Here is a 139,603-nt window from a genome sequence, read left to right as displayed (position 1 = left end):
CAGTGCAGGGTGAGGGTTTCAATCTTTAAATGCAGGAAATTGGACTCCGAGTCCCATCTTCTGAGCAAAGACATGCCCACGGAACGTGTGGCCCCGAAACACCCCTCAGATTAGAACTTGTCCCAGGTAGTGACTGGAACAAAAGAAACAAAATTTAACTCAAAATCAATTCCAGAGCAGGGCTTACTGATGAAACAGGCTTCGGCTCTCAGCTCATCAAACACCATCCGGGTGGGGGGTGGGGGGAGGGAGTGCATGCCAGACTGCCAGGTTCCCCCACCCCCACCCGGCCAGGGCTGCCGGGTTCCCCCCCACCCAGCTAGTGGAAAGGTCCAAGCCTCAGAGACTCAGAGGCCCCCCTGCCTTGGCTCTCCTTTTGGAGAGAGAGCTGGTGGAGGGGGACAGGGGTGTCCTCTTGGGAAGCCTACTGTCCTTCCGCCCACGGCCCCCCCTTCAAGCCCAGTCCCACCCCACATGGCTCCCACCCCCCTGGTGGCCCACAGCACGGGGGGCCCAGCACAGCCCTGCGTCAGACAGACTGGAGGTCTTGCCCCAGATGCGCTGGTCAGTGTGCTGGGTGGAGGACCACACCCCAGAGGAGCCATTCCTGCTGCTTCTTGGGGCTGTAGACGCCTGGTCCCTGGAACAGCCTAGACCCCAGCTCCTGGCACCAGCACCCCCTGTCCCCCAGCTCAGGGCAGGACTGGACTGGAGGGGGCAGAGTGCCAGTGAGCCCTGGGAAAGGCCTCGTCTGCACCCCTAGAATCAGCAGGCAGGGGAACCCAAGAGCCTGCATGTCTGCATTTCTAACCAGCCCTGTGCTGCTGGTCCCAGGACCCTGCTCTGAGCCACAAGGCCGAAGCCCAGAAGGAAAACCGCAGCGCTGGGCCAGCCCTCAGGCCTGCCCGCCGTGTCGTCCCCACCCCCTTCGATGGGAAAGCAGGTGTCCTGCACCCCAGCTCCCTGACGGCCTTGTCTGCTGCCATCCCCATTCACGGGGACATGAAATGCCATTCCTGGGATGTCCCACATCACAGGAACCCTGCTTATTTCTGGAAACTTACAGGGCAGCCGCGTGCCCTTCCAGTAGATGCCCGCTCGCCGTGGCACAGCAAGGACCCTCTGCCGTGGAGCTTCCACTGCCGGTGCCAGCTCGCCTCCAGAGAGGCCCTGGGGTGCAGGCAGGGTCCCGCTCGCGGCGCGGAGACCGTCCAGGAGCATCTGAGCCTCGCTCGCGGTGCCTCGGGGACAACCATCCACCCTTCGTTAAACCCCTTCTGCCCACACTGTCTGCCACCAAAGTCCCTCCCTGACCGATGGCCTGTTTTCACGTCTCCAAGACTTTGACGTTTCTGTGTGATTAGCCACGTTAAAATGTGGTGGTACCCGAGAGGGTGGGCCCTAATCTGTGCGACTGTGACCTTGTAAGCAGGGGAGAGACGGGAGGGGGACTGCGTGGTGGCGGATGGGAAGGGCTGCAGAGGGAGCCCAGCCCCCTGACACCTGCTTTCTGGCCGGCCTCCAGACTGGGGCACAGGACGTTTCTGCTCGGCCATCAAGCATCGGTCTGGGGGTCTGGGGGTGCACGGCTAGTTAACCGCGAGGGGCCAGGCTCCTCGGGCCTCGTCTGCTGCCCTGGCCACCAAGTTCCAGCCCTGGCAGAGGCCTGCTGCCCCCAAGCAGAGGGACCCCCAGGCTGGATGTGGGGCCGAGTGGATCCAGCAGGCTCTTCGTGGGACTTATCAGCATCCAGTAGTGCCCACCAGTGAAGGGAAGGGCCCGGGATGGAAGCTCATGGATCAGTCGCCAGGGTTCCCCGGGCCCTTGTGGGGAGAGGAGCAGGGACTCTGTGGCTTCGGGGCCCCTCCCGCCTCGACCCAGGCTCCAGGCTCACACTCGGAGCCTGGTCCCTCTCTGCCTCTGCCGTGGGCCCCACATCCATCACCCCAGCCACAGAGCACCTCTAACTTTCTTGTGGCCCCGGAACCAGCACCAGAAACGGGCTTCAAACCGCGCTCGATCTGTGAGCAGAGCAGGCCTGGACCCTCGCCCCCACCTGCGGGGCCGGCAGCCCGGGGATGAGTGAGCGAGAGGGGGTGTGGGCAGGGCCCCGGATGCCGCCCCCGCCCGCAGAGGCAGAACTGGATTTGCCAGGTCGGGGCCAGCCCACTGGACCGTGGAGCCGCCAGAAGCAGCACCGGGAGCCTCGCGGTCTGGAGAAGGCTGGGAACGCAGGCTGGCTACAGGGTGAGTGACCCGCCCAGTTGAAAGCTGCCACCTCAGAAAGATTTTCAGTGGGTGGTCTCGCTCTAGCCTAGGGGCTCTGCTCGTGCTTGCGGGTCAGCCCAGGTCCCCCCACCTGAAGTGTCCTGCACCCCAAGGCCGAGTGGGCGGGCCCCAGGAACCATGCAGCGGCAGGGAGGGCCCGAGGCACAGGAACAGGCCCTTGGAGGGTCGTGGCCACATGCTTGACTCAACTCCACGCCTACACAGAGGCACATGGGCCCGCAGCCAGCAGAGCTGAAGAAACTGGGACTGCCTGGCCGGGATGGGGAGGCAAGGGATGGTCGGCGTGTCCACCCACTGGACACATCTGGGAGCCTGCAGTGCTGGTTAAACCCTGACCCCCTCGATCAGCTGGAATGAATGGAGACTGATCGTCCCTGATTGCAAATGGAGCCTCAGCAAGATTTTCTGGCCAGGGGCTCTCTCCTGCCGGAGGGCTCTCCAGGACGGGCCCCACGGGATGGGCTGACTCTGTGAGGACAGCACGTGAGCTGACAGCCCAGGGAGGGGACACAGTGACCAGGGCAGCCGTGGGGACAGGCTGGGCCACAGTAGCCAGCGACCTGGTGCAAGGGCATCCGCCTGACTCCAGGCAGAAACCTCACACATGCCTTTCTCTGTCCTGAAGGCTGACCTGCAGGAATCTGGAGCCCTTGGCAGGCGGGGCCCCTGGGGATCGGTCTGGGTACACACCAGAGACACCTGGGCAGCCCTGAGTGCCGGGGAAGCTGGGCACCTCCTGGGGGCAGCCAGGGCCAGTGGGACTGGCAGTCCCTCCTATCAGATGGGGGCTCATGGAGACATTAAGGCACCGTCCCCCCTGAAGGCCTTGCCTGTGGCTGAGGAAAGGCCCTGTCTCCACGGACTGCAGTGCCCCCTGCAGCCCGAGACCGGCTCCCAGGGTGTGGACCGCACACGTGCGCTCAGGGGAGCCGGGGACCTGGGGCAGGGCAGGGTCCGGCCGACGAGGCTGGGCGACAGGAGGGGTTTCAGGGGTACGTGGCGTCCACCTTAACCCGCACATCGGGTCCATTCTGCCCAGGGCAGCAGGACACGGATCGCCCTTCCAGGTCAGGGCCCACACTGGTGTGGGGAGCAGCGAGCATGGACACCCGGCAGCCCTGGGGCCGCCTGCGGGAATGCTGAGTGACCGTGGGCAGGTGAAGCTGCCTCCTCAGAAAGACTGTGGGCAGGGGCTCCGTCCACCCTGAGCTCTGTGTAGGCCCGTGTGGACCAGCCGGAGACAGACAGGCCGGGAGGGAGCTGGCCTGCAGGGCAGCCAGGCATGGGGGGAGGCGGGGACCCAAACAGGGAAGGTGCAGGGAGAGCCCGGGACCTGGAGCAGGGGACCCAGCGGCCTGTCGGGGCTCACACAGACCCCACGAGCCCTCAGGTCCCCAGATCAGAGACGGGCTGCCCATGAGCGGTTCACGAGGCCACCTTTGAGAGAATTTCGGGAGGAAGCGTCTGCACCCTGGGGGTGCACATGTGGGAGCCCGAGCCACACGGGCCAGGAGAGAAGGTCCAAGAGAGTCGGAGTGACTGTCGGGGCCGCGGAGCACCCACAGGCAGCCCAGAACCCCGGGGGGCGTGCAGGGGAACCAGGGAGTCGGAGGGAGAGCCTGCGCCCGGAGCGGGGCCCCGTCCGACCCCACGCAGACCTCATAGAGCCCTGGTTACTCCAGACCCCGGGGCCCACCGGGCATCCAGATGGAAAAGGCACTGTCGGGCCCCAGGGTCAAGTGGCTGCCTCCGAAGCTGGGGACGTGAGTACTCGACAGCCTGGGCCTGTTCATTTTGGGGAGCACCCTGAGCCCCACAGGCCACGAGGGAGCCGGCGGACACAGGTGGCGTGAGAAAGGGGACCCGCTGCGCTTGTTCAGGCTGCAGGGAGGGGAGGGGAGACCCGAGCCTGAAACGGGGGGCCCGTGTGTGGAGTCCAGGGGCCCCTCGGCAGGCAGCCAGTCGCAACACGGACTCACTGTCGCCCCGGAAACATTTTGTGGGGGGAGGGCTCCCTGGAGGGTGTCCGGCTGCTTCTGGTGCGGGCCGAGACCCACCCGCAGAGAGACACCCGGCCTCCACCGCACAGGTGAGGGGCGCCTAGCGCGCATGCGTGAGCCGCGCAGGTGCGGGCAGCCAGGGACCCAGAAGAGCGCGAGCGTGCAGAGCGGCTGGGGAGGGGGCGGGCCCCGGGGGTCCCATCCTCTGCCCAGTTCCCAGCCCCAGGCTACACACTTGTGCCTACTTCGCCCCCAGAGGCGAAGCTGGAGGAGCGGCGTCTGCCTGGGCCGCGGGGGCCGGGGAGGCTGGCGGGGTGTTTTCCAGCAACAGACACCTGGGAGCCTCGATGCCCGGTCAGCCCGGGACCCCGTCGGGCAGGCAGCCGGTTGCAGGGGACTGACTACCGTGGCAAGCTGTCCCCTGACGAAGGGTGTGGGGTGCCCGTTTTATTCCGGAGGCTGTTGGGGTGATCCCGGCTCTCCCGAGTCTCCACCGGACTCCAGGGCCTCGGCTGGCCCACAGGTGCGTATGGCGCTTTTAGGAGCTGCCCGAGGCAGGGGAGCCCGGGGCGCGGCTGGTGTGGGGTGTGGCAGCGACCCCAGGCCCGGCTGGCGCGGCCCACACGCTCACCTACTCGCGGGCCTGCACCTGCGCACGTGGGCGTGTTTCCCTTTCAGCGGGAGCTGGGGGCGCCGGGCCTGTGTTGCCAGGGGGCCCTGAGTCCCCTGACTGCGCTGTCCTTCTGTAAGAGGCACCTGAGGGCCCTGAGTTCGGGAGAAGGCGCGGCCTTCATCAGGCAGCCAGTCCAGATGGGGACGGAGCTGGGCCCCTGGAAAGGTGCCTCTAGGAAAGATTTTTGGGGGTGGGCTCCCTCCAGCCTGGAGGCTGTGCATGTGGTTCCAGACCCACCGGAGCTGGGCAGGCTCAGATGACCCCAGCCACCCTGTGCGGGCTGACGCGGTGCTTACTGAGCATGCTCCAGCCGCACAGGTGCGTGGAGCCAAGGTCCCCGGCGAGGGTCTGGAGGGGCTGCTTGCTTCAGGCAGTAGCCTGGTGGGATCCATGGCCTCTGCCTGTTTCCAAGGGCGAATCCACACAAATGCGTATGTTCCCCCTGAAGGCAGCGCCGAGGGATCTGGGAGCCTCGCAAGGCCTGACTGCAGCGCGCTGACCATGGGATCCTCAATGAGCGGCACCTGGGAGCCTTGTTTGCTGCAGAAACCCGGGCCTTCCAAACAGTGAGTGCACCTGGGGACTGACCCGCCCCCATTTCCGGGGCTGCCTCCGGAGGAGTTTCAGGGCTGGGCTCCCTCCATGGTGGACACAAGGCAGAGGTGGCCGGAGATGGGTCCTGGCTCCCAGGGCAGTGACAGGGTGAGTACGGTGCAGCTGTGAGCCTCCCAGGTCAGGGGAGCCCGGGCCGGGAACAGGGGAGGTCGGGCGAGGTCGGGACGCAGGAGCAGACCTGTGTGCACATGCACCTGCCCAAGTCCAAGCCCAAACCTGCACAGACACACTTGTGCCGCTGAGGCCTGTGGGGTTTCGGGGGCCAGCAATGCTCAGACTGATTGTCTTTGTCGTCCGTGTCTTTTTGTTGTTGCTCTTGTTTGCTTGATACATTTTTTAAAGATTTTAATTCCAGTGTCATTAACATGCAACATTGTATTAGTTTCGGGCGTGCAGTGTAGGGATTCAACACTCCCACACATCACTCCGTGCTCCTCACGGTAAGTGTACGCCTAGTCCCCTGGACCTGGTTCACTCCTCCCCACCTCCTCCCCTCTGCTAAACACCAGTGCTCTGTAGTTAAGTCTGTTTCTTGGACTGTTTCTTGTTTTGTTCCGACATTTCCACATATGAGTGAGATCCTATGGTATTTGTCTTTCTCTGACTTACTTCACTTAGCATTATACTCTCTAGGTCCATCCATGTTGTTGCAAATGGCAAGATTCCTTCTTCTATATGGCTGAATAATATTCCATTGTGAAAAAAATAATAATATTCCATTGTGTGTACACAGCACATCTTTATCCATGCGTAAGTCAGTGGGCATTCTGGCTGCTTCCGGATCTTGGCTGTTGTAGATAATGCTCCTGTAACAGGGGTGTATGTATCCTTTGAAGTATTGATTTTGTATCTTTGGGTAAATACCTAGTAGCCCAATTGCTGGGTTGTAGGGCGGCTCTATTTTTAACTTTTTGAGGAACCTCCATACTGTTCTCCAGAGTGGCTGCACCAGCTTGCATTCCCACCAACAGTGTAGGAGGGTTCCCCTTTCTCTGCGCCCTCGCCAACACCTCTTGTTTCCTATGTTGTTCATTTTAGCCATTCTAACTGGTGTGAGGTGGTATCTCATTGTTTTGATTAGCATTTCCCTGCTGAAGAGTGATGTTGAGCATCTTCCCATGTGTCTGTTGGCCATCTGGATGTCTTCTCAGGAAAGGTGTCTGTTCATGTCTTTGCCCATTTTTAAAATGGATTTGTTTTTTTGGAGTGTTGAATTGTATTGGTTTTTAATACTTTGGATAGTAAGCCTTTATCAGATATGTCATTTGCAAATTTCTTACCAATTCTGTAGGTTGTCTTTTAGTTTTGTTGACTGTTTGCTGTGCAAAAGCTTTTTATTTCATGAAGTCCTAATAGTGCATTTTTGCTTTTGTTTCACCTTGTCTTTGGAGATGTGTCTTGAAAGAAGTTGCTGTGGCCAATATCGAAGAGGTTGCTGCCTGTGTTCTCCTCTAGGATTTTGAAGGATTCCTATCTCCCATTTAGGTCTTTCATCCATTTTGAGTCTATTTTTGTGTGTGGTGTAAGGAAATGGTCCAGTGTCATTCTTCTGCATGTGGCTGTCCAATTTTCCCAACACCATTTGTTGAAGAGACTGTCTTTTTTCCATTGGACATTCTTTCCTGCTTTGTCGAAGATTAGCTGACTATAGAGTTGAGGGTCCATTTCTGGACTTTCCTGTTCCATTGATCTATGTGTCTGTTTTTGTGCCAATACCATGCTGTCTTGATGATTACAGTTTTGTAATAGAGCTTGAAGTCCAGAATTGTGATGCCTCCAGTTTTGGTTTTCTTTTACAACGTCCCTTTGGCTATTCAAGGTCTTCTGTGGTTCCATACAAATTTTAGGATTGGTTGTTTTAGCCCTGTGAAAACTGTTGTTGGTAGTTTGATAGGGTTTGCATTACATGTGTAGATGGCCTCGAGTAGGAGAGACATTTTTTTATTTTTATTATTAATATATAATGTATTATTTGTTTCAGGGGCACAGGTGTGTGATTCATCAGTCTTACACAATTCACAGCACTCACCATAGCACATACCCTCCCCAATGTCCATCACCCAGCCACCCCATCCCCCCCAGCCCCTCCACTCCAGCAACCCTCAGTTTGTTTCCTGAGATTAAGAGTCTCTTATTGTTTGTCTCCCTCTCTGGTTTTGTCTTGTTTCATTTTTTCCTCTCTTCCCCTGTGATCCTCTGCCTTGTTTCTCAAATTCCACATATTAGTGAGATCATATGATAATTGTCTTTCTCTGATGGACTTATTTCACTTAGCATAATACCCTCTAGTTCCATCCACATCATTGCAAATGGCAAAATTTCATTTTTTGATGGCTGCATAATATTTCATTGTATATACATACCACATCTTCTTTATCCATTCATCTGTCGATGGACATCTGGGCTCTTTCCATAGTATGGTTATGGTGAACATTGCTGCTATAAACATTGGGGTGCATGTGCCCCTTTGGATCACTACATTTGTACTTTTGGGGTAAATATCCAGTAGTGCAATTGCTGGGTCATAGAGTAGCTCTATTTTCAAATTTTGAGGAACCTCCATACTATTTTCCAGAGTGGCTGCACCAACTTGCATTCCCACCAATAGTGTAGGAGGGTTCCCCTTTCTCCACATCCTTGCCAACGTCTTTCGTTTCCTGACTTGTTCATTTTAGCCATTCTGACTGGTGTGAGGTGGTATCTCATTGAGGTTTTGATTTGGATTTCCCTGATGCCCAGTGATGTTGAGATCTTTTCATGTGTCTTTTGGCCATTTGTATGTCTTTTTTGGACAAGTGTCTGTTCATGTCTTCTGCCCATTTTTTGACTTGATTATTTGTTTTTTTGGGTGTTAAGTTGTATCAGTTCTTGATTTTGGATACTAGCCCTTTATCTGATATGTCATTTGCAAATATCTTCTCCCATTCTGTCAGCTGTCTTTTGGTTTTGTCAACTGTTTCCTTTGCTGTGCAAAAGCTTTTTATCTTGATGAAGTCCCAGTAGTTCATTTTTGCCCTTGCTTCCCTTGCCTTTGGAGACGTGTCTAGCAAGAAGTGGCTGCGGCCAAGGCCAAAGAGGTTACTGCCTGTGTTCTGTAGGATTCATGGATTCCTGTCTCACATTTAGGTCTTTTCATCCATTTTGAGTCTATTTTTGTGTGTGGTGTAAGGAAATGGTCCAGTTTCATTCTCCTGCATGTGGCTGTCCAATTTTCCCAACACCATTTGTTGAAGAGACTGTCTTTTTTCCATTGGACATTCTTTCCTGCTTTGTCGAAGATTAGTTGACCATAGAGTTGAGGGTCCATTTCTGGGCTCTCTGTTCTGTTCCATTGATCTATGTGTCTGTTTTTGTGCCAGTACCATACTGTCTTGATGATGACAGCTTTGTAATAGAGTTTGAAGTCCAGAATTGTGATGTCACCAGTTTTGGTTTTCTTTTTCAACACTCCTCTGGCTATTCGGGGTCTTTTCTGGTTCCATACAAATTTTAGCATTATTTGTTCCATTTCTTTGAAAAAAGTTGATGACATTTTGATAGGGATTGCTTTGAATGTGTAGATTGCTCTGGGTAGCATAGACATCTTCACAATATTTGTTCTTCCAATCCATGAGCATGGAACGTTTTTCCATTTCTTTTTGTCTTCCTCAATTTCTTTCATGGGTATTCTATAGTTTTCTGAGTACAGATCCTTTTCCTCTTTGGTTTATTCCTAGGTATCTTATGGTTTTTGGTGCAATTGTAAATGGGATTGACTCCTTAATTTCTCTTTCTTCTGTCTTGTTGTTAGTGTATAGGAATGCAACTGATTTCTGTGCATTGATTTTATATCCTGCCACTTTACTGAATTCCTATATGAGTTCTAGCAGTTTTGGAGTAGAGTCTTCTGGGTTTTCCACATAAAGTATCATATCATTTGCAAAGAGTGAGAGTTTGACTTCTTCTTTGCTGATTTAGATGAATTTTATTTCTTTTTGTTTTCTGATTGCTGAGCCTAGGACTTCTAGCACTATGTTGAATAGCAGTGGTGATAGTGGACATCCCTGTCATGTTCCTGACCTTAGAGGAAAAGCTTTCAGTTTTTCCCCATTGAGAATGATATTCGCTGTGGGTTTTTCATAGATGGCTTTTATCGTGTTGAAGTATGTTCCCTCTATCTCTACACTGTGAAGAGTTTTAAGAAAGGATGCTGTACTTTGTCAAATGCTTTTTCTGCATCTATTGAGAGGATCATATGGTTCTTGTTCTTTCTTTGATTAATGTATTGTATCACATTTATTGATTTGCAGATGTTGAACCAACCTTGCAGCTCAGGAATAAATCCCACTTGGTTGTGGTGAATAATCCTTTTAATGTACTGTTGGATCCTACTGGCTAGTATTTTGGTGAGAATTTTTGCATCCATGTTCATCAGGGATATTGGTCTGTAATTCTCCTTTTTGATGGGGTCTTTGTCTGGTTTTGGGATCAAGGTAATGCTGGCCTCATAAAATGAGTTTGGAAGTTTTCCTTCCATTTCTCTTTTTCAGAACAGTTTCAGAAGATTGGTATTAGGGGCGCCTGGGTGGCTCAGTTGGTTAAGCGACTGCCTTCGGCTCAGGTCATGATCCTGGAGTCCCTGGATCGAGTCCCTCATCGGGCTCCCTGCTTGGCGAGGAGACTGCTTCTCCCTCTAACCCTCCCCCATCTCATGTACTCTCTCTCTCTCTCATTCTCACACTCTCTCAAATAAATAAATAAATCTTTAAAAAAAAAAAAAAAAAAGATTGGTATTAACTCTTCTTTAAATGTTTGGTAGAATTCCCCTGGGAAGCCATCTGGCCCTGGGCTCTCGTTTGTTGGGAGATTTTTGATTACTGCTTTACTTTCCTTGCTGGTTATGGGTCGTTCAGGTTTTCTACTTCTTCCTGGTTCAGTTTTGGTAGCTTATATGTCTCTAGGAATGCATCCATTTCTTCCAGATTGTCTAATTTGTTGGCATATAGTTGCTCATAATACGTTCTTGTAATTGTTTGTATTTCTTCGTTTTGGTTATGATCTCTCCTCTTTCATTCATGATTTTGTTTATTTGGGTTCTTTCTCTTTTCTTTTTGATAAGTCTGGCCAGGGGTTTATCAATCTTATTAATTCTCTCAAAGAACCAGATTCTAGTTTCATTGATCTGTTCTATGTTCTTTTGGTTTCTATTTCATTGATTTCTGCTCTGAACTTTATTATTTCTCTTTTCCTGCTGGGTTTAGGCTTTATTTGCTGTTCTTTCTCCAGCTCTTTTAGGTTTAGGGTTAGGTTGTATATGTGAGACCTTTCTTGTTTCTTAAGAAAGGCTTGTATTGCTATATACTTCCCTCTTAGAACTGCCTTTCCTGCATCCCAAAGATTTTGAACAGTTTTGTTTTCATTTTCATTTGTTTCCATGAATTTTTAAAATTCTTCCTGAATTTCCTGGTTGACCCATTCATTCTTTAGTAGGATGCTCTTTAGCCTCCATGTATCTGAGTTCTTTCCGACTTTCCTCTTGTGATTGAGTTTGTTTGAGTTTCAAACTATTGTGGTCCAAAAATATGCAGGGAATGATCCTAATCTTTTGGTACCAGTTGAGACCTGATTTGTGACCCAGGATGTGATCTATTCTGGAGAATGTTCCATATGCACCAGAGAAGAATGTGTATTCTGTTGCCTTGGAATGTTCTGCATATATCTGTGAAGTCCATCTGGTCCAGTGTGTCATTTAAAGCCTTTATTTCCTTGTTGATCTTTTGCTTAGATGATCTGTCCATTTCAGTGAGGGTGGTGTTAAATCCCCTACTATTATTGTATTATTGTCGATGTGTTTCTTTGATTTTTGTTATTAATTGGCTTATATAATTGGCTGCTCCCATGTTAGGGGCATAAATATTTCCAATTGTTAGATCTTCTTGTTGGAAAGACCCTTTAAGTATGATATAGTGTCCTTCCTCATCTCTTATAGTCTTTGGTTTAAAATCTAATTTGTCTAAGGATTGCCACCCCACCTTTCTTTTGATGTCCATTAGCATGATCAATGGCTTTCTACCCCCTCACTTTAAATCTGGAGGCGTCTTTGGGTCTAAAATGAGTCTCTTGCAGACAGCATATTGATGGGTCTTGCTTTTTTATCCACTCTGATGTCCTGTGACTTTTTATTGGGGCATTTAGCCCATTTACAATTGGGATAATTATTGAAAGATATGAATTTAGTGCCATTGTATTACCTGTAAGGTGACTGTTACTGTATATTGTCTGTGTTCCTTTCTGGTCTGTGTCACTTTTAGGCTCTCTCCTTTCAATATTTCTTGTAGGACTGGTTTGGTGTTCGCAAATTCTTTTAGTTTTTGTTTGTCCTGGAAGCTTTTTCTCTCTCCTTCTATTTTCAGTGACAGCTTAGCTGGATATGGTATCCTTGGCTGCATATTTTTCTCATTTAGTGCTCTGAATATATCATGCTAGTCCTTTCTTGCTGGCCAGGTGACTAAATAGGTCTGCTGCCAATCTAATGTTTCTACCATTGTAGGTTACAGACCTCTAGGAGAGACATTTTAGTAATATCTGTTCTTCCAACTCATGAGCATGGAAAGTCTTTCTACTTAACTGCATTGTCTTGAATTTCTGTCATCAGTGTTTTATGGTTTTCAGAGTATAGGTCTTTCCCCTTTTCAGTTAAATTTATTCCTAGATGTTTTATTGTTTATTGTTTAGTCAACAAAACTAAAAGACAACCTACAGAATTGGTAAGAAATTTGCAAATGACATATCTGATAAAGGCTTACTATCCAAAGTATTAAAAACCAATACAATTCAACACTCCAAAAAAACAAATAATCCATTTTAAAAATGGGCAAAGACATGAATAGATACCTTTCCAGAGAAGACATCCAGATGGCCAACAGACACATGAGAAGATGCTCAACATCACTCATCATCAGAGAATTGCTAATCAAAACAATGAGATACCACCTCACACCAGTTAGAATGGCTAAAATGAACAACATAGGAAACAAGAGGTGTTGGCGAGGGCGCAGAGAAAGGGGAACCCTCCTACACTGTTGGTGGGAATGCAAGCTGGTGCAGCCACTCTGGAGAACAGTATGGAGGTTCCTCAAAAAGTTAAAAATAGAGCCACCCTACAACCCAGCAATTGCACTACTGGGTATTTGCCCAAAGATACAAAATCAATACTTCAAAGGATACATGCACCCCTGTTACAGGAGCATTATCTACAACAGCCAAGATCCGGAAGCAGCCAGAATGCCCACTGACTTACGCATGGATAAAGATGTGGTGTGTACACACAATGGACTATTACTCAGCCATATAGAAGGAATCTTGCCATTTGCAACAACATGGATGGACCTAGAGAGTATAATGCTAAGTGAAGTAAGTCAGAGAAAGACAAATACCATAGGATCTCACTCATGTGTGGAAATGTCGGAACAAAACAAGAAACAGTCCAAGAAACAGACTTAACTACAGAGCACTGATGTTTAGCAGAGGGGAGGAGGTGGGGAGGAGTGAACCAGGTCCAGGGGACTAGGCGTACACTTACCGTGAGGAGCACGGAGTGATGTGTGGGAGTGTTGAATCCCTACACTGCACGCCCGAAACTAATACAACATTGCATGTTAATGACACTGGAATTAAAATCTTTAAAAAATGTATCAAGCAAACAAGAGCAACAACAAAAAGACACGGACGACAATCAGTCTGAGCATTGCTGGCCCCCGAAACCCCACAGGCCTCAGCGGCACAAGTGTGTCTGTGCAGGTTTGGGCTTGGACTTGGGCAGGTGCATGTGCACACAGGTCTGCTCCTGCGTCCCGACCTCGCCCGACCTCCCCTGTTCCCGGCCCGGGCTCCCCTGACCTGGGAGGCTCACAGCTGCACCGTACTCACCCTGTCACTGCCCTGGGAGCCAGGACCCATCTCCGGCCACCTCTGCCTTGTGTCCACCATGGAGGGAGCCCAGCCCTGAAACTCCTCCGGAGGCAGCCCCGGAAATGGGGGCGGGTCAGTCCCCAGGTGCACTCACTGTTTGGAAGGCCCGGGTTTCTGCAGCAAACAAGGCTCCCAGGTGCCGCTCATTGAGGATCCCATGGTCAGCGCGCTGCAGTCAGGCCTTGCGAGGCTCCCAGATCCCTCGGCGCTGCCTTCAGGGGGAACATACGCATTTGTGTGGATTCGCCCTTGGAAACAGGCAGAGGCCATGGATCCCACCAGGCTACTGCCTGAAGCAAGCAGCCCCTCCAGACCCTCGCCGGGGACCTTGGCTCCACGCACCTGTGCGGCTGGAGCATGCTCAGTAAGCACCGCGTCAGCCCGCACAGGGTGGCTGGGGTCATCTGAGCCCGCCCAGCTCCGGTGGGTCTGGAACCACATGCACAGCCTCCAGGCTGGAGGGAGCCCACCCCCAAAAATCTTTCCTAGAGGCACCTTTCCAGGGGCCCAGCTCCGTCCCCATCTGGACTGGCTGCCTGATGAAGGCCGCGCCTTCTCCCGAACTCAGGGCCCTCAGGTGCCTCTTACAGAAGGACAGCGCAGTCAGGGGACTCAGGGCCCCCTGGCAACACAGGCCCGGCGCCCCCAGCTCCCGCTGAAAGGGAAACACGCCCACGTGCGCAGGTGCAGGCCCGCGAGTAGGTGAGCGTGTGGGCCGCGCCAGCCGGGCCTGGGGTCGCTGCCACACCCCACACCAGCCGCGCCCCGGGCTCCCCTGCCTCGGGCAGCTCCTAAAAGCGCCATACGCACCTGTGGGCCAGCCGAGGCCCTGGAGTCCGGTGGAGACTCGGGAGAGCCGGGATCACCCCAACAGCCTCCGGAATAAAACGGGCACCCCACACCCTTCGTCAGGGGACAGCTTGCCACGGTAGTCAGTCCCCTGCAACCGGCTGCCTGCCCGACGGGGTCCCGGGCTGACCGGGCATCGAGGCTCCCAGGTGTCTGTTGCTGGAAAACACCCCGCCAGCCTCCCCGGCCCCCGCGGCCCAGGCAGACGCCGCTCCTCCAGCTTCGCCTCTGGGGGCGAAGTAGGCACAAGTGTGTAGCCTGGGGCTGGGAACTGGGCAGAGGATGGGACCCCCGGGGCCCGCCCCCTCCCCAGCCGCTCTGCACGCTCGCGCTCCTCTGGGTCCCTGGCTGCCCGCACCTGCGCGGCTCACGCATGCGCGCTAGGCGCCCCTCACCTGTGCGGTGGAGGCCGGGTGTCTCTCTGCGGGTGGATCTCGGCCCGCACCAGAGCCACCGGAGAGCCTTCCGGGCGGAGGGATCCCAACCCCGAGACTCCTCCTGAGCTGGCGGCTTGCATGCGGCCGCCGTCGGGCTCCATCCGGCCTGTCGGCCCCATGGGTCCCCGGCTTCCCCAGCCTTCAAGGCTCCCCGGGGTCTTTTGCGGGAGGATTCACCGGCCCTCCAGCCTCCACCCATCGCTGGAAAGGGAGTGCACTTGCCTCTAGATGGGCCTTCAGGGGCATATGTGCCTCTGTGTCATAGGCTTTGAACGAGGCCGAGTCCAGTGACCCCAAATAGCCTCCTCCCTCCTGTGATCCGGCCTCTTCCCACAGCTGTGCTTTTCCTGGTCCCGCCGCTCTCCCCCTCGCAGCCTGCACTGTGCCCTCTGCCCCTTGCCAGCCCACCTTGAGCTCCAGGGGGCACCCCAGTCCCGTGGAGCTCCGGGTCCCCCTCAGAGCACCTGACCGGCCTCAGAGTGGAGGGACCCCACCCGGGACGGTCTCTGAGGTGGTACATTGAACCCCCAGGTGAACTGCCCGCCCGATGGGCTCCCGGGCCTCTCCAGCCAAGGAGGCTCCCAGGTGTCCCTCTGGAGGGCAGCCCGACAGTCCCTCTCGACCCTCGCTGAGCAGCAGTCCAGATTGTCCAGCTCGGGCTTCGGGGCCCATAGGCCCATCGTGCGGGATACGACTTGGATCCACTGATGCCAAGCGGCTCTGAGCACCAGCTCCCAGGCCCGGGTTCGGCACCCGCTGCCCCTTTAGGTCCGGGTACCTCCGCCTTGGTCTGTGGGTTCCCCTTGTGGCCTATTGGGCGGGGCCAGCCCCCCAGACATGCACACCCCCAGGGGGGAGAGTGCTTCCCTTTGGGAAGTCCTTCAAGGAGTCTGCCTAAAACTGGCTGCACAGTTTTTTGTAAACCAGGAGACTGATGGGCCCTGGGCCGCCACGCGCTCATCCCCTAGGGCCAGACTGACTCCTCGTGGCCCAGGCTGCAGTGGTGGGAGCAAGGCCCTCCCCAGCTGGGTCTAGGTGCACAAGGACGGGATTGCGGGGTGCCCTGATGTCTCCGTGGACAGTGCCCAGCTTCAGGGAGTGGATAAAGTGGCCGGGCAGGGATGGAGGCAGGGGCGGGAGGAATGCAGCCACAGGATGGGATTCTAAGCCACGATCGGAGGCTGGAGAGACCAGGGAGGACCCTCCCTTGCAGCCTCCGGAGACAGCTCGGCCCTGAATCACCTGCATTAGGACGTCTGGCCTTCAGACCTGCAGAGACCACACCTCGGTTGCTTGCAGCACCCGGGTCTTGGCTCTGTGTGAGGACGGCCCCAGAGCAGTTCACCTGCATTTCCCCACGCACTCGTCAGAATGCAGTGGCGCCGCTGTCCCTGCCTGAGCTGCCAAGCATCACCCAGCTAGTCCAGCCGCCGGGTGGAGCCCCGTCTGCACCCTGACCGCAGGGCTTGGGGACACAAATGCTGTTGATGCCACTGCGTTTGGGGTCCTTTGTTACACGGTAACGCGAACGGAGGGGCGGGAGCCCTGCCTGAGAAATCGACCCGAGTGCTGCGGGAAATGCACACGTTGTCCCAGACGTCCTCGGGTCTGCCCCTGCCTGGGGGACGGCTCCAGGGCCGGCCAGTCCCCACACCGACGACTGGGCAAACCCGACGTGTCCATCCACATGAAGGAACGTTATTTGGCCACGAAAGGAGTGGACCAGCGGACACACTACAGCGTGGATGGACCGTGACCACATCATGCTCTGTGGGAGAAGCAGTCGCGAAGACCCCACAGTGGGCGGCCCTCTGAGGACGGGGTCGGGGCATCTGCTCTTTGGCCGCTGTGCACCCATCTCCGCTTCTTCCGGTAAGAAGTCCGGATCTCCAGGGGGGGCGCTCACACAGTGGGCCACTGGCGACCATCCCCACCCTCCGGGACGGGCCGGGTGCCGCGGGCCAGGGGAGGAGAGGGGTGGAGAGGGAGGGGTTGGCGGGTGCCTGCAGGGTCCCAGACCCTGCTGCGTTCTGCTGGTAGCAAACGTCTTGCTGCTCATCCAGTATTTGATCCAATTTCTAAGAATCGGTTGTGTCCAATTAACAAAATTAAGTACAGAAATACCAGCAAACGTTCTCCATGGTCAAAGCAAAAGCAATCGACACTGACTGACGGACGATTTAGTATCGCAGCTCCGGGGACACAGCGCACAGGATGCCCTGGTGTCAGCAGAGAAGGGGGTGAGCGCGCGCTGGGTGTCACGCCTCCAAGGCAGGGGCCGGCGGCATTCTGGGACTCGTGGCGAAGCGGAATGGGCGCCAACGTGGTAAGCATGGCCACGCCTGGGACTGAGGTCACGGGGATCTTACGCAGACGTACAGGGAACGTCGTCGCAGTGTCTGTCCAACCGTTGGGTAACGAGGCGAAGGCGACCTGTAAGACAGTCCAGCGTCCCCGAGGGGAACCCCGGGTGCGGGCCTGGCAGGAAGCCCCGAAGGAATTCCCCAAACGCAAACCGACCCCTCCACGGGCAGGGGACGTCACTGGTCCTGCCCGGAGGCCAGGTTCATCTGCGTGTCCGTGGACGGGAGCCGTCTCCAGACGCCCAGTCGGGCACACGGCCTGGCTTCTAAAGGGAGGAGAGGTCACCAGGCCGGGGCGTGGCCGGCCACGACCCACAGGCCGAGCCCCCGCCCGCCCTTGCGGGCAGCCGTTGGGCCCACGCATGCCCTGTGCCCCGCACGCTCCACGGTGCTGCAGGCCCCGAAGCCACAGCAGCCACTCTGGCCCTTTGCAGAGACCTGGCTTCGAGCCGCCAAGCTCTGGAGTAATTTGGAGCAGCCCCGGCACCGGGCACAGCCCCCTTGCGACAGCTGAGGCTGGGCGTGCAGGCCGAAGCCACAACCACCACCCCGCTCCTGAAAGTGCCAGTGAGGCTGGCGGCTTCCGGTAACGGACCCTCTCCTCCCCCGCAGAGGCGAGCGAACGGGGCGCAGGGGCGCAGTGCGGCGGGAAAGCGCTTACGGGGGCCGGGGGCGTCGCCGCGCTCCTCTCGCTGACTGACCTCTCAGGACGCCTGCTGACGTCGGATTGTCTGCAGCTGATCTGCTGAATGCCAGGCGGGGGCCAACGCTCCTTATCACGAGGACGGACACGCCTCATCGCGTCGGCCCGGCTGCGTGACCTGGCTGACCGTGACCTCATTGCCCCCCAGCCCCATTCACCTCCTGGAGGGGACAGGGCACGGGAGACCAAGGGAGGGAGGGAGACGCTCCCCGGAGAGGCTTGGCCAGGCGTGTGCGGTGAGCACCGACCGGAAGGACGCTCCCACGCACAGTAGGCGCTCGGTCTACGCTGGAGCCTCCGCGCCGGGAGGGGGGCGGTGAGCCGGGAGCTGCTCACGGGCACAGGAAGGGGCCCTGTGTCCCTGGCCCCCTGAACAAGAGGGCCAGCTCCCCGCAAACCTCCTCGCGGGGCAGGAAACGCCACACCCCTGAGCTTCTGCAAACCGATACGCATTCTGTCCTCAGCTCCGGCTCTGGATAGGACAGGAGTGGGGTCTCCGCTGGTCAGGGTCCCCCTCTCCCCTGGGTTGGGTGGTGTCAGGGAGGGACATATGGGCCGGGAAGAGAGAAGTAGCATTTGGCACTGGGGGGTGGCTACACGGTAATGGGGGCTGACGAACCGAGTGGACAAGGAGGCCACTGCTGCCCCAAGCAGAGGAGAGAAGGGAAGGGCCGGGCCATCTGTGGGCACCGACCCTGGTCAGGGTCACACACACCGCGGCACTGGGGATCCCCAAGTGCCCCCCCTTTGCTACGTGCCCTCCCCCACACCCTGAAAGGTCCATCATCCCACCTATGCCATCCCAGGACCATACGGGAGGCCGCTGGTCCTCCCTTACCCGGGAGGCTCCTGACTGCCCCTGCTGCCCCCGGGGCCTGGACGTCGGTTCTGGACGCTCCATCCAAGGCGGCCTCCACTGACGTTTTCTACTCCGGAAGCATCCCTCGCCCTGCTCTGCCTGATGACCTATGAGCTCCCGTCATGGGGGTTTTGTCCCGCTTACTGCCTGGTGGGGGAGCAGCTGCAAGGATGCCTTCTCAGGGGTTTCCCAACTTCATACACACCCATGTCCCCGAGACCCCCCCCTTCTGACACCCATGGCCACTCTGGGGTCTCCGAGACCCCCCACATGACCCCCACGGCCAGTCCGGTGTCCGTGAGATCCCCCCACATCTGACCCCCACAGCCAGTCTGGGGTCCGAGACCCCCCGTCTGACCCCCACGGCCAGTCCGAGGTCCCCGAGACCCCCCGATATCTGACCCCCACGGCCAGTCCGGGGTCCCCGAGACCCCCCAACATCTGACCCCCACGGCCGGTCCAGGGTCCCCGAGACCCCCCGTGTGACCCCCACGGCCAGTCCGAGGTCCCCGAGACCCCCCCGTGTGACCCCCACGGCCAGTCCGAGGTCCCCAAGACCCCCCGTCTGACCCCCACGGCCAGTCCGAGGTCCCCAGACCCCCCGACGTCTGACCCCCACGGCCGGTCCAGGGTCCCTGAGACCACCCCCCCGGTCTGACCCCCACGGCCAGTCTGAGGTCCCTGAGACCCCCCCCGACGTCTGACCCCCACGGCCAGTCCGGGGTCCCCGAGACCCCCTGACGTCTGACCCCCACAGCCGGTCCAGGGTCCCTGAGACCCCCCCCCCCAGTCTGACCCTGGGTCTGCCGTGGCAGGCGGGCTGGGAGCCCCGAACAGTATGAAGAGTCCTCCACGCAGACGCTCTCGCCCAGCAGTGTCACGTACTCTCCCCAAGATGTTCAGACCTCCTAGAACAGTGACTGCCTGGCAAGGGAGGGTCTACAAGTGCAGACCCCAGGCCCCACCCCAACACTTTCACTCAGATCCCAAAGGGTTCCAGAGACCCTGACCGTCTAGCTCTAATATCCCCTCGACCAGAAGCCCTGACGCCGGTCAGGTGTCAGGCCCCCAGCCCAGAAGCCTCAGAGGCTGTCCCGGCCACCCCAGCGGGGCTGCCGTCTCCTCCATCCCTGCCCCCACCCCGCGTCCACTCAGCCGACCACCCAAAGGGCAACCAGGACCGGAGGTGGAGAAACACCAACCCGGGGGCCTAGGTGGCTCAGTGGGCTGAGCGTCCGACTCAGTTTCAGCCCACGTCATGATCTCGGGGTACTGGGATCCAGCCCCCCATTGGGCTCTAAGCTCAGCAGGGAGTCTGCTTGTCCTTCTGCCTCTGCCCCCCCTCCACTCTTGCTCTCTAACTCAACAAAATCTTTGGAAAAAATAAAATAAAATAAAATAAAAAAGAAACACCAACCCAATACCAATGTGGCAAAATGCAGCTGCCCAGCCCTGGGGGTCAGGGGGTGTAGTGGACTGAGGTGTCCAGGGCGTGGGAGTCCTCGAATCTGCCAGAATAAGAAAGTCTACACAGAACACACGATGCTGAATTTGGAAAAAAATAAAAACCTGCTCAAGCCTTTTATAATTTAACTTCAAAAATCAATGGCATTTTTTAATCAGTGAGGGCTCAGCCCATCCATCTGCCCCCTGGTGTCCCCGCACCGAGGCTCAGGTGGGACACTGATGACCTCTGGTAGCAGGCCATTCAGGAGCCTCGAGACCGTCCCCCACAAATGTGCATGAGCCCCTCCTCCGAGCCAGGCAAGTCCTGGGCCAGGGGACGAGGCCGGTCAGTAACGAGCCTCCCTCGGTCCCTGGGAAGGCGGGCGGGGACAGTCGGTGGACTGCTGCAGGGCAGCCGGGCCATGAAGGTAAGTGGGTGGGGGCCGGGTGGGACGCACAAAACGCTGTCAAACACAGGATGCTCAGCAGAGGCCTCCGGAAGGCCTCACTCAGCCTGGGGTCTGAAGGTCAGGGGAAAGCTGTGGCAACAGCAGTGCAAAGGCCCTGGGGCAGGAACCAGCTTGGGAGGGAGCCAGGGCAGTTCAGCCGGGGGGTGGGGCGCTAGTGTCCCTGACTCACACAACCCTGTACGGAGAAAAGGCGCCCCTTCACTCCTTGGGCAAAGCCCCCTCCAGGCACACCAGGGTCTTGGGCCACAGGAGCAGCTCCCAGAGACCAAACCGGCCAAACGACTGCCCTCTGTGACCCCAGAGCGCTCCTGTGGGGTGGGGGTGTCCGGGAACTCAGGAGGCTGCAGGGCAACGGGGGTCTCTCCCTCGCGGGCTCTCCACCCCCACCTGTGTCTCTGCCAGCCCCCCCAGCCCACGTGAGCTGCCGTCACACCGACTCCTCCGTCCCCAGACAAGCAGGTTTTTAAAGAGGAAACCCAGGCTCAAGGAGCAGGCTCGCCTGGCAGAAACGGGGCCTCGAAAGAACAAACACCTTTGCACAAAATAAGCCACTGGCCTGTGGCTGCCGGTGCCCACTCTGCTCGGGGACAGGATGGAAGGGTGAAGCGGCCTCCAGCTAACTCCCTCTGACAGGGCACACACACCCCAGCACCCTGGGGGTCAGGGGACAAAGGTGTCCTCCTCTGGACCTGGCCAGCAGTGGGCGTGTGCGCTCCCTGTGCGCCCCAAGACTAACCAGGACAGAGCCCTCACTGTCACTCCTGGGTCACGGAGTCCAACCGCACTGGACAGGTGGGGGGCGTGGCCCAGACCCTCCCTGGATACGAGGGCCCCGGGGAGTGTGGGGTGCCTGGGGAAGCTTGTAGGGCTGGCAGCAGCCACACCTGTGCACCCGGAGCCCCGTGGCAGGAGCCACTTCTGCAGCCCCCTCCCCACCAGGCTTCAGTGGAGGGAGAGACCCCTGGACACCACGTGCCGGGGGGGGTGGAGGTCGCTGCAGGTGCACACAGCGTGGCCAGCACTGGGGACGGCGGCCCGTAGACACAGCCACCACGGGAGCCAGGAGACGGGCTCAGCGCCTCCCCAGACCCCTCCTAGCCACCCCCAGCCCACCCCAGTGGCTCTCCCACAAAACCACTTATGGGGGCCGAGGAGGGAGGGGAGGTCACAGGGTCAGCTAAGCGTGAAGTGCTGGGCGCAGAGGTCGTCCTGCCGGCCCAACAGACCCTGGGCGGGGATGAACTCCAGTGGCACCGACTCCTGGCCCTTCTTCTTCAGGTCCCGCTCGAAGACCTGCAAGGGACGGACAGATGGACGCTCCCACACTGCGCGGTCCCTGCACCCCGGCCACCCAGGCTTCAGCGTCCCCCCCTCACCTCAAACGCCGTGAGATCCAGCAGCGGCGCGATGCTGACCTCAGGCACGGACAGCGCCTGGTTGATGACGCTGGCGGCCTGGGACACCTCGGGGTGGTAATGCTGCTGGAGGGCCTGCAGGGCACGTGTGACGTCACCACCCCCCCCGCCGGGCAGCCAGGAGACCCGCACGCCGCACACACCCAGGTGGGCCAGGAGATGGGGGACGCGCCCGGCGTGCTCACCTGCAGCTCCCACAGCGAACTCTCCAGAGCCCGGCTCTTGGCGGGGTCCTCCTCTTCGGGGTCATAGGGGTCGGCATCCAGCTCTAGGAACGAGACCAGGCCCTGCTCCACGACCGGCCCCGGTGTACTGGCTGCTGGGGGAGGGCAGGCCCCCAGGTCCCCCAGCGCCCCCAGCCGCACTCACCAGGGCCCAGGGGGCGGTGCACGAGGACGCGGCAGGCGGGGTGCCGGCGCAGCAGATTGCAGATGAAGGGCAGGACCATGAGCAGGGCCTCGGGGGGCGCCGTCAGGGCCAGGCGGGACAAGCGCTTGGCGAAGGCAGCCACCAGGTAGGCGGGCAGATGGCTGGGCGGGACGGTAGGTGTGACTGAGACCCCCTCGCCCAGCACCCCAGTCCCCGCTCTGGGTCTCAGCCCCACCCCTGGCACTCACGAGGATGACAGGAAGAGATCTGCCAAGTGGAAAAACCGGGCCCGGTACTTGACGTGAAAAACAGATGGGTCCAGGAGACCGTAGAGCTTGCGGTAGAAATCAGGGTATTCGCTAGGGGAGCGGGAGTGTGACTGAGCAGCAGGCACGGGGGTGGAGCAACGAAGAGACCGGTGGCGGCTTCCAGGGGCTCCGTCCCCGCCCCGGCCCTTCTCCAGCCCAACCCCCACCCCACCACCCTGGGCACAGCCCAGCCGGCTCCCCGGCCCGCGGCGGACACCTCCCGGGGGAGTACTCACAGGTTGTGCTGGTGAATCAGGACAAAAAGTCCGTTCAAGGCCAAGAGGCTGATGGCTCCCCCTGCAGACACGTGTGCGGCTGTGAAGCCCCAGCCCAGCCCATCCCTCCAGCCCGGGGCGAGTCCAACAAAGCTGCAGGCCGCCAGGCCGGGGCGGCGGGGAAGCAGACTCCTGAGGACGGCCCCCCAGCCTCACGGCCGCAGGAGCCCAGCCCGCGGGCACACACCGGCCCGCCCGGGAGCTCAGCACTCACCCATGTCGTAGGCGCGCGTCAGGAAGTCGATCATGAGGCTGGGCTGGGCCAGGTGCGGCAGGATAGAGTCGTGCATGACCACCAGCACCTTCTTGTAGAGGCTCAGAGGCAGCTGTCGGGAAGCCGCAGGTGTGGGTGCACCTGCCCCACTCCAAGAACCCCGTGAGCCATACGGAGCCAGACGGGGCGCCTGCTCCCCGCCCGCCCCACCCCGCCCCTACCTTGTGCCTGAGAAAGCCGAGCCACATCAGCTGGAACGCCTTCCTGTGCTCCTAGGGTGGATGTGGCGTCAGAGCTGCCCCCAGGAGGGGACACCAGACACACGGCCTCCCCGCCCCCCTGTGGGACGAGGAGCTCGAAACCCCAAATCCGAGAACCCCCTACTAGACAAGAGAAAACGCCCCGCGTGGATCCCAGCCGTATGGAAGCAGAGGAACGTCGCGTCTGTGACCGCCCACAGTAACAAGGGCCCACAGAGAGCCTGGGAACTGGGTACGTGTGCGCCTCCCCCACCCCGCTCCCGCTCCCTATGAGGAGTCCCTGTGTGGCACCCCGCGCCTGCCTAAGCCAGGCAAGGGGCAGCTAGTTCTCTTCCCGTCCCACATGCGTGCCTCCTTCTGAAAGGACCCCCCTCCCAGGGAGGCCACCAACCCCTCCGCAGCATCTCACCTTCAGATGAAGCACCTTCCACGTGCGCGTCAGCTCTGCACAGAAGGGAAGGATCAGCGGGCACGCGGGAGAGGACGCAGCCCACCAGGTGCCCCTGCCCGACCGCCTGCCCAGGACGCTCACCCACGTGCTTCACGTAGAAGCTGGAGGAACTACGCTCCCGGCGGGGGAGGCTCACAGCCGACAACAGCGTGAAGGCGTTGTTCCAGAACGTGAGCGGCACCTGCAGAAAGCCTAACCTGAGCACGGGCATGGCCACCGCCCACCCGTCCCCAGCCACGGGACCCAGCCGGCTCACCTCTGGGTACCTGTCAGCGACGCGGCCCACGACGTCCGTGGCTGCCCGCATCGTGTGGTAGCGGATGTCGTCGTGTTCCAAGTACTCCTGGAACTGGGACAGGAGCAGCGAGCAGTCGTCCTCCGGAGAGAGCAGGCCTTCCACCACCGCCTGGGTGCCGAGCAGGGAGGTGGGCCTCAGTGCGTCAGCCCCACGACCAAGGGACCGCCCAAGGAGACCACCGAGCCGGCAGCCTCACCCCTCCTGCAGGGGAGGGTACGGCAAACGCACGGCACTCACTAGCCACCTGTGCCAGGGCCCATCCCAGCTCTGGCCGGAGGCTCTGTCCCCCCACCCCCGTGCACCCCACCTTGAAGAGCTGCCGAGGGAACAGGTAGTAGCCGTCCCACTTAGGTTTCTCCAGGGGGTGAGCTCCTTCCAGCTGCACGAACTTCATGAGCGTGCTGAGAGCCAGCTCCTGGGGACAGCGCGTAGCAGGGTGGCCGAGGCGCCTGACCACAGGCCACGCCCACCGCAGGCACAGCCACACAGCTCCCCCCAGCACGCAAACCCAAGTTCGCTCCACACGGCATTCCCACAAGTACCGGGACGCCAGGACGCCAACCAGACAGGAGGACACGGCCTCAGGAGGGTCCAGGAACGCAGACGCAGGCATCCTCAGCCCCCCTCCGTGCGTGTGGACGGCCCACGGCTGGGGGTGCAGGGAACGCTGGAGGCGGTCAGCGTGACTCACCTTGACCTCAAAGGAGGGGTGAGCCAGAAGCTCCTGCAGGCGGTTACAACAGCTGTGGTAACGGTGTCTCATCCACACCTTGTACTTGCGCGCAGCCCCCTGAGACCCTACGGGGAGCAACAGGCTCAGCCCACACGTGCCCGCTACTCTCCACCCAGCCCCACCAGGGAAATGGGTGCAGTCACCGTGGCCCCAGACCTGGGGCGGGACGAAGAACCTCCTGCCCCGAGGGCACAGTCCCTCGTCCCTCATTTTACCCCAAAACCTAAACGACCGGGGGTGGGGACGCATGACCCCAGCTTCCTGGGACGCTGAGCGCACAGATCGGACAGCGTCAGATGCCACGAGCAGACCCCGTGGTGACCGGGCCGCGGGGCTGTCTCTGCCCCCACCCCCCGCCCGCCCCCGCTGACCCGCGGGCCCGCAGCCGGAGGACGGCCCGGCGCCCCGGGGACGCTCACCTGCCATGGCCGAGCCCTCGGACGGCAGCCGGCCCACAAACAGCTCTCCGCGCTCCAGCAGGGCCCCGAAAAGGCGGCTGCACGCGCGCACCGCCTCCTGGGTCTCCGCGTGGTCCTCGGACTGCGGGAACAGGCTGGTCGCGGGGGCCCCCAGGCCCCACCGCTGCCCCACGCCCGGCCCCGCCATCCGCCCGCCGAGCCCCCGGCCGCCGCGCCCCGCGCGCCCCCACCTGCAGCACGGCCAGGATGTCGAACACGGCGTTGGCCCGGCCGCGGCTCCCCAGCACCGCCTCCAGCAGGCGGCCCAGCGCCCGGCGCGCGCCCTCGGGGCCGGGGTCCCGCTCCATGCCGCCGCCGCCCCACGCGACAGACACCCGGCCCCACGCGCCGCCGCCCGGCCCCGTGACGTCACCTCCCCGCGCCGGGCTCTCCTGCACGCGGCGGCCGCCGCCCTGCCCCGCTGTGACGTCACCTCCCCGCGCCCGGGGCCTCCGGCCCCCGACGTCACCGGCCTGCGCCTCTGGCGTCATCGCGGCGCGTCTGGCCGGGAGGCGTGCGGCCGGCCGGCATGGCGCTCTTCCACGTCGCGCGGTACGCGGGCCCCGAGGCGGCCGGGGCGGAGGCCGAGGCGGACGGCCGGGCGCGCGCGCTGCTGGAGCGGCTGCAGTGCCGTGCCCGAGAGCGGCAGCAGCAGAAGCAGCCGCAACCGCGGGAGGCCGCGCGGACGTCGGAGGCGGCGGGGCGGCGGCGGCGGCGGCCGCGCAGACCGCGGAGGCGCGAGGGCGGCGGGGCCCCGGGGAGCCCGCACGCGCCGCGGGGGAAGCGGCGGAAAGTGGACGGCGAGGACGAGAACGCAGGTGGGGCCGGGCCGGGCGGGGGCGCGGCCGTGGGACCCGGGTCCGCGGGGGGCTGACGCGCCGCCCTGGGCCGCTTCTGCCCCGCAGGGAGCAGCGAAGAGGCGCGCGGGGAGAGCGGCGCGGGGCCGCCGGAGGAGCCGGGCGGACGGCCCCCCGGAGACGCGTCGGGGCCTCCAGCCCAGGCCCTGCTGCTCGGGGGCTGCGGGAGAAGCAGGGCGCCGAAGGTGAGCGAGCGGCCGGCGGTGGAAGGGAAGCCTTCGGCGACTCTGCTTCAGCGGGAGCTGCGTGGGGTGGTTGGGCCAGTCCTGCCGCCGCTCGTGGGGCAGCTCGGAGGGCGCGCCTGCGCCTGGTGGCCGTGCCCAAGTGTCCAGTACGTGAACGTCTTCCGACTGCGGTCGCGTGGCTTGTCCGTTTGTTTTTGGGTGTCCGAGTCTCGTGCAAGCTCGGTATTTTTGCTTTGATCGTAAAAAAAAGATTTTGTGAGTATAGTAAGTGGGTTTGTTGTTGTCACAGTTGGGTCTTAAAACTAGTTTCACTTACTTGGTGGGTGTGTTTAAGGAGTGTCTATTTTCTGCTCATCCACCTGGTTAAAAAAAAAATGGAGTTTCCAGGGGGCTTTTAAGTTAGTCTTCTTTTTATTTTGGTGGAGGTTTTCAGTGAGTACCGAGCTGCCAGGAAGGAGATGGCAGGCTTGCCAGGGTGCGTAGGGGCCCCTTCATGTCTGTGCCCGTGTGGAGGTCCATGTTGAGTTGGGATCAGCCGGGGTGAGATGGGCAGGGGAGGTGAGCGTCTGGCAGAAGGCAGGGTTAGCGCAAAGGCCCTGAGGCAGCAGTGAGCTTCGGTGTGTAGGAACAGAGCATATGTGGCTAAGGTACAGCCAGTGATAGGAAATGAGGTTGGGGGCCGGTGAGTGCCAGGTCACGGATGGCTCTGCAGGCGCACCTTGGGTGTGGATGTTATCCTAGGTGTGGGAGGAAGCCCCCCAGGGTGGTTCTGCTCAGGGGAGTGTCACTTTCTGGTGTGTGTTTCTTAATTCCTTTAAAAGTTGTGTGGACAGTGGGGGACGGGAGAAGCTGGGAAATAGGGTAGTCGGCCTGCCTTGCTGTGGTCTCTTCAGCGTGAGTACCTGAGTCCTTTGTTTCTGCGGGTCTTGCTCCCCTAGCCCCACGGACCCCGGAGTATTCACTTGGCCTCTCTTTACGGTAGGTCCAGCCTTTCCTGCCGTCGTGGTTGGCTGAGCCAAGCCGCGTTGGAAAGAGTGTCACTGAAGATTTGGTGCCTATCGAGGACATCCCTGAAGTCCACCCTGACATGCAGAAGAAACTGCGGGCTCATGGCATATCGTCCTACTTCCCAGGTGCGGGGGCAGGGGCACGCTTTCAAGAGCCTTCTCACCGAGAGCCGTACGAGGCCACAGTGTAGCAGCTGTGAACACAGGCCCCAGGCATGTCCAGCTCAATGCCCTCTGGGTTTTTGGCATCTTTGGCCGCCTGGGCCTGGTGCTGCTAGAGGCTCTGCTGCCATCGCTGAGCGAGAACAGCCTCGTCTGGAAGTCAGAGGTGAAGGGTGAGGTTACTTTGGACTCCAGTGCTTGTGCTGATCCTGGGTGTTCCCGCGCAAATGTGACCTGTGTCTCGTCCTTCTGTCCAGTCCAGGCAGCAGTGATTCCTGCCCTCCTGGAGAGCACAGCCAACGGGTTTCTGGTGGCCAGAGGTGGCTACTGGCCCAGTGATCTCTGTGTCTCTGCCCCAACGGGCAGTGGGAAGACTTTGGCCTTTGTCATTCCGGTGGTACAGGTGAGTATAAGGACCCCCACCCTCCAGGTGGGCTCTGCAGGCAGGGAGCCGGCTCTGCTGACTCAGGTGGTTGTCGTGTCCCCCCCCCGCCCCCCAGGCCCTATTACGTCGAGCTGTTTGCCAGGTCCGTGCTTTGGTTGTGCTGCCCACCAAGGAGCTGGCCCAGCAGGTACGTGCACCCCACGTCCCCAGGTCAGACCTAGGCCCTGTTTCGCTGTGGTGCTCTGTACCAGGTTGGTGACGGCCGCTCCTTCTCCAGGTGAGCAAAGTGTTCAACATCTACACAGATGCCACTCCTCTGCGTGTCGCCCTGATCACTGGGCAGAAGTCGCTGATCAAGGAGCAGGAGAGTCTTGTCCAGAAGACGTAGGTCCTGCGGGGCTGGGGGCTCCTCAGGGAACAGGGAGTGGCTCTCTGAACCCTGTGTGCAGGCTCCCTGTGGTATTGGGGGGGGGTCGGCGTGGGGCCTTTTGCTGAGCCACTCCGCTCCTCAGAGCAGACGGCTTCCGCTGCTTGGCTGACGTGGTGGTGGCCACTCCTGGCCGCCTGGTGGACCACATCGACCAGACCCCAGGATTCAGCCTCCAGCACCTCCGCTTCCTGGTAAGTCCCCCCCCGGGGGATGGCTGGGGTTTGGGGCCAACGCAGACCTCGGCCACCAGACACCAGGCTTCTCGCTTCCCCTAGGTCATCGATGAGGCCGACCGCATGGTAGACAGCATGCACCAGTCCTGGCTGCCCCGGGTGGTGGAGGCGGCCTTCCCGAGGGACGGGGCCAAGGAGCCCTTCGCTCTGCTCCAGAGGCGGCAACCCCGGGCCACGACTGCCGCCAGGTACCTGACACTGAGCCTGCCCTGCACTCGGTGTGGCCGCCTGTGGACAGCCCCGTCGTGCTTTCTCTCTGTCTTTGAGACCCCTCGGCCCCAGTCTGGTCTGGTGTGTTCTGGGGTGGCCGGGGCTCTGCAGGTCAGCTGGCTAGACCAAGGCTGCTGTCCCATCACCCGCTCCCCTTTCAGTATTTCTTGTCCTCAGATGCCACTGCAGAAGCTGCTCTTTTCGGCCACTCTGACGCAGAATCCTGAGAAGCTGCAGCAGCTGGGCCTCTACCAGCCCCGGCTCTTCTCCACGGGGCTGACGTACAAGGGCCCCAGAGACACTGACGAAGACAGGGACTCCGGCGGGAAGTACACCTTCCCTGCAGGGCTCTCGGTGAGCGGGGCGTGCAGGGGCGGGGAGGGGGTGCCTCAGGTGCTTGGGGCCTGGCCGACCCTGTGCTGTCCCCACAGCACCACTACGTGCCCTGCAGCCTCCGCACTAAGCCACTGGCCATCCTGCATCTGATCCTGGAGAAGAATTTCTCCAGGGTCCTCTGCTTCACCAACTCCCGCGAGAACTCGCACAGGTGAGGCCCAAGTGGGCGGAGGGGGAGGAGAGGGGAACAGAGTGGGGGCAGGCTCCAGGCCCTGCCCACCCGGCTCCTTCCGGCTCTTCCCACCCAGGCTCTTCCTGCTCGTCCAGGCTTTCGGAGGTGTGAGCGCGGCTGAATTCTCCTCCCGCTGCGGGCCCGGCCAGAGGAAGGCGGTCTTGAAGCAGTTTGAGCAGGGCAAGGTTCAGCTGTGAGTACCTGGAAAGAGGGAGGGGGATGCTCCCGCCAGCTACCAGCCTGGGCCCTCGGAGGGCGTCTTCCTGCGGGAGACTCGCCGCCTCAGTGTGGTGGCTTCCCCAGCAGGGCCGGGCGGGGGGCGGAGGGGGGCTCCCGGCCTCGGGCAGGGCCCACAGCCCCGGTGTTCCCCAGCCTCATCAGCACAGACGCCACCGCGCGAGGCATCGACGTGCAGGGCGTGCAGCTGGTCATCAACTATGACGCCCCCCAGTACCTGCGCACCTACGTCCATCGGTAAGGCCGTCCCGCGCTCTTGGAGGGAGGGTCCCCGGAGGGAAGCCCTGTCCCCTCGGGCCCCTGGGGGCCACCGTCCTGGAGGTAGCTGTGCTTGGTTTCAGGGTCGGAAGAACCGCCCGCGCTGGAAAAACCGGACAGGCCTTCACGCTGCTCCTCAGAGTGCAGGTGCGTCTGCTGGAGTCCGACCCAGGGCCCGGGACCTCTGCCGGCAGCACTGCTCGCGGGAAACAGGGCCCCTTCCCGCTTGCTTCCCCGCAGGAGAGGAGGTTCCTCCGCATGCTAGCCGAGGCTGGGGTGCTGGAGACGGCACGGCACGACATCCCGGGCGAGCTCCTGCAGCCGCTGGTCCCGCGGTACGAGGCGGCCTTGTCCCAGCTGGAGCGAGCCGTCAAGGTGAGGGGCCGGGGCATCCTGGTGACCCGCGTCTGGCGTCTGGGAAGACCGGACGACGTGTGCGAGAAGGGGAGAGGGTGGCAGGGCGGGAAGGGGCGCACGGCCCTGGGAGGGGGCCAGGGCCAGATCTGCATTTTCTGAGCGAGTGCTGGGTGCTGCCGCTTGGGAGGGGCGGCAGGTGGCGCCCCGCGAGCCTCTGGCCTCCCTTCCGCAGGAAGAGCGAAGGCAGAAGGCGCCCTGACGGGCTCGGGGGACAGGCGGGCTGAGCCCACCGCAGCGCAGACCCTTCTCAGCCCGTGCCTCCTGCTGGGCCTAGCCCCCTCCTTTCCGGAAGAACCCTGAGCAGTGGCTGCTGGGTATGTGAGCAAAAGACCGATTCCTTGGGTTTCGGAAGGAACAGCCAGCGGAAGGGGCCTCCTCCTGCCAGGCCCTGGATACGGTCGCTGCAGCAGGCCTGGCGCCAGGCAAGCTCGGGCCCGGGGGAAACCGCTCAGGTTACTGCAGAGCTGACGGGGCAGCGTCTGGGGCGTAGCCTTGGGCCCGTTAGGGGACCCTGGGTGTCCTCAGGACGGCTGCCGCCCGCCGTCCTGCACATCGTGCGCCGTTCCGGGCGCCGTCACAGTGCGAAGCGTCCCCGCCCACGCGGCGTGGGCACAGCCCCGACCGCGCAGCGGGGCGTCTCCGCACGGGGACGAGGCCAACCTCACTGCACGCCAGGACGTGCGTCAGGAGCGTAACGGAAAACAGGCTTCAGGAGCGCCGAGCCGCTGTTGGGGTCAGAATCCTATGCTGATATTAAAACAAACTTTAAAAACCCAGGATCAGGCTGTGGTTTTTCTGTCTGTCCTGAAAGCGTGCTCTTCGCTGCGGCCGCGTAACACTGGGGAACCCGGCCGCGTGGTTGCTCACGGGGCCGCGGGAGGGTACAGGAAACAGGGACGGAAACCAACCTTCTCCACGTGAAACCAGCTTCTCCACGCACGGGGGCCGCGCACGGCCCACCTGGCTGCAGCCAGGAACACAAAGCTGCAGAAGCCCCAGGACAGGGACAGGGCGGGGTGGCCTGGGAGCCGCATGGGACCCACTTCCCGCCCCCTCGCGGGGCCTTGCTGGCCGCTGGAGCCTGGCGGGCTCGACGTCTGTGGGGGCGGCTCCACCACGGAGACACCGAACTGCCTGTGCCAGGGACGTCCCCCCGACTCCCGGGAAACCGAGGCCAGGCTGACTGGGAGGGCCTGTCTCCTACCGGCACGCTCTCCCTCTCTACACAGCGAGGTGTGTGCTTACTAGTTTCTTGTGTCACTTGTTGCCTTGGCGCACGTGTGATGACTGGAATCGGTGCTGGGCACGGGGAGACACGGATACGACACGCTCCGGCTCAGAAACACGGATACCAGACAGATGCGCGCGCACGGGCAGCTCGCACGGCTGCTCCCACTTCCGGACTCCGCGACGGGTTTCCAGTCGGACGGCTAATCTTCTCTACCGCGTGTTGCTTCGTTGTTTTATTTATTTATTTGGCCTCCTGAGTCCGTTGTGTTTATTGCAATTGTACCTACATCTTCTCTCGGTCTGCAGGGAAATAACGATCCTGGTCAACGCGAGTCCTTCATATACTTGATCATCATTAATATACTCTTTTTTTTCTTCTTCATTCTATATTTTAACATTTCAGGAATTTTTAAAATGTCTATTTAAATTCAATTAATTAACATATAGTGTATTATTAGTTTCAGAGGTAGAGGTCAGCGATTCATCAGTTGCATAGAACACCCAGTGCTCATTCCATCACGCGCCCTCCTTCATGCCCATCCCCCAGTGACCCCAGCCCCCTGCCCACCTCCCCTCCAGCAAGCCTCAGCTTCCTAGAGTTAAGAGTCTCTTATGGTTTGTCTCCCTTCTGATTTTGTCTTATTTTTCCTTCCCATCCTCTATGTTCATCTGTTTTGTTTCTTAAATTCCACATATCAGTGAGATCATATAATTTTTGTCTTTCTCTGACTTACATCACTCAGCATAATACCCCTAGTTCCATCCACATCGTTGCAAAAGGCAAGATTTCACTTTTTGATGGCTGCATAATATTCCATTGTATATATGAACCACATCTTTATCCATCATCTGTCCATGGACATCTGGACTCTTTCCACAGTTTGGCTATTGTGGACATTGCTGCTATAAACATCGGGGTGCACGTACCCCTTCGGATCACTACATTTGTATCTTTGGGTATGTTTCATTGTTTTAAATAACCTACTCGCCAGGTGACAGTCATATTCCTTCCTCCTCAAACGGGCAGTCCTCAAGTGCAGTCTTAGCAGTATCTACGGATAATGGACACAAACACATTCGCGCTTTCCAAGCTGAGGACCAAAGGCACCAGTTCACTGGTCTCGCACGGTGTTCTAGAGCGTCACCTGTCCAGCATCTTCCCCAAAGCCTGACGGCGGAAAGATGCCATTTTGACACATCCACGTTGCTCAGTCACCTGCTTCTCAACGTTAGGTTTGGATCTCTGTAAATCATGATGTTCGTCGTCATTAACCTGGGACCTGTTATGCTTCAGGTGATAGGATAATGAGATCTGTGCTCTCAGAACAAGTGTGGATTCGTAGGTCCGTCGTGGCGTCCCACGGGCTCATGGACACAGCGTTCTCAACCGTCACTGTGGACTTAAACACGGTGCCCATGTAAGTGCCACTTCTCCCTGCGTCCACACTCACTCAGTGGCCCGGATGAACCAGTGTTCTCCCACAGAGGGGCGTCTTCGCGAACCCCTCCCGGACCAGAAAACACCCAACCAGATGTCCCTTGATCTCCGTGAGGCCACGTCTTGCCATCAAATGTTCCTGCAGGAAACGGGGTAAACGCACCTGTGACAACTGAAGTTTGGGTTTCTCAGATGTGTGGACGCTGACCCAGCGGACGCCGGTGCCAGTGAGTGAGGCGGAAACAGGGAGGAAGACCTGTCCTCCTCTACTCTTCCGGCTACAGCCAGGTACTTAGTGATGGGGGAAGGTGGAGCGATACCGGCGGACGTTGGGGAAATCAGTGCACAGTGTGAGCGACCTGCTGACTACAGCAGTGTGAAGTCTCCTCGAGACCTCGGGGACAGCGACGCCCTTGGTGCAGCCCAATCACGAGTTTGCGGCAGGAGTCCTAGTCCTCGTGGCTGCTTCCACCAGGAAGCCCAAGAGGGCCTGGAGCCCCGCGGTGTGAGCCAGTTGTGCCGGCCCCTGGGTCGGGCAGCCACTGCTGGCTGCGTCTCCGCGTCCACGTCTCCGCGTCTGTGTCTCCGCGTCCGTGGCCCTCAGGCGAGCCCACGCTTGCCGTCCCTGGAGCTTCTTGTGAAAGGCCAATGACCCGCACGAGGTCTGCATTTGCGGGGGCTGCTTGTGACCCCGCTGCCCGGCCCTGCGCCCACGCCCCCAGGGAGGCTACGCCGCGGCCGCGGTCGGAGGGGCTCCCCGACCCTTCAGAGCAGGGCTCCATTTCTGCCCCGAGCTCACGCTGTCCGTCTGCGTCGTGAGCAAACAGCCTGCGAGAAACACGTCAAACTGAAGATAAGAGTAAAAACCTCCCCGAGCGCCCATCCGTCCGAAGCCTGCAAACTTGCAGGTGCTAAAAGCACAAGGTCGAGCGTGTCATTTTCTGGAACGTCCTCGGTCACTGTGATTTGTCACTCCCGACGCCACGGAAGCGCACACGGCCCCGTGTTACACATTCCTTCCACGCTCTCTCTCATCTGTGAAGGTCGCTATCCCGGGCAGCGGTCCTCACCTGGGCTCGAATAAACGCTCGTCCTTGTTTTTAAGACACCCTGGAAGGTTTGTTCATTTTGCGTCGACGCGGTGGTCTGGGAAACGTGTGACCGTTCTCCGGAGGCACTCGGGGGCTCCGGACGAGGACCTCCTCTGAGCGCAAACTCGGAATGCTCACGGGACTCGAAAAACGAGTGCGTGCACACATGTCCGGAGCAGGTCTCCCAAAACACCCCTCGTCCTGCAGGCCCCACGGTCCCTACGGCAAACGCTCGCGGAAGTGGAAACACTCGGAGATGCTCCTGCACCTCTTTCAACATTGAGTCTTTCGATAATTTTCTTTGGGTTTAAACAGATCTGTTACTCATTTAAAGGATATTTTTATTTACTTTCATACTCGTACCTTCCTTAACCACAAACATGTAAGTCTCCTCCTGTTAAACATTTCCTCAAATTTGTCTCTTCGATTAAATTTTAAAACCCTTCAACAAAGCAGGTCAAATCTTGGGACGACAAACACTGGTCTGCTAAAGCCCGTAGGACAGAAGCACATGCAGCGTCCAGCCGCGGGCCGCACTTCCACGGAATAACGGTACGACGAATTCCAACGTAACCTCACAGCCCAGACCGGCCCTCGGCCTCAAACCAGGGTGGTGCGCCCGAGTCCACGTTCACGATGCTTCCCCTGGGCCGGTTCTCCCAGGAAGCCGCGAAACCAGCCTCTTCATAATTCCACGCGTTCTTCAGACCCGTTTACCTTCGCTTAACCACCAAAACGTCAGGGAGTAGTTACTGGGTACACCCCTGAAGGGTTAACTAAGAATTAAAGACAAATTACGTGCCCAACTTTCTTTCACAGACTCCTCTGCACTGGAGGAACCTCCTAAGGCATTGTTAATTTCTGCTTAAGGTTACAAATTCTTAGGGCAGATGCCAGCCAATTTTCGGGTAACTGTGATAAAAGGCTCTTGAAAAGCAACAAAACCTAGCAAGACGGGGAGTGCTCACAGGCCGTGCTCCACACCACCGGCCGCAGACCCTATAGGCTGCTGGGGGCGAACCGCGCGCACGTCCGCGGCGGCTGCTGTTGAACCAGACTCAGGCGAGCCTGGCCAGGCGGGAAGACCGACACCGCGCGCGCAGCCCTCGGACAGGGACGGTGCCACCCAGCGTCCGCCTGCCCGCTGTCCTTGGTCCCGCCCCTTGGGCGCCCCGCACGGCCCACACCCCCCAGCCACGCGCCGCGGCGAAGACGGACGACCAGGGGAAGCACGAGGCTCCGCCGCACAACCGGCCCGAGGCTCGCGGTTCTTCTAAGGCGCCCACGGAATCGTCGCTAAGGCTACGTCCCAAGCCACAGAACAAAGAAGAATTTTTAAAATTGAGATCTGTGGGGCGCCTGGGTGGCTCAGTCCTTGGGCGTCTGCCTTCAGCTCAGGTCATGATCCCAGGGTCCTGGGATCGAGCCCCGCATCGCATCGGGCTCCCTGCTCCGTGGGAAGCCTGCTTCTCCCTCTCCCACTCCCCCTGCTTGTGTTCCCTCTCTAGCTGTGTGTCTCTCTCTCAAATAAATAAATAAAATCTTAAAAATAAATAAATAAATAAATAAAATTGAGATCTGTTTTGATCATAACGAATAGATATCTGGAACACCCCCCAAATACTTGAAAGTAAGTGTTAAATAAAATCTTTAAAGCGCGTAAAACCTTTGACAGAAATTCCATGTACACAGTGTCTCCGAACAGACAAGGGGTCACAGTTCGACACCTTCACGCGACGCACAAAGCCTCCGAGACTGTGAAATCCCAGATTACTCTGCCAAACGCATCTTTTCTCGTGTTGAAATCTGGATAAAAGCGACGTCGATCTGCAGCGTCCGCAAGCTGATTCGTTCCGTCACTCGTCCGTAGGAGCGATGTTACATCAGAGCACACACTCCTTCCCGTCATCCTTTATTGTGCAGACACGTCCGTTTTCCTGAATACAGGACAGGGCACATCCGTGTATCCAGAGCCCAGGGAGACGTTAGACGTTGTTCACGCCGAGTCGCGCAGCCGGCTCTCCCGGCTGACAAAGGAAACCAGGCCGTGTAGGAGGCCCTGGAGGGAGGGCGGACATTTAGGGGCAGACCCTGACTGCGCTGACAGTTGGGTTTAAATCCCAGCTTTTCCTCCAACTGTCCACATGACCTGGGATATATCGCTTAGAACCGTAGCAGCTTTCGATTTGTTCAAGTAAGGGAATCAGAAAGACAATCTTAATTGTTTAACATTATTTCAAAATTTCCAAGACTGTAAGCACCCCACTTCTCTTTTCTGACAAAATCTATTTGGTGACTCCGCCCTGTCTCTGGCCTCGAGAACCCGCTGCGGGGCTCTGCATCCCCGACAGGCGCGGCCACCCCGTGTGGGACGCCATGTTGTACCCACTGCGTTGTGTGTTACCTCCCTCACGACTAAGTGGGTCCCCTCCCCCCGCTCCCCCCCTCCCCCGTTGGCCGGCCCGCCCCCCACCTGCCCTGCAGCGCAGAGTCCTCCCCGCGCCCCCTAGCCAAGCAGACTCACCTCTGCAGTTGTATTTACTCGAATTAAGGAAATACACCCCAAAGAGAAAACTAACAATACAGTTCCCGTCCAAGCACCAAAAAGATCATCCTGAGCCCCTGAAGCCTCTGCGCCCCCCCACCCCCCCGCATCTCACCCCTGCTCCCAGGCTTAAAACTGAGCACAACCACCAGCAGGGGCGTCGAGCAAGACACAGAACAGAGCGAAAGCCGCAGGAGGAAGCGAAGGGGGCCGACAGCCAAGCCCGGGAGGGCTGGACAGACAGGAGGACACGGAGAGCTACCTCCCTGCCTTGGACCCTGAGCGGCTGTGACACAGACAGACAGACAGGATGACTTCTCGAGAGATCCCTCCAATCGTGGTCCGCCGCGCTGACAGATACATGCAAACGCTTCCATTTCCGATCCTCTCTAAACGGTGTCATCACAGGTCCTTGGGCCGAGAGGGCATCTTACCAGCTTGCCTGCTCTGCAGGTCCGTCCTGGGAGCCGTGGGGGGGGCGCCCCAAACTGCGCACGGACGCCCGCCTGGCGTGTTGTTGGCTGCAGCATCGCCGGCGTGTTGTTGGCTGGGGGGCAGGTGCAGCCGGTCTGCACGGGACAGTCAGACGGGGCACCGAGGGTGGAGGAGACAAGACAGACAGCAGGCCGGCGGGAAGGACGCAGAGCGGCGTGGCGGCGTCCAGCGGTGGCAGCACCTGCCCAGGAAGAGCCGGTGAGTCTGCGGACCGCCGCTCAGCCCACGGTCCCCCCCGCTCCGCTGGCACGTCGCCCTGCGGCCCTCACCACGGCCGTGCTCAGGGAGCGAGAAACTCACAGACGCCATCTGCTCCTCAGGATGCCCACAGAGGCGCCACGGCGCGAGCAGCGGGCGGCCTGGTGGCGGGGGGACCTGGGGAGGGCTGGCCCGCCGGGGCCGAGGGAGCCCCACCCGACACCCGCGGGGCTGGCTGTCCCCAGCCCAGGAAGCAGACGGCTGGCTGCACGCACTGCTGGGGCCGCCGGGCGGCAGGGGTGCGGCGGGGAGGTTGGCCGGGAGCTGCGGCGGCGGGGTGTGCGGGGTGTGCGGCCGGCGGCGCTCTGCCCGGGCCCCGTGGGCGGGTCCTGCGGCTCCTGCCTTGGCCTCTGTCCCGCGAGCGGAGCGGCCTGGGGGGCGGGAGAATTTCCTCCTGCAACCACGAGAAACCAAACCCAAACCGCACATTTCAGGACATGAGAGGCTGACCTGCAGACCCTGAGGGATCTCACTGCTCCCCGCACTGGGTCCCATCCCCCGTGTCCCCGACGGGGATGGGCGAACACCACGTGGTCCGTCCACACAGCCCAGTGTCCCTCCCTTGAAGGACGGGAGTCCTGACACCTGCCCGCGACGGCCGGCGTGAGGACCCGGTGGCGAAGGCAATCAGCGAGCGCAGGACAGACGCTGGGGATCCGCGGAGCCCTCAGACTCAGAGAGCGGGGCTGGGGGCCGGGCTGGTGGGGTGGGGGGCGGCGCTCCGTGGGGACAGGGCCCGCGCGGGGAGGCGGGCGGTGGGCAGGGTGCGCACCCGCGTGCGTGCCCCGGAGCCGGCGAGCCGCGCATGTAAAACGCGGGAAGGAAACCGCTGGCGTTACTGTTGTCACACGATCGCCGAGCAGGCACAGCCGTGGCGTCTGTTCCAGAAGTTCTCCAAGTAGCGGACTTAAAAGATTTTATTTTATCTTTGCAGCAACAACAGAGGGTAGTTTCTAGAACCCAGGGGTGCCAACCTCTGCCTGTCGCGGGTCGGGGGTCACGGGTCACCACCCCGGGAGGGGGCGTCCCCGGAGCGGCCCGGCGCGGAGGACACGACCGCCCCCTCGCCCGCGCCCCAGGCCCGCAGTGGACACGCGCCCGTCGCTCACCGCCGGGCCGGCCACGGGCGGGGACCAGGCCGGACCTGGGCCGTAGGGCCCAGTGCGCAGGCGCGGCGCGGGCCAATCACAGGCCCCGGGAGGAAGGGCGGGGCCTGCGCGGCTCACAGCCGGCGCCTGCGCACTCCGGCGGCGTCCGCGCCTCCGGCTTCCGGCTTCCCGCCTCCGGGCCGTGCCCGTGCCCCCGCCGGGTTCCCCCACCGGCACCGTCTGCCACACGGAGCACGCACGTCGTGAACGTGGGCGCGGGGCGGGCACGCGCAGGACACAGACGCCCAGTGAGAGGCGGCGGCGGCCGCGGTCAGAAAGTGCCCGGAGGCTCTTAAGCTGGGACCCGAAGCCCCGAAGCGTGGGTGCTGCTCCCTGAGCGGGGAGCTGGTCTCCGCTGCACACGGGTGGCCCCGTCCCGGGATGGGAGCCGCACGGCGCGTCCTCAGGACGTCCCCCCGCCCCCGTACTTCTCCCCCTCGGAGGGGCCCCGTCCGGCCCTCCTGGCTCCGCTCAGCGCTGCGGCTCGGTTCCTAGACGGTTCCTGCGTGTGCTCAGCAGGCTCCAGGCCAGCGAGCCGGCAGTTCTCCCTTCAGGATAAAGGGGAGTCAAGTGTTGACCGCGTTTTAAAACATGCCCACCCCCAGCGACCAGGTCGGCACGCGGTACGTGTTGCAGTAAATGCTCGCTGAACGGAGAGGAAACAGCGCCTGCAGCTGGGGAGAGGGGCACTGCCCTCTCGGAGGCCGGGGTCACGGCGTTAGGACAGTAGCCACGAGCCAGCGCACACTTGCTGCGTAGGCTGGTCCTCCGAGAAGAGCGCTTTGCGACGAGGGCTGAACAAACAGCAGTGAAAGTCGGGGGTGGAGGGATGAAGGCTGTCGGAGAGCAGAGGGTAGGCCAGGCACTAGGGAGTGGTGGCTTCGCGGAGGCTGGAACCTGCTCCCGTAAAGGGTCCCGAGCAGGGCCAGCACATGATGAGAACGCTATTGTTGGAGCCTTAATGCTTCATGTACTTGGCAAACTGCCTAAATAATTAAAAGGGCATGCCACACGGTACAAAGTAGACACCCCTTTATCCGTGAGCACCCCCCCCCCCGGCCGTCTCCCTCCCCAGAGGCAGACACACCCTTCCAGGATATTCTGCGCACAGCCAGGCATACGTGCAGCTCCACTCTGACAGCATCCCACACAGTCCTACACCTTCCTGCTTACTGAACCTTAGCGGGACCTTCCCATTCCAGACTATATAGCTCTGCCTGTTCTTAATAGCTACGCTCTAGGGGCATCTCAGTTGGTGAAGCGTCTGCCTTCAGCTCAAGTCATGGTCACTTGGCTTAAGTCATGGCAACGAGCCCCACATGGGGCTCCCTGTTCAGCGGGAAGCCTGCTTCTCCCTCTGCCCTTCCCCACTGCTCCTTCTCTCTCTGTCTCCCCCAAATGAATAAATAAAAAATCTTTTAAAAAAGTAGCTGCGCTCTATTTCACTGAATGTACGCACCCTAATTATCCATTAAGGTGAGACCTTTGGAAGATTATTTTAGGGTATGGACGATGCGGGCCAAGGACAGAGAAGGGAAGAACCACTGCCCGGACCTACGGCAGAAGTCCCCCTCTTCTCTCCCCAAACCACAGCCCCTAATCTGGAGCGTGGAAAGCACCCTGGCCGAGGCTGACACGAGACCTGAGCAGCAGAGACGAGGTTGCTTAACAGACCTGAGACCTCGAAAGCTGGCTGTAGGCAAGTGGCCTGCGCGAGCCCACTGGGCGTGTCCTACGTTACACGGAATCGTGCTGGAGGTGGCGGCAAATGGACCCCGGGGCTCAGAGGCGCGTCCCACTGCAGCCAGACAGCATCACTGCACTTAGCGACCCGCCCCACCTCGAATGCACACACACACATACAGCCTGGGGCCAGATGAGCTCACCCTCGGCCTCCTGGCCACATACAGTTGGCAAGGACGTGCTCATACAGTCATGGTGACAGAAGGGTTCGGAAAACACACGATCTTCTCCGTTGAGAATAATCACGATGAAATAATCTGCCAAGTGCAGAGGCTAAGAGCTTTGCAAATGTCACAGCCGCCTTGGGAGAAGGATACACAGGAGGAAGCCAGGGCCCCGTCACATGGGAGGCAGGTACCAGAGTGCAGAGCCACACACCCACGGAGCACCCCATCCTCTCCACACCAAGCACCCGGCAGGCACTTGGCGAAGGGTCGTAAGTGAGGTGCCCCATGACCCCCCAGCCAGGTCTGTGCACGCAGGTGATGCACGCTTGGCTCCGAGGTGGGCGGGGGGACATGAAATGGAGCCCGAGGCTACAGGCCCATGTGCTTCCTGGGCCCGCATTTCTGCAGTGGAAGATAAAAACCACGGGTTACTTGGGGTGCTTCTTAGCATTGTATGAAGTTGCGCATTTTTAATTAAAAGGTTGGTATTTTTTGTTATCAGCAACTTTTTTTTTTTTTAAGGTTTTATTTGAGAGTAAGCAAGCGAGGGAGTGAGCAGGGGATGAGCACAGGGAGAGGGAGAGAGAACCTCCACCAGGCTCCATGCTGAGTGCAGAGCCCAACGCGGGGCTGGATCCCAGGACCCTTAGATCATGGTATGAGCCGAAACCAAGAGTCGGATGTTCAACCGACTGAGCCACCTAGGCAACTTTTTTTTTTAACAAAAGGAGAAGTAATATAAAAGCAAAAGAGATGATAAATAAAAGTTACACGTGCAGGCCGCCTGCTTAGAGGGGTGCTGAGTAGAGCGCGTGCGAAGCTGCACCCGGCCGTCCACCAGACGGGGTGCCTGTGGGCGGCAGGTCACATGAGGACAGAGCGGCGGCGGCGTCCACACGTACCAGGTTTTCCTCCACACGTATGTTTGGAGCGCGAAGGCCGTCTCCCCAGCGAGAGAGCAGCTTTCCCTGAGAACCACCCAGCATGCTCCACTCCTTCCATGGCGTGGGGGCCCCTGCCTCCAACCCTGCGTGTTTTCCCTTTGTGTTTTCTTCACACCAAAGAAACACAACTAGTGTCTTACTTTAACTTGAATACCAGTTTTCTATAAGAGCGAAAACGAGAAAGCATAGAAAAAGGTCATTTTATTATACCTTTTGTTTGGCGGGATATCAGTGCCCTTTTTAAAACCCTACTATTCAAGTACAAATGGGTATGTTTACAAAGTATTTACAATCTCAGTCTTCTTCCTTTATATTTCAAACGCAACAGCTGCGTGGTTACACAGGGAATAGAAAGCGGTGAGGACCGCACACAGGCGAGCCTCGGGAGGCACCGCGCGGGAACAGGCGCAGGCCCGGCTTCCTGGGAAACAGCCTGGCCTTAGGGCCAGCGGCTGTCAGTGCAGAAGGACGGCTCGGACAGCATTCCGGCGGCGGGTGTGACTTCTGGGCATCGCGTGCTGTCCCGGCCAGAACGCCAGTCCTCGGGCGATGTGGGAGTCCGCGGACAGACCACCCCCACACTTGTACTGAGCTCAGAAACGTGGACAGTGTACCCCTGACAACAGAAGACCGAGAAAACCACGCACGGGGAGGAGGATGTTTCCTGGAGCAACTAGCGAAGCCGGCGAGGCCGCTGGTGCGTCTAAGTAGGACGAAAGGCAACCGTCTGCTCTGCGTTCTGCGTCAGGAGCCAGTGAAGGACGCGCCCTCGCCCACGAGGGACTCTCACTGGTGCACTAAGGAAGGCAGGAGCCCCCCGCCCCCCGCGCTCGCACCCCAGCTCAGTTCTGAGAGATGCTCTGCACTCTCCCGCCGTTCCGTCCGGGCAGCCCCGAGCAGGGTGCGCCACAGCAGGCCCGGCCGGGGCCTCTTCCTCCCCGAGCCACCTGCCGGCGCCCCAAGAAGGGCAAGGGGCAGACGAACGGGGCGCACAAATCCCAAGAAGCTGAAACACACTGTAGCTCGGCATGTCTGGGGTTAAGAGAGCCGGAGCGCCCTGCACGCTGTGTCCTCTCCCAGTAGCTCCGGCCACGCCAGAACCAGCCAGTGTGGGTGCGAGAACACAAACCACAGGATGGCTTCCCCGTAATTCAAGTGAACTAAAACGTTCAGTCCCTTCCACGTTTTCAACACTTGATTTTTACTTTTCTCCAAATTTCTCACCCAGAGCTCAATAATGGGCTGCCTAGCTGCTTCAGTAAATGCCGCCACGTTCCTGTCCACACAAATCGATGGGAAACCAAAACTACGGTCCACGTTCCTTCGTGTCACTTCAAGTGGTACATGGGGAAGGACGGAGAAAATGAAGAGTGAAAATCTCTCAGAATGCCCACACAGACCCGACACGACCTGATTTTCTGGGCCCAGTAACAGAAGAGAGCCACGGAGCCAGAGCAGAGGGGTCAGCCGGCACGCGCGCTGGCCTGGGCGAAAGCGTCCAGGAAAACAGACATGGTTCGGCCAATCAAGCCCACCGCAAACACTTCTATTAGCTTGCCGTAGTAAAAAAATAAAACAGAAGCAAACACGTGGCCTCCTCTTTGTCCCTCAACTGCACCCCCAAATACTGCACAGAAGGTTCTCTGCTTTACCCGGAACCACAAGGGAGTGCATCTGCTCCCGTGCAAGACCGCGGCATCGCAAGCAACAGAAGTCTGGCGTAAAGTTACCAGCCCATGATGAAGGGCTCACGACGCCCGTTTCTGTAGGTGACACCTGCACTCGGTCCGCGGAGCTTCTCTACCGTCAGCAGATCCTGCCTGGGCCGGGCAGGAGCGCGAGGGGGTGGGGACAGGCATCCCCCCACCCCCTCGCACAGCGGTGACCTCTGCTGCGTAAGGACACCCGCACAGCAGTCTGGGCCTGCTTCGGTGTGCTGCGTTCAAACACGAGCTTCGTCTGCAAGCTGGGGGAGTATCCTGGATGTGCTAGGTGGACACCCGCACACGGCGGGGAGGGCCCGGGGGCAGCCCCACTGGCTGCTCTTTGGAATGAAAACTCAATCGGGGATGGTAACCCTTCACCACGGCCGGGAGCAGGTCATGAATGTGCCTGGAAATCCGCTTAGGAGGGAAAGAAGAAACCACGCTGGCTTCCTCGGACCTGAGCTGCTCTCCCTCAGCCGGCCTCTCTCCTCTCCAAGGACCAGAACGAGTGTTCAGTTAGGGATACGGAACCGAGCAGAGGGGACACCGTCCAAGACCACGTTGTCGCTTCAGGAAGTCTGCTTTATGACTCGCTGCACGCTCCGCGTGGCCACGTGCAGAACACTGCACACAGAGTCCGCACGGCTTTCCAGAGCCCGCACCACCGCTCTGCAGGAGTCGGAAGGCCGACGCCGCCACCAGCACTTCCTCCCCGGTCACCGGATACGGAAACGGGGGCGCGTAATGCGGCTCGCCTCCCCCGCGGTGTTGGAGGCAGGGTGATAAAATGAGGACACGCCACTTTGTTTCCACTGTAACCTCCCGGGGCCTCAACCGACACCGCCACGGTCCCACAGTGAGCTGTGCCCGCTCCTGGCCAGGTGGGGGGGCACGGTGGCCCTGAGGCCGCCCCGCCACTGCTCCTAGGGGCACGGAGGCTTGGTGGGCGTCTTCAGCCGGACGGCAGGGACTCTCATCTGGAGCTTGGGCTGCTGGCTGGGGCTGTCGGAGCTGGCCGGCACCGGGGCGGCGCTGGGCATGCCGGGGCTCTGCAGCTGGCTCGCTGCGCTCGGCACCACCGGCTGCGGCAGGAGCTTCTGCTGCACCACCTGCGCCGTCGCCGTCACCGTGGGGATCATCTGCACCTGCTGCCCGGCCGCCGTCGCCTGGGTCAGGGTCACAGTCTGTGGGGAAGCCTGGGCCAGAACGGTTAGAAAACACACACGGCCTAGAAAACACAGACCTAGTGACACGGCCGATCAGACGTTCCTGGGGATGGGGAGGGGGGTTTTAGGAACCTCGTCAGCACAGACGCTTCTGTGACGTGTGAGAACGACGTGCCGCATCACAGTATGACCTCTGGTTTCCGACCCCACAGAAGAAGGAAAGAGCCCCTGAACGGAATCACTGTTGCTTTTGGGAAAAGGCTGACAGCTGGGGCCTGGTGGCGGCATTCAGCTTTTAGGGCTATTTGGTTCCTTGACATCTGCACGCCACGTGATTCTGAACAAAACAGTGTTTTGTTAAAGCACTGCTTTCCACGGCCACGGTTTGCAGCAGTAAATACAAAGGCAGGAGCCTGCCGGTTCAGTGACAATGGTCACTGCTGTCCCCAGTAGTACTGACACTCCCAGGACCAAGGTCGCTGCGGGCAGACCGTGTTTTCTGTTTCCCTAAAACTAAGGTATGGGGGCTTAGGCTTGGAGGACGCATCTGAAACTGCCAGCTGAAGGAATGATCCCACAGGTGGATGGGCTCCTTTCGTACATGTGACACTGAGTTTGAACTGTGTTCAGTTTGTGTCCTGCTAGCCTAAGGATTAAGTGTTGTCCCCAGAATTAATCTTTTCTGAATTATCAACATCAAAAGTGATTCTCTGATAGTTGATATTCTACTTTCTCAGAGTGAAAACCAAGAACTCCCCTAACAGGAAACGTGAAGGTTACTGCAAAGTCCGTGTGGGACTCCCCGGAGGGCTGTGTGTCTGCAGGTCCTACCTGCTGGGACGCAGAGGCGACCTGCTGGATGCTGGGCACGGGCGTCTGCTGTTGGACAACTTGAGGGAGTTTGGCAACCTTTGACAAAACAAAACAAAACAAAACAAGCCAAATGTAGAATTCAAACGAATGTGTGCACAAGAAGATTCTTCCCCCTCTGTTTCCTTCTCAGTTCTTAATGCAAAAGCAAAAACAGATCGGGGGCCAGATGCCACCCAAGAGCGACTCTCCGTTTGCTGGCCGGGAGCCACTCATCCCTCCTGCAGAGTAACGCCCGCCTTCCTTGTCTGCAGGCAGCTGGGACTAGCAAGTTACCTGCCCTCACCCTTCAGTCATGGTTTTCCTTTTACCAACAACCGTTCCAAGTTTATGTAAGAGAACTAAACTGAAGACAGAGTGCTCACGAGAGTCCCTTCTTCAAGTCTGGGCGCTGCTCCGGGAGGGATGAGATGAGATGCCCAACATTTTAAAGTAGTTTTCATATCATCTTGCTATATTTTCCTCAATTGCGACTGAGATCTTTCTTCCTGATGAAACTCTCCGCCCTGCCTGCCTTCTGCAAACACGTCATCCCGTGTGTATGTGTCTGCCTCTGTGCAGGAAGACAATTCGGGCCACTCGCGTCTACCCTGTCGGGGTGTCGGTTCTGCAGGAGAACAGGCTCCTGAGGAGGCAGCTGCTGGGGGCCGGGACACCCCCGCCTGGGTGTCTAACTGGTAGAACAGGGATGAAAGGAAGTGTGTCCAAGATAATTCTAGAGGAAAGGTGAAAGGACATGACGTCCTTGTCAATGACCGATTCCAAGTCAGTGTGAGTTCTCACTGTAAAACCTGAGATCACCGGAAAGCGCCTACTAGTTCACTGTAACTGAAGTCAAAGTTGTAAACAGGACCTGCTAAGACAAAGAGCCCCTGCCTGAGTGCTCTCAGCCCTGGCGGGAAAGCAGGACTCGCTGAGCCGCCGCGCCCCACCTGCACACCGCGGCCCGCAGCACCGCCGCCTGGGGAGAAATCCCCGTGTCCCAAGGCTAAGCAGAGGGGGGAACCCAGAGCAAGGAGCCGAGGCGTGGTAGCACCTTTCACCCCAAGCGCGCGAGACGCTCAGGGTCACGCAGGGTGCAGCAGACGAGAGACCAAGTTCAAGCCCACTGTCAGCGAGGAGCCAGAGCAGGGCCGCCCGCCGGCCCCGCAGCTGTGTCCATCAGCCGGAGGGTCTGGCCCAAGAGAGGCCTCAGTCAGGGAGGACAGCACCACTGCCCTCGAGCTGGAGAAGTTCGGGTGCACACAGGTGCGGGCCGAGGCGCCCGAGAGGTCACGCAGCTTTGGGGACCTGTCCAGAGGCAGCCAGGACTGAGAGTCTGCAACGGGGCTAGCCATCCAGCTGCAGCTGTGAACCTGGGGTCGTCGGCCCAGAGACAGACAGAGGCCTCGACCCTGGGGGAGACAAAAACCACCATAAAAAAGAACAGAATCTTCCAGCAAACTAGGTGAAGGGAATTTTCTTACTCTACTGAAGGATGACTTCAAAAATCAGACCTTGCAAAACGATCACATTAACAGCGATACAGCTGAGCTTCCGTATGTACCACCCGCCAGGGAGGCTGTGGGCCGCGCCAGCACGGCAGAGCAGGAAGGAACGGGCAGGGGAAGAGGAAGACGGTGGCCGCCACTCGGCGCAGGCCACCTGCCTGGGGACAAAGGAAGCGCCAGAGGCCACAGACGAACTGTCCAAGGAACAGGGCTCGATCAAGGCAGCCCGGATTCAAGAGAAAGGCACAGACAGAAAACAGAAACTGAGAAACACATGATTACAGAAACATCAGAAAACACTAATTACTTAGGAACAAATCCAATCCAAGCGATAAGACCTTCCTGGAAAAAGTTCAGAAAACCTAGTTAAAGGGCACTGAAGGGGCCAGGCAGCAGAAGACGCATCGTGTGGGTGAGTCTAGTCAAGACGGCAAAGACATCGCTTCCCCCCAGAGTCCTCTAGAGCGAATGCAGCTCTGCACCCCGCTGCAAGCACGCATGCGGCCCCGGCGACGTGCACGAACGTAATCCTGTGAGAGTCCCAACAGTTCTGCTCATGCTATGTGAACTTAACACGCTGACTTGAAACCAACAGGGAAGTGAGGAGAGCCATAGACAGCAGGATATTCCTGACAGGAGGGAGGGTCTGTCCCCAGGAGCCGAGGCTCACTGCGTGGCCAGAGGGACGGACAGAGGCCACGACCACGCATGATTTACGCCAGCGTCGCACTATGGATCAGAAGGAAACTGCTGCTGAAAGCAACAGGGTCTTTTAATGGGAAAATTAAACTGAATTCCCAGTTTTATACTGTCTGGAAAAGCCCATTCCAGGAAGGTCAGAAACCTGAGTGTAAAACAAAAAATACAAGGTTTTCAGAAGATGATACGGGAAAATAACATCATGATCTCTGGGAAGAATCTCTTAAGACACACAATGTTCAGAAAGAAAAAGACTGATAAATTCCAATGTGTTAGAGGGGCGCCTGGGTGGCTCAGTCGTTAAGCGTCTGCCTTCGGCTCAGGTCATGATCCCAGGGTCCTGGGATCGAGCCCTGCGTTGGGCTCCCTGCTCAGCGGGGAGTCTGCTTCTCCTCCCTCTCCCGCTCCACCTGCTTGTGCTCTCTCTCCCACTGTATCTCGCTCTGTCAAATAAATAAATAAAATCTTTAAAAAAAAAAAAATTCCAACGCATTAGAACTAAGAACTTCTGTTCCCGCAAAGACACCGTACAGTTAAGTGCGAAGATGAGCCACAAACGGGATGGAGACCTGACGGCTCACAGCAGAAAGGGAACAGTGGCGGGTCGACACGTAGCCAGCACTCGGCAGAAGGGGGGCCCTGACTGCTAACAGAGTCACCAATGGCAGAGACGCAGGAGCAGGGCGAGGCTGAGCGGAGGCTTGCGGGGCTGGGACTGCTGCAGAAGCCTGACAGGTGTGCACACACCCACAGTGCAGCTCCCCGACCCCACGCAGCCACGTGCGGCTCCCACACACAGAAGCTGTCACACTGCTGCTGCGCTCGGTCCTCCGCTGCTCCCTCCACCCTCCGTAAGCAGCCCCAGGTCAGGAGCAGCCCCCTCGGCCGTCGGCAGCGAGCAATGGAGAGTGATGACTCCCTGACTCTGGGAGGAACCCCCTGACACGTGAAGAACCACCCCCAGAGCGTGACCTCGGCATGGCCCCCAAGCCACACACCCCCGACCCCAGAGGCGGCAAAGCCAGCGAGGAGTGTCAGGGGGCCAGCCGCCTCTGAGGAGCAGAGGAGGGCCCCCAACGCTCCGTAACGGGGTGCTGGTTTCCTCATTCTCTGGACCCTCTACGTTGACCACTCACTTTCCTGGGCACCTGTTGTCCTGCGAGCCACCTTGTGCTCACTCATGCTCACCTGGATCTGGGTCTGCACCTGCTGGGTCCCAGCCAGTTTCTGGGCCTGGGAGATGGGTGTGGTAAGGAACTGGGTTTTAAGGGCTGGCGGGGCAGCATAGGTGACCTTCTGCGGTTGGCCCTGAGCAGCCATCTGCTGGGCGGTGATCTGAAGGAAGAGAGACCGCCCCACGTTAGAGCCAGGCGAGGCTGCGTCCTCTCCTCAGAACGTCAGGGCCTCCCCGTGGGCCCCTGCTGCCCCAACAGCCACAGCACGACCGCCCCACGCCCCCAGCACTGCCTGCCTTCCGCCCAGTCCTGCAGCTGCCCGGCCGGCGTGCCCGGCCTCCTCCGTCCAGAAGTGCCCTCAGAGACCGGGCCAAGGTTTGTCTTTATACTCTCTGTGTGCTCATCACTTGAGTAAACTTGACCACGACAAAAAACACATGCACATACGCTTTCCTAAATCTAATTTGAAGGTTTGGGAACATACTCTAAAATATTTAGCACGGGGGCACCTGGGTGGCTCAGTCGTTAAGAGTCTGCCTTCGGCTCAGGTCATGGTCCCAGGGTCCTGGGATCGAGTCCCTCATCGGGCTCCCTGCTCGGCAGGAAGCCTGCTTCTCCCTCTGTCCCTCCCCCTGCTTGTGTTCCCTCTCTCACTACCTCTGTCAAATAAGTTCTTAAAAAAATAATAAAAAAATAAAATATTTAGCACAAGGAATCACAAACCTACATGCACAATCTTTGCCTGATTAATCTTTAAGTTTTCTCTGCCAGAACGTGAATCCTGCTCAGAAGACCGTGCACACACACAGCCTGTGGTTTACAAACCACGACTACACACAAACATTTCTGCAACGTCTCAGAACTTTTCTTTCAAGTCACGTGAACATCAACCAAGACTACAGCCACCTCTCGCTCAGTGGCCAGCCAAGCCTACTCGGTTACCCAGGCCCAACTGCCGGTGCCCTGGTCCTCCCCTCTTCAGTGTCTCCAGCGGGGCCCACGCCCGAGCAGCCAGGCCCAGGGATGGCCGGAGCGGACTGGGGAGGTGACTGAGCGGCGCCCCTCCCGGAACCGTCCAGCAGCGGGCAGCAGGCAGCGCCCGGAGGCGGGTGTTCTCTCTCCCGTCAGAGCAGACAACCTCGCTTCCAGGCCCCGCTCTCCCCGGACGGCAGGAGGAGGCTGTCGAAGGGCACGCACCCGGCACGGTGGGCTGCTGCCGGGGCAGCTCTTCCCTGGGGCCCCTCTCACGCCGCTCCACCGACAGCCCGGTGCCCCCGGGAGATGCCCAGCCGGTGTGGCCCCTTCCTGCTGCCATGCCCCCCTAGCTTGTCACCTCGCCCACGGCTGCCGAGGACCGCTCGACTTCCGACTCTGCTCTGCTGTCCCCACAGACCACAGTGGCACCTGGACGGGCAGCATCTCAGCCCCGACCAGATCGGAGCTGGGCTCCTGCCGGTGGGAGCAGCGATGCTCCGGGAAGAGCTGCCCAGCGGAGGACCAGGACTCTGCAGGGCCCTGCACCCAGTGATCAGCTCTGCGACTCCAGGCAAGTCGCTTCCTTTCTCTGAGCCTCAGTTTCCTCAAAGTAACGTGCGGCCCTGCTCCGAACGCTGGCTCCAGCTGCCCCGCCCTCGGCCCGCGTATGCTAGCCCCAGCTCAGAAAGCAGCAGGGACAATGGCCAGGGCAAGCAGCAACACATCACCATCCGCACCCTGGGCTGCACGCTACCAGGAAGCACGTGGAGCAGGTCGGGGCGGTGCCTGCATGGGGCACGGCTTCCACACGCCGGCCTCCGGACGGCTCAGCCCGGGCACCCGCATCAGCTCAGAGCCGACTCTCAAACGTCTGAGTCCGTGAGACGCCGACAGGACTCCTTCGCATCGGGCCCCCCCCGCAAGCACACACAGGGGCAAGGACGCGGTCCCCGCCTGGCTCCTGGCCAGGTCCCAGCCCCTCCGCACACGAGGAGCCCAGGCAGTCACGCACGGTGAGCCATACCTGCACCCTGGGCCCCTCCGACCCCTTCCCAGCCATGCGATTCCATGGCCGGCTTCACGGTGCCCCACGGGCTCCCCTCATCACCTTCTCCCCGCAGGGCCTCATCGCAGCTCCCACCCCGAGACCTCTGAGCACAGGGCCTTCTGTGTGCGTGGCTGCCGGGCACGCGGGGCACTCCTGCTGTCCGTGCAATCCGTGCCCAGCGTCAAGACAGGACGACAGGAGAGCCCCCCGCAGGAACCCAGTACCTTCTGCTGGACGGCCGCTGGGCCCGGGGCGGCCTGTGGCTGGATGGCCTTCTGCTGCTGCACGGCTTGCTGCTTGAGCTTCAGCAGCTGCTGGACGTGCACGGGCTGGGCCACGACGGTCTGTCCTGGGAACAGCCACCGAGGCCTCAGTCACAGTGCTCAGTGGGCACAAGGGTCTCACAACCTCCCTGAAGCTCCCTCCGACTCCCCGAGCCACCGAGTTGTCCCCACTGACCGCTTTCCGTACAGGACACCCCACGCTGAACTAGGCCGACACAGAACAGCCGCCCCGCAGCTATACTTAAAATGTTTGTGGGCCCGCAACGACACCCACATAAGGGTGCAAAGTTCCGAACAGTAACAGGTTAGGTCAAGGGCTGAAACTCGTACGTGGGCGCCTCTGAGAGGCACGCTGGCCAGACGGTGCCCTGACACACTCGAAATGGGTGTGTGCACAGAAGCCGGCAGGAGACCCGTCAGCCCCGCTCGAGGCCCTCGGCGGGACAAGGCTGGAGGGGAGGCGCTGCCCGTGAGGTACCTGCGGCTTTCTGCGGCTGCCCGATGGCCACGCTGATCCCGGCGACATTCATGGGCAGGGTCGTCACACCTGGCGAGGAGACCACGGCCGCGGGCACGGACACGACGGGAGGCTTCGCCAGCGCCACCTGCGCGGGCTGGGGCGCCTGAGGCTGCATCTGCCCTTGCGCCTGCAGCTGCGAAGGGGGAACCCGGGTCTAAACAGTGAAAATAACGGGAGAGTCCAGAGATATTCGGGATACATTCGTCTTCGCAAACATTTCCCCACAAGAGGTCAAGCGGTGAGAAATTTACAGATCCACAAAGGTGACAAATGGCTGTCAGCTGAAGGGACACATTTCACTGAGGGCCGCAGCTCTATGCTTCCTACCCCATCACCGACCGACGCAGGGAAGGGGGGTTCAGCAGGACCCACAGTGCTCGCTCACTGTGACGTTCAGGCCCTGCCACGTGGCCCTGGTCTCTGCCGCTCCTCCTTCCGGCTCCTGAACTCGGGGGAGCCCCATCCTGCCCCGACTCCTGTAGACCCTCGTCTCCCACTCCTGCGGCTACGACTGAAGGTCGCCCCACCACCCCACCCTCTCCCGGAGAGCGCGCCTGCGGACAGGCCTCCTGCTACTCAGTCTCCACGCTGCCACCAAGCGCTCGTTTCCTGAAGTTACATCTTCAGAAAGGACCACAGATCCGTCTTACCTGTACAAGCACTCAGACTACCTGAGAAAACATAAAGAAGTAAAAAGCACCCCTGGCCCTAAAACTGCCCACATCTGAACGTGAAAGCCAGTATTCGGCCCGTCAGACGCCGTTCTTACCTGCGTGGCTTGCTGCGGAATGTGCAAAATGGGCCAGCTTACAAATACCTCGTAGTCTGTCTCTCTGCCTCTTACGGCAAATCCTTTCCGAAGTCGCGTGCTACCCCAGCGTGGGGACGCTCGCCGCTGTCAGAAAACTCCCCAGTTAATGGGGACCTGTCTCCTCTAACACGACTCAAACAGCAAGACTGCGCGTCCGGCACGCTGTGCTCACTCCACTACCACTTTCCGCGAGAACAGAAACAGGGCCACTAGTTAAAACGGTGAGCACACTCCGTAGCTCGGGGACGAGAAGCCCTCCCAGAGCGGACGCCGACCCATCTGGCCAGTCCTGGCCGGCACGCGGGGTCACTGCCCTTCTCCTCTGGATTTGCACTTCTTGTGAACACAGGCGAGACCACGTGTGCTCTCCCAGTTTTAGTCCACGTCTACCCCACTTCTCGCAGACGTAAGGTCAGGGCGAGGCACGCGGGAAGTGGGGCCTGAGCGCCGTGTGAGTTGTGGGTGACGAGCTATCGGACTTGGGTAAGTTACTTCCTGAAGCTGAGGGCCTCAGTTTCTCACCTGCACAGAGGAGTTCACGTTAAAACACCCACCCTGGCCTCGGCAGCGGTCTGTGGGCACTGACCACGTGAGAGGTACAGAGCCGAGGGTGGTGCCTGGCCCAGGATGGGTGCTCCCCCAGCAGGGCAGTGTCCGTCCCACAGGACATTCGACGGATGTTTGTTGAATTTAACTGACCTTCCCAGACACTATTTTCACCGTGACATTCTGCTCCTCTTCAGAAACCTCCAGAGTCTGTGCCGACAAAGCCCAGGGACACCAGAGCCCGGTGTTCCGGCCTCGCCCACCTCCCCACACGGGTCTCATTCCCCCGTAACCTCGGCTCCAACCACATGGGCCTCGTCCCCAACAGAAACCTCGCCCTCCCTGCGTAGCCCAGCGTGCCCCCCGCCTCCTCCAGCCGCCCAGCCTGCCGTGAGCTCTGTGATGCTCAGGTCCTGGGAAGCAGGACTCAAGTGCCTCCACGGGCCGTATTTCATCCTCTCCGAGGACAACTTAAGCTCTTGGGGGAAGCGCACGTCTTCTACTTTACTTGTAGGTCCTGCACACCTGACGTGGTCCTCAGCAAGCAGTAACAGTGCAATTAAATGTTACAAGACAAAGCTTTGGAAAAACAAACGTATCAACTGGAACTTACGAGCCGGGCCACCTGGAGGTTGGCCACGGTGGTGCCCGTGAGCAGGGCTCCGGGCCGCGGGGCCGTGACCGTGGCCAGCTGGGGGCTCTGCTGCGGCGCGGGTGGCGGGGCCTGCACTTGCACTTGTGTAGCGGGCTGTGGGGGCCCTGGCGGGGCCTGCGGTGGGGGGGCCTGCTGGGGCAGCTGCAGTTTCTGCTTCTGCATTTTGATCAGATGTTCCTAAAACCCAGATAAAGTAGCTTTTCATCAATATTAACTGCATTCCATTTGTTACAAAGCTCGGTTTTACGTTACTGTTGCACTATCCATTACACACCAAGGCAGACAGCGGCTAACACACAATATGCAAACCATCCTCCGGGCGCTGACGTTTTTTAAATGTCCCTTTGTTAACAACTCGCGTATCATTGATGATAACCAGAAACGGTGATTCTGACAGAGGAGTAAATTCATAGCAAAATCTCTCGGTTTTTCTCACTCGCAAACACGTCAACTTAAACCTGTAGTACTGTAAAATTTTTATAAAGTCTTAAAATCATGGTCCTTCTTGAATTTTTAAACTTACAAGATGTGTATCACCTCTCAACTTTTTATCCCAATTGTTTGCAAATGAATAAATTGATAAATAAATCCCAAGTCTTTAAAAGAAGTGAAAACATCAAGATGTCAAAACAGCCCCAAAAATATTTTAAGAAATCAATTTTCTTTTCAGAAAAGTTCTAGTGTGTAGTTCGTAACTATCTGAAAATGACAACGACTCTGAAATGGACTCAGGACGGGGCAGAGTGGAGAATCCAGACACAGGCAAACGAGCAGGTAAGCGGGGCTCTGGCAGCCGAAGGAGGGAGTGCAGGGGTACAGGATGGCCCTCGTGTCCTGGGGAGAAGCAGGAAGGCGAGAAGGAAAGGCCGCGGGGGGCGGAGGGGCAGGCGTGGGGGTGCTGGGCCCAGCAACTTTCTGATTTAGCCCCACCCCCAGCCTCCCGCGGTGGCGGGCACGTTCTAGATCTGGGCCGTCCAATATGCCGGCCACGGCCACGCGCGCCCACTGCACCCCCGAAACGGGGCGGGCGCGACCGAGGAGCTCAGTGGCTTACTTGGTCGCATGTCCTCTCTGTGGCGCACGTCCTGGGCCGTGCTAGCGAAGCTGCGGCTCAGGGCTTGCGCGTGCTGCACAGCCCTCCAGCACGCCCGCCTGTCCCTCCGTAACCGGGAAGGGGCAGGCCCAAGGTCTGGTACTTACTGTGGCAGGCCCGGCAACTAGCTGCGGCTCTAAGACACTGTCTTGTTTCTAGTACATGTCTCTCCATGCCAAGCAAGAGCACGTCTCCGTCTTGGCAGGAATACAGCGCTTCCTTTCAAAATGAACGCATTTACATACGCAGCTGCAGGCCGGCGCACAGGGTGCACGAGTCAGGGTTATCAGTACTCAACCCCACAACGGAGCTAGGCGTGAAGAAACCAAGTACCCAGCACCGCGTCTCAGACCGTCCGCAGCACTTCCCGCCGGCACGTTCTCCGGCTGGGAATGGACCCAAGCGGCCGCCTGCTTCTCCGGAGCCTGAGCTACTGCCCGGGCACCAGGCAGCAAGCGGGAAGACAGGTCTCCAGAGCACTGCCAACAGGCTGGCCACGCGGCCACGGACGTGCCACCGTGCGGAAAGCTGTGATCAGGGGCGGCACAAGCAGCAGACCTGTGCTTCCAAGTGAGTGACACGGGGGCCTCGCGCAGTGGGTGTGCGCTTTCCTACGACATACTCACCGGGGTCAGCTTGCCGACAGCCTTGATCTGTGCTGGTGACGGGGCCTGGCCCTGGATCTGCGGAACCTGCACCTGAGAGGGTGGCGGCGGCGGCGGCGGCGGCGGCTGCTGCCGGAGCAGCTGGAAGTGTGCGGGCGTGATGGCCTTCCCGGGCAGCTGCACCCCTGTGGCTGGGAGAGGGGGCGCCGTCACGCAGCGCACGCACATGGCCCGCCCGTCCTCCCACGACAGACACATGCCCGTGTCCTCACCCGGAAACACCACCTGCCTTTACCTTGGGACACCTGAGTCACCAAAGACCGGGTCGGAGTCTGCACTGGGGTCAGGCTGGTAGTGACCACGGCCGAGGCTGTCACGGAGGTAACCGCGCGAACGCCCTGGGTCGGTGCCAGGGACACGAGGTCAGACGTGGCCGTGGCCGGCGAGCCGACCGCACGAGGCTGGGTGTGGACCACCTGGGCAGGAGCAGAGCCTCCAGAGGTCTGCAAGAGGCAACGGGGGAAGTCGTCAGGTTACTCTGCGCCATCCTTCAAGGCTTCCACACGCACCAGCTAAGAGGACACGCGTCTCTGAACCCGAGGAACGGAAGAGCTTCAGAGTGGGTCAGTCACCACAGAAGAAAACCGTTTCAGACGGCAATGCTCCCATTCCCGTTCTGAAACGCTGCCCTGCCTCTCTGTCCTCACGAGAGAGGCGGTCTGGGCCCCAGGAACGCCGTGAGGTTCTGACTACGCTGCAGACCCCTGTGCTTGCCCCCCAAACACACAGTGTAGGCTCCCGCTCTCAGCCACCCCTTCTCCCGCCTGCACAGGTCTCGTGGTGTCTCAGAGCAGCCCCACTACCCCCTGCGCCCCATACCGACCCTCGGAGCTATAGCCGCGCAGTCCCACTCCAACCGTGGACCCCACCGGTTCCACCTCCGAGACGGCTGGTGCGCGTGCCACCTGCCTCGGCCGGCCCCTCCGTGCGGGCGGCCGGGACGTTCTTCCAGACTGTGTGGTTGGTTCACCCCCAGCCCTTCTGCGCGTCCCTACTCCCGTGGTCAGCTAACTCCCGCATCGCACTCTGTGCTTCCCATTCAACCCTCTGGCTCCACGCATCTTCAATCGCCTTTCTTGCTTTCACTCACAGCATTTTTTTTCTCACCTCACTTTTCCCTCCCAAAGTTTGTAAGTTACACTCTTTTTACACTTTTCATGGCTCATCTAAAAATTATACCATGAGAGGCGCTTGGGTGGCTCAGTCGTTAAGTGTCTGCCTTCGGTTCAGGTCATGATCCCAGGGTCTTGGGATCGAGCCCCACGTTGGGCTCCCTGCTCAGCGGGGAGTCTGCTTCTCCCTCTACCTCTCCCCCTGCTCGTGCACACGCGTACGCTCTTTCTCAAATAAATGATTTAAAAAACATTATACCATGAGTACTTGTCAAAGTCTCGCACTTTTCCTGAACAAGAGTGCAGAGCGTCTCCGCTTCGTGGCCCTTGGCGGGCTTACACGCCCCTGACCTGTGCGGCGCATTCCTGCTGTCAGCCCCGCAGGGAGCCCCTCGCGGCTGCTGTGAGGTCAGTCTCCGTGGCGACCGTCCGCCGTCACGGCCTCTGTGCACACTTCTCAGACCTTCTGCCTCAAGCGTGTCCTTTCGCATGGACCCACCTGCCGCCAGCCCGCCCCATGTTTGCTTCGAAGTGTTCTTTTGTACCCGCGTACCTGCGTTCTTCAAGCTATTTCCAAAAGAGGCGGAGCAGGGTCAGCAGTGATTTGCTTTCATTCAGCACAGATGCCGTTCCAGAGGCTCCCGGCTTCACCAGCCCCGAGAAGGAAGCTGCCGTGCCCCCCGCTGCTCTCGGACCTCTGCTGTTGGCACCGTCCGGGATTGGGCTCAGTGGGGATTGCTGTATACATGGCTCGGTGTCACTGCTCAGTTCTGGAAAACTCACATCTTCCAATGCTGCCTTTGCCCGCCCTCCACCCCATCTGAACTCAGTGACCGCACACTCCATCGTCCCAGTCGGCCCTCCGCGACCTCACAGCGCTCTTCCATGCGGCCCCTGCTGTCGCCCCGCGCTGCATTCGGGAAAACGTGTCCTGACTTCTCTTCCGGTTCACTAATTCTCTCCTCAACGGACAGCCCAGTACCAGGGATGTTTTCCAATTCTGATAACCACAGCTTTCATTTTCACAAGTTCTCTACGGTCGACCCTTGAACCGTGTGGGGGTTACAGGCGCCAACCCCCCCGCACAGTTGGAAATCCAAGTACAAGTTTCTTGACCAGAACTTAACTGCTAACAGCCGACTGCTGGCCGGAGAGCCTGACGGCACAGTTGACGAACACATACTTTGTATGTTGTGTGTGTCATACGCTTCATCCTTACAGTAAGTTCAGCCAGACAAAAAAAATGTTAGGAAGACCGTAAGGGGGGCACCCGGCACTCAAGTCAGAGGATCGTGCGGCTCCTGGCCTTGGGGTCGTGAGTTCGAGCCCTGCGCTGGGCTCCACACTGGCATGGAGACTTCTTAAAAATAAACGAAATAGGAAGCACAGCTGCTTTACGGTCTGTGCCCACGAACTCCACTACCTCAAGCGGAGGCAGGCTGTTGTCACGCTTTCCTCCTGTGCTTGGCTGTTTCCTGCTCTGTGCCGCTCACTACGCTGGAAAACCACTCGTGGTGTTCTGAGGAGTCCAGGTTGAAGGCGAGCTCCTCCAGAGCACCTGCACCCGCTTCTGGCCGCCCACCCGGGAACACCGCCCACTCGAGGCCGCGCCTGCTCCAGCTGCGAACTGACAGAAGGCCGACGTGTGGCTATGGCTTTGCAGGGGGAGTCCGTCCCCTCTGCTCAGCGCCAGGGTGGAGGGCAGGCGGGTTTCCCTTCTGCTTCAGCCCTGCCCCAAGGGCTCAGCTGCGGGGCTCCCAGCTCGAGCCGGAGTCTCCAGCCAGATGAGGTAAAAGGTGCTCCAGGGCAGACCCCGCCTCAGTGCACCGTTTTTCTCTCTGGGTTTCTTCCCTTAGATTTTGCCCTAATCCTTATTAGATTTTGCCCTAATCCTTATGTATTCTTTTGTGTCAGCTCCTTAAAACTTTTAAGAAGATTAAAAATTTTCTTATCCAATAATTTTAGTCTGTTTCATTAAGAAAGTAGTATAACTCACCTCACCTTATCACCAGAAACAGAAATCTGTTCCTGGACTTCCAAAATGGTTTTCACTCTGCCCTTTTCTGCTTGAATCCACTCCGAGACTATCAAGGGCTCCCAGCTGCCTAGCAAACAAAATCCATCCTCTTTAGCTGCACACCCAAACTCTACAACCAGCTAGCCTCGGCATCTCCCGGAGCCGAGCACACACAGCGCGCAGAGCCTCCCGGCGGGTGCAGGAACCACCGCTACTTTGCTAATACGCTCATCTGTGCCTCTCTAAACAGACCTGCTCGCTGTGCCTCGGACAGCCCACACCCTTCCCCACGCCAAAGAGCCGTGTGTGGATGACGTCGTCCTGTCCTGCGGAAGCCCAGAAAGCCTGCCCTGTACTGGACCTCTCCTCTCCCGGTCCAGCCCCAGGACTACAAGAGCCCTGTGGAAGCCGGCTGAGTGTCTGAGTCCAGTTTCTAGGCCCACATCACCAGCTAGAGTATCTTGTCTCTAAGAGCTACTTAAAAGATACATCATGGATGAGTTACTTTATCTTCCAAAAATATCATACGCAGAAATAGGTCTTTTTCAAAATAAAACATCACATGCAATGATTTGGGCGTTTCACTCTCACCCAAGGAATGGTGTCGGTCACAGAGAACGTTTGTAACGTCACAGGCCTACCTAAGAGCTGCTGTTATTTATTAAGACGGCTGAATCAAAAGTGGTTTATTGCAAAGTACAAAGAAAAATAATCCTAAATCACACACTAGAAAAACTTCTCATATATGCTGCATTACCTAGGAATATTCTAATTTTTAAAGCAAGATTTATTAAAGTATAATTTACATACAGTACAATTCACCCACTTCAGGTACACGGACCTATGAATGTTCACGAACGCAGATGGCCAAGGCAGACACCATGATCCAGATACAGAACATACTCCGTTTCCTGTCCTCATGATCTTGCCTTTTCCACATTAAACGGAATCATGCAGCACACGAGGCCTTCTGAAACTCTCATCACAGCCAAGTGTGTTTGAGAGTCGCCCACCCTATTGCTCAGCCCAGCAGCTCAGTCCCTCGTACAGCTGGGTCGTCCTAGATGGTGTCCACGTGGCCGCGGAAGGCCCTCTGGGTTGTTTCCTTTCTTAGTAATTATAAATAAAGCCACCAGGCACACTCACGTTGTTCCCTTGTGCAGAGGTATGTTTTTGCTTCCCTTGGGGGGAAGCCCAGGCGTGGAAGTGCTAGGCTGTCCAGTAAGTGTACAGTTATCAGAAGTGGCCGACTTCCCACGTGACTCTAAGATTTTTCGAGCCGTCAGCAACGTGGGCCCCAGCCATGCTGCCTCCCTGCCGGCGTCTGCCACGGCCACGCTTCTGTTCCTAAAGCCGCTCCCAGAGATACGTGGTGGCTTCTCCCTGTGGGTCTTTTGTCTGTTTTTTTCAGTGGCGGCAGGGGCAGAGGGAGAGAACCTGAAGCAGGTACCATGCCAGCACGGAGCCCGATCCCACGACCCTGAGACCACAACCTGAGCCGGAACCAAGAGTCGGACACGCAAGTGACTGAGCCCCCAGGAGCCCCATCTCACCGTGGTTTTCACGGGATTCCCCTGATGACTAATAATGTTGAACATCTTTTCACATTTGTTTGTCATCTCTATTGCTTCTTTGGTGAAGTAACTGCGCAAATCTTTTGTCCATGTTTTACAACATTTTCTTATTATTGAAGAATCCTCAATGAATCGGCAAACTGTGCCTTTGTCACATGTATCCTACAAATATGTTCCATGCTTTCCATTTTCTTCCTATTTTTCAAACAGCAGAGGTCGTTGATTTTGATGAAGACTAACCTACCAATTTTTCTTTCACGATTCAAGGGCTTTAGGATCCTAGAAAATCTCTGCCTGAACCAAGGAAGCAAAGATGTTCTACTGCGATTTTCTTCTAAAAGTCTTGTAGTTCTGGGTTTTACACTTAGGTCTACGATCCACCTTGAGGGACTCTTCATGCCCAGTGCCAGTTACAGACCACGGTTCCCAGTCCCGCATGTGGCGACGTCGTCCTTCCAGCACTGCTTGTTGGAAGACAATCCTTTCTCCTGGCACTCCTTCAGCACTCTTAACGAAAGTCAGCTAACTACGTACCCGGGGGTTTACTGCTGAACCCTGTATCCTATTCCATGGAGCTGTGCCCGTCCTCTTGCCGATGCCACCCTGTCTCGATTACTACAACACCACCTTTGTAGAAAAGACACTTTCCGGAGCCCAGCAGGGAGGGACACAGGGCACATGCTGCCTTCGGATACATAACTAAACTGGAAGAGGAGACGTATGTTTCATCTCCTTAACCTTAGCTATTTATTTTTGTCATTTATGGGGAACACCAAAGACGAGGAGGTGGCTGGACATGGGGTGCGCCTTTCAGTGAGTGCCAAGGTCTGCTCTGGTTCTGCGCTCAGAGGGTCGGATGGCTCTGCCCAGGTTTGGCACCTCCCTGCTTCCCGCACACGGGTCTGGACGCGCCTCACGCGGCCCCGGCGCGCTCTGGCGATGCACGCAACAGCACCCCAGCCCCTGTGGACGCCATGCCACCCCCCATGCGGTGCCCCCCCAAGGGCGCCCATCTCTGCATCCCCACGTCCCCCACAAGCAAACCTGTCATGTGGCACGTACAGCACCCGGCCATGCAGGCCGCGACGCCCCTCACACCCTGCCTTCCTCCTCCGAGAACCGCCGTGGGCAGGGGTCTCAACACACACACCCTCACGAGCGCACCGTGCAAGCCATTTCCCGAACTCCTGGACGTTCACGTTGTCTCAGGAAAGTCAACCTGTGTCAGTACTCTCGGCACTGCTGGGATATCTCTTTACAACGCAAACAACTTTCAAGGCGCCCGGGAGGCTCGGTCGGGGGAGCACATGACTCTTGATCTTAGGATCATAAGCTCAAGCCCCACGTTGGGTGTCAAGACTAAACAAAGTAAAAACGAAACAAAACAAAAACCCAAACACCAGACAAACGACTCTCACAGAGCCCTAGGTCACAGGAGCAGGGCCAACTCACGGTCAAGGCTCCTGGCGCCACGGGCGAAGCGAGGCGCTTGTTGATGGACTGGAAGGTGGCGGCAGGGACCCCTGCGATGGTGTTCACAATGACGTTCCCGCTCACCGTGCCTACGGGGAGAGAACTGTGAGGCAGGAGCCCGGGGGAAGCATGGCTTCTGACGGGGGGCATCTCAGGCTTCTTACCCGTCGGCATGCTAGTCCCTGGGACGGACGTTTTCATGGCTCCGGCCTGCTGAACACAGAACACCATGTGAACTGGAGCGCAAGCTCTCCCCTTCACAAAGCTTCCAAGTGTCCCCACTTCATCAGAATCACATCCACACTCATGCCTGGCGACACGGCCACACAGACCGACCCCCACCAACCCCCGCCCCCACGCCCCGCACGGGCTCTCCTGACCACCCCCAACACCAGGCTTGGGGCCTCTGTGCTCGCTGTGGCCTGCTCTCTGCCCACAGACTCCCGTCACTCAGGCTGCCGCCCAGGGCGATGGGGCTCCACGCAGAATCCCTCCCTGGCCGTCCACCACAGTGCCCTTGGGGCCACGGAAGCAGGGGCTGAGGGAGCGGCTTTCTGACTGCAGAGCCAGGCTGCCCAGGCCCCACGGCCATCCCGCTGCGGCAGACGGAACCGCAAGTGAGGACGGACCAGGCCCCCGGCCGGCTGGCAGCGGGCTTCCCCTTGCAGGCCCCAGGCGTCCTCCCCACGGGGGCTCCGAGGTCCGTGTCACACGGACACGGGCGCACGCAGCACAGGCCACGTGACGTCACGAGTCTGCCTTTCTGCCCCTTTCCTGTGTGCTCGGTTTACCGCCTTCTCCAACGGGCACCGAAGATCCATGCACACGCCGTGTGCAAGAGCATGCACGCACCAGCTGTGAGAGAAGCTCGCACACTGGTGCGGACGGTACTCGCTCTGCAGGGTGACGTGACGACACCCCACAAACCCCACCGAGCTCCAAACTCCCTGGGCGCCTCCACCGCCCAAACCGCCATTAACCGACCCAGGCGGCAAGAGCCCGGAGCGGGCAGAGCATGGTGAGGCGCCCTCCCGCCCGGGAGAGGCAGGGCCCGCCGCCGCTGCCGCTGCTGAAAACATGCTGCGTCTGAACAGACCGCCCTGCCCCGCGTGCCCACAGGCGCCCGCGCCAGGGAGGGACGCCCTCTCACCAGCACGGCGGCGCTGCCCACCGTCGTGATCGCCGGGGGCACCTTCGGCGGGGGCGGCGCGGGCTGCGCCTGGGGCTGCGCCTGGGGCTGCGGCTGGACGGCTGGTGGCCCCGCAGGCTGCTGGCTGCCGGCCGCCTGGGGCTGGGGCAGCGGCGGGGGCGGCTGCTGGGGCGGCGGGGGCTGCGGCTGCGGTGGGGGCGGCGGGGGCTGCGCCACGGGCGGCTGCTGTGCCTTCTGCTGGTCGGCCAGCGCCTGCAGAAGCGGAGAGGAGAGGCGCCGTGGGGAGGAGCCCGCCGAGCCCGCCACCCCGGCCACGTCCAGGCCCGGCACCCACACCTTTTTCTCTTTGGCGATTCGCTCTGCTCGGAGAGACGCGACCTGAATGGGAGGCAGCGGCTTGTCGTAGTTGATCCCGCTGAAAGACAACAGCAGAGACAAAAATAAACGGACGCGCTCTGAGGGACGGAACACTCCAGAAACCCAAAGCTCTCGCCCCCCAGCTGCCAGGTGCTAGGAAGCAGTTCCCATCAAGCCTCTCCACAAAGACAAAAGCTGCCAGGTCGTCCAAGACCATGTCTCCCATTTCCTTTCAACACAGAATCTTCCAGAAAGCAGGTCTGGGCCTGGTCCACCACAGCAGCACCCAGGATAGTGCCTGGGATATCAGGTGCCCCGAAATGTGTGTGGGTGCACCTCACAGCGAACCACCCGCCCCCTCCCACCCAGCCCACCAAACTGACCACCTGCTCCAAGCCGGGCCTCCCCTCCCTCCGCAGCGGAGCATCAGTCCTCTTCCCAGCAGCGGTCCGTAGCCCCGTGTCCCCAGGTCCCACTCCAGCCTGCCAGATGCCCCCATGTCCGTGAGGACTGATGTCAGGGCCCAGGCCGCCTCCCGTGGCACCAGGCTTCCTGGGCGCAGAGGCTGACCAGCAAAGCCCAGAGGGAGGGTGGGTGGGTCCCCTCCCTCCCCCCTCCCCCCTCCCCCCTCCCCCCTCCCAGCCCAGTGCCATGAAGTCCCCACAGGCCTCCGCACCCCTCACAGAACCCTTGCTCCTGCACCCCCCCCCCAGACTACTGTGACCTACCCAGCGCTCTGACTGCTACCAGAGAGCCTGGCTTTGCCTAAAACCTCGTGCACACCATCCCCATTTCCGGGCCTCCCCTGGGCACCATACCTGTCTCCTGCTGCTGCACGTCAGCCCCCCGCCCATCCCAGCTCGCCTGGTTGGCTCCTCACCATTCTCTGACATCAACCACGTCCGTCTGCCCAGATGCCCCACTGCGCCCCCGCTCCCACATGAACACCTAGGCCTTCCCGCACCAACGCTCCCTTCACTCCATCGCACTCGGCAAAGCTACACCCAGGCTCCCCTGGTCTGCCAGCTCCACATGGGGCCCAACTGTCTCCACTGACGAGAGAAAAGCCCACCCCATGCACAGCAAGGCCCCCCACCCAGGCCACCCGGCGTCACTTCTTCCTCCTTGGTGCAAGGCCTGGCCCCCGACTCCTCATGGACCCTCACACCCTCACCCTTGGCTGCCACCTCGAGACCCTCAGAGGACACCCAGACTGCAGAAGGCTGAGTCCCCACCCAGCTGTGGACCCACATGCCCAGTTCTCTTCTCCCCTCGTCTCTCCACCTTCTAGTCATGTCCACCAGCCCACGTGGGATCCATCCCTCCAATCTGAGCCAAACACAGAAACCAATCTGAGCCCCCAGGACGCCGCAGGCCTGCGCTCACCTCACAGCCTCTGTCCACCTCACCCCAGCTGGGCTTCACACTGAACCTGTTCCCACTGAGGCCCTCAGCCTCCTCAGCACGGTGCCCCCAGTGTACCTGCCTCCCTGCTTGCCTGCTCCCCCACCTTGGAGGTGTAAGCCCGGGCCCCCTTGTGCTTGTCCTGTGGACCTGCCTTGTAACCCTCTTCCTTGGCCCCACACACTGCAAACCCATGATGGCCAACCCAACATCCCCTCACGCTGGGGTGATCCAGCAGGAACACCCTGTCTCCTCCCCCCAGGCCCCGCTCGCCCTGGGTTCCGCCAGACTATTCCATCCACCTGCAGGATGGATCCTCGACCTCTGTAAGATTACTCTGAGTTTGCGTCTCGCAGGTATGAAAACAAGAACACGGCCTTCTGCTCGCTGCTCAAGTGCTGGGCCCAGCAGGGCGGCAGGCACAAAGCCTGCCAATAAATGCCAGCTGGGTGAAACAATCCACTGATTTCATCCACAAACACACACCATCGCCCGCTCCGTACTCCAGGACCCAGAGCCCCTACACCCAGAGGCAGCCAGACACCACACAACTCGAGCAAAGAACGCGAAGACTATCCGTGCTGTGAAGAGAAACACACGGCCAGGGTGCAACTGTCCACAAGGTGGGGAACGGGACGTGTGAGGGGGTCCTGGGCCCAAGCCATGCAGACGTCCAGGAAGACCGTCCCAGGCCTGAGTGGCAGGGCACGGCCGTGAGGCAGGGAGCATCCTGCGGAGTCCAGGCCCCCAGAGTCGGATGGGCAGCACAGGCCTTGGGCCACCTCAGGGTGGCCGGGAGAGGCGGTCGGGGGTCTCAGCAGAGATGCACCCCGCTGGGGGCCACACTGAGAGCAAGTAAGGAGAAAGCAGGGCCCTCGGTCTACTGCAGACGCTCCGTTGGGCAACCATGAAGGCTTGAGCCAGACGAGCGCCCGGGCTTCATCTAGACGTGCGGTTCCCACCACCTCGTCATGAAGCAAACACCCGAAAGCACAGGGAGTGTGCGGCAAACACCCGCACGCCCCACACTCAGCTCCCAAGTCGGCCCACGGCAGCTGCTCACACACCCAGCGTCTCCCTGCCCATCCTCTCGTCGGTGCTCTTCTCGCTCTCACTCAGTCTCAAAGCGAGTATGCTCACCCCCGTGCTGGATTTAATTTTAAGGCAGAACCAATAAAACACACGGCAGATTAGAAAAAGGACACAGCCTCTCCCACAGTCCCGCCACGTCTGCCTGTGTCCCCTGCGGCCTGCAGGCAGGGACAGACCCTCGTCACGGCAACGACACATGGCACTCGCCGGCCCCCCGCTGGCCCGGCATGGACGCACAGACTGCACGATTCGCGGACCACACTAAAATGAGATCGTTTCCAAGAGTGGAAAATACAAAACTACCTTTCCGCCAACACGGAGGCGTGCTTGGGGTTCTTCTGAAAGGGATTCATGCCGAGCCTGCAGCGCGGGAGAGGAGACAACCGTTAGCAGACCAGAGAGCGCTGCCGCAGGAGGCCGCGTGACGGACGCGCCGTGCGGCCGGCGGCCCAGCGCCAGCTCGTCTCGGGGGGGGCGGGAAGGACGCGGGAAACATACAGAGGCTTGATGGGGGGGCTTCTCTTGCCGGCCGTCATCTTCATCAGGTCGAAGTGGCTCGTGTACAGCTGCGTGTGCATGGCGTTCTCGTCCTGGGCGTACATCTGGCCTGTGCGCAGGGGCCGGTTGTTCTTACTCTGAGACAAAACCCAAGGCAGCATGTCAATCAGACGGCGGCTCGTGGGCAGGCCTGACCTCAAACGTCCCAGACTGAACCCGGCGGCCTCCTCCCGAGTCGCGACGTCACTGCCGCCCAGCGCCTCCCCACACGTCACCTCGCTGAGCCCCGCGGTCACCCGGAGCAGGACTCCCCGCCTGCGCCGGCACAGTGCCCAGGGTCGCACGGCAGCGAGGCCGAGCCAGCGCACCTCCGGCAGCGACAGAGCCCGGAGCAAGCCGCGGCTGCCCTCCCACAGGCCTCCGCCCACAGGGCACAGGGAAGGGGAGAGGCGCTGGGTGGCTGGGAGCTCGTTCTCGGGGCTTCACGGCGTCACCTGTGCCGGGTAATCTCTGCAGCCTAAATCCTACAGCTAAGCCAAGCACCTGCTCGCTCCCAGGACACCTCAGTGCCCCACAGAACTTCAGGGACAGCACTCCAGTCCCGTGGTGCTGTGTGTAAAGCGTGCTGGTCAGCCACCGAGTCCCGGCTGGGCCACAGGGCTCCCCGGGACCCTCCTCTGCATCTCCAGGCCCCGACTGCCCCGTAACTGGGACTCAAAGACAGCGTGCGGGATGGAAACTGCTCCACAGTAGGAACCGCGCACGGGAGGGCTGTGCGTACGCGCCTTCCTACGTCGTCTGCGCTAAGTGAAGGCTTCCTATCAAGGACAGCACGTCAGAGGAGACTCAGACCGACAAGACCGGCACGGGCGGGTCACGAACAGGGGACCGCGTCTGTGAGCACTCCCGTGGCCCAGAAAAGTGAAGGAGAAAAGGCAGAGCAAGAATAAGAGCAGGCAGGTCACACAACTGCCCGACGGTGAGCCCAGATCGTGGTCGGCAGGGAGGGGGCTCCTGCCCTGTCCCACCCCACACGCGGCAGCCAGCACGTGTCTGCAAACACCAACCTCCCGGCTGGCTCTGACCCCATCACGTGGCCTTCTGCACGGCTGCTTGCCAACTCATCCACTACGTCCCCTTTGTAGCTAATAAATGCGCTTCTGCCTTTCTCTCTGGATCAGCTTCTCCCTGACCTATGACGGAAGACGGAGCTTCAGCTTTATGTTTTTCCACATTAGTGTTACGGCTGCCGCTACACGTGCTTCCAACACGCAACAGACCAGACGGAAGATTCCACGGAGCCTCGTTGGTGAAGGCACCACAAGTGGTATCGTGAGGAACACTTGCTTTTTTTGTTCTTAAACAAAAAGCAAATAAATGCTTTAAGACAAACGTTTTTAGGAACACGAAAACAGATGATGACAGAAGCGGTGATTTTCGCATTTGGGCCCCGCGTGCGTGCTTCTGCCGCATCTGCCCTGCGCCGTCTGTCATAGGCAGCGGGCTCCGGGGGACCCTTGTCGACGCCGGCAGCCCGCCACGCATGCACCCCTTCTGTGCACAGGACTCGGACGTTCTCCGGAGGGCAGGCAGATGGGCAAGTGGCGAGAAAGGGAAGCGGTGAAGACAGCAGAGGCCACACAACTCTCAGACCAAGAGGAGCAAGAGGCTCGTGGGTGGAAACCGCACGGCAGATGCACTTGTCCGCGGGGCTGGCTCTCGCGGGGTCAGGCTGCTGCCACCGCGGGCTTCCTGGGAAAGACACCGAGTACCCAGCCTCTGTGCACTCGGCCTATGCGATGCGCACGGTCAACCGGGACCAGGGTCCAGAGCTGGTCCCAGCACCGTGGCAGCCAACAGGCCTGGTGGGAGCCCAGAACAACGGCACAGGACTTCTCTCCAAATAAGCCAAGGGAGCCAAACAAAGACCCTTTCATTCACTCAACACCGTCTTAAGAAACAAAAGGAAGAAAAATGAAATGAAGGCAGGACCAAGCCCTCAGGTGGCACGGGAGCCTCCAGACGGCACCCGGAATTTTCCAGGCACGTCAGGCAACATCTCAGGCCCGGGGCCACTACTTCGCCAGCCTCCACCAGGCCCTGGGGGCTGGAGTTCTGCGGTCGCGCGAGTGGAAGGGGTCTGCCCTCACCTTCCCCTCCTCCCTGGGAATGAGCACGTTCTCGTAGCGGCTCCGGCACTGCTTGGAAGAGCGGTAGATGCGGCTGCAGGAGTTGACGACGTCGCTGACGAGGTCCCAGTTGGGCGTGTGGGCCGGGGACACGATGGTGAGGTTCAGAGGCAGTTCCAGGAGCTGCTTCACGGCCTACGGGACCGGGTTTCAGGTACCACGGGTCAACGAGCTGCATCCGCAAGTGCACACACTCCCCCGAGGACTGAGACCACAGGACGTGGACAGGAGGGGACAGGACGTGGACTGGGGGCCGTGCTCACCTGCAGCAGAGCCCAGTCCTCGCTGATGAGCCACTCAGGGTTGTCTGGGCCCGACTCAGCCGCTGGTTTGGCAAAAGTCGGCAAAGGCTTGGCAAACTGTGTTTGCTGCTTCAACAAAATGTTCTTCTTCTGGTCCTTCCCCTCCCGTCGCATTTTCAACATGCCAGGTGTTGCACGGTCAAACAGCGAGCGAGGAGGGACGACCGGCTCCCCGTGACGCTGCTTCTTCTTCCTGCCTGCAACTGGACAGAGAGCTTTTCTCAGCGAGGCTGTCAACGAACGGGGACTCTGCCTCCGCGAGCGAGGAAACGAGGACGAGAAGGACACCTGAGGAGGCCTGTCACCAAGGAGCCTCAGTGGACACACACCTACTCTCCTGCTTTGACGCCAAGCGGACCGTAAGCCTAACGCTCCCCCCCGCCCGTGAGCACAAAGCGAGCGGACACGCAAGCCTGGCCGCAGGGTGCGCACCTGACGGGTCCGTGCGGTGCCGCCTGCGCTCCTTCCTCACATACACGGGAGGCAGCTTGGACTCTGGGATGGGCGTGGTTTCGTACGTGAGACACAGGACCGGGTCCACGTAGATGTCGTTGTCATCCTGGGGGGGCGTGGGCGGTGTCCAGAGCTGCGTGGAGAAGGGAGAGCCGTGAGCTGTGCGCCTCGGGGAGGGCAGCCACCCCGACACTCAGGGAGACGGGCGCTCACCGGCATGACTTCCATCTGCCCGTCGGCACCTTCACACACGTACTCCTGCAGGGGAGGGGCAGCGTTTCAGTGCGGCATGACCTCAGATGCACCAGCTATCTACCTGTGTGCTTAGTAGGTCTTCAAAGTACCTACGACACCATTTACCCACATTCGGGGAAAAGCCCAAGTGTGACCAGAAATGTGCAACCAAGGGTCAAGCATCACACGATGGCTGTCAGACCTGGAGAAGAGCTTCGTCCCGCGGAAACGCACGGGATGCTGGGCCCCGCATACCGCGTTGTAGGCGTCCTCCCGCGTGTAGGTGAGAAGCTGCTCCTGCTCCCGTTCCTGCAGTGCCTGAGTCTCCCTCTCCCGCAGGGCCCTGGCGTTCCGGGCCTCCCACTCCCTCACGGCGGTCAGTACGGCATCCTGGCGGCAAGGCCACGGAGAGGGGCCCTGAGACTCGGCCGCAGCAGGCCCCACCCGCCGCAACCCAGCCCGCCCCTGGCTCGTGCTGTCACGAGCCATCCCAGCTACGGGTCCACGTGCCCTGGACCCCTGCCCACCCCCAACACATAACCCTCCATCAAGCACCGAGCTGCTCCACTTTCAATCTGTTTCTACACTGGTGGGTTTGGTTTTTATACCTTTAATTCCACGCAAGTCATATTTACTTCAGGCCAAATTTGACTCTGAAAGCTGAGCCCGCCCTTACCTCGCTGTTCCCCTCTTTCTCGGGGCCAGTAGGCGTGTGGAACAATTCCAGGTAATTCAGAGCATATTTCTCAATGGGTGTAAGCTGTTTCAAAAATCATTGTTTGAACAGGGTTAACAGCAAGTTAACGAAAGTTAAGGTCCTCGTACAACCCCCGCCAACACTTGAACCAAGAAAGGATCGTTCTTACTCAGCGACCAAGCAAAATTTCACAGAAGGGACAAATGTTTAAAACATCAAGGTGTATGGAAAAAAACGAAGCTGAAGCACAGAAGCGAAAGCTCCCACACCTGTTCCATAAAGTCCGCTAACTCCTCCAGCTGCGTCGGCTCTTCGCTCCAGCTCGGGCTGTCAGAGCCGGACGACCCCAGCACGGCTTCCCCCTCGGGTTTCTGGGCGTCTTCCTCCAGGTACTCGATGCTCTTGAGGGCCTAAGAGATTACGTGTTCATATTACTTTCACGTATTTTTAAATTACGGGGTTTTGAGAAGGAGCCGCCCTACGTAGCACCAGCGAGACCCGCGTCACTGCACGCGCAGCCCCCAGTGGTGACGCGCTCTTGTTCACGCCCCGCTCGGCCCGGACAAGGAAGCACCGGGGGGGGGGGGGCAGAGAATGAGTGTGAGCGGCTCATGGCCACGCTGGACAGCAAGCCCAGGGGAAGAGCCACGTGCTGCCATCCCACGAAGCTCCCGACCCTGAGCACAGAGCGGGACGGGGCACCTCGTTCAACATCAAACCAACACGCATCGCAGCCACGGCTCTGACGGACGAGAACGAGTCTCACAGTGCACGAGACACAGGCCGCTGTCCGCGGCGTTAACAGGAGACAAATGACCCCACGCCACGGCTGCCAAAGCCGAGCCCGCAGACGACAGGCGTGTAAGACAGTCGGCGCCACCGCGGATCGAGAAACACCAGTGGAAGGAAGGAGGCGCCTTCCCACAGCCCGGGGCTCAGGCCTGACAGGCGCGGGTGGGTGTGGAGCGCACACCCGCGCATCGGGCACAACCCCACGGTCTCCGGTTACCAGGTGTCGATTATGAGTTGCACAACCTCTTTTCTTGGCGACCTGGCAAAATCGGCAATTTTAAAACGTAACCCGACCTCACACTACACACAGACCGCACGTCTAAGTACAAAGGTTAAACACTGAAGCAGCCGGAGGAAAAGAAGCGAGGACGTCCTGATGACCCGGGGCCAGGAGAACGTCTCTCAGCAACCATGGTAAAGAAGGGCCACTGGGCGGCTTCAGAATCCAGAGCCCCTGCTCCCTGAAGGCGGACTGCAGAACACAGGGAGGTATCCTACACGCATCCGTCCAGGACACAGAAAGAACGCCAACAAACCGCTGAGGAAAAGCAACAGCTCGGCTAACCAAACAAGGGGAAAAGACGTGAGCACACACTTCTGCTACGGACATGCAGAGACACAAATTCATGGGCCAACAGCGAAGGCAAATCCAACCAGAGACACGGGGACGTCTGCCAACACACTGCTGGGAACGACACCCCACGTCTCAAGTCCTATGCGGCTGACAGAGGATGGAGAGGCTTGGCCAGCTTGGAAAATGGCCTGGCAGCCCCGGTGGGTCACACGCACGCTCCCTGATGACCCCAGGGCCCCACCCTAAGGTGCACTACCCAAACGTTAGCAGAGATGCATCGGTGCGTCTGCCAAGAGACACATAGAAGATAGTCACAGACACACGGCTCAAACACAGATGGTGGGCCGGAGGAGGAAATCACGATGACCCAAGGAGCGGAGCTTCAACCAGAGGCCAGACCCGCACGGGCAGCCCCATGCTGGTGGTCAGGAGGCAGAAGAGCAGCCCTGGGGGACGGGAGTGGTGAGGGGGAAGGCGGTTTCTGGGGGCTTTCCCTGGAGCGCCCTCTCTAGATGATTCTCTGCGACGCGGGTGCTTCTCAGGAGGTTCTTGTGCTTCAACGAAACTTTCACCAAAAGCCATTTTCCTGCACGAATCCTCTGAAGAGCATCACCCCTGCTGGAGATGTCCCCGGCGCCCCGGACATCAGGACGCCATCCTGGTACCGCTGCTCCGTGCGTGGCGGCTCTGCCCACGCCCGCCACGGCCCTCTGCTCCGGCCCCCACAATCCAGACTCGGCACAGAGCCAGAGGGCCGTTTTTAAGAACGCGGCCAGGCCCCACCTCCCTTACCCCCCATCCCCTGCTGACCCTGCCGCCCCTCCCGGGACATCGTGCGCTGTGTGCGGGGGCCTTCAGCACTGCTCGCCACCGCAGCAAGGACAGCCCGTGTTCTACTCGTCCGCTGGCCTCCAGTCTCTCCTCTTACTGGAGCGTAGGCTGCACGGCGGGGGGGACGGGGCCACACTACGTGTTTTAGTCAACACTAGGTCCCTCCTGCCTAGAACACGCCCGACACACGGCAGGACATTCAACAAACACACGTGGACAGCGCCTGTGTGTTGAGCCGGCATGCCGCTCCGTGTGGTACGCACGTGTCCCCAAGACAACCGCACGCGGAACACCACGTTCCGCAAGCACACACCCTCCTGCCACTCCTCTCTCTCCCAGGACACGTGCGAGACTTTCAGTGGAGAGATCATCATTTCTGGGAGACAACTGACTTTTTCTTTTTAACCTCGCGCACTAACACCTATTTTTAAAAGAACAGGGTTGATCTATCTGTCCCTCCGGATGCCGATGGAGCCACAAGGTGTCTGTGTGTGGGGTCATCGTACACGGGAAACTCCAGGAGGGAGGCAGGAGGAACCGCATCAAGTGGTCATCGCTGAGCAGAGAGCGAGGGTCTGGTGAGGGACACTTGCTTTCCATGATAAATTCTCGAAGGCTTTACCTCACGCATTTATTACTTCTCAACCAAATGAGAAGTTTTAAATCAGCCAAGGCTGCGGCAAGTCCTCCTCACCAAGGGCGCGGGGACGGAGACGGGGCTGGAGAGGCGCCACAGGGGACCTAGTGCAGCCTTCTACCATGGGCAAGGGCGCGGGAAGAGGCCCAGGACACTGGGGTCCCTACAAGGCCAAGAGCCCGGAAACCGACACCCAGGAAGGAGGGGGAAACCCCCGCCCTGAGGCAGGCCAAGGGGCAGGGGGAGTCCTGGGGGGAGCTGTAGCCAGGCTACTCCACGAGGCAGGGCAGGAGGGCACGTGGCCCCGACAGCGGGTCTACGGTGCGTCTACACAGCAGCGCTACCCAAAAGCAGTACTGCACGAGCCACGTAATCTAGCACCTCTAGCTCGCGCGTTGAACGTGTAAGAGGCAGTGTTTTATTTAACCACATCGTTCATGTCCTCCTTTGCACTGTCCTCAGACGCGGTGTGCACCTGCACTCGCACACAGGGCGCCTCTCAGACAGGAGCCGAGACAGCAGGCCGTGGGGCCGGGCCGGGCCGGGCAGACAGGACAGGCGAGGCGCTCCACGCCACCAGCCGCCCGCTACGGCTCAGGGGAGGCAGTGTGGCTCGGGAAGAGCCGATAGGACAGGGATGGCCGCTGAGCTGGGCAGCAGGTGCCTGAGGCCCTCAGACTCTCCACTCTGCTTACCTGCTTTTCCAGATGAAAATGCCCGTAAGAGAAAGAAAGCGGGCAGGCAGGGTGTGCCAGGGCTGGGCGAGGGGGGCCTGCAGAGCGGGCAGGGTACTCAGGGCCCACAGCAGGTGCAGCAAATCCTCTGTGACCTCCAAGGCAGGCGATCTGTCCTCACCTCAATGAAAGGTCTTGCAATTTTGGGTGCGATGATTTCTGTAGCAGAAGGCTCCTGAGAGAGGACCACGAATTCCTCTGCCTTCACTGGGAAGCCGGCGTCGTCGGTGGGAGAACATACCTCAAACAGCTCCTGGATGGTCCGCTACACACGAAACGCACATTAGTGTCCAGCTGAAAACGGGCCAGCACCTGACCTGAGCGTCAGACTGCATCCCAGGGAAACCGCCGAGCAGCTCCTCATCCGCACGCGCCGGCCCCCCCGCCCCCCGTCACCACGCAGCAACCAGGAGGACTGCAGGCCTCCGGCGGGTACCTGCGTCAGGAAGGCCATGGAGTAGTCATTGCCCTGAGCGGCCACTTCCCGGATCAAGTCTTTGGTTCCGTTTTTCAACAGCTTCTCTTCGATGGAGTTACCGCTCACAAGCCTACAAAACAGACATGCGCACGGTAACGAACGGGCGCCTGGAAGCACACCGCCACGGGTAGTCGGGGTGCGGGGGGCCTGGCGGCACGGTTCCAGCAGCTGCTCGATGCCCAGGTATGGCTGTACCCCAAGCATGGGCGTTCTCTGGCTCCCGCTGTGCCGTGTGAACAAGCTACAGTGACGCCACGGGCCGGGATCCCTGGAGGGAAATGCCGGGGACAAAGGGCACGCACAATCTCCAGTTCAGCAGACCCTGCCAACCTGATGTCAAAACAGTGCAACCACCCCACGGCCCCGGTCGGGGGTAGGCGCTCCCGCGGCCAGCACCGCCAGCAGCCGCGCCCACTGCCGTCCCGTCTGGGCGCGTAGCGAAGGCCATCACACGTGCAGCTCCCTCCTCTCCGCCTCCGCGCCTGGGCGTCCCACCAAACGTGGGGGCAGCTGGACTGGCCCGTTCGGACGCTCGGGTGCCTCCCCACTTTCTCAAAGAAGGGCTCATTTACCTTTCTTCTCAACTTCTAAGAGCTATCTAACTCTCTGTCTGTTGTGAGAATTGCTAATAATTGCCCCAAACTATTATTTGTGCATTAGCTTTGTTTATGGAATTTTCTTGCAAAACCAAAACTTAAGTTCTCATTTTACTGCAATCAGGTATGTCTGCCTTTCCTTCCCTCCAAGCTTTTCTGTTTGGCTAAAGTAATGCCTTCAAGCCACAGGTACCATCTCCTCAATACTACGCTGAGACCGCTGCTTTGTTTCTACACCTGCGTGCCCAACCCTGGGGCCGGGGTTTGGGCCGTAAAGCGGGCACAGCACTCCGACCCCAGCTCTTCCTCAGGGTCCACGGTGTCAGCAACAAGCATTAAACGACCTGCACCCTGCTGGCTCACGCTCGCGCTGTTCACTGCTCGCCCCCGACGACGAGCCTTCCCCCACGCCTCTCCGCTGCAACCTTGTCAGCATTTCTGTTGGCCGTTATCAGCTACCCTTCACTCCAAATACACTTTTTTTTTTTTTAAAGATTTTATTTATTTATTTGACAGAAAGAGACACAGCGAGAGAGGGAACACAAGCAGGGGGAGTGGGAGGGGGAGAAGCAGGCTTCCCGCTGAGCAGGGAGCCCGATGTGGGGCTCGATCCCAGGACCCTGGGATCAGACCTGAGCCGAAGGCAGACGTTTAACCGACTGAGCCACCCAGGCGCCCCTGGATAAAGTGGTTTTTAAAGGGTATTTGTAGGGGCGCCTGGGTGGCTCGGTTGGTTAAGCATCTGCCTTCGGCTCAGGTCATGATCGCAGGGTCCTGGGATCAAGCCCTGCGTCGGGCTCCCTGCTTCTCCCTCTGCTCCTCCTCCCACTTGTGCATGTATGTGTGTGCGCTCTGTCTCCCTCTCAAATAAATAAAATCTTTGAAAATAAATAAGAACAAATAAAACCCACTTTATCCACTCACGGGTACATACGCACACACATACACAAACCCCCATGACGGCTTTCCTGAAAACTCTTCCGCATGTTAACATCGCTTCAGGCGGAGGACGTTTTACGCACCAGGTCTTCCTGTCCCAGAACACAGCTTAGTCTCCAACTCACATCTTACCACGTTTTGCACAATTTGATTCTTGTTTCCTACATATCCTGCACCTTCATTGCCAAGACTGTTCCTGAGTTGTGGATTATGGTTACTAAGAGTAAAATAGTTTTCCCGTTTCTGGCTAGTAACTGCTAAAGGGTCAACGATTTCAGTAACTGCTGAAAGCATCACTCAGGAAAACGTTGCTCACACAACATACACAGCACACAGCCTGAAGTTTACCAGCACGGAGACAAACTCGCGATGTGCGGCTGGGAGAAGAGGGGATTAACGAGACTGTCGCGTGAGCCATTAAACAATTAGAAGGACGCGTGGGAAGACATACAGCAAACGTTACTAACTTCTATCTCTGAGGAATACTTCTCCTCGAACCTCGGAGAGACGCAGTAATACAGCTACTTAAATTCAGCCTCGATGGAAGGAGCAAGTGGTCACCTGCACAGGCGGGGGCCTCGCCCACGGTGCCCGCCGCGCACACGCCAGCACGCACGGGGGGCAGGGCCGTCGGGTGCTGGCACATACTGGAGACCCGCTGTTATCACACCACCATGCCAGCTGCTTCAGCAAGTTCAGAAATACCCGGGAGAGGCTCCTCCGCTTTCCTCGGTCATGTGCGGGGCCAGCGGTCCTCTGTGTCCAGAGGCAGTGCCCACGGATTTGAGGTCTTTCAGTCATTATCTTACTGACAGACAACTCACGCCAGATAGCAACGGAAACACTGAAATACAAACCGCCCTTCTGAGGGTCAGGTGCCGCAGAAGCAGCACGACAGACACGTGTCGAGTGCACAGCAAGCTGGGTCTAAGCAACGTAATTCGATCAGTTTTAAGCAAACTAATTATAAACTGAGCAAATGTTGGGCCTAAAGAAAGAACAGAGAGAGCAGCAAGCAGTCTGCCTCAGAAAAAACAAACGATGCAGCAGAAACTTCTGGAACAAGCCGCAGCGTGCACCTGAGCTCCAGCAGCACCTCCTGTCCCCACGCCTCCACCGAGCCCGCGTCGCGCCTGCCACCCTCACCTGTAGATGTGGACGTCCTTGCGCCTCCCGATCCGCTCGCACCACTCCTGGGCCTTGGCGTCCATCACGGGGTTCAGGTCGTTGTCGTAGAACACCACCGCGTCGGCCTCCACCAGGCTCACGCCCGTGGCGCGGCTGTGCGTCGACAGAATTGCGCAGAAAATCCTCCGGTCTCTGTTGAAACTCCTCATCAGCTCCTGGGACGAAGCAAAGCTCTCGGGTTGGCCCCCGTGGTCAAAGCGGGCACAGCTGGGGCACATTCTGACGCCTACCCGCCAGGAGCACACGTCTGGCCGTGTCTCGCTTACTGATCACAGACGCCCCCCACTCTGCACTCGCCAGGCCTCACTGACGAGAGGAAAACGGCAGCTCCCACCTGACGTGGACTGTCAGCTCAACCCGCAGGCCCCAGGAGAACACAGAGTCTTCCTGGGGAGGGACGTGTGCTCGGTCCTGTACCCTCAGGCAATGCCGGGGCCTTCACAGCAAAAGGCCCGGGAGTAAGGCTGAGGGAGCAGGGCACAGGCCCGAGACAGGCTCTCAGCCTCCTGGGAGCGCTGCTCTCTGCCGTGATCTCAGCACCAAACCCGACTGTCCCGGAGAGTCCGCGTGTGCTCCGCTGCATCACTGCCGAGGAAACCCGTCCGCCAACCCCACGCTGCACCTCCTTCCAGGCCCTCTCGGTGTGCGCGCATGAGGGCTCGCACGGGCTGGCAGCCTGCTTCCGGCGGCCGTCCTGCTTGTGCCGCCACATCCCGTCCTGAGCGCGCTCATGGGCGCCGTGCAGTCCAGCCCATGGCCGCTCAGGACGGCGCCGCCCAGCAGCACGGCGCCCGCACAACCCAGTGACCCACCGTGCGGCTGCACGTGTGTGCGGCTCCAGGGGGGAGCGGTGGAGCCCCACACCGTCCGCCTGGCTCCGAGAAGGCTGTGCGGCTTTGCGCCGGCCGGGAGGGCGGGAGATCACCCATCTCGCGGTGCTGACCCAAGCGACACACCTTGGCCAACCTGACAAGTGACGGGGGGCACGCCATGTGCCCTGCATTTCTCGCAGCGTGCCTCGTGGGGGCTGCGCCCACGCTCTCACCCCCTGGCCGCGCCTGCAGCGCACCGACCCGCCCCCCATGGCCGCAGGTCGCCCCGTCACAGGACGCACAAGCTGCAGACCTGTTCGAGCCCAAGGACGTGGAGCAGCCGCTCCCCTCGTTCGGAAGGGCCGAACACAGCCCAGCGCTCACACGGCTTTGAGAAGCCAGGGCAGAGAGAGCAGGTACATGCGAACAACACCGCACCGTCCACGGGACCAGGGCAAACCCCCTCTTCCTTACCTGCCGTTGCTCGCTATTGGCGTTTTCATCGATCCTGATGTAGGTGAGGTAATGGAAGTTCAAGAACATTTCTAAAATGTCCAGCATGAGAACCATCTGGGACAAGATCAGCACTCGACGCCCCTCAGACTTCAGCTTCTGAAGTAAGATGGCTAAAGCTTCGAGCTTTCCTACGGAGGGAACAACGTCGGGTTTCTCATAACCCAGGGCCAGGCAGGCCCACCTCAAGGCCAGCGCGGATGGGAACCCCGCCGTACCTGAGTCAAACTGCACCAATCTGAGCTCAGGGAACCGGAGGGAGCGCAGGGCGGTCATCCGCCGCAGCTGCTGCGCGTAGGGAGCCGTGTGCTCTCTCAGGCAGTGCCGCAGGATCCTCAGCCTGTGGCTGTAGAGGGACGGCGGCCTCGCCACCCACAAGGACGGGGGCGCAGCCACCACTGGAGGGATCACACACACCACCCTGAGAAGCAGAAAGCACCGTGTCACACGCGCTGCCCACGGCGTCTCCACCAGCAGCTCGTCTCAGGAACGACAGCTCAAGAAGGAAGCGGGCAGAACCTTCCAATGGTGGAGTGGTCAGAAAAGCCGGGGTGCCTGATTACAGTCACCACCGGGGTGACATGGCTGCTGGCCCACACCATCCGTCACAGCAACCACGGGAGTGGGGCCCGCCAGTCCTGGCCAACGACCACCACCCAGACGGAAACAACCAGCGCAGGGCACCCCGAGACTGCAGGAAAGGGCACAGAGGTGGCGCGTTCCCCATGCAACTCGTGTGTCCTGATGGGAATCTGGGGGTGCCGGTGCTGTGTCTCCAGGATGGCCTGGGGGGAGAATATGAACCCCAGAGCTGGTACAGCCACGTGCCACCAGGAGGGAAGCCAGACTTAGCAGGAAGGGGCCCTGCTGACAGCAGCACAATGACGACTCGGATGGGCCATTACAGCATGTGACACACGCCCTCCAGACCTCTGGATGCCACCCACGCCAGGACAGCCTCGCTCTGGAGGTCAGCTCAAGCTGCGTTTCCCTGACTTGCTCCCTACCACATGCAAACAACAAGCCATCTAGCCCCAAAACACGGGTGGACAAAATCAAAGCACTAAATGAATGGAGAGCAATTCCACGTTCACTGATCTGAAGAGTCTACACGGCCAACATGTCCGTTCTCCCTGACCTGACCTAAACATTTGGTGTAATCCTAATCCAAACCTCAGCCAGTTCCTCTGTAGATTACCAACACGCTGAACCTAAGGCTAACATGGAAAAGCCACAGGCCGGAACGAGAACCCACACAGTACCGAACGAGAACAAAGCCGGAGGAGGGACACTGCCCGGCACCGGGTCTCGCTGTAAAGGCACAGGGATCATCGAGACAACGCGGTGCTGGTGAGGGAACAGACCAACAGACAGGAGGGAGGGCCCGGAGAGAGGGACAGTCACCTCAGCTCTCCCCACAGAGCAGAGACGATCTCTCAACAAACGGTGCTGGGACAAGTGGACACCCACACGCAAACACGCGAACGTGAAAGACTCAGCCAGACATCCCGGCTTCCTAACGGCGCTACACAAGAAACCCCAAATAACCACCAACCAACATAAATTTGATCAAGCCTCTGAATCCAGCAATTTACAGACAACACAGGGGACAAAACAACATGTCAGATTATACCTTGAGCAACCAATTCAGCAAATCCAGATTCTGGGAAATTTTACAGGGAAAACCACCAGGTTTCCTCAACAAATAAATTGCAAGAGGAAAAAAAAGGCGAGCTAGACGCACAACCTACAGATTAGGAGCTACACGACACGAACCAGCAACTGCTACGTATTCACTTTATGTGATTTTGACGTGAACCATAGAAACATTCAAGAGACGACCAAAACTGTGCGTGTGGAACAGACACTTAGGGGTATTAAAAACTGTTCTTTTTTTAGGTGTGATAATGGTACACTGACTGTGTTTCTTTCAGAGCACAACGAAATCTGATACAGGAACTCGTGTTTGTCCGGAACTTGTTGCAAACAGCCTGTGCTTCGGGGCCGTCAACAGGTGAAACAAGACTGTAAGTGCTGAAGGCGCTATGGGTACGCTGGGGCTCACTGCATCATTCTGCTTGTGTACATTTGAAGATTTTCTGAAATACGAGATTCTTTAAATGGGGGAAAAATGAATCTAGACATAGACCGAGTCCCTTCACAAACATCAGCTCAGACTGGACCGTAGATCTAAAGTGAAATGCAGACAAGGGAGCCCTGGAAGAGGACGCAGGGTGAGCCCGGGTGACCAGGGCCCGGAGAGAGGGACAGTCAAAGATGACTTTCCAGGCCCAACCCCGATGGCACGGCCCGTGGGAGGACGGAGAGCTGGACTTCACCAAACCTAAACGCTTCGCCGTGTGAAAGCCAATGACACGAGAAGACGAGCCGCAGATGAGAAAGTGTGAAAGGCACCTCTGACAAAGGACTGCCATCCAAAACATACAAAGAACTCTTAAAACCCAACAATGAGAAAACCCATTTAAAAAATGGGCCAAAGACCCTAGCGGACACCTCTCCAAAGAAGAGACGCACATGGCAAAAAGCTACGGAAACAGGCTCCGCGTGGTATGTCCTCAGGGAAATGCAGATTACAACAGCCACGGGACACCACTGCACACACGTCAGAACGGCCAGAACCCACAGCACAGGCCGCAGAGACGTGACGAGGACGAGGGGCCACAGGGGCTCTCGCTCACTGCTGCTGGGAACGCAGAGGGGCACAGCCACTCAGCTGGTCTGCTTGACCTTCTCTTACAAAGCGAAACACACTCGCACCAGATGATCTGACAATCACGCTTCTGGTTTTTATTCAAATGAACTGAAATTTACGTTCACACAAACACCTACACGTGGACATTTACAGCAGCTTCATCCGTGACTGCCGAAACTTGGAAGGAACCAAGATGTTCTCCAGTACGTGATGGACAGACTGGCCCATCCAGACAGGGGAGCATTACTGGGAGCTAAAAGAAATGGCTATCACGCCACAGAGAGCTGTGCAGGAAGCTTCACCGCCCTCGCTAAGAGAAAGAAGCCCATCCGAAGAGTCCGCAGCCTATACGGCTCTGGAAAAGGCACCGCTACGGGGATGTGAAGAGGGGGCTGGTTACCAGGGTTCCGTGGGGAGGGGCAACCTGGCGGAGCACAGGGCTTTAGGGCAGCAGAAGGGCTCTGCGCGCTAAGGCGGTGGATGCGAGCCGGGCCACAGGAGCACTGCCGGTCCCCACAGTAGAGACTCGGCCACATGCACGGAGCAGAGGAGGGACAGAAGACCCATCCTCAGGCTGGACCTGACCTGCGCTCAAAGCAGGGAATGGAGCACAAACAGCGCCGACACTCTAGGTGGGGCAAAGAGGAAGCCAAGACGCACGCTGGGCAGGGGGCAGGGCTGGCCCAATAGCATCTCCGTTTTTGTTTTCTCTCCTAAAGCTAGTTTCTGAGTTTAGCTCTTAAATACACATTTCTCATCATGCAATGTGAAGTTTTCCATGTGGTTTTTAAATAAAACAGTACTTTAAAAGAACAACATGGAAACTCATCAACCACAGAGTGGTCTGTTCCACGCACCCAGAATGCACCCAGGCCAGCCAACGTTCACCCAAGTGCTATCCCGGGGACCGGCCCAGTGCCCAGGGGAAAAGAAGGCCACCTGAGGACACACAGCCTTCCCAGAGGGTGGAGAGACCGGCCGGTGCCAAAGCTGAAGACCCAGAAAATGATTCAGGGCAGACGTCTGAGACTAGCTCGCGGAGAAGCTGAAGGGAACAGACTCCACGACAGGACGACAAGCGGTGCTGGAGGCCCGCGGGAGCCCGCGGAGGGGAGCGAAGCACAGGGACCCACGCAGGCTGCCTACCTGTCGATGACATCCTGCAGGCAGGCCTGCCGTTGGGCCAGCGTCAAGATCAGGTCCTTCTGACCATCTGAGGGAGACGCGTAAGCGCTCGCTGGCCCGGCCCCCTTCCGCTCACTGCTGTCAGAAGCCCCGGGCCAAGCTGTCTGTTCTCGGCTGACCACGGAACAAATCCGCAGCAAATCTCTGCCGTAGACGGGGGCTCGCGAGCAGCGCCGCTCGTTGACAAAGTAGATCTGGTCCAGTCGCTCTTTCAGAAGTCTGCTCTTCTCCTCCTTCATGGGAAACAGTGTTAAAAATGGTCACTGAGGCCCAGGGCCTGGTCTCGCCAAGCCCCGTGGTGTCCCTCGCACACGGCGACCGAAGACACCCGCGTCCCCTTCTACGGCAGACCACCACAGGAAGGAGGCATCTGTGTGCCTCGGTGTGCGTCTCTGACTGAAGAGCGTTTCTCCAGACACGGTGAGATTTCTAATGCCCGGGAGATGGATACGAGAACATAAAACGTGGAAGAGGATTTCTGCAATCACGAAACCCGATCTCCTTTGCTGTGAAATGTGTTTTTAAAGTCAAATTCTGGGATTCAGAGGAATGATGTGCTTTCAAAAGCGTGTACGTCGACAACACCATTAAATACCACAACCGTCCCCCCAACAAACAGCTTCTGAAAAACAACTTCCTAGGGCGAAGGAGGGGCCCGGGCCCCACGCGGTGCCGGTGTGGGTGGGGGCCATACCTGGGTTGGCCCTCCGACAGGGGAGGCTGGTTTGGGGGCCATTCCAGGTTCTCCAGCCGCCAGGGGATTGACCGCCACTCGCCCAGGCACACCAACTGCAAAGAGGGAGGAGACAGAACGCAAAGCTACGTGGCTCTGCAGACCCGTCCTCGGGCAGCTCACTCTCACAACGCACTGACTCGAGCCCTAATCATTCAGGACCGCCCGCAAAGCACTCCGCTCCCTGGTCGTCGTCCGAGCCACAGGCCTGTCTCTCTCCGCTGGTGGGTGCCCTGTGCGCTCAGAGGCGGCACGCACACCTGAGGCCCGAGGTCCTCCTCCATGCCACCACACAGCGCTGCAGCCACGTGGCCACGCCCACACATGCCCTGGACTCCACCCGCCTGCCCCCCTCCAGCAGGGTCAGTGCTGCCCTCATCCTCCAAAGCAGGACGGGCCATTGCCGCGCCCCAGCGGCCAGCCGCGTGTCCTGACAGACTGCACGGGAGGCACTGAGGACTGAAGGGGCCTGGGGTGAGACAGCCCCTTCAGGGACGGTGGGGGGGGGGGGGATGGCTACTGCCTTGGGGGACGGGTGCCAGCAGCGGGCTCTGGTGGGGTGGGAGGAGGCCTGGAGAACAGAACCAGCCACAGGGGGAAACACGTGCCACAGCTGGGACACAGAAATGCTGCCCTCCAGACCCCACGGCACGGCCCCACCCAGTGTCACCACAGACAAGACAGAGACCGGGGCTGAGCAGGGACAAGGACTTCAGGTCGGGAGGGGTCCCCCTGCTGCTTCCACCCACGAACCCCACCTGCCCACCCGCCCAACCTCCTCAGCAGACCACACGAGGCTGGGCATGTCTGGGAGGGCCGGACCCTGGTGGGAAGGAGGCCACGGATGGGCCAGACGGAGAAGGGCCCAAATCCTGCTCCAGTACCTGTCCCAGGGGGGATTCTAGCACGCTCGCTAAATGTCCCTGTGACCTCAGCAAACCAAATTCCTCATGATTCCAAGCTTCTCGTCAGAACAAAAAGAAAAAAATCTAGGCAAGTGGAGACTAGTCGTATCCCAGGTACCTCTCCGAGGGAAAGGAGAGAGAAAGCAGAGCAGGCTGACAGCGGCCCGTGTGCAGAGAGCAGAGACCGTCAGAGCGGGACCTGCAGCTTCTGAGACGCCACGGGCACAGATCGTCAACAGCTCCCCGTTACCGCAGAAGCAAAGTCACACAGAAAGAAGCTTCAACGCCTCAGTGCTCCCGCTCAGGACACTCTACCTGGCGCCGTCACGGGGGCCGGGCCCGGGCCGCCGGCCGGGGGCTTGCTTCCCAGGGCGTTGAGGGCGCCCGCCTGAGACATGGTCTGCATCACCACGGGGCCCGGCGGTCGCAGGTAGGACTGCCCCGGGGCGGATACGATCTGAAGGACGCTGCCTGCAATCACATGAGCACCAAGAGGCGTCACTCACGGGCTGCGTGCACCTCCTCCCTGCTACACGCACGTCCACGTGTACGGGCACAAATGAAGCAACAAACCAGAAATCCAAATTCAAATTTACTCCAACAAGGCAGCGCAGAGTTCAGTTACTTGAAAAAAATGAGAGTATTTCATTGACAATGAGTGAAAAACTAAGGAACATAGTCACTTCTACTTAAAGTCAAGAAAACGCTCATCTATTCTTTGCCATTCCTGACTCCGGGCAATGTGCGGGGCACCCAGGACGGGTCTGTCAGGCCTGCCTGCGGCCCCAAGCCAGTGCCAGGGCGAGAGCCCCAGCTCTGGGTCACACGTGGGTGCCCGCTGACCCGTAGAGCCCGATGAAGAAACATCTAAAAACATCCTCTGGCCTCAGAGCTGCGGCTGCCTCGCACTTAGGTTAAGGAGCCGGCCGCATTCTGCCTTTCGCGTGATGAAGCCTGACATCGCTCGCTCTGGAGGAACGTCCCCAGCTGGGTTCCGCGCGAAGCAGAGCCTGTGGAGGTACAGACAGACGGCCTTGCCCCGGGGCCAGAGGGCTGAAGGAACAGGGAGTCAGGCCAAACTACAAGCTGTCTTTGCTGCAGGCCTCCCGGGGCCTCCACTCTGCCGTGTGGGACCTCGCAGCGCCCGCACGCAGCGTCCCAGCGCGGGCTCACAAGCGCGCACACAGCCCGTCCAGGGAGGCTGCCGTGGGTGCCGAGGGTGGCCTAGGCTCGCAGCCGCTGCCGCCCCGTCACTTAGGGCTAATGCCAGCGTGCCCCTCGCACCGCTCATCTTGTGACAAAGCAGTTAAAGGCAGTTACCACAGGAATACGTCGTGCTTTGATCTAGGAGTCAACGCTGTAAAACCTGCACGTGAAAGAACACAGCTTCTACGTAATTTGCTAGTCCTGTGGTGTTTTTAGGACAATTTATTTCACACTAAAATTAAAAGGTAACAAATATCTCTATTTTGATTTTAAAAATAGGAAATATTTGGGGCACCTGGCTGGCTTAGCCACTGGAGCTGTGACTCCTGATCTCGGGGTCGTGAGTTCAAGCCCCACACCGGGCAGAGAACTTACTTAAAAGAGTATAAAAGTAAAAAAATATAAAAATGAGCAACATTCCCAAAGAGCCTATTTTATCAAAAAACAGTGTCAGCTACGCAGCACACATGCACCACAGGCAAGCAGGTGCTTCTGCTTGCTGCCCGGCCGGCCCCCTCCACACCCCACAAGGGGAGGCACGCAGGCCGTCCCCAGGTGAAGCACCTGAGCTCCCAGGGGCTGCCCGGCGCGCCCGAGGGGCAGCGGCAGGGGAGAAGCCAGGCCGATGGCAGGGCACGGGGCGCTGTCCCCTACCTTGTAGCTGCAGGGGCTGGCCGGCGGTGAGCTGCCGAAGCTGGCTGTGCGACAAGGTGAACTTGTTCCCCTGGAACTGCAGCGTCACCGGGGTCTCTGGCTGGGCAACCCGGCTCTGCGGCCCCGCCAGGGAAGCCAGCTGGGCTATTTTGACCACCTCCCCACCTGCGGAAATGCAGAGGAAGACGGGATTAAAACCTCTGGGAGCAGTCTGCAGCTGTTCTAGTGACGACCATTTGTCGTCCAGAACGACCGTCTGTGGTAAACGGAAGCGTCATGGAAACGTTTCTTAGGTATTGCTTCCTAACGCTTTCAGAAAATAATTATTTTAATAGAAAAGAGAAAATTAATATTGGATCTTAACAGTTAATTTATTTAATCAAAACTGGTAGAGATTTTCGATATCAGATCTTAATTAACCAAACTACCAACATTTTACTTTTCTCTCCAGCCAATGAAAAACCAGCAAACGTCAAATACAGCGGAAATCTATTTGTAATACGCTTTGGAGCTCTAATATCAACCTTTTTTTTTTTAAGTTTTTTTTTTTTTAAGATTTTATTTATTTGAGAGAGAGAGAGAATGAGAGAGAGAGAGAGAGAGCATGAGAGGGGGGAGGGTCAGAGGGAGAAGCAGGCTCCCCACTGAGCAGGGAGCCCGATGCGGGACTCGATCCCGGGACTCCAGGATCATGATCTGAGCCGAAGGCAGTCGCTTAACCAACTGAGCCACCCAGGCGCCCTTCTAATATCAACCTCTTTAGAAAACTTTCAAAATGTGAAAAAGTACGTGTCCAATTCAGTGCACAGAGGTACACAAGCTCATACCCCGTGAGTGTGAGAACGGGTCACTAGCATAAACACATCACACAAACGTAGCTGTAAGATAGAAAGGTTCCCACTAACTTGGACTAGACTGTAGAATTCGATCTAGAACGCTGACTGAAGAAATGCCAGACTCGACATTGCTTAACACACCGTTTGTGAAAACGTGACTGGGATGGAGTCCTGTGCACCTGACTCAGAAAGGTACTGCCCGCAGGCTCTGAGTGAACGCCAGGGCACAGGGTTCTGCCCCCCAGGGGCCGATAATGGAACCTAAACGCTCCCCCCAAAGAAACCCATGCCAGACCGATTAGTGACACCACACAGAGAACAGTTAGCAGAAGACCAGGAAAAAATCCAGAGGTCCTGCCCCCAGAAGCCGTGAACGGGAGGGACGACAGGAGGAGGCGCAGAGAAGTGTGTGTGGACAGGACACCCCGGCCCTGCTCCATCCACACAGAGCGAAGGGCAGCGGGGGGCTCTGCCCAAGCTCAGCTCCCATGGCGGCCCCCGCAACACCTGTCCCTGGCAAACAGAAACGTCACCCGTGCAGGGGCTCCCTCCCCCAGGCAGCCAGCAGGACCGTAACTCTTCCCTCCCTGGCAGAGGAAGCAGCAAGGCCTCGTCACAAGAGACCAGCCCGAACTCGGGGTCTCCTCGTGACATCCGCCCCCCAGCTTCCCAGAGAGACCTCCACACACTGGTCACGGCCACAAACGAAGTGCTCGAGGGCACGTCTGAGGAACAGCGGTGCTACGACCGTCTGCGTGAGGGCACTTCCTACAGCACAATTGGCAGGGGCACATGAAAGATGTGGAAAGACGCTAACGACACTGGTCACAGTAAAAAGGCCTAACGAAACGTAGTAATATTGTGACGTTTCCATCACCAAGTTATTAGGAGACGTCTCAGCTGAGCAGGAATTCACTCCAGGCTTAAATGTGATCATAAGCGAAAGAGTCAAAACAAGTTGTGGTTTTTAACAACCGGCACCGGTTCCCTCGCTGGCGAGGGCGTTACGGGCTCTCGCCTGAGTACCACCTGCTCCCCAGGCTGAGTCCCGTGGCCGACGGAACGAGCCTCTGGCTGATGCTAAGGAGAAGTGAGGCGGTCAGCACACCAGCAGAGCATGCGTGGGAGGAAAGCAGAGCTGATGTCCGGGGATCAGGAGAAAGGACAGAGGAGGACAGGGCCCTGGACGCGGGCCCTGCAGAGGGTGTCCCTCTGCACACCTAGGGCCGAAACGACAGCGTGGCGAAAGGCAGAGCCCAGGCGTGGGTTTAGGGAGACAAAGGGAGTGGACAGCAAGGCTCTTCACACACGCTGATCGGAACACAACTTCCCGTGGCAGAGACGTGGCAGGACCGGGAGGGGCGAGGCCACTTACTGGGCAGGCGTGCCTGAGCCTGCGAGGTGAGCACCAGCCCCTGAGGCAGCGCGCTCTGCCCCGCCGGGTGCGAGGGGGCCTGGGGCGGGGGCGGGGGCGGGGCCCGCGGTTTCGCAGGATGGGCTGGGCTAGGTGCTGCGCTGGAGGTCGAGGCGGGCGGCTGTCTCGGAGCGGGAGCGCCGGTGGAGGCCTGGGAGGTCTGAAACGGGGCTGCCGCCACTGCAATCGATAAGGTTTGTTTGTGCAAAGCCGTTAGAGGTTCTTCACGAAATGCAGTTATTTTAAACCCGAATTTCAAAGAAACAAAACAAACATTTCATTAAAGTCTCTCAGATGAGAAGCCCTCTCTTAGGAAAAGGGGTGGGGGGGTGGTTTATGGGGTGAAACGGAACTTTCTATCTGCTGTGCGGTGTTCTCCGAGTTCATCAGCAGGCCACGTGGTCCGCTTCCGCAGGGCTCACAGTGCGGGCAGCCAGCCGGTCCGACGGGGCCGCGCCCCACCCGCATGCCCAGGGCAGCGCTGCCGTGCACGCAGGCCGGACGCGGAGGACCCAGTGGCGGAGGCTGGAACACCGTCCCGTTACCTTCTGCCAGTCAACCCTACCCTTCTTCAGTGACAGTCGGACTACGTGCAAGTGGGGCCCCAAACTCGAGAGCAGCCTTCCTGAGCTGCCGTGCACAGTCGGACACGCGCGTCCCTGCGTAACAGGGCCTTCGCCGAGGCCCGCCTTCAGCAGCATGCCAACAGCGACTCGACCAAGACCGCAGCGTCTTGTTCAGGGAAAAACTCCAGTTTCAAGAAACCAAAAGGCCTGAAACTCCTGGGCAAGCCACGTGAGGTGTGTTCAGCAGAGCCTGGAGCAGGCAGCCCGTCCCGAGGGGCGGGGAAGTGCCAGGCTCCGTCCACAAACACCCTCGGTAACCCCGAGGGCACGCCGGCACGTGAGGCATACCTTTTGCATCTGGATTTGCAGAGAACGTGGCAATCGGTGGCCGTCCTCGCACGTGGCCCTGCGGAGTGGCCGCGGCTGTGGCAGAGGCTGCTGTCCGGGCCGGGTGTGTGCTGGGGAAAGCCACAGTGCGACCCTCGGGCTTCTGTCCGTACTGCACGGGCTGAAACAACCTGGCAAGAAGGCGTGTGCGCCACTGAGACACAGGGGGCTCGGGCTGCTAGAGATGGTGAGGGTCCTGACTCCCGGTGCAGCTCAGAGAGGGGCTGGGGCTCCAAACGGGCACCGAGAAGCTCAGCATGGGTCCGGGGGAGGTGCACCCCATGTGACCACCCTCGGGACACAAAGTGGCAACGTCTACCCCGAGGCTGGGGGACACGGCGCTCCTGTGTAGAGTGCAAGTGGAGTGGGCGGGAAGCCACGTCCAACAATCAAGTGACAAGACAGCACAGGTCACGGTGGCCGGAAGCGGTACCGGCGCCTTGAAGGCGACGGGCTAACACCGCAAACGGGGACCCACGCCCATGGCTGCCGTTTCGGGTGTTACCACACAACGCTCTTTGGAACCCTTTTACCTGGAAAACCGTAACGGCGGGAATTGTCTATTTTCAAATCCCCCGTGCAAGGCACCAGCTAGAGACAGCCAGGAGAAAGCCGACGACCTGGAGCCGGGCCAGCCCGAGAGAACCGCAGCTCCACCGGCCCACGTGCGGACCTAACGGGGCGCCGCAGGCCCCCGCGAGCATCAGGCTGGTGGCGGTGGGGAGGGCCCGTGCAGAACAGGCAACAGCAATGGGCACCAATCTGCACAGCTGGCCCCTTCTCTCTAAACTCCTTATTTTCTTGTTTCTTTCTCATTTTCAACCCAACCATGAGATGTTGTGTATTTCCAACTTGCTAGATTTAACCTATCTTATTAAGTCATTTATTTCCACTTAATCATTTAATGCGTTCTGCCCCTCCCAGCCAGGTGGCACCTACAAACTCCGGCGTCCTTCAGAAGTCCCCGTGCTGCTGTCAGGGGTGGAGCCCTCTGCCCACCACCCACAGTGCACCCTCGCCCCGAGACAGCGGCCACCAGAGCATGCACCGGGCAGAGCAGCCGGACCTCCTCCCCACACAGACCCCTCCCACACCTCCTGCATCCCGGGGCTGCTTCACCAGCACCACCAGGCTGTCCTTAGGAGGGCGAGGGGCCGCACCGTCCCACCCGGGGTGCAGACCGTCCACACAGACCCCATGCAATGAGCTGCCCCACAGACACTAGGGACACCAGCAGAGACTCCAGAAGGAGGCAACCCAGCGAGAGAACGGCCGTTTCTTCCCCCCAGCCACAGCCGGGTCCTCATGTGAGCTCCCGCCACACATCCCAGGTCTCCGTGAGGGGCTGTGGGGCTGGGTTCTTCCAGGGAGGGGAACATCACCAACCCTGCGGCTGACTGAGGGCCAGCCAGGACCCAGCTGGGGACTCTGGTGACAGGAGGCAATGCTCCAGGCCACGCACCTGCTGGGCTTCAGTCTCAGGGCCGCCGGCCTGCCCGACGGGGCTGGCGCCGTGAACAGCTCGTCCATGAGTTTCCGTGTCACCTTCTTCTTACACAGCAATTCTGCTTCGTGGCGAGTCATTTTATTCTCTAAGCCGATAAGATCAAATATAGAGAGATCTGTTTCCTAAGGACAAAAACAGCAAAGTTTTGCTCTGGGAGACCGGAGGAAAATGGGAACCCAAGCACATCCCTGATAGGACGGCCAGGCCCGCACAGCCTTGCCCCCCGGGACGCGTCCTGACGCCATTCCGGGGCTCGGGCAGGCTGCTGGACCGCATCATGTCTCAGTGTCCCCATCGTTAGGAGCACCCCCACGTGGCAGTGTGAATGGAGAAGGCAATGCTTGGAAAGAGACTGGACTCGGCAGAGAGGGAGGGGGGTCCGGACAGGGTGAGAGCCAGGCCATGTCAACAAGGGGCACCTTGGGGCAGAGACCCACACGTAACGGGGAAGCACAGGTGGGCACGCGTCATGTCACTCGATCCAGAGCCGTGGGGACGCGCATTCCAACGGGCAGGACACACTGAGCATGCACCGGGCAGAGCAGCCGGACCTCCTGCCCACAAGACCCCTCCCACACCTCCCGCATCCCGGGGCTGCTTCAGCAGCACCGCCAAGCTGTGCTTAGGAGGGTGAGGGGCCGGACACACTGCCTGAATCCCCAGCTGGGGCAGACGCCCCACGTGCCCAGCACCCCCACGTGCTTCTCTAACGAGAAAGCACAGTCGCACTTCCGCTGCGACGTCGAGCATCAAAGAGGACGACGGCAGGTGCTGAAGAGCCCTCCCATGTCCTTGTACACGTGTGGGGGTGTGAAAACCGCCCGACCGATCTTCAAAAGGTTAAACACGGAGTAGGCACATGACCCTGCAATTCCACACCTGACACGTGCGTGAGAAACATGGAACCTACATCCCCACAAAGCTAGTCCGTCAACGTCCGCAGTGACACTACTCACAACGGCCAAAATGTGGAAGCAACCCAAGTTTGTTAACTGATGACCAGATCAACACGATCCTTCCACACCGGGGAACACGAGTCAGCCTTAGAAAGGAGGGAGATTGGGACACACGCCACCACCCGGATGAACTCTGAAAGCACTACGCTCTGTGAAGTAAGCCAGACACGAGGACCACATGGTGAGGGATTCCATCCGTACGCAAAGTCCAGAACAGGTGGACTCACGAGGCAGGTCAGGTACGGGGCTGCCTGGGGCGGGGCGGGGGGAACGGGAGGGATGGCTCATGTCTGTGGGTTCTCTCTTGGCAATGACGAATATTCCGGAATCAGCGGTGATGAATGCAGGCAGTTTCCGCTGTCTTACTCGCTGCTGTCCCAGTGGCTGGAAAACTACCAGACACCGAGCACGCCTCAAGGCTTGCCGAACAAATGAGAATAAACACCACAACATAACACACACCCAGTTCTCGGAAGCCAGACACACATAAGGTTCTTCCCATGGATTCGACACACACCACAGCCATGGAAGTGCATGATTATCCCTGTCCTGAGGGCACTCAGCCCGAAGCCCCCCAGCCAGTGCACAGGTTGGGGGGCACGAGGACTCTAGGCCCAGAGCACACAGCAGGGCCCCGCAAATGCGCACAACTCAGGAAGAGGACCTCACCGAAGACACGAGAGCGGCCCATGACGGCGCTCGCTGAGACACCCACGTGTCCTCAACAGGCCTCACCGTGGTGGGGACCAAGCTCCCCTCCAAACATCCCGCACGCCATGCCGTTTCCCACGCTCCGACAGCACACGCGATACTAGGAACCCCTCCCCTGCTATTTCCGAGCCAGGGCTTGTCTCCCTCAGGCCAACTGCAGATGCAGACCCCGTGTCAGCCGAAGGCCGCCCAGCACCAGGCAATTCCAAAACGCAGGATGAGCACATGGAAAGCAACCTCCCGGAACCACGGTAGCTGCGACGCGTGTGGAACCGACGTCGGGCGGACACGTACCTTCCAGGAGTCTCCGTCGAGCGCCTTGAGGATGAGGGAGGCAGAGCGGTACTGCAGTGGCCCTGCCGTGTAGGACGACTCCGGGAGCCGGGGCTCCACCAGCCCAGGGTGGTTACAGATCCTCTGCAGCCGCAGCAAGATGCTCAGCACGTCCACAAAGTGCCCGCTCTTCAGCGCCTCCTGCGTTCTGCTCTCAGGAAGAAACACCAGCACTGCCATTGGCGTGTGTACCGTGTGCGCTGCTGAGTCCAGAACACACAACTGCCTCGCTCTCCCCGGTTCTGCTTAGTAACAAGTTCCCTCACAACACTCAGGTCCCAACTGCTCTCCACGTGGCTCTGACTCTCCGAGTCACTCACTGTCCCCCCGAAACAGGCTGGGGGGCCAGGGAGCCAGGAGTGGGGGTCAGATGGGCACGCAGCTCTCCCTCCGAGCTTCCCCTTCCAGCGGAGGACGACACTCGACGTGGACAGCAGTGACAGATTTCCGCCCCACGGTGCAGAGTGCCGTGGAGCGGGGGAGGGCACCAGGGCGAGAGCACCTGACCCAGGGGAATGAAAGGGCCCTCAGGTGGGACGCCAGCCCCGGCCCTGCAGCCATGAAGAAGGCAGACACACAGGCTAACCGCGTGCGGACCAGGACCACGCAGGAAACACAGTCTAAGCAGAGACCTCCAGGGTCTCCAGGTGAGGAGGAGGGCACAGTGTCCCCAGCAGGTTAGGGAAAGGAGCCATGCAGCACAGGATGGGAGGCAGGCTGATCCACAGAGACCCGGGGGCAGAGGCGGTGGGATGGAGGGACAGGCGGTGGCAGAGAGAACGGCCAGCCTTCCAAGGGAGCAGCAGGGTGACGGGTTACTGTGCTCCAGGACAGGACAGTCTGGAGAGCAAGGGCTCTGGGGACGCCCTGGTGAGAGCAGGTCTGCAACGCTCCAGGGACAGCCCCAGCAGCCATGGGAGAGTGTGGGCCACTCGGGAGCGCGGCGGTAGGCAGGCTGTGCCGGAAGCCAGCAGAAGCCCACACAGGCAGCTCTCAGCCCCGGCACAGGGGCTAAGCGGGAGGGAGATGCGCACACAGGCCGCAGGCTCGGCTCTGGAGAGCGGGGTGGGGGGGAGGAGGGTATCTAAAGTCACACCTGTCCGCACAAGGACACGCTTCCGAACAAAAGACTGAAGCACAAGTGAGACCCAGGACCCCGAGAGAAGCCCCGGAGGAGAAGAGGCTCACACAGCAGGTCTGCGGGGCCCCCAGGAGGGAGGGGGAGACGAGGTCTGCCGAGAAGAGGGTGCACCTCCCGACGGCAGGAACATGAGACGCGGCCACCACACAGTGACCAAAGTGAAGCTCAGAGCCCCCTCGAAGACCCCAGACCATCACATCAACATGCAGCGAGAGATACCCGTCATCAGGAGCTAACGTGAGCTCAGAAGAGATGAGCTCAACACTTCCCGTTCGACTTGACAGGTTCAGGGGAAAAGAGGCCCAGAGACACAAGGAGGGACAGTCACTTCCTGCTGCTCCATCGGGAGCAGAAGCCACACGACAGCCTAGGTGTGCGGTCACCAGCACCCCACATCCACAGGCAGGACTGACGTCGGCACCCGCCCGCTCCCAAGGCAAGCCCAGCATGCCCATGGCCCAGCCCTGAAGAGCGACGGCCCGGAGATCCTGAGAATGCCGTCTGCTCCTGGTGAAGGAACGCCAAGGGGAGCCCGACGGATGAGCACGGGGCTCCTTCCGCAGGAGAGCAGCGCCCTCCACCGACCCGGCCCTTCCTAACCTCCAGCCAGCATCCGGACGGGGAGCTGCCCGACAGCCTGCCCTGCCCACGCTGCAGGCTGCTCGCACCACACGCGGGCCCGGCCCGGCGCGGAGGGCTCCGCAGATCCTACTGCCCGCGGAAACACTCGGCCACCGCGGCGCCACTGATGCCATTTCTCAGGGACCGAGACACCGAACCAGGGAGTAAGAATGCACACTTAGGTTCTGTCCTAAAATTCTCCAAACCTAACCCAAAAAAACCAACGTGAAGGGCAAAACCAACGCAGACACGGTCCCAACGATGTTACGAGTGTGAGGTTGCGATGCCCAGGGGGGGATGGCGCCCAGGGGGCCCAGCAAGGCCAGCACGTGCAGCCTCAGGGCAGCCACCCCGGGAGGAGAGACCCAGCCACTCAGGCGGCATGTGCGGCCTGCGTGAGCCCCGACTGAAACACCACGAGCCTCACCCATGAATTCAGGGAGCGGGCTGGGAGCCAGGCCGGTGCTGGGTCAGGGGCAGGGGCAGAGCCCTGGGAAGGCGGGCAGGCTCACGGAGCCCGGGCGAGCGCAGGTTCCAGACGCCGTCCCCGCAGAGGGCCGGGCGAGGGCAGAGGCCCAGCGCCCCCAGCCGGGCAGGACCCGCAGGCGCGAAGCCGGCTTACCCGGGCTGCAGGATCACGTCCTCGTACAAGGCCTTCTGCCGACTCGACAGGCGGCATTTCAGCACGTGCTCGTACTTCTTCGTCAGCTGCTTCTCCACGTCTCTCTTAGTCCTCCTCAAGATAAAGGGCTGTGTCACCTGAGAAGAACACCAGCGTGCGTCGTCCCCTTTCCCAGACGACGTCGCCACACCCAGCCCGCGGCCGCCGCCCGCACGTACCCGGTGCAGCCGGATGACCACTTTGTGGTAGTAGTCCTGGTTCTCGTCGTTCGGGGCCTTCAGGGGCAGGTGCAGGTAGGGCCTGGAGATGCCGGGGATGAGGAAGTGCACCATGGTCCAGAGCTCCAGGAAGGTGTTGTGCAGGGGCGCGTCGATCAGGAGCAGGCGCTGCTGGCTGCGGGAGAGCGAGAGGCGACAGCGCCCATGGCACCCCGGGAAGCTGGCCACAGGCGCGCTTCCCGTGCAGACATTCAAGGACAGGAACGACGGGCTCACAGGGCCTCCGGGAAGGCGCCTGCGGCCCCCGGGCACTGAGCGACCACACGCACCCCTCCGCCAGCCACACCCAGGACCCCGAGCGGGGCGTGCGGGTCAGACCTCCTCAGGGAGAACACGGCCTCCCAGTGCCTCTCGGTCATGCCGCGGACACGCTGCATCTCGTCGATGACCAGGCAGCGCCACCGCACGCGCGTGAAGGCCGCGTAGCCCCGGAAGAACTGCTTGTAGGGCGCGAGGCACACGTTGAAGCTGTGGGGCTCCGTCCACTCCTGCAGCACAGACCAGGCTTCACCTGCGGCAGCCCCCTCCGCACAGCCCGCCGCCGCTTACCCTGCGCCGCCCCGACCGCGCATCGGACGGCAGAGCTCGTGTGCTCAGGACCCTGTCCTGCAGGGAGTCTACGGCGCTCGTGAACACAAACCGAGAAGCTGCTCTGGGGCATGAGCTGTGGTTTCTGGAGAACAGGTCACCAGAGCGTCACGAAGGGGAACCAGCTTTCATGGGATGCAACCCGAGCAAGGAAACTACTGAGACGGGGCCGACAGGCAGGAGCACCCGCGCTGCAACACACCGCTCTGCGAGCTTCTCAGAAACAGGGAAACAGAAACTACATCCCAAGGTACTCGCTTCTCCAGTAACTACTACTCAACACAACAGTCTAACAAGGAGGCAAACGTTTATCTTCAATGGAAAACCGTGGCCTCTGGTACACTTTCACTCAGAATCTGGTGCTGGACAGAACCGGGCGGGAAGAAGAAACCCCGGCCGGCCCTGCTCCCGTGGCCGGCCTGCGCGTCACCCGTAGGCCTGCGGGGTGTTCCCGTGGGAGGCACCTCACGAGACCCCAGCTCAGAACTCGGGGCACACCGCAAGTTCCCGTCCACGCCTGTGGCGCTCACTGGGCCTACGGGGGGGAGGGATGGCTCCGGAAGGAAAGCGGCCACGGCCGGGCGTGGGAGGAGCGCCGTGCACGGGGCTCTCCTCGCAGGGCAGGCCGTGCTTTCAAGGGGCTCCAAACCTAGGAACGCCCTGAAGGCCCAGTGTCTCACCAACCAGGGGTTTGTGACAAGTACACAAATAAACACATCTCGACATTCTGAAATCTGTCTTCCATACGGAAAAGATCACTCCTGTCCAGTTTTATTTCACGTTTAAGATAAAATACCTGTCTCTTGGCTTTCAGTTCTCTGTGGCTGCCAACATATAAGAGGGTTTTGAGCCCAGGGCACCAACGCTTCAGCTCGAGCTCCCATTTGAGGATGTTACAGCCTCTCACGACCACAAGATGAGGGCCCCAGTTACCTACAAAGGAGAGAAAAGACAGAACTTTCCTCTTTAACCAAAACCACCTGACAAGTCCGGACAACCGGCGCTATGCTGACCAGAGACGTGTGGCAGGTACACACGGGAAGGCCCCAGGCATGACGCAGAGGCGTCCTCCTCCCTACCACGCAACCACCAGAGCTGCGGCCGAGGGGCGGAGGCCTGACACACGGGTGGTGCTCAACAAAGAGCCGCTGAGGGGACGGAAGAAAGTGAGCATTTACTCAAACGCACAGTGAATCCCACAGTGAGCTCAGGGAAGAACGCGCATCTATGAGAACAGTGCCCAGAAAGCGAAGGAAGCACGCCGACTGGGCGTTCGGACCCGGCCTGGAGCCCCCCAGGGCGGCCGCCAAGTGAGGCACGTTGGCTCAGTCTCCAGTCAGAACACACCCAAACCACCCCAAAGTGGACAGTTTCAACTTCAGTATTCCAAAAAACAATGTTTCAAATTGTTAGAATACACACAAGACAAATCTCCACTTCAGTGCTGTAAATGAGATGGACACCACGTTGAGACAGAGATGGCAGACTTGGAAAGGCCACATGCAGGACACGCGGCCGTGGCCAGTCCCGCTCGCGCGCAGAGCACGGCCTCCTGGGCTTACAGAAGAACCACCCAGGAGGGACGTGAACAAGGATGTAAACAGATGCAAGAGGACAAAAACTCTTTAGCAGGCGCACACCATGAGAAGAGAGATGCAAATCAACCCCAGATGCCCTTCCCACCCCCCAAGGAGAACCACGATTTTTTAAAAACCAGCATTTAGAACATCGTTCCACGTCTGGTTTTCTGCAAGGCCCCTTATCCCTGACACTGCCGGGGCCCAGCATGGGCCTCCTGAGGGAGGGGCTCTGCTCTGCTCACAGCCTCACCCTCGTGCCCAGGCCGGTGCCTGGGGCAGCACGGGCACCAGGCGGTACCTAGACTTGGAGGGACTTACACATTCACTTGTTCAACTGATGAACTAAGAGCCCCTGTTTTTGGAAGTGTAGGCTGCTTCCAATTTCTTACTATTCTAAACACAGTAATGGACAATTTTTCCACCTAAACAATAAGACAGTAAGGCCAGGTGGTAGTTTGAAGTAACTGTACCTATTAAAACAGATTTTAAAGTGCTACTCTGAAAATTTCATGACACTGGGCCAGAAAACAGAAACAAATTAATGCAAGAAAATCAGGAGCCGTGATGTCAATCCATTTGTATTTAAAAACTGAGGAGGCGCCTGGGTGGCTCAGTCGTTAAGCGTCTGCCTTCGGCTCAGGTCATGATCCCAGGGTCCTGGAATCAAGCCCCGCATCGGGCTCCCTGCTCCGCGGAGAGTCTGCTTCTCCCTCTGCCTGCCCACTCATGCTCTCTCTTGCTCAAATAAAATCTTTAAAAAAAAAAAAAAAAAAGTAAAAGAAAATAAAAACTGAGATTGATGAAGCTTTTCACACAGAGGGCAAAAGGAGGCGCTGCTAGCTAGTGATGGTGGGGGAAAGGCGCAGCAAGCCAGGGGAGAGGGAGGAAGAAGCTTCCCCGGGTCGGGGGCGGGGGGGCACTCATCACCCTCTGCACACCCCATCTCATAGGTCTGCTGAATGTCGGGGGTTTCCATGAGGCCCGTGGCAGGATGCCACCTCCCTAATTTAAAGAGTCCCCTCCTGGCTTGTGAAACTCCACAAAGGGGAAGAGAACGTGTATGCTCTTCTGGTCGGCTATCCAGGAGCCCACTCAGCCTGCATCTGGAACACTCCCTTTGCAAGAGAAACACTACAGCTGACCCATGAACAACATGAGTATGAACCACACGGGGCAACGCAAGCCCCCGCAGATTTTTTTCAATATGTACAGTACTGTATGTTCTCTTCCTTGTGATATTCCTAATGACATTTTCTTTACCCTGACTTTATTGTAAGAACATGCTACATAATACATAGAACATACAAAATACATATTAGTCACCTGTCTGTGTTATCAGGACGGTTTCTGGTCAACAGTTAACTATCAGTAGTTAAGCTACGGGCAAGGCACAAGTTATACGTGGACTGTTATCTGCGTGGGAGGTCAGTGCCCACGACCACCACGTTGTTCCAGGGTCGCCTGCATATAAGACCTGTCCTGTGTTAGGGACACAAGCACACGCCCTTCTACAACCCTCAAAGGCACAGAGCAGGAAACAAGGCAGGCACCTGGCCCACAGACAGAGGAGGGCATGTGCGGGGGCAGATCCCTGAACATGCCAATACAGAGGCCACGGGGCCTGAACCAATGTCACGTGAGCTAAGAGTCCAGGGGTGGACAGCCCGTTGCAGGGGAGACAGGCACTCTGTGTCTGCTGCGGTCCAGCTGCCGGGCCCGAGCAAGGTCCAGACAGCACCCCCTGAGGAACCCCAGCAGTGGGGCAGAAGTGCTGTGGGTGGTGGAGCCCGGCCGGGAGGCAAGGGGTGCACGTCACTGCTGCACGGGGAAGGCTGACACGTGGCCAAAGCTGCTCGGCACACAGGTGTTGGCTGGCAGGGGACACTGGAGTCACACAGCCCAGTCACAGCCTGGTGGGCCTCACAGTGTGCTGGATTTTGAGTAACAGTGAGTTGCTCGATCTAGTGTTAACTGCCAACAAGTTTTTCACTTGTTCATGCAATGAGTATTCCTGAGCTCTGTTCTCCTGGGTCTTGCACCAGAGCACAGGGCAAAGGAGCAAAAAGAAAGGCCACTTCCCACCCTCACACCAGATGCACTGCCAAGAGGCAGTCTTAGCAAGTACGTACTCCTCAGAAAGACAAGCTCTTACCTTCATTGCAAGCTAGGTGGGCAAAAAAAGCAATGATCTGTACTGTTTTACCAAGCCCAGCTTCATCTGCCAATATGCCATTGAGGTTCTTCCGGTAGAGTTTGGCCAGCCAGTCCAGGCCAATCTTCTGGTAATCTCTGAGCGCACCGTACAACAGAGATGGGGCATTCAATTTCACCTGCAGCAACACACGGGCCAAATACACACTTCTCAAAATAATCATCCGAAATTTTTCTGCAACGCGAAGTCAAATCAGTCAAATGGTGAGCCTACTAGAGCACCACAGAAAAGATCTAGAGATGAAAGAAGCAGCAAGGCCAGTATTCGCTTTTCCTGACTACTTCTGCAGCTGGGACAGAGCTATGGGCAAGTACCAAGCCTTTGCTCAGCCTCACAAAGACACCGCCCCCCATGCGGCAGCTCGGTGCCTCACCGTGGGGCTGACCCGGGCACTGCCCTTGGGCAGGACAGCTTCGGCCACAGCGGTCACCTCCGCGATGTCCTTTGTATGAGGGTTCCCAATAGTCATTCTCTCTGCAGCTTTGAACTGGTCCATGATGAACAGCGATTCTATGAGAACCACGTCCTTCCGGCTCTCTCGATCACCCGGGGCGTCTTCCACATCTGTGAACAAGAGAAAAACAGATTTGCAGTGGCTGCAACAGTTTTATGAGCCTACTTATCATTTATGAAAAAAAATAAAAGGGAAAAAGTTGACAGAGTCCAAATATTTCAAATGGAGTATTTTCCTTTTGTTTTGTTTTTAATCCACTTTATATACCTAAGAATACTCCCCAGATCAATATAAACTCCCACGAAACCATCCCACATAGGAGCATTCTGGAAAGCCCTCAGGTGAAGATGGAGAAGCTGTAGCGAACCAGGAGCTGCTATCGCCTGTAGACGTAGGGGCATCTAAGGGCTTAGTGACCACCCCTCCAACACCAGGGAAGGGGAAAGTCACAGGCGTCTCTAAGGACCAGGAAGCAAGGAGGCCACCAGCCCATCCTCTGGCCCTGCCAGCCCCTAGCTTCTCTGCTCACAGGAACCTGTGTCTAATGATCAGAACAAGTGGAATGAAAACAAGGAAAAATAGACTTTTTTTGGTGTGTATTTGTTTAGATCATCTAATCAAAGTAAAATAAACTCCTCAAAACTAGCCCATTAAACAAACATAGCCTACGCTGAATATATATAATAAAAATCTACGTCTGTACAACAATGACTTTTATAAATGTGGAGAAAAATATTTCTACATCGTTTACAAGTCGAGTACTCTTACAATTGTGCCAAATTAATAAATGAAAATAAAAAGCACAGAATTTAACCAAACCCTAGCAATACAAAATTACACGTTAAACGTACTTGCATATTTTTATTTCATTTTATTTACTTTTTGTTTTTTTAAGTAGGGTCCACGCCGAGCATGGAGCCCAACGTGGGTTCCATCTCACAACCCTGAGATCAAGACCTGAGCTGAGATCAAGAGTCAGACGCTCAACCTACTGAGCCACCCAGGTGCCCCCACATAATCGCTCGCATATTTTTCTTCCTTCAGACTAAAAGGAAATGAAGGTGACTTAAATCCTGTTGTAAGAACACCCTTCCTCTGCGTATTTTGGCTTTTGCTTTATGGGTGAGTTCTTGAAAGATGTCAACACAGACCTTCTTCTTCACTCGCCTCCTCACTGTCAGGCTTAGGTTGCGGCCACTGGAAACTGGGCAGAAAAGCTCCTTCGTACAATTTCATCAAATCGATTAGGGGCAATTCAGCTGGAAAGGATCGCGGGAAGAAAGGGGGTTAGCTCACACCAGAGCGGCAACCAGCTGGGAAGAAAACAAAGCTGCAGCCCTCCTGCAGTTAGTTTTTTCCAAAAGTAACTATTGCCCGTTACTGATACTGGGTCTAAGGCACTTTCTTTATAAATATGAGAATCTTGGACATGGCATGAAAAAACTCAATTTTTACTCATAAAAGAATTTTTAAGATTTCTAAAATAATCTCATAAATGAAAAGTAAAAGCTATAACCTCATAAATATAATAATAAAAACACCATCAACGGGAAATAATTGGTAATACGAAAAAGAGAAAACATCAAATAAAAGTCAAACAAAAATAAAGCAAAAAAATGCTGTAAAAAGCATGTAAAAAGGTTGCGATCCCTTCTGCAGAAAGAGCTTGCCCGAACAGACTCCCAGCCGGGCTCCTCCGTTTCCGCCCACGGACTCCGACTCGCTGGAGGCCCACACTGTCCTTGGAAAGCCGCAGCAGCAAGAACACAAAGAGGGCCCCGAGGAGGCCCCGAGGAGCGCCGGAGCCGTGGAGGGAACAGCCGCGCAGGAGGAGGGGCTCCCTTCCAGAGCACAAACATGCGGGGCGCCCGCAGCAGAACGTCTAAATCCATCGCTCCCTGCAAGGAGCGCAGCAAGAGGGCCCCGGTTAGACAGGCAGAGCGGCTCTCCGGAGGCCGAGAGGCCACGCCCACGGGGGGTGAGCTCCCTGGGAGCTGCACTCCCAAACTCAGCAAACACACCACTCACTACAACTTTGAAACAAAGCACCTAGATATTAACCTCACAAAAAAATACACAATCATAAAATGTCCCTGGAGGCTCTTGAAGGCGACCTGCGCGAACGGACGGACAGGTACGCTGCGATCAGGGACAGAAAAGCTCAGCTTCGTCAATATGCACGTGTCGGCTATCACCCTGACTCCAGGCCACCAGTCCCCATGGATGTCCATCTGAAACTGGATGAGCGGATCCTGAGGCGGACCGGGAAGAGACCCGAGGCAGCCAAGGACGTCCTGAGAAGACTAAGGTGCAAGGACCCCCTAGCCAGCTCTCGGGAACGACCACGGAGCCCAAGGACACGCGGGCGGACCGGCCGCACCACAGAGCTCGGGAAAGAGCCTACGCTCCACAAACTTGCCTGCCATCTGAGCTGGCCGGGACCAGGTGGGGCAAAGACCGGCCTTTCAAATGGTGCCAGGACGACTGGGATCCGTTTTGGAGAAAGAAAAAGAAAAGAAAAAAAATTGCACTCTTATTCCACACAAGAGACAAAAGCTTATTCTTGATGGATCGGAGACATCGATATGCGAGTAAAATAAAAAATCTGTGGACAAACAGGAAAACCACCTCATGATCTTGAGGTAAAAAGGGATTTTTTAAAATAAGACTGATAAATCCAACTACGCTAAAATTAAGAACGCCTGTTCCCCAGAAGGCCACACAAAGAGACTGGAAACACACAGCATGCGCCGGGAGGGGGCCACTGTGATGCATGTGACCACAGAGAAGCCCCCTGTGGGACACACAACCCACGCCTGCAAGCTGACGTGGAAAAGACAGACCGTAACGAAAAAGAGGCGCCCACGACCAGATGGCACACCTCGTCACCTCTCAGAGAGGCGCCGCCCGCAGGCACGCGGAGACGCCGTGTCCCCTCACCGGGTGGGCAGCAGCGCCCCGACGTGGGGGGCTTGGAGCGAGCCCTGCAGCCTGGCCAGCCTGGCCCAGCGGACCGCGTGTGCGCCGACCCAGCCCTCTGCTCCGGCACACGCATGCGTCCGCGGGCATTGGCCACAGGAACGCTCCCGCCGCACTGAGGGCGCAACAGGGGACAACCCGAAAGCCCAGCAGCAGCCCAAGACGGAGTCTGTGACACGCTCACATCTGGAACGCAGCTCAGCAGTGAGGGCTGGCGAAGCCGCAGCGACTACCGCCGGACGAAGCTCGGGGCCAGGAGAGCCGAGGGAAGGAGCGGCAAGGCCAGGGCGCGATGCCGTTTAGATGCCGTGTCCCCGGGCGAGCCCAGCGGCACGCCGGGCCGTGCTAAGTGGCAGGCAGCCAGAGCGGAAACGAGCCACCAGGGCAGGTCACCGGCTAGCACGCGGCGCTCACGCACTCTGTCCTGCACTGCCGGTGTGGCCCTGACACCAGCGCTCGAGGACTGTATCGGGTTTTTAGATGTCACACGTTCTTGTGTGCACACTCGCTTCCTAAGAGCATCTCCAGTGAGACGCTCATAGCCTACCTTCTTTGGCTAAGTTGGACAGCTCTGCCTGGTGGTCCACGGCCCCCTCGTTAGCTTCTTCCTCCTCTATGGTCTCCTCCTCGTCTTCCACTGAAACGGTCACCACCAGACGTCAGGGACACAGACCTCACTGCGCCTTCTCAACTGCTCATGAAACACTACCAGGCTCCAGACTGACTTGCACAGCTACGAGAGAGCTCAACGAGACCTTTTTGTTTCTCCGGTTAAATTTGGAAGTGCGGGTGTACTAAGTGAGCAGGGTGTGAAACACAGCCTGGCTCTTCCTTACACGACGGACCTACTCCAGCAGAACACGGAGTGATGTCAAATTTCTCATCCACCTGCTGACCCCACAGCAGAAAAACCCAGGAGCAGGCTGTCCGGGGTCACGAGGACTTAGTCATCGCCCACGTCAGGGGCCCCAGCCACCTGCTCGGCATGCCGTTCCCTCAGCTTGGCTCCCGTCCTGTGCAACCACCACCTCAAACTAGGTTGGCCCCGCACCCCGTACCTCACCTCCAGCAGAGACGTGGCTCTGGGTGAGAAGAACCCACCGGCAACCTACGGCAGAGCCAGCCCAGCTACGGCCTGCCCCCCATCTGAGCACAAGCGCTTGCCCCCGGGGGCCCTGCCACCAGACTACGCCTTTTCTCCTGCCTGCCTCCACCCTTCCCTGCTGACTCCTCCACGCAAACAAAATGTCCACGAGCGGCCCTGTGCTCTCCCTCCTCCACAGTCTGGCTCGTTTCTGCAGACCCCCTCCCAAACCCCAAGGCGCCTGGCCCCCGACGACACAAGTCACTGGGCCAGCAGGCACCGTGACAGCATGGAGCAAGCACTGGGCCTGAGTCTCAGAGAGCCCGCCCTGCAGACGGCAAGAGAGTACCAGGAGACAGACCTTCGTCATCAGTCAGAGACGTGCTAGCTTTCCTCTTCCTTCCAGACAACCCCGACTCCTGAAACAGAGAACAAAACTCGCAAACACAGAAGGGGAAACCAAAGCAGAAACGTCTACTTCACACGCTCCCGGGAAGGCAGTGGCGAGCCCGGGACAAACACGCCAGCCCCCACTGCCACCAGGTACAGGAGAGGCGCTGGGCAGCGGGCAGGTGGGACTACGTCCAGTCACCATGTCTTCCCTTGTCCCCAGATCAACACCCTATGGGAGCCTAACACTAAGAACCAAGCTTCTTCCCCAGAGTAAACCGACTCTGTAACGGAGGAGAACGCTACGGACGACGTACACGCTTCTCCAGACAAAGAAAGGGACCCTGCTTTATCAGGCACCGTGTCTTCGCCACGGTTTCCCTCTTACCTAGTACAGTAGTCCTCAACTTACCAGGAAAGCTTCTGGCAACGCATCAAGCCCCTTAGGCCTCGACTCTTTTCCTAGAGACAAGGAACATGATTCAGTTTCACCGGAGCTCCTGTGTAGGCCGCGCCCCACGGGCACCTCCTCACGGGAGGAAGACAGCAAGCGTGAGCTCCGCCTCCTCCCCTCTGGGAACCGGGGCGGCAACACACCGCCAGCCCCGAGCCTACAGGGTTCTCTGGCAGCTCTCCACACGTCTCTGATCTGGAGAGGGACCGGGGAGCTAACTGGCAACGTGCGTCTTCTACGCGCTCTACAACCTCCCGGGTGTGTGCGTCTGGGCACAGCCCACCACTCCGCCCCCACCCCCTCACCAACAGACTGAGACACCCCATGCCCCCCGCCCCACGACAGCCGCTCCCGCGGTGCCTGGCACGCATCACGGTGTCCGGTGATGGGGAGGTGCTGCCGAGGCTGTGCTCCGACCACCGAAGTGCCCCACGGGGGGCAGACGCCTGCGGGAGTTCATCTCAGCGTCCGGCACTGGCCACAGGGGACAGGAGCCCCAGTCCCGAGACGGCCCCAGAGCCGATCAGAGAGCCTGGGGTGCCGACTCGTGCCAGCAAACCTCAGCGAGCTGAGGCACACAGCTTGAGCAGCTGCGCGGGGGAGCGTGGCGTCGGGCAGAGCACGAGCCCGGTGGGGCGAGCAAGAGCCCCGGTGCCACCCCCGGGTAGCTGCGGGCAAGCAGGGAGGCCAAAGAGCCGTCGGGAACACGAAGGCTTTTAAAAACGTATCCCACCTCTCCTGGGAACCTTCTGTAAGGTTAAGGCCTTTTTCCTTTTCTCTTCCAGTTCTACTTGTAGTTTTATCTCCACAACCTGAGTACAAAGAGTGGAATAAAGACGTCACTGAGGATGGACGTCACGGACAACGTCACTTCAAGTCACTTCAGATGAAACTCTCGGTTTGGCAGGTAGTCAGGTGTGCAGCCACGTGCCACCCGAGTCCCACGGGGGCTGGGCGGGGGGGCATGCTCTGCACCAGGACACGCGCGGCAGGAAACCAGCCGCCCTCTGTGCCTAGCGCTCACACCGAAGGAAACACTGGACGGCCCCTCGCCAACCACACGGAGCTCGCAGCCACGCGCGCAAACACGAGCACAGAAGGACCTCGGGCACACGCGCCTCTCCCAGCTGCCGCCGCGGGCGCGACCTGCCTGGGCTAGCGCGTCTCTCGGCCAGGCACGGGCAGAAGGCACAGCCTAGGTTTTCAGGACCCCGTGCAAATTCCAGGATTTACCTGTTCAATATTTGACCAAAAACACTCGATTTCTCTGGCGGTTGAGGCAGCGATTCGTCTCAGTCGGTTCTGCTCCTCTTTCCTTCCCCTCTCCTCACGAAGCTTCTTTTCCTCGTGGTGGCGCACCGCGGTCCTGATGAGCTAGTGAACCAAAGGCCGGGCTTGGCACCGCGCTGCGGCAGGCGGACGCAAGTGCGCGATGCGCAGGGGCTGCACCTTCGTCGGCCTGGCGGGCGCAGGACACACACCAGCACCAACACCCGGCTTGACTTTCTACAAACGGTTATTTTACCAAATACACTTATTCTTCTCCAAAGAGTATACCATACTGTGTTACAACTGTCTCTCCTCGTTTGACGTATGATTAACACCTTTTCGTCAAGCAGAGTAGCTCCTTCAACAGGCATCCCTTGCACTGCACGAATGCAGTGAGATGCACTGACCTGCTGCTAGGCACGCAAACTGTCGGGTGGGACGATTCATAGTTTCCAAGGCTTTTCCTTTAAATCCCAAGCCGCTTTCCAGGACCTGTGCTCTTACATCCTACCAGCAGTCCTCAAAAAGGTGCTGAGAAGGAACTTGGAAACAGACAGGCTGTGAGCCTGAGCATGCCTGGCTGTGGGCCCCCACGCCGGGGGGAGAAGCTCCCTGGGGGGCCTGTTGGACACTGTGGCTGGCCCCCCTCCCACAGACTCCTCAGGGCCTCATCCTGGTCCAACCACACCCCTGGCACAAAGCCTCCTGCTCGGGGTCTGCAGTCTCCCAGGAGAGGGCAGCACCCGCTGCCGAGCCCTGTCCACCTGGTGCCCACATGCTCAGGACCATCCTCCTTTACAAAAAAAGCATGCCTCAGGAGCAATCGGGTTTTTCTGGATTCCATGCATCTGATTTAAGACCCCCGCCTACATAGGGAAAGCAGAGTTCAGAGAGGGAGGTGGTCAGCAGGGCACACGGGACCTCTCCCCAGGCCTGAGAGCACGGGAAATGAAAAGAAAGCAGCTCCGCCGTGAGGAACAGACGGTGGTGCAGTGACGTGAGAGAAGCAGGGCCCAGAGCCATCTACACGTACGTGAGGACAGCTGCTTCGTACTCTGAGACCTAAGGTTTCTGGAACTCTGTCCCTTTCCGCATTCCTAGTAGCGGCAGTGCCATCTGCTAGAGGCTCCCCAGCACTGGGCGTCTGCTTTGGGACCAGTGAGAAGGAAACAAATCCTAAGCCAGAACTGGGGGGAAGCTGGACAGAAGACCAGGGCAGTGGGCAGCCTGAAGGCCCAGGACGGGCCCCCAAGCTGCCCACCAGCCGACCAGCCTCTCTGCTCCCTCCCAACCCTGACCTCCTCAGCTCCTGCATGATAACACCCCGGCCCCAGCCTGGGTCTGGGGGCTGCAGGCTTTCCAACCGCCAGGAGAGACTGGCAAGAAGGAGAACCAAAATGCAGGACGTGTCTGCCCCCCAGTGTCCACACCGGAGCTCTGCAGACAGCCCCTCACAAGCAAACCACACCGCACACTTACTTCCTAACAGTGCCAGAGCACTCTTCGTGTTTCGGAGCCAGACCCCTCCGAGTTGGCCTGGACGCTCCCACGTCCGGCAGTGTGAACGAGCCGACAAGTGCCACCGCGCGTGCCTCACCCACCTTCCTGGCCGCGGCCATCTTCCACCTCCTCTCCTGGGCAAAGTCTGTGGCCATCCACTGCATCTCCTCCAGCAGGTAGTCCCAGTGCGATTTGGGGCGCGGGGCCTCCTGCAGTTTGGGCAACCGCCTGAGGGACCACAGGCCTTCTTTCCTCAAATCTGCTATTCGCTGATGGATCTGGTTTTCCTGCAAGGAGCACAGGGGTGGGGTGCGTCCCCACGTGATTAGTAAGTGCATTCCACTAGTTCAGACCCCAAATTCGGGAAGCCTCAGTAACAAAGACAGGACTGGACACAAAGTTCGAAAGTGGCCCTAGAGAGGTCGGCAGGCATGCCCCCCTCCCCAGAAGCAGGGGAAGCAATGGCCACACCCCGTCTCCAAAGCACAGACAGAACACACAGGCCACTGTCCACACCAGAGCACTTACAAGGGAAACTACACAGGCCTGGCCCTTGCTCCAAAACCACTGGGAAGGGCAGGGACAGGCCACACATTATCCCTGAGTGAGCACCAGACAACAGGGAACACTAGGGTTGCAACACCGTACCGGTCTTGCTATGTTTAATTCCCCCCATGAAATTTAAACAACTGCTTAGTCACCCCACAAACGGCAAGCGCTAACTGGGGTGCCGGGCCACGGCCACACCGGCCTCGGCAGTCCTCCTGGCCCCGCCCTGCAGCCCGGGCCTCACCGCCTGTGAGGTCAGCACAGAAAGCACGTGCCCCCCACAAGCCCACTTCCACCAGGATGGGAGAGGCTTCCCGGCTGTAACCCTGGTTTCTAACTGATCAGAAACCATGTTTGACTGTCCTCATTACCGAGTGCTCGGTTTTAAACTACTGCATCCTTTGCAGAAACTGAAATCAAGTAAGCTTCACAAACTACAGCACATTTGACAACGTTCTTGGCATTCCAAGTGCACTTACCAGTGCTATTTGTTCTGCCACCTTATCCTGAGAGCTGTCTTGGGGCGGGGCGGCATTCTGAGCTGGGCTCTGTGGTTTTGGGGGTGCTGACACGGCTGCCCCCGGGGACCGGGAGGTGACCGGAGACAGAGACTTGCTGGCTGCCGAGGAGGGTCTATTCCCCGCGGAGACCCGTGCGGGTGACGGGCCCGAGCCGCCGGCAGGAGCTGCGGACGAGGTAGAAGAGGCCGCTGGCGGGGGCCGCTGACAGGGCTGGGCAGGGTCCACGGGGGCTCTTGTCGACACCACCGTCTGGCAGGCAGAAAACAGGCCGGCAGTGAACAGGAGACCTCAGCCCCCCTCGTGCAGCCACATGCCAGAGACCGCGTCGCCCACAGAGGTGAGCACAGGGGAGCCCCTCCCGCAGCGGAGCAAAGGAGTTACGCGCACACAGCGCATGAACACCTGCCCGACCACGCCCGCAAGTGTAACGCATCCCTTCACTCCACAAAGCGGCACGAGGGGTGCGTCACAAACCCGGCTTTCATATGCCGTCTTATCCCATGGAAGCCTTTTCTTGTTTTTTGCTTTTTGTAGCTGTTTCTCCTGTTTAAATTATTTTTTAGAATTTGTAACTGCATAAGCTTCTTCTTAACTGAAAAATACCGAATGCTCATCTTGTACCTTTCCCTTGAAAAGTGAACACCGATTGCGCGCGCCTCACGGCAGGAGCCTGTCAGGTTAAGACTCTGTGTACAGCACGGGACCGCCTTCCTCCCTGACTGTGGACAAAGCTGAGCTCCCACAGGAATGCTGGGCGGGCGCAGAGAGCAGAGAAGCCGAGGTGCTACCCACAACGTACGAGGCACGTCTGTAACCTGGAGCCCGGGGAGGACACCGACAGAAACACTCTCTGTACCCAGGCAGTGTGCCATTTCTGCCGCCCCTCACCTCGTCTCCTCCGACCGCGGCCGGCCTCCCGCTCTTGGGAGAAAGCTCCAGTGGCACCTGGCCAGAGCCCTCACCTCTGTCCTCTGGGGCTGCTCGCCATCCACAGCAGAGCTCAGTGAGGGCAGCGGAGACCTCGTGGCCCGCAGGCCTGACGTGTTTTCACGTCCCCTCTTTGGGGCCCTTCCCAGGAAACGTCTGCCAGCCCTACCCAATCTAGGAGGGACAGGTTTCCATGGGTTTTGTAAGGAGCTGATCCTTTCAACAACAAGGGCAAGTAAAGGAACCCAAGCAAAACGCCGGTGCTGCCTGAAGTCAGCTGTGCGGCTCAACGAGACAAAGTACTGGAAACAGACTGTTTCCATAAAAATGTAACCAAAGCGGTGGTGGGTCCCCAGGGTACGCACAGAGCGGCCACGCAGACCTGCACGGAAGGATCCAGAATCCGTCAGGGCGCAGTTAGCTCCTCCAGCCACGGGCTGCATGATCCTGCCAAGTTACTTAAGCCACTCGGGTCTTTTTATGGTAAAATGGGGATAATAAAGATTCTACACCCTAGGGTTGCCGGGCAGAGAAAATAAAACGATGCCAATGAAGTCTCCCCACAGTGCATGCGGCCCCGTATGTGGTGCGCACAGGGCAAGTATGCGGTTACCCCACCACCACACAAGGTCAAAGCTCGCCATCAATCTCAAATAGCCATAAAGCCCCTGACCTGAAAGCCCCCGTAGGAAAGCCCCTTGTTCATGAGGGAAACGGCAAGAGAGAGGGGAAGCCTTCCCAGCTGACTCAATCGCACAGGCCAAGACAATGCTCTGAGAGCACCACCTGCCGTCCCTGGGGGCTCCCGGTGGTTCGCACTCACTTTCGGGGTCTCACTGCTCCTTAGGAACGGTGAGCAGCTCCCTGTACACTTTCCCAGCACTCAGGAGGGAGGAGGGGCGTCGCAGAGCGCCCAGGAGGGGGAGGCGTCCGTGGGGGGCCCAGCAGCCGGCCGGGCGTGGACAAGCGTCCCCACTGGCTCGCTTAGCCATGCAGCCCAGAGCAGCCCCGCACTCCCACAGCCCCCCTCGCACACTGGCGGGCGGGCGCCTGCCACCCGCCCCGCATCACTGGACGCGTCAGCTGGGACAACGGCCACGCCGGCCTCTGCACAGCCGCCAAACCACGAGCAGCAAGTAACCTGTGCTGTGCGCTGGCGTCTCCACAACGTAACTGCGGCTACAGAGCCGGACAAAAGAACGCTGGGCGACGTGCTGGTTCCAAGCGGACAGCAAGCCACCTGGAGGGCGGGGCGGCGTGCAGCGTACAGCTCGGCTTTTCTTCTGTCTCTAACCAACAGGACAGGCGCCCACCACGTACCTGCGGCTGGGACGAGAGCTGAGCGGCCTGCATCTGCGCCTTCCCAGGCATCGGGGCGTGCAGGGCCTGCGGCACGGGCTGCGGCGGCGGAGCGGGCAGCTGGCTGGGTGGGGGCACGGGGACGGGGGCGTTTGGCTGCTGCGTCTTCGCCGGGACCTGGAGCTGCGCGTGAGGCTCCACCACCTGCGGCTGCTGAGGAAAGTGCAGTGCTGGCGGCAGGGGCGCGGCGGGGAGGCCGGCCGGGGGCAGCCTGCCGGGCAGCTGCGGCGGCGGGGTGTGCAGGCTGGCGGCGTTCTGCACCGGCGGCCCCGTGGACGGGTCGTACTGATGCTGGCTTGGCTTCTGCCCGGCGAGCTGAGCGGCCTGGGGGGCGGGAGGCATCCCTCCTACAAGACAGGAACAGCCCAGCAGCGCTGAGTTTGGGGCCCGGAGCACCGTGCCACACGGCGACCTCACGTCCCGGTGCTCGTCACAGACCCGTTACTCAGAGCCATCACACACTCCAACGGGAAATTCTGCCGGCGGAAACTCCTATTACGTTAGCTCTGATGTTACAAATGAGCACACAAAGAAGGACAGAAAGGCGCCTGGCCCCTGCAAGCTCGCATCAAGCACAACAGGCACGGCAACCAGCGCCCCGAGCGTGGCAGCAACCACGAGCGCGCAGGCGAGCGAAGGAAGGGAGCCCAAGGACAAGGAGAGGCCCGGCTCCCGTAGGCGGAGGGCACGCCTGCACAGGCCCTCTCCCTGCCCGCCCCGGAGCTCAGAGCCAGGCCCCAGCCCCAGAAGCCACTCTGACCGCCTGCCGCGACCGTGCCAGTGCTGGCCAGAGGCCGGGCCGCGAGGCCCCTCCCTGCACACGCTCTTTCTGAGCTAGAAGGGCCAGTGCTGCGCTGGGCCTTACCTTGAGCTGTCGGCATTAGCTGCTGAAGAGGAACCCCTGCATTCGCCCCCGGGTGCTGGAAAACTGCCCCCTGGTGGCCCACTTCAAGCCGAGGCCGCTTAGACTGCTCTAGAATAATTTTCAGAAAAGGTGCAGTTTGATGTAAAAACAAAACCACAGAAGTAGTAGAAAAAACATGTGTCAGTGTTTTTATAGTCTTTGAACAGGGAGGCCCTTCCATATGTGAACCAAAATCCAGAAGCCAGAAAAGCTAAGGTTGATAATTTCTTTCCATTAAAATTTCGCAACTGTAAGAAGCAGCCTCATACAAAAGCAAGGGCGAGTGACACCCCAGGAGACTGCGGTGTCTGCAGCACACGTGTGGGCGAGAGCCTGGCGGGGCTGCCACGTGGAAAAGTCTTCCAAGTTCACGTGAGACGTGCCAGCAACCAGACACACAGAACGGGCAAAGAGCAGAAATGGCTGAGCAGAGGGACAGAGTCACAAAGAGTTAATGACAAGGCAAGGGACCGAGCAACCTCATCCAAACTGAAGAGCTCCACAGCACAACAGAAGACCTGTGTTTACCCAGCAGATCAACAAAGACCAGAAGAGTGATCATGCTTCATAAACTGGCCAAAACACGAGAGCACGAGAAACTGTAGATGGGACTGAAGAAGGGCTGGCCCTTCTGCGGGGCCATGTGCGTCCCCCATGTACTCTGACTGAGCACTTCCATTTCTAGGAGCTTCTCCCTTAGATACGGTGACAAACATGTCAAAAAAAATCTGGGAGTAGGAATTCAATCCCGTGTTCACGGAAAAAGGTGGTAACAAAAAGGACTACCGAGGGTGTGATGAGGGAAGGACCCCCATGTGCTCGAGGAATGCACAGCCGTCAGGAAGACTGTGGTCCTGAGCAGGCGGCCTAGGAAGTTACTGCTGGCGACAGAACAGGGCAGAGGAAGCGCACTCCCGTTCCCTCAGAATGACCGCGTGGAACAACGCAAGCCTGCGGGCAGGAGGTCCGGCACGCAGACGTCAGCAGCAGCTACCTCTGTGGCTGGGGAACAGGAAGGGAACACCAAAGCAGAGGGAGACTCGACTCACACCTTCCTCGACTGCCCACATCTTTCACATAAAATGTGTGTTTTTATAATTTGAAGAAAAAATTCAGTTTAAAAAATATGAGTGACAACTTGAAAAATAAGGCAGTTTTACCCTCAATCCTACCATGAGGACTAAGAGCCCGCCAGCGCACAGAAAACCGCACTCAATGGGCAAACTTCTACCTTCAGCACACACACGTACAGCCACACACATGTTCTCTTCAGCTGATAATCAGCACAAAACAATTAATTCTCAAAGTGGAAAGAAAGTCACCAAAACTAAGCACGTCAGCGTTCATGTGGCCACTACGCTGTACGTCCCCTCAGGCCACTCGGGCCGGTGCTCCAGGACGTACCTGCCGGGGTCCCCGCCTGCTGCCTCTTGAAGGGGTCCGTCTCTCCCACACTGCCGGCCCCCGCCACAAGGGCCCCTGCCAGGGCTGGCTGCTGAAAGGGAAAAGGAAAACATGAGACTCTGACCATGTAGGTGCCCTACAAGAACGGGTATGAACTAAACTATCGTGATTATTCCACACACTGGCCTCCCTACTCTCTGACTGGAGAAATGTTATCTGCCCAATGCACGTAATGTATGTTTATATATAATAAAGAACTTGAAGTTCTAACTTACCTCTGGAGGAAAAAAAAAGGACTTGTGAAAGATCTTACTCTGGTTTTAAATGGAGTCCCTATCAGTGCAGATCTACATTCCCTCAGAAATGAACAGAGAAGGCACAGGACTGGCCAGTGTCGGGAAACACCAGTCCTCAATCCGACAGCTGAGCCTCCCTGTCAGTCACGCTGCCTGTCATCACTTGCCCCCCAAGACACAAAAGCTGAGTAAGAAAAAGAAAGGTGGACAATTTCTTCCTCCTGGAAAATGACACGAAAGCCCTACTTGGCAGACAGCGATCTGATGAACTTGTCACCTGTGACAAGCGAGCACCCCACCTAGCTGGGTGATGCTGGGTCACACGCATCCAGGTGACGTGCACCGCTGACACGGAGAGCTTCTGGCACACACGGGAAGTGGCCGAGTCGGGGCGCCCCACGCCTTCGCATCTCTGCACCATCCTTGCGGGGCTGCTAGGTGCTAAGAATGACGTTTACCAAGCACTAGCTGCTAACTGTTTTCATGGTCCCACTCTGTCCACTCTATTTAGCCAGGCTCTCTAAGTGCCGAAGTTACACACGCTGACACCAGGTAAGTGCCCCCGGGGGGTGCCTCTCCGCCAGCACCCCAGCCACACCGCAGGTCAGGGCCCCCCGTGGGGACAGGTGCAGTGACTGACTGAGGGGAAAGCAAGCACCCCTATCTATGTTTAGTGAAGATGAGGGCAGGAAAGAAGAGAGGGAGGGGAAAGGAGGGAGGAAAGAAAAGAATGATTTGAAATACACACGGTATGTGAATAGTGGTTATCTCTGGGGATAGGATTATAGGTAATTTATAATTCGCGTGTGTACACTTCTCTAGATCTTCCAAATATCCTACAATGAACACATACTTTTATAATCAAAAGAAGGCTTTTTTTTTTTTTTTTTAATAAAAGAAACCGATAAAGGGTTCTGTGTCCAGTAATGGCCAAGTGATTCCTATTCGACTGCACATACTCCAGACAGACATGAGCTCTGGAGAATGGGACTGGACACCTGAAAGAAAGGAATGGAAAGAGGAGAGGTTTACAGCTTCACGGCATTTGGCGTGACGGCAGGCCCCAGCCTGTGCTGTGTGGACCGGCCCAGAACCAGACACACAGAGCCTCACTGGCTTGAAGACCACTAGGACAGAGAGCACGAAACCACCCCAAAGGAAGGGGGAATCACCCCAGGAGACGGCTGGACCCAGGGAGGCCCCAAGTTCTCTCCCGAATCTCTGGCTGCCCCCTAAAGCGGGCACACAGACTCCAAGCACAGGCCAACAGAAGCATACCAAGATTTCAGGTGCTCTACCTCAGGGGAACTAAAATTCAGTCACGTTAACTACAAAAGCAGAATTGATCAATACTCTTCAGAAGACTGTAACAGAAACCGGAGTCCCTACAGCCTCTCATTCATGACATCCAAAATCTCTCCCAAACACAAAGACACAGGAAAACATGAGCCATACTCAGAGTACAGTTCATACACACGAACCCCACGCAACGCAAATGCTGGACTTAGCAGCAAGGATCTGACAGTGGCTTTAAGAAGTATGCCCAAGGACATAAAGAAAACATACTGCAAGAAGAACAAGAGAAAGAAGAAACTATTAAGAAAGAGAACCAAATGGAGATGCCAGAACTGAAAAATAAACTATCTGGAATACAAAGTCCGTGAACTGAAAGCACAGTGTCGAGAGAGGAGGAGGAGGGGCAGACTCGGCATCCCTGGACGGAGCCGGGCCACTGGGGCGGTGTCGCGCCGTGTACGGGTGGGAAGATGACAAGAGCCAGGCCGAGCCCAGGGGACGCACGCTCACACCGCCCAGTCATCCCCTCAAGGCTGCACAGCCCCCAAAGGGGATGGAAAGTCTTCCCAAAAATGGTGCTGGGGGACTAGGCGTCCACAGGAAAAGGTCGAAACACTGGATGTCACTGAAATAAACAACTTGTGCTCATCACAGACACGGGCAGGGAGGGCCGGCCTCTCTTCTCCCGCCTTCCTCGCTGTGGTCCACCCCCCACCCCAACACCCCCCGCCCCCGGACTCTTGCTGTCAGAATGACTCTGCTTTCTCTTACACTGTCTTCCTGAGTATTCTACTGGGAAACATACTGCAGTCTTTAAAGTATAAACTTGAGGGCGCCTGGGTGGCTCAGTCGTTAAGCATCTGCCTTCGGCTCAGGTCATGATTCCAGAGTCCTGGGATCGAGTCCCGCATCGGGCTCCCTGCTCAGCGGGAAGCCTGCTTCTCCCTCCCTCTGCCCTTCCCCACTGCTCCTTCTGTCTCTCTCCTTCTCCCAAATAAATAAAATCTTAAAAAAAAAAAAAAAAAAAAAAAAAGATAGCATTAGTAGGGTAAGGTCAAAGAGCTACAATTATCCATTTTCTCTAACATCATAAGCACAGAAAAGTAATCTCCAATGAGGATGATTGTTTAAAATCTAAGTAACAGGGCGCCTGGGTGGCTCAGTTGGTTAAGCAGCTGCCTTCGGCTCAGGTCATGATCCCAGGGTCCTGGGATCGAGCCCCGCATCGGGCTCCCTGCTTGGCAGGGAGCCTGCTTCTCCCTCTCCCTCTGCCTGTCTCTCTGCCTACTTGTTCTCTCTCTCTATCTCTCTGTCAAATAAATAAATAAAATCTTTAAAAAAAAATAAAATCTAAGTAACAAATAAAATAGTATTATTTTGTATACAACTGCACTCTAGCAGAATACCACCTCAAAGGCTTTTAGAAATGAAGTAATACACACATGAACCGAGAACTCTATATTTATTTGTAGAGCTTAATTAGCAACCGATTAGATTGCTATTAAAAGTCCTTTAACTAGGGCGCCTGGGTGGCTCAGTCGTTAAGCGTCTGCCTTCGGCTCAGGTCATGATCCCAGGGTCCTGGGATCGAGTCCCACATCGGGCTCCCTGCTCGGCAGGAAGCCTGCTTCTCCCTCTCCCACTCCCCCTGCTTGTGTTCCTGCTCTCGCTCTCTCTCTCTCTCTGTCAAATAAATAAATAAAATCTTTAAAAAAAAAAAAAAAAAGTCCTTTAACTAGTTACAAATAATGAAATTCATCCTGAGAATATGTCTTAAACTCTTGTTCAGAAGGCACAACAGTGCTGACCAGGCCAAAATAACACCAGGACCATTTGCGTATTTCTAGCAGCGCTTTTACCTAAAAACAAAGTGACAACATATAGTAAGTATCGTAAAGATACTGAGACTTTCCTGATTCACTAATGCCGCTCCTGTGAGTTTTTTCTAAATAAAAAAGATATAACTTAAAATTAGAAAAATAATTTACTGAATTGCAGTTCCTCAAAATGATGGCATATTAGGAGCTGCTAGAATGAGAATTATTAAAAGTGAGTAATACCTAAGGACTATTTGTTAAATGAAATAACATTTTCAAAAAGTATAAATACACTCAGGCAACTGGTACAGACGTAATATAAAAGATATGTGGGGCACCCGGCGGGCTCAGTCGGTGGAGCCCGTGACTCTTGATCTCAGGGTTGTAAGTTCAGGCCCCACATTGGGTGTGGAGATTACTTAAAAACAAAACAAACTAAGCCAACAAAAATTTCTGCATTAGAAGGATGGAATCATGGGTAACTACTCATTTTCTCTAACAGAAAAATCACTGCAAGGCGCTCCTTACAATGGATTTTCTTACAAAGGAACACGCACACACGTGTGCCTGTACACACGTTACTCTACCTGGGACACCTGCGCTCAATAGCACTCCCTCAAGATCTTCTGGAAGCAGACAGAAATGCAGATGTAATACAGAAAGTTCTGAACTCACTTCTAGCATTTCATTAGTCAATACAGATTGGTCAATTTAAAAATTCTACAACTGGTTGTAAATAAAACTCACACTGAGATGTTTTTTCCAAAGAAAACAAGGGACATGTTTTCTTTCTTTTTTAAAAAAATATTTTTTTAAAGATTTTATTTATTTATTTGTCAGAAAGAGAAAGAGAGCACAAGCAGAGGGAATGGCAGGCAGAGGGAGAAGCAGGCTCCCCGCTGAGCAGGGAGCCCGATGCGGGACTCGATCCCAGGACCCTGAGATCATGACCCAAGCCGATCGCAGACGCTTAACCGACTGAGCCACCCAGGCATCCCAGGACATGTTTTCAACTCTTTTCTGACAGACTCCATTCTCCTATTTCCTGAGAAACCCACTAGTGTTTGCCTCCAAGATCTGTAATTCAAACTGGAGACCCCTTGGTCTTCCTCTATTAGCCTCTTAAATATCTGATTATGAAATATATCATACATACAAAAGAAATTATAAAACATATGGATGTGATTTTAAATGCACAGTAAAATTATTAGAATTTAAATAGTGGAATAGAGCTGTCACTGAACACTGTTCAACTTTTCTGTTTGAAATTCTTCATAATAAACTGTGGAGAAGAAAAGTAGAAAAATAAATACACAAAGTTTAAAAGAGTGATAACAGGGGCGCCTGGGTGGCTCAGTCGTTAAGCGTCTGCCTTCGGCTCAGGTCATGGTCCCAGGGGCCTGGGATGGAGCCCCATGTCAGGCTCCCTGCTCAGCGGGGAGCCTGCTTCTCCCTCTCTTTCTGCCCCTCCCACTTGTACTCTCTCTAATAAATAATTTAAAAAAATAAAAATAAAGCAGCTGCCTGTGTACTCATCACAGGCTCAGGAAACAGACTGCTGCCCGTGCCTCAGACCCTGGGCGCCATGAAGGCACCCACTTCCTGAGCTGTGTGTGAACATCTGGTGATGCTGTCACCTGCAGACTCGTCGCCACACCGTATCTCCTCTGGCTTTGCTTCCTAGACAACTCCCCACACACCCCTCTGTTCCCCCAAGTCTGGCCGAGCCCCGCACACAGCCACGCGTTGGCGCTGTGGCCAGCCCCTTCCCTACTGATGGCCCTCGTCGACATTCCTCTGTACGAATGTGCACGATCCACTGATCTGTTCTCCCTGCCAGCGGACATCCGGTTCTTTCCAGTTGGACGCTATTACAAGCAGCGCCGCCAGGAACACTACTATCCCTGGCTTCCGGCAGAGACACTCAAGAACTTCTTACAGCACGCTGTCGGGACAAAGGGTCTGCCCACGCTCACCTCTTCCAGGTCAGGCGAAACGTTTCCAAACATCTCCACGCTACTCTCCCATCAAAAGTAGATGAGAATCCCACTGACCTACATCTGCAGATTCTGTCCAGTTTAATTTCTGGTGATCTGGTGAGTGTGATGGCAAGTCATAGTGGTCTAATCTGTGTCACCATGGAGGCCACACGTCTGTTTCATAAGCTGACAGGCACCCCTTGTCTTCCACTGTCCCACTGTCCTTAGGCAGATACTTACCGATGTGGTCTAGAAACACAATAATACATTACATTCCATGAAGCATCAACAGGAAAGATGCCCTGCTAATACATGTTCTCACAATCTCAAATGTAAAGGATCTTATCTTCGATTGTGTCAAACTCATCACAAGAAGCAACTAAATATCAGGCTCAAATTATTCTTCCCCACCAAAGGGGACCAGGCCCCTTGCAGAAACGACTGATTCTGGGCTAGATCAAGGAAAACACAAGATGAACCTTAAATATTTTGTGCCAGCAAGTAAGGAAGGGCTCAGAGAGTGACCAGGATATGTCAACAGTGCATGAGGACCAGACTGAAGGTCTCCACTGGGTCAGAACACATGGTAACAGAAGGGGGGGCGCTGGGCAGCAGATGATGGAGGGGGCACAAGGAGACCTGATGGGAGTGGGTTACACTGGCACTTGACAAATTCCACAAGCTCTAACACTTAGGATCTGTGCCTTCCCCACCAATAAATTATACCTCGATGTGATAAAACTCACCTTCTTCACAGACCCAAGAAGAAAAATCACATGATCATGCGAACAGATGCAGAAATACCAATGGACAAAATTCAATATCCATTCACGATAAATACTAGAAATAAAGAAATCTCCTTCACCTGGTGAAGGGCAGCTACAGCACCTGCAGCTACTATCACACCTGACTGACAGCGAAACTCTAAATGCTCCCCCCAAACATTAGGAAGAAGGTAAGAGTAAGTATTCTGACCATTCCACTTAGCGTATTTGGAAGTCCTTGGCAGGGCAATAAGGCAAAAAGACAAAAATAAATAAAAGGTATATAGATAGGGGAAAAAAAAAAATCTTGCTTTTCTTGGCAGACACGATTCTCTATGTAGAAAATCCCATAAAATCTACAAAAAAGCTCCAAAAACTAACAAACGAGTTTACCAAGGTTGCAGAATATAGGTTCAAATAATCACCTGTATTCTTACATACCTGCAATGAACATCTCAATTTTTTTTATTTAACTACCATTTACAATACCACAGAAAAACTGGAAAATACCTGAGTATAAATCTAACAAAATATGTACAGAATTGGCATACTGAAAACTACAAAACACTGATGAAACAAATCAAAGACAACCAAAATAAAGGGAGAGATATGCCATATTCCCGGACTGGAAGATTCAATATTGTCAAGATATCACTCCTCCCCAAAAGTGGTCAACAGATTCAATGCAATCCAAATCAAAATTCCGCAGATATCGACAGAGCAGATTCTAAAATCTCTATGAAAATGGAAAGGAACTAGAATGATCAAAACAATTAAAAAGAAAAAAAAAGAAAAAGAAAGAAAAGAAAAAGGTTGAACTCACACTGATTTCAAGACTTACTACAAAGCTACAGTGGCCCAGACCGTGTGGCATTAGCAAGACAAACAGATGAAGGGAATTCCGGAGAGTCTAGAAAGAGACCCACAGAGACAGGAATCAGCTCATTTTCAGCAAAGATGCAAGATCAATATATGGAAACAGAACGGTCTTTTTAAGAAATGGTGCTGGAACAACTGGAAATCAACATGCGGAAAAGCAAACCTCCACGTATGTCTGCCACGTAATACAGCACCTGACTCAAAGGGGATCGTGGACGTACATGTGAAACACAGAACCATACAAGGAGAAAATACAGGTTTCTGTGACCTCGGGCTGAGCCAAGAGTTCTTAGACAGGATGTCAAAAGCACAATCTATAAAACCAAAAAAATGATAAAATAGACTGCATCAAACCATAAAAAGAGAGAAAGACAAGCTTTGGAATGGGAAAAAAACATCTGCAGATCTGTATGTGACAAGGCACTTGCACTCACATCATACAAAGGGCTCTCAAACCTAACAGTGACACCCAGGATTCAGACTTTCCCGAAGAGGATACACAAACAGCAACCACGGCAACGGGCCGCAGACCGCAGACGAGCAGGGAGGACGCACCGGGCCTCCCCTCCACTGGGGGCAGCAGAGCGCAGCAGGGCACAGCCAGGGCGGGTTTGGCGGTTTCTTGTCAACTCGAACCTACACCTACTACACCAGCCGGCAATCTGCTGCCGAGGGGTGTCCCCAAATGAAACAAAGGCCTAGGTTCACACACACAAACCCCTCCGGAACACCGACACAGCTTTACTCCTAAGTAAACAACACCTGACCTTCAACAGGTGAGCGGAGACCGACCAGGCACACCCAGGCCACCAAACACCGCTCGGCACACGGCACGGCGTGGCCGCTCCGTGACAGAGGCCACATGTGGTACGACTCCATCTAGACGTCTTACGTTCTGGGAGAGGCAAACTCACAGAGGCAGAGAGCAAAGGCTCCGGGAGGCGGACGGAGCTGCTTCTGGACCACAGTAGTGGCTACACGACCGTCAGGCTGGCAAAACTCAACAGGACTGCAGACGAAAAAGAGTGGGTCTTACTGAATTAAGTCTAAATAAATACTACTAGTGACATAACCCAATGATTGAAATAAAAATCCACGTATGACTATGTAAGTGGAGGAAAAGGAAAGTGCACTGGTAATAGCAAGATGCCAACCAATCAATGCATTAGGGACAACGGAACTAGAAAATCCATTTTGCAATCTTTAAAGTGAAAACGGATTCTGGCCAGATGGTGGAATTAGTGGCTGAAAGTTTAATGAGATACAGGATATTTACAGAGTCTCAAAGTATCTTCCCCAAATTATTTATCATTTACCAAAGAAGAACTAAGAACCTTCCACGGCAAAAGCCTGATGGACACCAGCCTCACCAAGCGGTCAAAGTGAGCATCACCAGTCAGAGGACACTGACCTCATGGCCTCCTAAGATGGCAGCACGAGCCGTGCACAGCGTCACTTCTGTGCTATTCCTCTCAGAGATACACGGCCCAAGTCAGACACAAGGAAACATCACACAATCCAGTATCAAAGGACATTCTATCAAATAACCAGCCTAAACTCAAAACCGTGAAGGTCATGAAAGACTGAGGAGCCGGCCCAGATTAAAGAAGACTGAGGAGGCGTGACAACTACGTACAGCAGGCAATCCCAGTTTGAACCGCGCAGGTCCACTTACACGCAGATTTTTTTCCATACGGAACAGTAAATGTATTTTCTCTTCTTCCTTATGATTTCCTTCTCTCCAGCTTACTTTACTGGAAGAATACAGTATATAAAACACATTAACAGACAACATATGTGCTAATCGACTAGGTTATCGGTAAGGCTTCCAGTCAACAGCAGGCTAACAGGAGTTAAGTTTTTGGGGAGTCAAAAGTTGTACGTGGCGTGTGTGGGGACAGTGCCCCTGCACTCTGTAAGGATCAACTCTATAAAGGACACCATCAGGTCAAGACACAAAAACCCCATATGAGCTCTGGCTTAGTCGTGGTCCTGACGTGACTTGTACCGCGTCAGGTAAGAGAATACTCTCACCTAAGGCACGCGGAGCATCAGGGATAAAAGTGCGTGACGCGGTATCTGCAACGGCCTGTCGCCCAGTTTGGGGGGACGTGTATATACACATACAGCAGAGTGAACACAATACAGGGGGGCAAAAAGTGCACATCTGGTGAACCTGGGTAAAGGGCACAAAGGGAGTTCTTTGGAAAACTCTTTTTGCAACTTTCACATATGTTTGAAATTATAGCAAAATTAAAAATAAAAAAGTTTAAAAAAATAAATGTATCACCGTGAGATGAAACTACTCTCCAAAGCAAGAACCATCCATTCCCTCTTGGGAGAATCTGACCTGTCCTTTCAGGTTCTTGGCATCACTGATGTAACACTGAATGATTTCGTTTCCAAACAATTAACGCTACTCAGTCTGCACTCAGTGGACACCCGGGTGGAGCCTAAGGTCCTGACTTCAGCGTTTCTTCCAGCTGCGGAAAATATCAAGTTACCACCTGCTTAAATCTTTTTTTTTTTTTTTTTCTTGTTCTGTTTTGCACTGTTCTTAAAAATACAGATAGAAGACACAGGAAAGAACCAACATTTAAAACACAGCACACGAGGAATCCTGAGTACACATTCAGCAGGACGGTAAGTATTAGGTGACAGGCATGCGAAGGTACTACTGCGTCACACTCAACACAAAAACAAGAATGCATTAAAATCTGTGTTGTCATTTACTCATGCAACTTAATTTTATCATCTTATATGCAGGAAGACTTTTTAATTTTTTAAAAATAAGGAATGGGCTCTGGAAAAAAATGCTGGAGAGCAAATAGTAAAATTGAAGGTTAAAATATCTGGATGAAGGAAAGTTTGGGATGAGGCTACATTTGAGAACCATCGAAAAGTACCTGAAGCGGTTGCTGCTGGGATGAAAAAGCAGCAGAAACATTTGGCGGAAGCTGGGTTGCTATAGCAACAGGAGTACCAGTCTGCCCATCCTTTCCTGTCACAACCTTTACCTGAGAGGAAATATTTTGAGAAAAAAAGGCAACATAATTTTTAAGACTGCTCGAAATTTTGTCAGAATTTTAATGCTGATAGCTCAGTGACGTCTGGTGTTTAAAAATGGAAAGCTTTTTTTTACATGAAATCCTGTAAAAGGACACCGAACTGACTTATGGTGGATTTATAACCTAACGACCTAACTCTAGTGCGCATCCTGAAGGAACTCCAACGTGAGCTTAGATTCTGCAACTTCCAACTATAAACAAGGGAACGGCAGGCAGTCTCTGAGCAGCAAAGCCCTCACGCCCTCACAGGCCATCTGCACGGCAGCCACCCCACTGCCCGCCGTGTGTGGGTCTATCTCAGCAGGAAGGTGCAAAAAAGGGAGTCCGGTCTCCTCATTAGCACAGATGAGGGGGCCTGAGCCTACAGACAAAACTGTGTACAAACAGAGAGAACTGAATTTCACTATTTCATGGCAACAGAGGTGTAATCCTCAAAATAATCACATAAACTTTTTGGAAAATAAAAATGATCCTTTCTGGAAAGGGTGTTAAAGAAAACACAAAATGGCAAAGCCACACAGATATGTCCATAAATCTCAATGAGGACGGCAGAGCAAAGAGACCAGCTTTTGCTCAGCAAAGGCTGATTTCTTTGCAGGAGAAGAGCTGACGAAGAGTCAGATTGCTTCAGCTGTACCGTACAACAGAGTAAGCTCCACCAACATAGTGTAGACTACACGACACAAAGGCACAAAATACAGTGCGTTACGGTGTCCCTCACTACTGCCCTGGCTGAGTGGCTCCTTTTTCAGGAAACACAAGTAGAAGGATCTTAAGAATCACTACAGTATTGAAAAATCTCAAATGCAGGATGTATGAAGCACCCATTTCGGCACCCCAAAATTTCACTATCTAAAAAAGATTCTATGTTAAATATCACTCAGTGGGTATTTGCACACATGTGAGTTTAAAATACCTCAAATTGGAGAGTACATCTAAAAATGGAAAAATTCTCCCAGTTTTTGCCATAACGTGTATTTCCATCATGAAGATACCATACAGACATACCTAGTGATGTGGAATCATGACTGATACACTATAAAAAGCTAGTGACTCCAATCCCTGTTTAAAAACCACGTGTGGTGTTTTTAGTGGTGGACCAGTGTAAGTAAAATGGGAAGTCTACACAAGCAGCCAGAAGGTGTCCACACCTCCAAGACCCACAGCCCCTGGACAAGACCCACAGCCCCAGCTGACTACGGGCAAGGCTGGGTCACGCCAGGCCAGCCTCTGGAAACTGGATGGCCTTGCTCTGGATCAAAGTGCTCAGTCCTGGACCAGCACTGCTCACAGGGCTGTCCTGCACCTTCCTCCCGACATCCAGAGCAGCTCCTCCCCTCCATGCAGGAAAAGACCAAAATACATCTTCAATTTTACTCCTGGATCAAATCCTTATGACACCATGTCCTAGAAACACCCCGGCTCATAGGTTAGGTTATGTTTTATTTACGGTTGCCTAGACTCAAATCTGCAAAGCATGGTCCTCTAATTATTAAACTGCTGTTTCTCACCTCGTCATTGATAACCTCAGACTTTTCTTCCTCCTCCTCCTCTTCCTCCTCCTCCTCCTCATCCTCCTCCTCCTCCAGGTCCAAATCATTCTGCCTAAGATAAGCTTGCAACGGGGCATAATGCTTCTTCTTGAAAGCCAAGAAATCCATCATGTTCCCTTGAAGGTGTTGCAAGAAGAACAACTCAATCAAGTACTCCTTGAAGGCCTCCTTCAGCGCCTCCATCTCTCTGTAGTGGTAGTCCAGGCACTGCTTCCTCATCTGGGCCAGCTCCTGAGAGGCCGGGGGGATCTCCTCCAACTTCTTGGGGGCCTTCCTCACCCCTGCACTCCCCGCAGACGTGAGAGGAAGACTGGAGAGGCCCGGGGGCACCGCAGTCCTGGAGGGGCTGGTAGGGGGCGGTGGGGAGGTCATCCCAAAGGCCGAAGCCCCCCCGACCCCGACCCCGACCCCAGGGAGCAGGGGTCTGGTGAGCGGCGGCCCCTGCAGCACCTGCTGCTGCTGGATCAGCTGCCCCTGGATGATGCTGCTGATCTGGGGTGGCAAGCTTGCCGTGGTGATGTGGCCGGGACTGGCCAGGGGCTGCAGGCTGGCCGCACCCGCAGCCGCGGGGCTCTGCGGTCCCAGGTGGTGGACAGTGCCCCCAGACTGTGCGTGGGGCTGTGACAGTCTCCGTTCTCGGACCGCGATGGGAGCCCCTGCATGCTGCAACTGCACCTGGGTGCCCGGAGCCATCTGAGCAAGGCCCGAGCTCTCCTGAAACACAAAGTGCCCGCCACTAGACGGGCTCAAGCTCATCTGCCTCACTAACACGCTGGCGTCCACGAAGCCCCCGGTGGGACTGCTGCTGCAAAGGCCCAGGCCAGGGCCAGGGGTGCCCGCCCGCACACTCTGCAGGCCCGGTCCCGGCCCGGGACTGGGCTGGGTGGGACTCTGAGTCTGCACCTGTTGGGATAGAGGCGAGGTGACCTGGATGTATGACGGAGATCCATGCTCAAAGCGCCTCTGCTGGGCACTGAACTGGAAACCTGGAGAAGTGGGGCTGGGGAGCGGCAGAGGGGCGAGCGTGATCTGTGGGTTTCCTCCCACCACTGGTCCAACGCTCTGAAGGGCGATGTTCACGTTCTGCCCGGTCACGGGACTCCTATTCATCAGCTGCTGAACTTGGTAACCAGGAGACTGAGGTGCGGATGGGCTGGCCGACGGCGCGAAGGGCGTGGCAGGGGACTGGGGTGGATTTGGGTGGGCCTGCTCTTCTCCTTCACTGCTGGCGAAGGCCCTGGACCTCTGCAGCTGGTGCTGGACACTCTGAGGGCCGCTGCCATGGTGCATTATCGCCCCCCTTTTTAATCCAACTTAATGTTCTCCTGAAAAATCAAAGTTAAAATCAAGTTACTTGAAGACAATTGTAAGCATCTGATCAGCACTTACTACGAGTACCATTTAGCAGCACTGGAAAGAGAGTCTGAAGGTACGTTCCGACTGGCATCTGACGCAAATGAGTCATGAATTCTTATCGAGCCATGAAAGAGATGGCACTGGACACGATGCCCCTCAACACACATGAGCGACAGGTCCTTCTGGGTCACTGCTGAGACCCGTAGGTGCGTCATCCCAGCCAGCTACCGTGAAAGGTAACCAGCATCGCTAGCTCAAGGCCAAGCAGGATCTGAACTCAGCACTGGCACTTGTGACCAGTACATTTCTTCCCAGAAGCCTTCTCCTAGCCTAGTGGCCCCGCTCCATTCCCACAGGCAGAGGGGCTGTTTGCCTGTCTGTCCTGGGGGAGGGACAGCACCCTACTCGCCGCCAGGCACCAGGAGGCTCAGTGACGGCTGCCAAATGCAGGCACAGGCTGTATGCTGCCGTCACCCCATCGCCAGAACAGAACACCCCACCAACCTCTGGGCCACACCAACTGCAAACACACAGAGCAACCATTACGTGTCAGACCCTAAGCTCCTGAGGGACAGAGCCCGGGCCTGGGCTCCAAAGCCTCGCCTTAGACCTGCAGTAAGAGCCAGGACAAAGCAGGAAGGCGTCTCGAACCTCAGACAGAGAGGGAGAATGGCCAGGACTCGGGCCCACGCTCTGGGAGAGTCTCCCTCAGAGGTCTGCAAACTCTCTGGAGCTGGTACCATAGCTTCAAAGAGGCTCCCAGCCCAAACAGTGCTTTGTGCAGAGGCCTAGGGAGGTGCTGGGGGAATGGAAGACGTGCTGGGGGTCAGCTCTCAGGATGGGGCTGAGCAGGGGGAGGCCAGTTCTGAGGTGGGGCCCCGGAACATTCCCCAAGTCAGACCCAACTAGTCTCGGTGTCTGCGAGGGACAGGTCCCCTGCAGGCCCCGGGGGCTGTCTACTCCCCACTGAGGCAGGGTCATAGGGACAGAAATATCCTTCCTCCACTGGAAAGTCTCAAGTCTTAACTGACACACCTCACTCCCCATGTCCTGGTGTTCCTGCCACCCTGCCCCCAAAACAAGCAAGACAGCCGGCCCTGTCACCCTCAGGGCATCACAAGCTATCTCACAGAAGACAGGGATAAAAACATCAGAAACCAGAAGTTACAAAAGTTACAGTGCAAAAATACATATACACATGGAACCAGTCCTGAGACAGATGGATACGTGGAATCAGAAGCTACAGAATGGAGGGGTACTAGGGGTACACCAGTAAAGGCTGGGAAAACACAAATCAGTGCCTATCTACACAGCAGAAAAGGCGCTGTCTGATCTGAAGGCTATCTCTGAAGACAGAGTCCCAGGATCGTGGCAAGCTGCAGCACACACGTCTAGCAGGAAGTCAGGGGAGGAACGGCCGTCGTGGGCAGCCCACCAGCGCCCTCCCACCCTCGCCCCCGAGCAGCACAGTGGCTCAGGGCCGGGGGCCTCAGCACGCCCGCTGCCTTCAGAACGAGCTTCTGCTCCTGATCCTTGTAAACAAGCGCACATGACAAACACACACACGAGGGCATATTTAGGATTATTTCCTTAGAATACGTTCCCAGAACATCAAAGGTGAGCAAGGAGAGAGAACAAAGGCCAGAAACCAGCTCTCCTACATACAACAATTCACAGAACCGGGGGAATATACGAGCACCGCACGAGCACCGACACAGACTGGAAATCCTATTTAAATCCTCACCACAAGTCACTCACCAAAACAAATGAAGCATCTTATAAGGTAACATCCCAAGTTTTATACCAATTATAGAAATGTGAAAACAGAAATACAAAGAGAATACAAAAATGAATACTTACTAAAGCTCTGAAGGGAATTCAAGCTCCTAAACTTAAAACAGTAAAGTTGTATCTGAAAAGACAGATGGATTTGAAGACATGCAAAATTTAAAAATGTTTAAAACTCAAAAGTAAATCATCAAAATCCTGAATATCTGGGGTAGTTATGACGGGGAGCTATACCACTAATACCAGAGAAAGCACTCATACAAACTGGAAATCCCTGCAATCCCACAGAAAAGTGGAATAAGGACGAGAGACAGTCTACAAAAAAAAAGCATCTACTTAACCAGCTTGAAGGAAAACGTCCAACCTCAGCACTAATAAAAGCAATACAGACTGAAATAAGCATCTCCCAGATCCACGTGGCCAAGATGCTACATCACAGAGCTGGCGCCCTGCCAAGCCCGCTACGGGGTGTGGGAGGCAGACGGGGACACGGAGCAGAGATCTCAAAGGGCTCGAGCCCAGAACATGCCTGAGGGGTGGGCGACAGGGCTGGGAAAGCAGAAGCGACCCCATCTCACCCCATGACCTTTGACCTAGTCCTAGTCTCTGGAAGTCTCTCCTGAGGAAATTCACCTACCTATTTTTCTAAATTGTGCATAAGAATGTGCACTGCAGAATACAGTAAAAGTAAAAGTAACCAGGAATACCCAGTGTCCAAGTTCTAGACAGAGACTCTAATAAAAATGAAAAACGCACAGACATATTAGGTGAAAAAAGCAGGATACCAGTTATGTGGTATAAGCTCTACTCTGTTAAAGACAGGCTGAAAGAGCCATCCACGAAACACGTGAAGCTATGAATACTGACCTGCACCCGGCGAAGGGACCCCACACCGGTGCAGCCTCACGCGGGGCGCGCCTCGGTGCTCCGAGGGCCGAAGTACTGACAGACCCACACCACGAGTCGCGAGACGCCAGGGGCAGAGCCAGACCCGGGGGTCACGCAGCGCAGGTCACGGGCATGACAGGATCTTCTGCAACAGGCAAAATCACAGAGACAGAGATTAGACAGACCCCGAGGGCTGAAGGTGGGGGAGGGCGTCCAGGGGTGTGGACCCGTTTCTCCACTTGATTTGTGGGGATGGTCACGCACGTCTTTGCCCAACGTCACAGAGCCACACACTAAAGCGTGACCTTAGCTACATGTAAATTATACCTCAACTTCCCGACTTCCTTGAGCTTATAGTCAAGTTAGAGAAACACGCCCAATCGACGACGATATAAAGAAACTGCTTATCTGAAGCAGCCTTCCCAAAAATGTGCCACAGTCACCCCGATGGCGAGGTGAAACAACTTTTTCTCGGTAGTAGCTGTTTCTACGTTCGCGGTCTGCCCGAAGGAGCCGGAGCCAACCGTTCAGCTCACCGCCCCGCACGGGCACTGCGCAGGCCGAGGCCCCCGGCGGCGGCACGAGGTTAGAGCAGGCCCGCGGCCCGGCGGGGAGCGGGGCGCGAGCCCTCGGGTCACCGCATGCCGCGCTCACCGGTGTCGGTGGTGGGATGCAGGCCGCAGGCCCACCGCCTGCACCTGCTGCACTGTCAGGACGACAATGACATCATAAAGACGCCCATCTAGACACCAGGAAAATGCCACTCTAAGGAACACTACGTGCACCCTGCTGGCAGTGTAGGGCAGGGGTCCCCAGGCCAGAACCCAGGAGAGGGCTCGAGAGACTGGCTACTTCCGGCAGCTGCTCCCGGGCCCCCTGCTGAAGCCTGGAATCGCTCCCGCTGCCCACCCTCCATTCCCAGCTTCCCGTCTGCGAGCAGCCACAGTCCAGGCAGCTAGTGACGGGGAACCCTCTTCTTCCCCTTCATCAAGCAGCCATGAGCCTGGCTCCTTTCCCAAGCCCACCTCCCTCTCTGCCCCAACATTTTCTCAGATCCAGCCAGGGGCCGTCTCCCCTGCCTCAGGTAGTTCTGCAATACCGTCACCATGGTCACGGTGCACCCCCCAGGCCACAGCCAGGACCCGGGCACGGCGCGTCACACGGGGAGCACAGCTGTTACCGTGGGGAAGCGTTTCTGCACGTCCATGACACCACCCGAGTCCAGCACACAGAGCACGAGCCAAAGAGCAGGCTGTGAACAAACACCCACTGGCGAACACGGAGCTGTCAGAGACAGTCCAGCCTGCTAAAAATAAGGACCGGGCGCCTGGGCGGCTCAGTCGGTGAAGCGTCTGCCTTCGGCTCAGGTAACGATCTCAGGGTCCTGGGATGGAGCCCCGCATCGGGCTCCCTGCTCAGCGAGGAGCCTGCTTCTCCCCTGCCTGCTGCTCCCCCTGTTTGAGCTCTCTCTCTGTCAAATAAATAAATAAAATCTTTAAAAAAAAATAAATAAAAGTAAGGACCAGTCCATGACTCCAAATGCAAAAACCAGGGCCTAGACTTGGCCCTCGTGATCCACCAAAACACTCAGTATCTCTACAAGGATGCTCATAAGTAACGAGCTAAATGTCTGACTCAATCACTCACTCCCAGCCCTTACTTATGAAATGACATTTCCTATTACAAAAATCAGTAAAACAAAGTAGAACTCCAAGAAGACTTGAAGCTGAATTTTTCAAGGACATTAACTTGTAAATCGTCTCTCGTAATAAAAGAATTGCAATTAAAACTAAGTTGAAATGCCATTTCTTATCTCCCAGATGGAAGAATTCAGAAGCCAGACACCATCCTGCTGGTGAGGCCATGGGGAAGCGTGCGGCTCAGCCCTGCTGTGGGAGCTGTCCGACGCCGCACGGGGGTCTGGCATGACCTCACAAAACTGCACGCGCTCCTACACATGCTGGATCCAGTAGTCCCACCACAAATGCACCCTGAATAGCCGCCCCCAGTGCAGAGACATGAGGTTCAGTCACTACAGCATTCTTTGTAAACACAAAACGCTGGACATGAACGACACGTCCACATTTCAGAGACTAGGGACTCCACCTGGTGCATCCATTCAATGGAGCACCACGCAGCTGTACAGATGAATGAGAAAGCCCTCTGCAAACTCGTACAGAGTGATTTCCAGAATTCTAAAATTAAGTAAAATAAACAAAGTGCAAAAGACTGTATGTGGGACCCTACCCTTACATAAGGGGAAAAGACAGACAGATGTACAAATAGATACACCTTGCCTGCATTTTTTTCTACAAAAAAAAAATCTGCATATATTTTTCTCTCAAAAAATGTATTTCCTAGTTATGCCCACTACAACAGTCTACAAGCGCTGACTCCCATAAATATCTGCTTACCTTCGCAAAAAAGGAACTCAGGAAGAAGTCAGAAACGAGTGAGGCTGACGACCTACTCGGGGTGGTGTGAGTAGAGTGACAGGGCGATGAAGAAAGTGACACTCCTGAGCACACCAGCTTGTTAACACTTTGATTTTTAGAATCGTGTTAAAGAGTCACATAGTCAAAAAACACAACTAAATCGATAAGGACAAAAAACTCCCTAAAACCCAATGTACAAAGAAGCAAACAATCGAACTCTAGGAAGGACAACATAGTCACCAACGGAGCAGGGAAGGAAGGGACAAGGGAACAACGTCGTGCTGCTGGATGAGAACTAGGAGTATGAACTTATGGATTTTTCCCTTAAAACATCTCTCCTACTTCTGCCTCCCGAAATGGCCTACAAGCAATGACATCCTAGCAGAACGGAGGACCCTAGGGGCAGTGGGGCCAAGACACGATGACAAGCAAGGAGGCAGCCTCGCCTCAGCAGAGGACAGAGGGAAAGAAGACCAGGAGACTTTAGGACAGTGGCGCCCAACTGTTGTAACCTTATCCATCTTTGAAAAAACAGTCATGCCGTCACTTAATGTTATTTGAATTTCAACCTGAAGTTAATGTTGAGGCTAAAAACAAGTCAAGGGAGTAAGACTAAAGCAAAGCTTCTCCTTTCAACTCAGACTCTCTACAAACAGAGATGCTGACGCACACCCAACTCACACTCCTGAAAACCAGCACACAGGTAAGCCTGGCAGGCCTAGGAAATGGCCCCAGGTGGGTAGGACAGACCAGGGTGAGCATGAGGCGTCCCACACGCAGCTGGAACGCATTCGGTGTTGGCCAAGTCGAGTCTGAGGCCTGTGAGGTCCAGCACTACCACGTTTCGGTTCTGTGAGGAAGCAGCTCGGGGAGAGCCAGGGCTGGGATGGAGACTGAAGTCCGTCCCCAGCGGTGGCGGCTACACAAGGACCTTCCCCACAAACACCCATGTCGAGCCACATGAAACCTCCCTCTTTTCCTGGAAAACACTGCCACCCTCCCAAACGTCTTTCTGCAGAGAATGCTCTCTGCCCTCTCCTCCCTGGTAAGCCTGCGCTCCAGCCCTTTCTAGGAGGGGTCTTGCACCCCACTAAGCAATGTGATAAACACCAAAAAATGGAAGAAGTACCTCTGCCTGAGGGAAAAGAAAAGAAAAAAAGAGGGGGTGAAGCTTAAACACTGCTTTCACTTACCTTGAAATGCTTCCCAAAACCTTACAAGATGGATAAATGGATGGGTGATAAAGCAGATATAGCAAAATACTGAAAAACAGAAACTAGGTCATGGGTACATAGGTAGTTTACTGTAAAATCCTCTCAACCTTTGCGTATTGTTGAAATTTTTCATAGTAAAACATGACAGGAAAAAGACTTTCCACATAGGATAGCAATACCAGATATCGCTCAACAAAGTCAAAGCTGGGGGCACCTGGGTGGCTTAGTCGTTAAGCGTCTGCCTTGGGCTCAGGTCATGATCCCAGGGTCCTGGGATCGAGCCCCACATCGGGCTCCCTGCTCAGCGGGAAGCCTGCTTCTCCCTCTCCCACTCCCCCCTGCTTGTGTTCCCTCTCTCTCTGTGTCTCTCTCTGTCAAATAGATAAATAAAATCTTTAAAATAAATAAATAAATAAAATAAGTAAAAAATAAAAACAAAGCCAAGGCTATAACAAAAGTCCCAAATACTAAAAAACGCGCACTCTCCTCCCCTCATGGCAGATTAGGAAGGCTCCACACTCATCTCTAAAATATGTAAATCCCAAGTGACATAAACCGGGCCACACGGAGCTTTAAAACCCTATGGGCTTCACTGCGCCACATCACAGTGCCAAGGTGGGGAAACGGGGACTGAGGTCCCCCATGTCCCTCCTGACTTAACAGGCTACAATACCAGGAGCTTACAGTCATGGCGGTGGGGGCAGGTCCTTAACCCGACGGGACAGAGAGAGCCCCGCGCTCCCCAGATAGGCAGGATCGATCTCAGCTTGGGAGGGAGCCAAGAGAAGCTGAAGAAGTCCTTCCTCAGACACAAGCCATAAAGCTGCAAGCCCCCAACTCACCGTACCGCTCGCTGCTGTTTCTCAACTTTTTACCCACAGCTCCTGAGGGGCCTGTTTCGACCTTTCTCTCCTTATGCCTCCCGACACCCTGTGAAATTTTAATACCACAGCCATAGCATAGATCTCTGGATGCACTGTGGCCCTTTGTGAGGCCACAAACCACTGTCATATCTAAGATTTTTTTCACCCTCCTCCCAAGAACCAATTTCCAGCCCCTTGTGAGAAATAGCACCATCATGGAGAGCGCAGCTTCTACTGTGTAGAAAGAGACCTGGAAAAGTGCAAACCAAATCAGCTAGTCCCAGGGAGAAAGTCAGGAATGGGGAGAAAGAGCGAAGAGGAACTCTGTCATCCTGCGCGTCCTTGTGTATCATCTGAACAGCACACAACGTGAATCGCTTGGGTACCGCTCACATCAGCAGACCAGCAACAGCAGCGAACTGGATCAAGTGTGGCACATCCATGTGTCCAGCCCACCCGGCAGCAGAAGGAAACAAGCTTTTGGTCTCACAACAACCTGGATGAACCTCAAATGCATTATGCTCAATGAAAGAAGCCAGACTCAAGAGGCTCCCCATGGAGTTCCTTTAACTGACATCCCAGAAAGGACAGAAAACACAGTGACAGGTCAGTGGCTGCCGAGGGGGAGGAGCTCAGGAGAGTGGCCAGTGCTAGGGAATTCTTTGGGATGAAGAAGCTGTTTTTTAGGGTTTTTTTTAAAGATTTATTTACTTTAGAGAGAGAGAAAGCGCACACATGTGCACCAACGGGAAGAGGGGCAGAGGGAGAGACAGAATCTCAAGCAGACTCCACACAGAGCGTGGAGCCCAACACGGGGCTCAGCATGACCTGATCCGAAATCAACAGTCAGACGCTCAACTGAATGAGCCACCCAGGTGCCCCAGAAACTGTTCTGAATCCTGACTGTCCTGGAAATTACACATCTATCAAAATTCTCAGAATTCTACACCAAGAAAAGGGAATACTACGATGTGTAAAGTATATTTAAAAAAAAAAAAAAAGCTAAGTAAAATAGGAACGTGAGGTCATACAAAGGCCTTCCCTTCACTCAGTACATAAATGATTTTTTAAATTTATTTCTACAATAATGCACCAAAACAAGATAAAAATTTCCACTGACTAGAAATAAAGCAGGAACCACGAGGGGGCGGGGCTGAGAATAGAGGCCCAAAGGACAGAGGCTCTGCCCAGAAGAAAACAGTGAGGGCCAGGCTGGACTCCTGCAGGCAACGGGCACACGGTTCCTCTCCAAGTGGCTAAGGAGCAGAGCCGGGCTCCCTGAGGAGGACCCTGCTCGTCCACCTGTGAAAAGAGGCTCGAGTGGCCACAGGCTGCAGCCACAACCAGCGGCTTGCCCTAGGCTCCAAGGAAAGGAGCAGACTAGCCAAGCAGAGACCACCTCCACACGGGGACTGCAGGACCTCAGGGACTGGAAGACCCGGTTCCAGGGGTGGACCCCAGAGGCCAAGCTGGGCAGCCACAAACCGCCTTACAGAAAAGGAGAGCTTCCCTCCTATGCACGAGGAGCAATGAGACATATGGGGGGGCGGGGGACAGACAGAATTCACTGCCAGCACTCAGGGCAGGCTACACAGACGGTCCACCTGAAGAGACGCCATGCCCAACCTCATGTTGAATGCAAGGTCAGGTGACTGACTCCTTCCTTGAATGGCCTCAGGCCCTCCCACGTCCAAGCTGACTCCCTTTCATCTCTACCCACATCAACCTCGCCCCCTGCATGCGTCTGTCCGTCTTGGAAGAGCCAGCTTCCCTCTTCTAAGCATGTGAATTCTATTCCTCAGCATCCCCTAGAATCATTCATTACCCCTGTACGCCTAGGTTCCTACCAAATCCAACTGCTTTAGAAAAGAATTTGTTTGTTATTATATTTACTCAATAAATACTTATTGAAGGCTTACTCCACCGAGCATAATTTTGAAGCACTGGGGATACGACAGTGAACACGGCGTAGTCCCCGCCCCCAGAAGGGGGCAGTCAGACACACAGCAGTACATGGCAGACAAGAGGGGCAACGGCAGAGCTCTCGCAAGGTAAGGGACGGAGACAGTGAGCTACGTGGGCAAGGTGCTGAGTTCTACAGCAGCCTCTCTGCAGAGGGGCTTCTGAAAAGAGAGAGTCAGACCATGGCATGTAAGGCCCCAACACTGCACACAGAGCCAATGTGTGCCTGGGCCCCCAGCCAGGTGTGACTGAGCCAGGGGACAAGGAGTGCGGGGTAGTGACAGGACAACAGGGGCAGTAAGGACCTGTTCACAAGGGGCTTCATAAACCGCCTGAAGGACGTTGGCTTTTTTTCTGAGATGAGAACCATGGAGAGCTTTGAGCAAAGAAGTGTACAATCTGATTTCTGTTTTAAAAACATCACTCAGCTGCTGTGTTGAGATTCAGGTGCAGAACAGCTCACGTGAGCAGATGGAGCAGGGAGGAGGGCACTGGAATAACCCAGGTAACAGATGGGGGGGCGGCGGTTGAAGGACAGCTGTAGTCAAGAAGACAGTGAGCAGCAGTCAGGTTTGAATTCGATTTTGAAAGTGTGGACAGATCAGATTTAGGATGTGGAAGAAAAGCAGAGATCACAGGAGAGTTCTGACCTGAGCAACTACGAATGTGGAGCTGCCCCCAAGTGAAATGCAACAGTGTGTAAGCTGCAGGCCTCACACAAGTAAAAGTGCAGTTTGGAACTTGGAACAGGAAGATCCAGCCAGGAGATACACATTCAGGACATGCTGACATATGACCTACAGTCCTTAACCAACTGAGCCACCCAGGCGCCCTAACCTACAGTCCTGACACAGGATGAGATCACCTCGGTGTACAGACCAGAGAGGAGGTCTGAGGACTGCCCCGAGGCATTAGAATATTTACAGGTGAAGGAGATGAGAAGCAACCAGCAAGGTAAAAGGAGAACCTACAGAGTGGCATCTCTGTGCCATGAGGAGACAGTGTTTCAAGGAAACCATGGGCGACCAGGTCAGAGGCTGCCCACAGGGGGCCTTGGCAATATAACAGCACTGGTGTTAACTCCCAAAAGGAGCGGTGTCAGAGAAGAGGGGGGACGGGAGGACCACAAGCTTAACTGAAGTTGGTTCAAAAGAAATGAGAAGAGAAAATGCTGACAGGGAGTACATGATTTTTTTTCTAATTGTGGTATAAAAGGAAGCTAAGACCTAGAAAGAGTAGCTGGAGAATTTAATGTCGATAAGAATACTTTGGAGAGAAAATAAACTGAAGATAAAACAAAAATGCTAAAGCCACGGCCTAGAGTAGGCAAGAAACGGATCCAATACAAAAGAGTAAATAATGTTTTGTGGATACTACAGCACTAACAGCAATTACTTACAGGGCCTAACAGCACGTGATCACGCTGTTTTTAAAAGCACATAAAATTGGGCGCCTGGGTGGCTCAGTTGTTAAGTGTCTGCCTTCGGCTTGGGTCATGATCCCGGGGTCCTGGGATCAAGCCCCGCATCAGGCTCCCTGCTCTGCGGGAAGCCTGCTTCTCCCTCTCCCACTCCCCCTGCTTGTGTTCCCTCTCTCACTGTGTCTCTCTCTGTCAAATCAGTAAATAAAATCTTTTAAATAAATAATTAATTAATTAAAAAAATAAAAGCACAAAAAATTACATTGTACAATCTCAATAATAAAAAAAAACTACATGGATAGAACAAGGAGCCATGAAAACATTAATTGTGCTCATCTTTGGGTGGTAGGATGACTTAGTTTCAAAATATATTTTTACAGGGACGCCTGGATGGCTCAGTCACTAAGCGTCTGCCTTCGGCTCAGGTCATGATCCCAGGGTCCTGGGATAGAGCCCCGCATCGGGATCCCTGCTCCGCGGGAAGCCTGCTTCTCCCTCTCCCACTCCCCCTGCTTGTGTTCCCTCTCTTGCTGTGTCTCTCTCTGTCAAATAAATAAATAAAAAATCTTAAAATATATATATATATACATATGTTTTTACATTTTTTGAAACCATTCAGAAAGCGTATTTGTTCTATTGGTTCCACTAAAAAAAGTTTCCGAAACCATTTTATTGTATACATCACTTCAACAATCCATCACAAAGTACACAACGACTCCAACACGTACAATCGCAGGGAAAAGCTCCACCAGCACTGGGCTGCGCTATCCTTCTCTACTAATAACGTGACATGCGAGCAGAGACCTGAGGGCTGCAGATTTCCGTGGCAAAGTGCTGAGGGCAGAGGGGACAGCCAGCGCAAAGGCCTGGAGGTAAGAAGGCTGAGCCCTCTGAGGAGCGCCAAGCAGGCTCGCAGAGACTGAGGAGCGCCGCACGTTCTGACCACAGTGCTGTACAGAGCGCAGTAGCGTCAAAATGAGCTGGGTTTGAATTCACCCAGCTGTCCCCCACTGAATAGCTTGGACAAGTCACCTTCCCTCTGCACACCTGCGAAGGCGGCACGCCTCGCGCCAGAGGACCAATGCAGTGGGGATGCCCATCCTGCTGAAGGGGTTGGCCACACAGACCCAAGAACCAAACCAAAATGAAGAGCCAGGCCTGCACTGGGAGTTGGAGAGCTGCCCCCGCCTGGCGCCCGGGTCACGGTGGGCCGCCGCACCGCGGTGGGTCTCTGCACTGCGCCAGAGCCCCGACCCACCCCCGGCGCCCCACCACCGCGGGCCCCCCACCCAACCTCCGCGCCGCATCACCGCGAATCACGTCTCCGCGCCGGCGCCCCCCACCCAACCCCGGCGCCCCATCACGGCGGGCCGCGTCTCCGCGCCAGAGCTCCCCACCCACCGTGGGCGCCCCCATCCAACCCCGGCGCCCCATCACCGCGGGCCGCGTCTCCGCGCCAGAGCCCCCCATCCAACCCCGGCGCCCCATCACCGCGGGCCGCGTCTCCGCGCCAGAGCCCCCCACCCACCGCCTGCGCCCCCCATCCAACCCCGGCGCCCCATCACGGCGGGCCGCGTCTCCGCGCCAGAGCCCCCCACCCACCCCCGGCGCCCCGTCCGGATGGGTAGCGTCTCCGCATCAGCGCTCCTCATAGCCCCGGCGCCCTGTCACCGCGGGCCCCGGCTCCGCGCCGCGCCAGCGCCCCCTCCACAGCCCCAGCGCCCCCCACCCATCCCCGGCCGGCCCCTGACTCCCGGCGCCACTACCCCCCCCCCCGCCCCGGCGCTCCCGTCTTCGCGTGCCGCGTCTCCGCGCCATACCAGTGCCACCTCCACCCCCGGTACCTCCAACCCCCACTCCCGGCAGCGCCCCCCCACCCCGGCGGGCCCCCAACTACACGCCCCGGGGGTGGAGGGAAAGGGCTCCAGAAAGGCCGGGGCGCGCGCCACACGACTCCGGACCCTGACCCCCGCCGTTCCCGGCCACGTCGCGCCCTCACCTACCGGAGCCTGGACCGCACTCCTGCCGCGTCCGGCCGAGACCTGGGGGCCGGAGTCGAGGCGGCGCCGCTCCGCTCGGCGCATCCGGGGCCGCGAGCGGAGGAAGCGGCGGCGCGCCCGCTACGGCGAGCCGGAAGTGACGTCGCGCGGCGGGAGGCGTCGAGACGGGCGGAGGGCTAGAGCGGCCGGGCGAGGGGCGGGCCGACGGGCCGGCGGCGGAGGCGCCCCGCCGAGTCGTGCGTGGGGCGAGGCTGCGGCCGCGAAGGGCGGCGGGGCTGGGAGCTCCCGGGGCCCGCGGACAGCATCAGACTGGAGAGGGCTGGCGCGGTGAACGCCGCCGAGAAAAGACGGGCCCCGGATGGGAGGAGACGTTTGCAGATCAGACCCCGGGCCAGGGGCCGGCAGGAGAATAGATGAGGGGCTTAGGGTCCGCACGGAGATCTCCTGTCCCGGCCGCCCGTGCAGCCCGCGGGGGCGCGAACCCACGACGCGGCCACCGCCTGCCGCACACGGTCCGGCACAGTCCGAACCCGCGGCTCGCGGGGAAGGGGCCCCGCTGTCCGCCCGCCGGCTGATGGGCGGATCCAGGGCGCTGGGTGTGGACCCCTGCTACGGCACGGATGGACCTTGAAGCCTCGGCGCTCGGCGGGCGCGAGCAGACGCAGCAGGCCGCGCGCTGTGGGGTCCCACTGATGTACAATGTGCAGAATAGGCAGAGCCCTAGAGGGGACAGCAGGTTAGCCACGCCCGGGGACTGGGGGGAGGGTGGGGGCTGACTGGCTGCATGCGGGATTGCCCTTGGGGGCTGGTGAAGATGCTGCGGAATTAGGTAGCGCCGATGGTCGCACGACTTCGTGAAGGTACCAAAAACCATTGAACTGTGCACTTTGAAAGGATGCGTTTATGGTATGTGAATTGTCTCAATACAAAATTCATCTAAAAAAAAATGAAGCCTAGGGACACCTGGCCGGCTCAGTCTGGTGGAGTGTGGGATTCTTGATCTCGGGGTTGTGGGTTCGAGGCCCACATTGGGTGTGAAGATTACTTTAAAAATAAAATTAGGGGCGCCTGGGTGGCTCAGTTGGTTAAGCGTCTGCCTTCGGCTCAGGTCATGATCCTGGAGTCCCAGGATCGAGTCCCGCATCGGGCTCCCTGCTCAGTGGGGAGCCTGCTTCTCCCTCTGACCCTCCCCACTCTCATGCTCTCTCTCATTCTCTCAAATACATAAATCTTTAAAAAAAAAAAAAATTTAAAAATCTTAAAAATTTAAAAAAGAAAAATTAGAAGACTA

The 139,603-nt window shown here is 57.3% G+C and overlaps 3 protein-coding genes and 1 non-coding gene across 24 annotated transcripts; 1 reads left to right on the top strand and 3 right to left on the bottom strand.

Moving 5' to 3' along the window:
* Positions 1-20,318: 20,318 nt before the first annotated feature.
* NOC4L (nucleolar complex associated 4 homolog) lies at positions 20,319-25,804 on the bottom strand. The gene is made up of 15 exons (XM_036108768.2): positions 25,627-25,804; positions 25,397-25,517; positions 24,936-25,042; positions 24,552-24,659; positions 24,203-24,352; positions 24,028-24,127; positions 23,905-23,939; positions 23,457-23,507; positions 23,236-23,347; positions 22,983-23,043; positions 22,687-22,797; positions 22,439-22,599; positions 22,255-22,337; positions 22,031-22,144; positions 20,319-21,947 (listed from the first exon to the last, which is right to left on the bottom strand). The coding sequence occupies exons 1-15, from the start codon at positions 25,741-25,743 to the stop codon at positions 21,828-21,830; spliced, it is 1,551 nt and encodes a 516-aa protein (XP_035964661.2). The 5' UTR covers positions 25,744-25,804; the 3' UTR covers positions 20,319-21,827.
* Positions 25,805-25,937: 133 nt separating this feature from the next.
* Positions 25,938-31,160, top strand: DDX51 (DEAD-box helicase 51). Of its 5 annotated transcripts, none has more exons than XM_078061159.1 (14): positions 25,938-26,253; positions 26,341-26,477; positions 27,460-27,610; positions 27,904-28,049; positions 28,147-28,218; positions 28,309-28,415; positions 28,544-28,652; positions 28,737-28,882; positions 29,066-29,258; positions 29,336-29,451; positions 29,549-29,665; positions 29,845-29,946; positions 30,051-30,342; positions 30,557-31,160. In XM_078061159.1, the coding sequence occupies exons 1-14, from the start codon at positions 25,965-25,967 to the stop codon at positions 30,581-30,583; spliced, it is 2,004 nt and encodes a 667-aa protein (XP_077917285.1). In that variant the 5' UTR covers positions 25,938-25,964; the 3' UTR covers positions 30,584-31,160. The 5 variants fall into 5 exon arrangements, with proteins under 5 accessions (XP_077917285.1, XP_077917284.1, XP_077917283.1 ...); XM_078061158.1 differs by having other exon boundaries at positions 28,737-29,258; positions 30,051-30,114; positions 30,208-30,342; XM_078061157.1 differs by having other exon boundaries at positions 28,737-29,258.
* A 10,466-nt stretch (positions 31,161-41,626) lies between these two features.
* Positions 41,627-138,439, bottom strand: EP400 (E1A binding protein p400). Of its 17 annotated transcripts, XM_036108755.2 has the most exons (56): positions 138,316-138,439; positions 128,398-128,563; positions 127,603-127,654; positions 124,345-125,711; positions 122,672-122,782; positions 112,735-112,825; positions 111,292-111,399; positions 110,388-110,773; positions 108,099-108,389; positions 107,172-107,357; positions 105,535-105,675; positions 105,035-105,113; positions 104,260-104,309; positions 103,819-103,876; positions 102,921-103,010; positions 100,546-100,653; positions 99,314-99,504; positions 98,881-99,058; positions 95,945-96,081; positions 94,879-95,048; positions 94,501-94,675; positions 94,283-94,419; positions 91,860-92,046; positions 89,854-90,020; positions 88,353-88,522; positions 87,400-87,618; positions 85,189-85,353; positions 83,644-83,799; positions 82,385-82,479; positions 81,652-81,923; positions 78,011-78,213; positions 77,754-77,923; positions 76,426-76,622; positions 73,703-73,814; positions 73,388-73,531; positions 69,968-70,108; positions 69,678-69,761; positions 69,257-69,391; positions 68,981-69,025; positions 68,747-68,900; positions 68,276-68,517; positions 67,974-68,147; positions 65,824-65,960; positions 65,629-65,685; positions 62,809-62,887; positions 62,473-62,724; positions 61,487-61,535; positions 61,302-61,411; positions 55,382-55,589; positions 55,108-55,277; positions 53,347-53,565; positions 51,335-51,530; positions 50,797-50,921; positions 48,563-48,709; positions 45,147-45,224; positions 41,627-44,345 (listed from the first exon to the last, which is right to left on the bottom strand). In XM_036108755.2, the coding sequence occupies exons 4-56, from the start codon at positions 125,674-125,676 to the stop codon at positions 44,073-44,075; spliced, it is 9,351 nt and encodes a 3,116-aa protein (XP_035964648.2). In that variant the 5' UTR covers positions 125,677-125,711; positions 127,603-127,654; positions 128,398-128,563; positions 138,316-138,439; the 3' UTR covers positions 41,627-44,072. The 17 variants fall into 17 exon arrangements, with proteins under 17 accessions (XP_035964648.2, XP_035964647.2, XP_077917279.1 ...); XM_036108754.2 differs by lacking the exon at positions 127,603-127,654; XM_078061153.1 differs by lacking the exon at positions 127,603-127,654 and having other exon boundaries at positions 51,335-51,509.
* On the bottom strand, positions 76,811-76,940 carry LOC118546127 (small nucleolar RNA SNORA49). The gene has a single exon (XR_004922457.1). It is a non-coding gene; the product is annotated as a small nucleolar RNA SNORA49 (small nucleolar RNA).
* Positions 138,440-139,603: the final 1,164 nt, after the last annotated feature.

This window comes from Halichoerus grypus, chromosome 13, assembly GCF_964656455.1.
Source record: "Halichoerus grypus chromosome 13, mHalGry1.hap1.1, whole genome shotgun sequence".
Taxonomy (NCBI): domain Eukaryota; kingdom Metazoa; phylum Chordata; class Mammalia; order Carnivora; family Phocidae; genus Halichoerus; species Halichoerus grypus.
Note: the sequence above shows the minus strand (reverse complement) of the source record. Positions and strands in the feature narration are given on the sequence as shown.

Excerpts from the sequence above, each read along its gene's own strand:
- NOC4L (XM_036108768.2), bottom strand. The coding sequence starts at position 25,743 with ATGGAGCGGGACCCCGGCCCCGAGGGCGCGCGCCGGGCGCTGGGCCGC. Across the intron at positions 25,043-25,396 it reads CGAGGGCTCGGCCATGGCAG|GGTCTCAGGGGGCTGCGCGC; the intron begins GTGAGCGTCCCC and ends TGCTCCCCGTAG. Across the intron at positions 23,508-23,904 it reads GGAAGGTGCTTCATCTGAAG|GAGCACAGGAAGGCGTTCCA; the intron begins GTGAGATGCTGC and ends CATCCACCCTAG.
- EP400 (XM_036108755.2), bottom strand. The coding sequence starts at position 125,676 with ATGCACCATGGCAGCGGCCCTCAGAGTGTCCAGCACCAGCTGCAGAGG. Across the intron at positions 107,358-108,098 it reads TGGCAGAACAAATAGCACTG|GAAAACCAGATCCATCAGCG; the intron begins GTAAGTGCACTT and ends TGCTCCTTGCAG. Across the intron at positions 45,225-48,562 it reads AGGTGCAGACCCAGATCCAG|GTTGCCAAACTCCCTCAAGT; the intron begins GTGAGCATGAGT and ends GTTTTGTCAAAG.
- DDX51 (XM_078061157.1), top strand. The coding sequence starts at position 25,965 with ATGGCGCTCTTCCACGTCGCGCGGTACGCGGGCCCCGAGGCGGCCGGG. Across the intron at positions 28,219-28,308 it reads CCAAGGAGCTGGCCCAGCAG|GTGAGCAAAGTGTTCAACAT; the intron begins GTACGTGCACCC and ends CTCCTTCTCCAG. Across the intron at positions 29,666-29,844 it reads GAGCAGGGCAAGGTTCAGCT|CCTCATCAGCACAGACGCCA; the intron begins GTGAGTACCTGG and ends GGTGTTCCCCAG.